At 43.7% G+C, this 144,179-nt stretch overlaps 2 protein-coding genes, 1 long non-coding RNA gene and 1 other non-coding gene across 11 annotated transcripts; 3 read left to right on the top strand and 1 right to left on the bottom strand.

The window, feature by feature from the left end:
• Positions 1-65,041: 65,041 nt before the first annotated feature.
• On the bottom strand, positions 65,042-131,106 carry CDS2 (CDP-diacylglycerol synthase 2). Of its 8 annotated transcripts, none has more exons than XM_063802477.1 (14): positions 130,771-130,912; positions 129,151-129,750; positions 84,060-84,196; positions 82,444-82,540; positions 80,983-81,080; positions 78,772-78,911; positions 75,284-75,342; positions 74,586-74,668; positions 72,779-72,866; positions 71,897-71,965; positions 70,881-71,033; positions 68,524-68,643; positions 67,870-67,973; positions 65,042-67,606 (listed from the first exon to the last, which is right to left on the bottom strand). In XM_063802477.1, the coding sequence occupies exons 4-14, from the start codon at positions 82,498-82,500 to the stop codon at positions 67,474-67,476; spliced, it is 1,104 nt and encodes a 367-aa protein (XP_063658547.1). In that variant the 5' UTR covers positions 82,501-82,540; positions 84,060-84,196; positions 129,151-129,750; positions 130,771-130,912; the 3' UTR covers positions 65,042-67,473.
• LOC107969935 (uncharacterized) lies at positions 68,537-78,592 on the top strand. Its single transcript, XR_001712109.4, has 4 exons — positions 68,537-68,673; positions 68,963-71,066; positions 74,606-74,764; positions 76,453-78,592. It is a non-coding gene; the product is annotated as an uncharacterized LOC107969935 (long non-coding RNA).
• Positions 131,107-131,157: 51 nt separating the features above from the next.
• On the top strand, positions 131,158-142,925 carry PCNA (proliferating cell nuclear antigen). The gene is made up of 7 exons (XM_001165515.6): positions 131,158-131,420; positions 137,983-138,319; positions 139,012-139,109; positions 139,201-139,268; positions 140,218-140,412; positions 142,311-142,434; positions 142,521-142,925. Exons 2-7 carry the CDS (start codon positions 138,099-138,101, stop codon positions 142,598-142,600), a joined length of 786 nt encoding a protein of 261 aa, XP_001165515.1. The 5' UTR covers positions 131,158-131,420; positions 137,983-138,098; the 3' UTR covers positions 142,601-142,925.
• On the top strand, positions 136,371-136,493 carry LOC112206583 (small nucleolar RNA SNORA26). Its single transcript, XR_002941000.1, has one exon. It is a non-coding gene; the product is annotated as a small nucleolar RNA SNORA26 (small nucleolar RNA).
• Positions 142,926-144,179: the final 1,254 nt, after the last annotated feature.

Below are 144,179 nucleotides of genomic sequence, written 5' to 3'. Positions count from 1 at the left end.
ATATATGAAGCAAAAAACAAACAAAACCAGGAGAGAGAACTCACCTCCTATCATTCCTTGGGAAAAGTACATCTACATCTTCCCAGAAGCAGAAATCCTCCTGCTTTTCTTTTTTTTTCTTTTTAAATATTTGATTGACAAATAAAAATTGTATATATACAAGGTGTACAGCATGATTTGATGTATGTATACATTGTGTAATGCTTACCACAATCAAACTACTTAACATATCCATCACCACCTAGAGTTACTATGTGTATGTGTGCATTTTGTGTGTGTGTGTGTGTGTGTGTGTGTGTTGTGAAGGCACATAAAAACTGCTCTTTTATCATATTTCAAGTAAACAACTATAGTCACCACGCTGTACATTAGATCAACAGAATTTATTCACCTTATAACTTCAAGTTTATACCCCTTGATCAACATCTTCCCATTTTTCATACCTCCCTGCCCCTGGAAACCACAGTCCTACTCTTTGCTTATATAAGTTTGACTTTTAGATTTCACATATAAGTGAGATCATACAATATTTGTCTTTCTATGTCTGGCTTATTCCGTTTAGCGTACTATTCTCCAGGTTTTTCCATGTTGCTGCAAATGGCAGGATTTTCTTCTTTTTTATAGATGAAGGCTATTCCATTACAGGTATAGATATTCTTTACACCAGCAAATTGAATAACCTAGAAGAAATTGATACATTCCAGAAAATGTACAACCTACCAGACAAAATCATGAGGAAATAGAAAAATCTAAACAGACCAATAACTAGTAAGGAGACTGAATCGGTAATCAAAAACTTCCTAACAAAGAAAAGCCCAGATTTGAAGGGTTTCATAGCTGAATTCTACCTAGCACTTAAAGAAATAGGAAGTGATATTACCAAGATAATGGAATAAGAAGTCACTCGCTCACATCCCCCCACAAACCACAACAATTCTCCACCTATCCGCAGACAAAAGTCTTTTCGCAGGAACCATGGGATTTAGGTAGAGGTTATAAAATCTTGATGAAGCTCAAAACCTGAGAGGGTCATTTTGAAACTGCAGACACACACCCAGGCTGCAGTCCTGCCAATTGTGGTCCTGTACTTTGGGAGGTAAGAGAATTGCTTGTGTCCAGGAATTCAAGACCAGCCTGGACAACATAGTAAAACCTTGTCTCTGCAAAAAATAATTTTAAAATTAGCCAGCCATGGTGGTGCACAGCTGCAGTCCTAGCTATTCAAGAGGCTGAGGCAGGAGGATAGCTTGAACCCAGGTGTTTGAGGTTGCAATGAGCTATGATTGCACCACTGCCCTCTAGCCAGGGTGACAGAATGAGCCCCTTTCTCTAAAAGAAAGGAAGAGGAAAAAAAAGAAATAAAGGAGAGATACAAATATTCCAAGACTTACAAAACCTGAGGAAGTTTATCAACACAAGACCTGCCTTACAAGAAATGCTAAAAGGAGTTATTTGAAATAAAAGGATAACTAACTATGAAAACATATGAAAGTATGAAACTCACTGGTAAAGGTAAACATACTCAAATTCTTAATACTGTAAGGGAAATATGAATCAGTCATAATTCTAGACAAATTAATTTAAAAAGTTAAAAGACAAATTGATTTAAAAAACTAGAGCTGTAAAAAAATTGGTTAATGAATACATAATATAAATAGACGATACTAATAGCATAAAATGTGGGGAGAAGGAGAAGTATAATTGTAGAGTCTTTGTATGCTACTGAAGTTAAGGAACTATTAGCTTAAATTAGGACATTATAACTATAAGATGTTAAAAAATAAAGAGAAGGCCAGGCATGGTGGCTCACACCTGTAATCCCAACAGTTTGGCAGGCCAAGATGGGAGGATTGCTTGAGGCTGGGAGTTCAAGACCAGCCTGGCAAACATGATGAAACCCATTTCTACTAAAAAAAAAACAAAAATACGAAAACTAGCCAGGTGTGGTGGCACATGCCTGTAATCCCAGCTTCTTGGGAGGCTGAGGCACAAGAATTGCTTGAACCCAGGAGGTGGATATTGCAGTGAGCTGAGATCGTGCCACTGCACTCCAGCCTGGGCCACTGAGCAAGACTCTGTCTCAAAAATAAAAATGAAATAAAGAGAAAAGAATCAAGTCATACCACTATAAAAATACAACAAATTGCAAAGAAAGTGATTGGAAGTGAGGAATAAGAGACATATAAACTAGCTAGTAAAAAATTAACAAAATGCCAGTAGCAAGTTCTCACCTATCAATAACCACTTTATATGTAAATAGGTTAAATTCTCCAATCAAAAGACACAGAGTGGCCGGATGAATTAAGATCCAATAATATGCTGCCTGTAAGAGATTCATTTTAATCTTAAAGACACACATAGTTTGAGAGTGAAAGGATGACAAAAGATATTTCAGTCAAATGGTAACCAAAAAAGAGCAGGGGTGGCTATATTTGTATCAGACAAAATAAACTTTAAGTCAAAAACTGTATAAAGAGATGAAGAAGGTTATTATACTATGATAAAGGTATTCATTCATAAAGAGGACATAACAACTTTAAATATATATGCACCTAACATTGGAGCACATAAACACATAAAGCAATATTAATAGATCTGAAGGATGAGATAGACTACAATATAACAATACTAGGAGAGTTAAATACTCCACTTTCAACAGTGAACAGATCATCCAGACAGAAAATCAATAGGGAAATAGCGGATTTGAACAACACTTTAGACCAGATGGATCTAACAGACATATATAGAACTCTCTATCCAACTGCAAAAGAATGCACATTCTTCTCTAGCACCTACAAAGAATTCTCTAGGCTAGATCATATGTTAGGCCACAAACAAGTCTTAACAAACTTTGAAAGACTGAAATAATATCAAGTATCTTTTCTAACCATAATAGAAATAAAACTAGAAATCAATAACAGAAGGAGTCTTGGAAAACACACAAATACATGGACATTAAACTACATGCTTCTGAACCAGCCCAGGCGACAGTGCAAGACTGTCACAAAAAAAAAAAAAAAAAGAAAAAAGAAAAGAAAAGAAAAGAAAGAAAAAAAAGAAAAAGAAAAAAGAAAGAAACTCTTGGGAGCTTTATGGCCTCACCCATCACCTGAGAAACCAAAATATTTATCCTGGCCAACTTAGGGCAAGCTTAGATCCCCCTACTACTACTGCAGCTGGTACACTCTTCAAAATGCCACCTCCTGGCTGGAGGCCAACAAACATGGACCATCACAGCAACTCATGACTGAATAATCCTGATCCCAGGAAGGAGAAGACAACAACTAATTCCACCACCTGCAGCATCCTGGCTAACCAGAGGTCCTGAGTGTGTCCACATGACAACTTCACTGCTAGCATAACCAGTATCTGAGAGAGCTAGCAGACTAAATCTTTCTACAACCAAGGACTCACAGAGTATACTTCACTTCCCTGCCCCTTCACCAGAACAGGTGCTTGTATCCATGGCTGAGAGACCTGAAGTTGGATCACATCAAAGGACTCTTTGCAGACATTCCCTAGTACCAGCCTAGATCCTGGTAGCCCCACTACCAGCCCCACTAGACCCAGAAGAGCAATAACAATCACTGCAGTCCAGCTCTCAGGAAGCCCCATTCCTAGGGGAAAGAGGAGAACACCACATCAAGGGATTGCCCCACAAGACAAGATAATCTAAACAGCAGGTCTTGATTTGGAGACCATTCCACTGAAATAGTCTTCCTAGATGAAAAGGAACCAGAAAAGTAATTCTGGCAATATGACAAAACAAGGTTCTGTAACATTCTCACAAGATCACACCAGCTCCCCAGCAGTAGATCCAAACCAAAAAGAAATCTCTGAATTGCCAGGTAAAGAATTTAGAAGGTTGATTATTAAGCTCCTCAAGGAGATACCAGAGAAAGGTGAAAATCAATTAAAAGAAATTAAAAAAACATACAGTATATGGATGAAAAATTCTCCTTAGAAATATATATGATAAAGAAAAAAACAATCACAACTTCTAGAAATGAAAGACACAGTTAGAGAAATACAAAATGGAGTGGAAAGTTTCGACAATATACTAGAACAAGTAGAAGAAAGAACTTTAGAGCTTGAAGAAAAGGCTTTCAAATTAACCCAATCAGACAATGACAAAGAAAAATGAAAAAAAAAAAATAGCTTCCAAGAAATTAGGGTTTATGTTAAATGGCCAAACCTAAGAATGATTGGTGTCCCTGAGGAAAAAGAGAAACCTAAAAGTTTGGAAAACTTATTTGAGGGAATAATTGAGGAAAACTTCCCTGGCCTTGCTAGAGATCTAGACATTCAAGTATGAGAAGCTCAAAGAACATCTGGGAAATTCATCACAAAAAGATCGTCACCTAGGCACATGGTCATAGGGTTATCTAAAGTCAAGACAAAGGAAAGAATCTTTAGAGCTGTGAGACAAAAGCATCAAGTAGCCTACAAAGGAAAACTTATCAGATTAACAGCAGATTTCTCAGCAGAAATCTTACAAGCCAGAAGGGATCAGGGTCCCATCATTAGCCTTTTGAAATAAAATAATTGCTAGCCAAGAATTTTGTATCCATCAAAACTAAGCTTCATAAATGAAGGAGAGATAAAGTCTTTTTCAGACAAAAAAATTCTGAGAGAATTTGCCACTACTAAGCCAGCACTACAAGAAATGCTAAAAGGAATTCTAAATCTTGAGACGAAACCTTGAAATACACCAAAATAGAACCTCCTTAAAGCATAAATCTCACAGGGCCTATTAAAAAAACCACAATGACAAAAAAGGTATTAAGGCAACAACGAGCATGATGAATAGAATAGTACCTCACATCTCAATAGTAATGTTGAATGTAAATGGCCTAAATGCTCCACTTAAAAGATACGGGATGGTAGAATGGATAAAAATCTACCAACCAAGTATCCACTGACTTCAAGAGACTCATCTAACACATAAGGACTCACATAAACTTAAGGTAAAGGGGTAGAAAAAGATATTCCACACAAATGGAAACCAAAAGTGAGCAGGAGTAGCTATTCTTATATCAGACAAAACAGACTTTAAAGCAACAACAGTAAAAATAGACAAGAAACATAACATAATAATAAAAGGATTAGTCCAACAGGAAAAATTACAATCCTAAATATATATGCACCTAACATTGGAGCTAGCAAATTTACAAAACAATTACTACTAGACCTAAGAAATGGGATAGACAGCAACATAATAATAGTGGGGGACTTCAATACTCCACTGACAACACTAAACAGGTCATCAAGAGAGAAGGTCAACAAAGAAACAATGTACCTAAACTATACCCTAGAACTAATGGACTTAACAGATATTTACAGAACATGCTACCCAACAACTGCAGAATATACATTCTTTTCATCAGCATTTGGGACATTCTCCAAGATATACCATATAATAGGTCACAAAACAAGTCTCAATAAATTTAAGAAAATTAAAATTATATCAAGTATCCTCTCAAACAACAGTAGAATAAAACTGCAAAGTAACTCCAAAAGGAACCTTCACAACTATACAAATGCATAAAAAATTTTTAAGTCTGCTCTTGAATGATCTTTGGGTTAACAATAAAATCAAGATGGTAATTTAAAAATTCTTTGAGCTGAATGATAATAGTGGCAAAACTTAGCAAAATCTTTGGAATAGAGCAAAAGCAGTGCTACAAGGAAAGTTCATAGCATTAAATGCCTATATTAAAAAAGTCTGAAAGAGTGTCAATAGATAATCTAAGGTCATACCTCAAGGAACTAGAGAAACAAGAACAAACCAAACCCAAACCCAGCAGAAGAAAAGAAATAAAAAGGTCAGAGCAGAACTAAATAAAATTGAAACAAAAAATACAAAAGATAAATAAAACAAAAAGCTGGTTCTTTGAAAATATAAACCAAATTAATAGACCATTAGTGAGATTAACCAAGAAGAAAAGAGAGAAGATCCAAATAAGCTCAATTAGAAATGAAATGGGAGATATTACAACTGATATCACAGAAATACAAAAGATCATTTAAGGTTACTATGAACACCTTTACATGCACAAACCAGAAAATTTAGAGGAGATGGATAAATTCCTGGAAATATACAAGCCTCCTAGATTAAGTCAGGAAAAAGTAGAAAACATGAACACACCAATAACAAGTAGCAAGATTGAAACGGTAATTTTAAAACAGCAAATTTAAATTGCCAACAACAAAAAAAGTCCAGGACCAGATGGATTCACAGCTAAATTCTATCAGACATTCAAAGAAGAATTGGTACCAATCTTGATGAAACTATTCCAAAAGATAAAGAAGGAACCCTCTTTAAATTATTCTATGAAGCCCGTATCACCCTAATACCAAAACCAGGAAAGGACATAGAAAAAACAAAACAAAACAGAAAACTACAGACCAATATCCCTGATGAACATGGATGCAAAAATCCTCAACAAAATACTAAATAAATGAATCCAACATATCAAAAAGAGAATACACCATGATCAAGTGGGTTTCATATCAGGGATCCAGGGATGATTTAACATAAGCAAGTCAATAAATGCGATGCATCACATAAAGGGAATTAAAAACAAAAACCATGTGATCATCTCAATAGATACAGAAAAAGCATTTGACAAAATCCAGCTTTCCTTTATGATGAAAACCCTCAGCAAAAAATGGCATACAGGGGATATACCTCAAAGTAATAAAAGCCACCTATGACAAACCCACAGCCAACATTATACTAAACTGGGAAAAGTTGAAAGCATTCCCCCTGAGAATTGGAACAAGACAAGGATGCCCACTTTCAAAACTTCTCTTCAACACAGTATTGGAAGTCCTAGCCAGAACAATCAGACAAGAGAAAGAAATAAATGGCATCCAAATTGATAAAAAGGAAGTCAAACTGTTGCTGTTCACCAAAGATAGGATCATATACCAAATAAACCTTAAAGACTCATCCAAAAAGCTCCTACATCTGATAAATTCGATAAAGTTTCAGGATACAAAATCAATGTACACATATCAGTAGCACTGCTATACGCCAACAATGACCAAGCTGAGAAACAAATCAAGAACTCAATCCCTTTTACAACAGCTGCTAAAAAAAAAAAAATTACTTAGGAATATACCTAACCAAGGAGGTGAAAGATCTCTACAAGGAAAACTATAAAACACTGCTGAAAGAAATCATCAATGACCCAAACAAATGGAAACACATCCTATGTTCATGGATATGTAGACTCAATATTGTCAAAATGACCATACTGTCAAAAGCAATGTACAGATTCAATGGAATTTCCATCAAAATACCATCATAATTCTTCACGAACTAGAAAAAACAATCCTAAAATTCATATGGAACCAAAAAAAAAAAAAAAAAAGGCTCACATAGCCAAAGCAAGACTAAGCAAAAAAACAAATCTAGAGGCATCACATTACTTGACTTCAAACTATACTACAAGGCTATGGTTACCAAAACAGCATAGTACTTGTATAAAAATAAGCACATAGGCCAAGGAAACAGAATAAAGAACCCAAAAATAAAGCCAAATACTTACAGCCAACTGGTCTTTGACAAAAGCAAACAAAAACATAAAGTGGGGGAGGGACACCCTATTCAACAAACGATCCTGGGATAATTGGCAAACCACATGTAGAAGAATGAAACTGGACCCTCATCTCTCACCCTGTACAACAATTAACTAAAGAGGGATCAAAGACTTAAATCTTAGACCTGAAACTATAAAAATTCTAGAAGATAACATTAGAAAAACTCTTCCAGACATTGACTTAGGAAAAGAGTTTATGGTGAAGAACCCAAAAGCAAATGCAACAAAAATAAAAATAAATAGATGGGACCTACTTAAACTAAAAGGCTTCTGCACAGCAAAAGAAATAGTCAGTAGAGTAAACAGACAATCCACAGAATGGAAGAAAATATTCACAAACTATGCATCATTGACAAAGGACTAATATCCAGAATCTACAAGGAACTCAACAAATCAGCAAGAAAAAAACAAATAATCCCATTGAAAAGTGGGCAAAGGACATGAATAGACAGTTATCAAAAGAAGATATACAAATGGCCAACAAACATGTGAAAAAAATGCTCAACGTCACTAATTATCAGGGAAATGCAAATTAAAACCACAGTGAGATAACACGTTACTCCTGCAAGAATGGCCATAATTAAAACATAAAAGAAATAGGTGTTGGCTTGGATGTGGTGAAAAGAGAACACTTTTACACTGCTGGTGGGAATGTAAACTAGTACAACCACTATGGAAAACAGCATGGATATTCCTTAAAGAACTGAAGGTAGAACTACTATTTGACCCAGTAATCCAGCTACTGGGTATCTACCCAAAGGAAATAAGTCATTATATAAAAAAGACACTTGCACACACATATATGGCAGCACAATTCACAATTGCAAAAATATGGGACCAGCCTAAATGCCCATCGACCAATGAGTGGATTGAGAAAATGTGGTATATATACATCATGGAATATTACTCAGCCATAAAAAGGAATGAAATAGTGGCATTCACAGCAACCTAGATGGAATTGGAGACCATTATTCTAAGTGAAGTAGCTCAAGAATGGAAAACCAAGTATCACATATTCTCACTTATATATGGGAGCTAAGCTATGAGGACATAAAGGCATAAGAATTATGTAATGGACAATAGATAGGTATTTAGACTAATTTCTAGACTGTAGCACTAAAAATAATGTGGAGGAAAATTCTAAATAAACAGAATGTTTTCATCCTTTGCAAGAAGAGAACATAAAATGCAAAATTTAAGAATTATCCCCTGCAGAATCCCAATTTAAAGATGAGGAAATCAAGGCTCACTGTAGCTAAGATATTTGATAGCTAATAGATTGCAGATATGAAGTTATGATAGTCAGTGATTTGCTGTAAATAAACTTATCTCTGTATGACAAAAAAAAAAGAAAAAGAACTATGAAATGGATGTGGAGGACTTAGGGGGACCAGGTGGGGGAAGAGGGTGAGGGATAAGAGACTACACATTGGGCACAGTGTATAATGTTCAAGTGACAGGTGCACCAATATCTCAGAAATTACCATTAAATAACTTATCCATGTAACCAAAAACCACCTGTTCCCCCAAAACTATTGAAATAAAATAAGAGACAGTTCTTATACAGCATTCAGTGTTCTATTAATTGAAGCTAGCAGAGCACCTAACACTTGGTGAGTGTTCCCAAAATATTTGTTGAATGAATAAATACAATAAATGAATGAATCTATTTGTCCAAAAAAAAAAAAAACAAAAAACAAAAAAGAGTGTCTTGGCTATTCTTGGCTTTTTACTCTTCCATGTAAATTTTCAAATCAGCTTGCCAGGTTCCAGGATAACCTTATTGGAATTCTTCTTGGCATTGCATTGAATTTATAACTCCATTTTGGGAAAATTAACACCTTTATGGCATCACATCTTCTTGGTCATAAACATGGAATTTATCTGCATGGAATTTATCTCATTTATTTAAATATTCCTTAATATCTTTCAGTAAAGTTTTTTCATTTTCCCCATAATCAGTCTTTTTCATACAAATGAAAATTCTGAGTTTAAATGGAAAAGTGCCCTGTATTAATTTCCAAAGTGTTTATATAATTAACACTAATTTCCATTAGTAATCAGCTGCTGTTACAGGATTACAAGAAGAGCTCTTCAGGCTAAGTTTTCATCAATGAGGAACAAAGACTTGAAGGAAACCTCAACACCAAGATGAGATTTTTAATTTGTTGATTTTCTCATCCACTTGTTCAAGGGGAAAAGAGAATGCTCACTGTTCAAGAAACACTCTGGGATTAAAATGGGTTTTCAAAAGTCATGTTCTTTCACTTATTCAACAGATGCTTTTTCTTCACATACCTGGCACCATATTGGGGACTACTAGGGGGCAAGTGAAAAGTACGTTGTAGTTGGTCCCTGTCCTCCTAGAATTTACAATGTCTCTATAGAGACACATCACGACTAAATTTCACAGCCCACAGCTTCAAACATCCTGGCCACAGATTTTGGCTTGTACTTCCCATTTGGTACAATGCAAGGTGTTGACACTGGAAAATGTGGTTCTCCTGTATTCCCACAATGTCCTTTGAAGAAAACTCTTGCCATCTGCCCTCTTTTTTAGGGAACCAATGGCTTCCCTTCTTCAATGATCTCTCCTATACCATCAAAACAGAAAAGGAGCTGACCTCCTCAATTCACTAACTGATTTTTTTTTTCCTTAACATATGTGAGATTCTTGTATTATGTTGACTAGTATTTCTGTCACAAACTTTTTTTAATTTTGAATTTTTGTGAGTACACAGCAAGCACATATATTTACGGGTTACATGAGATTTTTTTCATAGTGAATGCTCTCTCAATGGGAGCCATTATATTACGTATTTATTAAATAATTCATTCATTCAACAAACATTAATATCCTATCATGCACCAGGGATAGTTAGCTGGCTGGTCTGTGCTTCTAGGTACAATGGTATGTGTCACCTTGTATACAGAAGCCATGGATTGTCAGGCCTGTGGCAGAATTCAAGAGAACTACTCCACAGCTTATTAACATTGCCCACTGAAGGATTTGTTTCCTGATTTGTTTTCCTCAGCAGAGTATTATGGCCAAGAAGATGGATGTCCATACCTCTAAATATATGGAGCCTTTTGGTTGGCACAGAACTATAAGTCAGCCTGCCTGGACTCTAAGCCTGGGACATTCTCAAAACAGAATTCACAAAATCTGTATCTGAGTGATTTTTATAAACAAGGTAGTACATAGGAAATAACGTGGTGTGGGTGCTTAACGCACCTTTTTCAGGAGGTAAGCTGGATCTCTGCAAGACTTGAGATTTATTTTTAAAAGAAATCTATGCATTCTCTGAGTTTCATTATGAACCAGACTTGGGCTCACAGTACCAATTCTTGTCCAGAAAATTTTGTCTTTGGAAAATAAGATGTCCAAGGACATTCAGAAGACAATTTTCATTATTATTATTATTATTATTATTATTATACTTTAAGTTCTAGGGTACATGTGCACAACGTGTAGGTTTGTTACATAGGTATACATGTGCCATGTTGGTTTGCTGCACCCATCAACTCGTCATTTACGTTAGGTATTTCTCCTAAAGCTATCCCTCCCCCAGCCCCCACCCCCCAGCAGGCCCAGTGTGTGATGTTCCCCGCGTGTCCATGTGTTCTCATTGTTCAACTCCCACTTATGAGCGAGAACATGTGGTGTCCGGTTTTCTGTCCTTGTGATATTTTGCTGAGAATGATGGTTTCCAGCTTCATCCATGTCCCTGCAAAGGACATGAACTCATACTTTTTTATGGCTGCATAGTATTCTATGGTGTATATGTGCCACATTTTCTTTATCCAGTCTATTATTGATAGACATTTGGGTTGGTTCCTAGTCTTTGCTATTGTGAATAGTGCTGCAATAAACATACGTGTGCACGTGTCTTTATAGTAGCAGGGTTACATGAGACATTTTGATACAAGCATGCAATGCATAATAATCGCATCAGGGTAAATGAGGTATCCATGACCTCAGGCATTTATCCTTTGTGTTACAAACAATCCAATTATACTGTTTTAGTTATTTTTAAATGTACAATTAAATTGTTTTTTACTATAGTCACTCTGTTGTGCTAGCAAATACTAGGTCTTATTCATTCTATTTTTTTGATACCCATTAAGCATCCCCCCTTGCCCCCCACCCATCCATCATAAGTCTTTTGTCACTGATTAGGGAACAAAAGACTTTGTCTGCTATTGATGGAATATTATGTCGGCACTTGAGGGAATATTTTTTGGAGGAGGAGGGTTAACAAAGGAGAAAGAGAAAATTTGAAATTAAGTGGCTGTGTACGGCCATGAAGAGAAAGAGATTGAAGCTGCCCAACTTGCCCTGATAATATAAGAAGCCTAGAGTCCAGGGTAAAAGAAAAGGGGTGTGGGTGGCTGGCAAGATGGTTGAATGGGAACAGCTCTGGTCTGGAGCTCCCAGCGAGATCAATGTAGAAGGCAGGTCATTTCTGCATTTCCAACTGAGGTACCCAACTCATCTCACTGGGACTGGTTAGACAGTGGGTGCAGCCCACGGAGGGTGAGCCAAAGCAGGGTGGGGTGTCACCTCACCTAGGAAGCGCAAGGGGTCAGGGAACTCCTCTAGCCAAGGGAAGCCGTGAGGGACTGTGCCATGAGGAACAGTGTGCTGCGGCCCAGATACTATGCTTTTCCCACAGTCTTTGCAACCCAAAGACTAGGAGATTCCCTTGGGTGCCTACGCCACCAGGGCCCTGGGTTTCAAGCACAAAATTGGGCAGCCATTTGGGCAGACACCAAGCTAGCTGCAGGAGTTCTTTTTCATACCCCAGTGGCACCTGGAATGCCAGCAAGACAGAACTGTTCACTCCCCTGGAAAGGGGGCTGAAGCCAGGGAGCCAAGTGGTCTAGCTCAGGGGATCCCACCTCCGCAGAGGCCAGCAGGCTAAGATGCACTGGCTTAAAATTCTCACTGCCAGCACAGCAGTCTGAAGTCCACCTGGGATGCTCAAGCTTGGTGGAGGGAGGTGCGTCTGCCATTACTGAGGCTTGAGTAGGCAGTTTTCTCCTCACAGTGTAAATAAAGCCGCTTGGAAATTTGAACTGGGTGGAGCCCACCACAGCTCCGCAAAGCCTCTGTAGCCATACTACCTCTCTAGATTCCTCCTCTCTGGCCAAGGCATCTCTGAAAGAAAGGCAGCAGCCCCAGTCAGGGGCTTATAGATAAAACTACCATCTCCCTGGCACAGAGCACCTGGGGGAAGGGGCAGCTGTGGGCACAGCTTCAGCAGACTTAAACATTCCTGCCTGCCAACTCTGAAGATAGCAGCAGATCTGCCAGCACAACACTTGAGCTCTGCTAAGGAACAGACTGCCTCCTCAAGTGGGTCCCTGACCCCCGTGCCTCCTGACTGGGAGACACCTCATACCGGAGAGCTCCAGCTGGCATCTGGCAGGTGCCCCTCTGGGAAGAAGCTGCCAGAGGAAGGAACAGGCAGCAATCTTTGCTGTTCTGCAGCCTCCACTGGTGATACCCAGCCAAACAGGGTCTGGAGTGGACCTCCAGCAAATTCCAGCAGACCTGCAGCAGAGAGGCCTGTTAGAAGGAAAACTAACAAACAGAAAGGAATAGCATCAACATCAACAAAAAGGATTTCCACACAGAAACTCCATCCGAAGGTCACCAACATCAAAGAACAAGGGTAGATAATTCCAAGAAGATGAGGAAAAACCAGTGCAAAAAGGCTGAAAATTCCAAAACAAGAATGCCTCTTCTCCTCCAAAGGATCACAACTCCTCGCCAGCAAGGGAACAAGACTGGATGGAGAATGAGTTTGATGAATTGACAGAAGTAGGCTTCAGAAGGTGGGTAATCACAAACTCCTCCAAGCTAAAGGAGCATGTTCTAACCCAATGCAAGGAAGTTAAGAACCTTGAAAAAAGGTTAGACAAATTGCTAACTGGAATAAACAGTTTAGAGAAGAACATAAATGACCTGATGGAGCTTAAAAACACAGCACGAGAACTTCGTGAAGCATACACAAGTATCAATAGCCGAATTGATCAAGCAGAAGAAAGAATATCAGAGATTGAAGATCAACTTAATGAAATAAAGTGAGAAGACAAGATTAAAGAAAAAAGAGTGAAAAGGAATGAACAAAGCCTCCAAGAAATATGGGACTATGTGAAAAGACCAAACCTATGTTTGATTGGTGTACCTGAAAGTGACAGGGAGAATGGAACCAAGTTGGAAAACACTCTTCAGGATATTATCCAGGAGAATTTCCCCAACCTAGCAAGACAGGCCAACATTCAAATTCAGGAAATACAGAGAACACCACAGAGATACTTCTTGAGAAGATTAACTCCAAGACACATAATATTCAGATTTACCAAGGTTGAAATGACAGAAAAAATGTTAAGTGCAGCCAGAGAGAAAGGTCGGGTTACCCACAAGGGGAAGCCCATCAGACTAACAGCAGATCTCTCGGCAGAAACCCTACAAGACAGAAGAGAGTGGGGGCCAATATTCAACATTCTTAAAGAAAAGAATTGTCAACCCAGAATTTCATATCCAGTCAAACTAAGCTTCATAAGCAAAAGAGAAATAAAATCCTTTAAAGACAAGCAAATGGTAAGAGATTTTGTCACCACCAGGCCTGCTTTACAAGTGCTCTTGAAGGAAGCACTAAATATAAAAAGGAAAAATCAGTACCAGCCACTGCAAAAACATACCAAATTGTAAAGACTATCGACACTATGAAGAAACTGCATCAACTAACAGGCAAAATAACAAGCTAGCATCATAATGACAGGATCAAATTTACACATAAGAATATTAACCTTAAATGTAAATGGATTAAATGCCCCAATTAAAAGACACAGACTGGCAAATTGGATAAAGAGTCAAGAGCAAATGGTGTGCTGTATTAAGGAGACTCATCTCACGTGCAAAGAAACACATAGGCTCAAAATGAAGGGATGGAGGAATACTTACCAAGCAAATGGAAAGCAGAAAAAAAGCAAGGGTTGCAATCCTAGTCTCTGATAAAACAGACCTTAAGCCAACAAAGATCAAAAAAGACAAAGAAGGGCATTACATAATGGTAAAGGGACTGATGCAACAAGAAGAGCTAACTATCCTAAATATATATTCACCCAATACAGGAGCACCCAGATTCCTAAAGCAAGTTCTTAGAGACCTACAAAGAGACTTAGACTCCCACACAATAATAATGGGAGACTTTAACACCCCACTGTCAATATTAGACAGATCAATGAGACAGAAAATTAACAAGGATATTCAGGACTTGGACTCAGCCCTGGACCAAGCGGACCTAATAGACATCCACAGAACTCTCCACCCCAAATCAACAAAATATATATTCTTCTCAGCACCACATTGCACTTATTCTAAAATTGATCACATAATTGGAAGTAAAACACTCTTCAGCAAATGCAAAAGAATGGAAATCATAACAAACAGTCTCCCAGACCATAGTGCAATCAAATTAGAACTCAAGATTAAGAAACTCACTCAAAACTGCACAACTACGTGGAAACTGAACAACCTGCTCCTGAATGACTACTGGATAAATAACGAAATGAAGGCTGAAATAAATAAGTTCTTTGAAACCAATGAGAACAAAGACACACTATACCAGAATATCTGGGAAACAGCTAGCAGTGTTTAAAGGGGAATTTATAGCACTAAATGCCCAAAGGAGAAAGCGGAAAAGATCTAAAATCAACAGTCTAACATCACAATTAAAAGAGCTACAGAAGCAAGGGCAAACAAATTCAAAAGCTAGCAGAAGACAAGAAATAACTAAGAACAGAGCAGAACTGAAGGAGATAGAGACGTGAAAACCCCCTCAAAAAATCAATGATTCCAGGAGCTGGTTTTTTGAAAAGATTAACACAATAGATAGATGGCTAGCCAGACTAATAAAGAAGAAAATAAAGAAGAATCAAATAGACACAATAAATAATGATAAAGGGGATATCACAACTGATCCCACAGAAATACAAACTACCATCAGAGAATACTATAAACACCCCTACACAAATAAACTAGAAATCTAGAAGAAATTGATAAATTCCTGGACACATACACCCTCCCAAGTCTAAACCAGCAAGAAGCGGAATCCCTGAATAGACCAATAACAAGTTCTGAAATTGAGGCAGTAATTAATAGCCTACCAACCAAAAAAAGCCCAGGACCAGATGGATTCACAGCCAAATTCTACCAAGAGGAGCTGGTACCATTCCATCTGAAACTATTCCAAACAATAGAAAAAGAGGGACTCCTCCCTAGCTCATTTTATGAGGCCAGCATCATCCTTATATCAAAACCTGGCAGACACACAACAAAAAGAGAAAATTTCAGGCCAATATCCCCAATGAACATCAATGCGAAAATCCTCAATAAAATACTGACAAACCAATCCAGCAGCACATCAAAAAGCTTATCCACCATGATCAAGTCAGTTTCATCCCTGGGATGCAAGGCTGGTTCAACACATGCAAATCAATAAACGTAATTCATCATATAAAAAGAACCAATGACAAAAACCACATGAATATCTAAATAGATGCAGAAAAGACCTTCAATAAAATTCAACATCCCTTCATGCTAAAAACTCTCAATAAACTAGGTATTGATGGAACATATCTCAAAATAATAAGAGCTATTTATGACAAACCCATAGTCAATATCATACTGAATGGGCAAAAGCTGGAAGCATTCCCTTTGAAAACCAGCACAAGACAAGGATGCCCTCTCTCACCACTCCTATTCAACGTAGTATTGGAAGTTCTGGCAAGGCCAATCAGGCAAGAGAAAGAAATAAAGGGTATTCAAATAGGAAGAGAAGAAGTCAAATTGTCTCTGTTTGCAGAGGACACAATTGTATATTTAGAAAACCCCATCGACACAGCCAAAAATCTCCTTAAGCTGATAAGCAACTTCAGCAAATTCTCAGAATACAAAATCGATGCACAAAAATCTCAAGCATTCCTACACCCCAATAATAGACAAACAGAGAGCCAAATCATGAGTGAACTCCCATTCACAATTCCTACAAAGAGAATAAAATATCTAGGAATCCAACTTACAAAGGTTGTGAAGGACCTCTTCAAGGAGAACTACAAACAACTGCTCAAAGAAATAAGAGAAGACACAAACAAATGGAAAAACATTCCATGCTCATGGATAGGAAGAATCAATATCATGAAAATGGCCAAGCTGCCCAAAGTAATTTATAGATTCAATGCTATCCCCATCAAGCTACCATTGACTTTCTTCACAGAATTAGAAAAAACTACTTTAAATTTCATATGAAACCAAAAAAGAGCCTGTATAGCCAAGACAATCCTAAGCAAAAAGGACAATGCTGGAGGCATCACGCTACCTGACTTCAAACTATACTACAAGGCTACAATAACCAAAACAGCATGGTAGTAGTACCAAAACAGATATATAGACCAATGGAACAGAACAGAGGCCTCAGAAGTAATGCCACACATCTACAACCATCTGATCTTTGACAAACCTGACAAAAACAAGCAATGGGGAAAGGATTCCCTATTTAATAAATGGTGTTGGGAAAACTGGTTAGCCATATTCAGAAAACTGAAACTGGACCCTTTCCTTACACCTTATACAAAAATTAACTCAATATGGATTAAAGACTTAAACATAAGACCTAAAACCATAAAAACCCTAGAAGAAAACCTAGGCAATACCATTCAGGACATAGGCACGGGCAAAGACTTCATGACTAAAACACCAAAAGCAATGGCAACAAAAGCCAAAATTGACAAATGGCATCTAATCAATCTAAAGAGCTTCTGCACAACAAGAGAAACTATCATCAGAGTGAAAAGGCATCCTACATAATGTGAGAAAATTTTTCAATCTATCCATCTGACAAAGGGCTAATATCCAGAATCTACAAAGAATTTAAACAAATTTACAAGAACAAACAACCACATCAAAAAGTGGGTGAAGGATATGAACAGACACTTCTCAAAAGAAGACATTTATGTGGCCAACAAACATGAAAAAAAAGCTCATCATCACTGGTCATTACAGAAATGCAAATCAAGACCACAGTGAGATACTATCTTATGCCAGTTAGAATGGCACTCATTAAAAAGTCAGGAAAAAACAGATGCTGGAGAGGATGTGGAGAAATGGGAATGCTTTTACACTGTTAGCAGGAGTGTAAATTAGTTCAACCATTGTGAAAGACAGTGTGGCGATTCCTCAAGGATCTAGAACCAGAAATACCATTTGACCCGGCAATCTCATTACTGGGTATTTACTCAAAGGATTATAAATCATTCAACTATAAAGACACATGCACACATATGTTTATTGCAGCACTGTTCACAATAGCCAAGGCTTGGAACCAACCCAAATGCCCATCAATGATAGACTGGATAAAGAAAATGTGGCACATATACCCCATTGACTATTATGCAGCCATAAAAAAGGATGAATTTATGTGTTTTGCAGGGACGTGGATGAAGCTGGAAACCATCATTCTCAGTGAACTAACACAAGAACAGAAAACCAAACACTACATGTTCTCACTCATAAGTGGGAGTTGAACAATGAGAACACATGAACACAGGGAGGGGAACATCACACACCAGGGCCTGTCAAGGGGTGGGGGACTAGAGGAGGCATAGCATTAGGAGAAATACCTAATGTAGATGACAGGTTGATGGGTGCAGCAAACCACCATGGCACGTGTATATCTATGTAACAAACCAGCACATTTTGCACATGTATCCCAGAACTTAAAGTATAATAAAAAAAAGAAAGAAAGAAAGAGAGAAAGAAAGAAAGAAAGACAAAGAAAGAAAGAAAGAAAGAAAGAAAGAAAGAAAGAAAGAAAGAAAGAAAGAAAGAAAAGGGGTACACATCCCCCAGCCCGCAACTTCCCACAGGAAAAATAACCTGAAACTATGAAATATGGTAAAACTGGCAAAAAGTATATTCCTTCATAGGCAAGCAAATTGTGAAACATAAGTTACATTTCCATTTTTCAACAATAGAAATTATATATCTTTCACCAAGATAGGAAAGAAAATCTAAGAGCACTTTTGCATAACCCAAATTCCAGTTATTCCATCTCTGTGTCACTGCATCAACTGACTTTATGTTGACACGTGTGCAGTTCTACATTGCTGGGTTCATACATTTCGTATTTTTCTTTCAATCATGAGACAGTTTAGATATGTTTAGTTGTGGTTTCTTTTTAGAATAACATTTTTTGGAATAAAATATTTGGAGAGAAATTTAGAAAGTTTCAATGATTTTACTATTTTATTGATAAAAGAAATATAAGTGGGTCATTTGCCAACTCTTTATTCAACAAGAACGATTGTTGACTTACCCATCAGTGTTTGTTTCTGGACTTTCTGCAGCATTGTGCAACACAGTAGTCATTAGCCACATGTGTCTATTTAAACTTTAATTCAGATTAAACAAATTTAATATTCAGTTCTTCAGTCACCCATGCCACATTTCAAGTGCTCAATAGTCACATATAGCAAGTGGCTACTGTACCAGACAGCACAGATATAGAACATTTTCATCACAGAAAGTTTTATTATATAGTGCTATTCTTGATCATTCGGGAAAAACATTTTAATATTAGAAAAAAAATCTTTCTGTTTTCTCCCTAGCTCTTTTCCTCCTCCCTCCCTCCCTCCCTTTCTATCACTGCCTCTTCTTCTTACATGGGATTCAGAATTCCTTGAAGAGATTGGACAGGATTCTCCAGGGTTTGTGGGTGTGAATAAACTTCTGAACTCTATAGCAATGACCCCAAACTTGTTATATTGTGTAACCCACCAGTAAGAAAGCTTGAGCCACATCAAAGAAAATTTTTGAAGGATAACCTAAATAGGAAATAAAGATTTAATATGTTTTTATAAATTTATTAATAGTTCTGTTTATTATAATGAATAGTTACCATTAAGATAGAATTAAAATATGTCTATTATTTGGATTCTGAATTCAACATAATTCAGTCTCCTTTAATTTTTTTTAAAAAGGCAACATTTTGCAATAAAATAATTTGAAGATGTATTCTTTCAAGACTTTCTTTTGATTGCTGTCATAGCTAAAAAATACTTCTCACAAAAAGTAAACATAGTAAGGACATCACTGAATGTGCTGCCCTAAATTATGAAACTCATTTTTCCATCTCTTTCACTACTTACTATGCAAAGATTCTTGTTGACACTTGGCAAATAAATGACCACGTTCCCTGATGTTCCTCCAAACTAATCATAGGGTGATGTGTTTTTAAATATTTAACAAAGTGTTTCTGTCCAAATCTACTGAAACACTCCATTTGGAAGCTCTTAAAAAAGCTCAGTAATTCTGTTCCAAGGTCTCCTGTCCCCCTTGTTTCATTGTGGTAAAAACACATAACAAAATTGACCATCTTTTTTTTTTTTTTTTTTAACTCACAACATTATCAACTGTTCTTTATTGTACATTTTAGACACAGTATTTTAATTCTGCATTTTTTCAGAAAGCAGTGGATGACACTTAAAAAAATATTTTTCATTTGTAAACATTTTACAGGACATGAAAGCAGATAATAATCCCCTGACAATCCACAGTAAAAAAAAAGAAAAGAAAAGAAAATATTTGTGCCCCTTTCTTTAATCTTCCCTTGGCACAGACACCTCATCAGAATGTCTTTGGGTTGAGGTTTCATTTCGGAAACCTCACAGGGCAATACATCCTCAGCCATCCTGTGTTATTTTCTTGGTTTTGGGTTTCAAAACTGCTTGAGAATCCCCAAGATACCAACACTGGCCATGACTCTTGAAGTGTCTAGTAAATAGCATCCCTTGTGTCATCTCCTCTCAGGGAACAGCCCAAAGTATGGGAATGCAGCCTCTTTTTGGAGTGGTTGGATGCACTATACCTGGAAGGAATCTCCAGGTATACCTTTGCGTTAAAAGCAAACCCCTTAGGACATTAAGAATTTCTTACCCCAATGCTTAGTTTCCATTCCTTAGAGACACACTGCAGGCCAGGCAACTGGATGCTGATATTGAGGAAAAAATGTCCTCAGATTGGTGAAGGGAGAGAAAATATTTCAAAGGACAAAGAAATCCAACCTAGTGAGGCAGTGCAAAAACCTATTTCTTCAGCAGAATGAGTGTAGCGTGTCCCCCAGGTCTGTTTTTTATTTGTTTGAGAGGTGATTTCAAGCAGAATCTCACAGCTTACTGTTGGAAATGCTATCAGTTGTAAAGATAGGGATAGCCTCTCTTCCACTACGGTGGTAGGAATTGAATACATATCTCAGACACGGAATCTGCAGGGGCAACCTGGTTTTTTCACCATCCCAGATTTCTGTGCCACCTGATCATAATCTCGTCTTCCTCCAGAGGTTCAAATTTGAGATCAGGGTGTCAGCATGGTTGAGATCTGGTGATGACTCGCTTCTGAATTTCAGCCTGCACACTTCAGGTTTTACCCTCATTTTGCAGGAGGATGAGAGCCCTCTGCGGTTTCTTTTTTTTTTTTTTTTTTTTTTCTTTTTTATTGATCATTCTTGGGTGTTTCTCGCAGAGGGGGATTTGGCAGGGTCACAGGACAATAGTGGAGGGAAGGTCAGCAGATAAACAAGTGAACAAAGTTCTCTGGTTTTCCTAGGCAGAGGACCCTGCGGCCTTCCGCAGTGTTTGTGTCCCTGGGTACTTGAGATTAAGGAGTGGTGATGACTCTTAACGAACATGCTGCCTTCAAGCATCTGTTTAACAAAGCACATCTTGCACCGCCCTTAATCCATTCAACCCTGAGTGGATACAGCACATGTTTCAGAGAGCACAGGGTTGGGGGTAAGGTCACAGATCAACAGGATCCCAAGGCAGAAGAATTTTTCTTAGTACAGAACAAAATGAAAAGTCTCCCATGTCTACCTCTTTCTACACAGACACAGCAACCATCCGATTTCTCAATCTTTTCCCCACCTTTCCCCCCTTTCTATTCCACAAAACCGCCATTGTCTTCATGGCCCATTCTCAATGAGCTGTTGAGTACACCTCCCAGATGGGGTGGTGGCCGGGCAGAGGAGCTCACTTCCCAGTAGGGGCGGCCGGGCAGAAGCGCCCCTCACCTCCCGGACGGGGCGGCTGGCCGGGCGGGGGGCTGACCCCCCCCACCTCCCTCCCGGACGGGGCGGCTGGCCGGGCGGGGGGCTGACCCCCCACCTCCCTCCCGGACAGGGCGGCTGGCCAGGCAGAGGGGCTCCTCACTTCCCAGTAGGGGCGGCCGGGCAGAGGCGCCCCTCACTTCCCCGACGGGGCGGCTGGCCCGGCGGGGGGCTGACCCCCCCACCTCCCTCCCGGAGGGGGCGGCTGGCCGGGCAGAGGGGCTCCTCACTTCCCGGTAGGGGCGGCCGGGCAGAGGCGCCCCTCACTTCCCCGACGGGGCGGCTGGCCCGGCGGGGGGCTGACCCCCCCACCTCCCTCCCGGACGGGGCGGCTGGCCGGGCGGGGGGCTGACCCCCCACCTCCCTCCCGGACGGGGCGGCTGGCCGGGCGGGGGGCTGACCCCCCCACCTCCCTCCCGGACGGGGCGGCTGGCCGGGCGGGGGGCTGACCCCCCCACCTCCCTCCCGGACAGGGCGGCTGGCCGGGCGGGGGGCTGACCCCCCCACCTCCCTCCCAGACAGAGCGGCTGGCCGGGCAGAGGGGCTCCTCACTTCCCAGTAGGGGCGGCCGGGCAGAGGCGCCCCCCCCACCTCCTGGACAGGGCGGCTGGCCGGGCAGGGGGCTGATCCCCCCACCTCCCTCCCGGACGGGGCGGCTGGCCGGGCGGGGGGCTGACCCCCCCACCTCCCTCCCGGACGGGGCGGCTGGCCGGGCAGAGGGGCTCCTCACTTCCCAGTAGGGGCGGCCGGGCAGAGGCACCCCTCGCCTCCCGGACGGGGCGGCTGGCCAGGCGGGGGGCTGACCCCCCCACCTCCCTCCCGGATGAGGCGGCTGGCCGGGCAGAGGGGCTCCTCACTTCCCGGTAGGGGCGGCCGGGCAGAGGTGCCCCTCACCTCCCGGACGGGGCGGCTGGCCGGGCGGGGGGCTGACCCCCCCACCTCCCTCCCAGACGAGGAGGGAGGACGCTCCTCACTTCTCAGACGGGGTGGCTGCCGGGCGGAGGGGCTCCTCACTTCTCAGACGGGGCGGTTGCCAGGCAGAGGGTCTCCTCACTTCTCAGACAGGGCGGCCGGGCAGAGACACTCCTCACATCCCGGACGGGGCGGCAGGGCAGAGGTGCTCCCCACATCTCAGACCATGGGCGGCCGGGCAGAGACGCTCCTCACTTTCCAGACTGGGCAGCCAGGCAGAGGGGCTCCTCACATCCCAGACGATGGGCGGTCAGGCGGAGACGCTCCTCACTTCCCAGACGGGGTGGCTGCCAGGCAGAGGCTGCAATCTCGGCACTTAGGGAGGCCAAGGCAGGCGGCTGGGAGGTGGTTGTAGCGAGCCGAGATCACGCCACTGCACTCCAGCCTGGGCGCCATTGAGCACTGAGTTAACGAGACTCCGTCTGCAATCCCGGCACCTCGGGAGGCCGAGGCTGGCGGATCACTCGCGGTTAGGAGCTGGAGACCAGCCCAGCCGACACATCGAAACCCCGTCTCCACCAAAAAAATACGAAAACCAGTCAGGCGTGGCGGCGCGCGCCTGCAATCGCAGGCACTCGGCAGGCTGAGGCAGGAGAATCGGGCAGGGAGGTTGCAGTGAGCTGAGATGGCAGCAGTACCGTCCAGCTTCGGCTCGGCATCAGAGGGAGACTGTGGAAAGAGGGGAGAGGGGAGAGGGGAGAGGGGAGAGGGGGGAGGGGGGAGGGGAGAGGGGAGAGGGGAGAGGGGAGAGGGAGCTCTATCTACCACACAGTCCTTCTCTGAATATCCAAAATTGACCATCTTAACCATTTTTAAGTGTATAGTCCAGCAGTGTTAAGTATAGTCACATTGTTGTGAGACAGATCTCAAGACTTTCATTGTGTAGATGTGAAACTCTATACCGGTTAAACAACTCCCCTTTTTCCCCCTCCCCTTTCTCTAGCTTCTGGCAACTCCATTCTACTTTATGTTGTATAAATTTGACTACTCTAGATACCTCATATAGGTGGACTCATACAGGACTTGTCTTTCTGTGACTGCCTTCTTTCACTTAGCATAATGTCTTCAAGGTTCATCCATGTTGTAGGATTTTCTTCCTTTTAAAGGATGAATAATACTTCACTGTGTGTATGTATGCGTGTGGATATATATGTATGTTATATATATTATATATATATAACATTTCTTTATTCATTCATCCATCGATGAACATTTGGGTTGTTTCTACCTCTTGGTTATTATGAATAGTGCTATGATAAACACGGGTGTGCAAATATTTCTTTGAGACTCTACTTTCAATTCTTTTGGTTATATACTCAAACGTGGGATTACCATATCATATGACAGCTCTGTTTTTAATTTTTGGGAAACCTCCATACTATTTTTCACAGCACTTGCACAATTTTACAATCCCACCAACAATGCACAAAGAGTCTAGTTTCTCCACATCCTTGCCAACACTTGTTATTGTCCAGTTTTTTGACAGCAGCATCTAATGGGTATGAGGTGACAACTCATTGTTTTCATTTGCAGTTCTCTGATGATTAGTGATGAGCATCTTTTCATATGCTTGTTGAACATCTGTATATCTTCTTCGGATAAATGTCTATTCAAGTCCTTTGCCCACTTTTAAACTAGGTTATTTGATTTTTGTTTTTGCTGTTGAATTGTTGGAGTACTTTACATATTCTGGATATTAGCCATTATCAGATATATGATTTACAAACATTTTCTCCTATTCATAGGTTTTCCTATCACTCTGTGGATTGTGTGGTTTTTGTGTACAGTTCAGCAGTGTTTTGTTTTGTTTTTGAAACATGGTCTTGCTCTGTCTCCCAGGCTACAGTGCAGTGGCTTGATCTGGCCTCCCAAGTAGCTAAGATACAGGTGCACACCACCACACCCAGCTTATTTTTTTTGGAAATGAGATTTTGCCATGTTGCCTAGGCTGGTCTTAAACTTCCAGGCTCAAGTGATCCTCCTGCCTTAGCCTCCCGAATAGCTTGGTGTACAGGTGCATACCACTATTCCCGGCTAATTTTTTTTTTAGAGATGGGGGTCTCCCTATGCTGCTCAGGCTGGCCTTGAACTCCTGGTTTCAAGCAATCCTCTTTCCTTGGTCTCCCAGAGTGCTGGGATTACCGGCCTGAGCTACTGTGCCCAGCTTGGATTGTGCTCTTTGATGCACAAACTTCTAAAGTTTGATGTAGTCTCATTTGTCTAGTTTTGCTTATGTTATCTGTGCTTTTGGTGTCTTATCTATTCTTGTCATTGCCAACAACGTCATGAAGTTTTCTCCTACATTTTCTCCTAGAAGTTTTATAATTTGAGATCTTACTTTTAGGTCTTTAATGCATCTTGAGTTAATTTTTGTATATGGTATAGGACAAGGGTCCAAATTCATTCTTTTGCATCCAATTTTCCCACTACTGTTTGTTAAAGAAACTGTCCTTTCCCCACTGAATGGTCTTGGCACCCTGTTGAACATCATTTGACCATAGATGTGGGCTGTCTATTCGATTCCATTGATCTATTTGTCTATCTTTATGCCAGTACCACACTATTTTGATTACTGTAGTTTTGTAATGTTTTGAAATCAATAACTGCTAGTCCTCCAACTGTGTTCTTCTTTTTCAAAATTATTTTGGCTACTCAGGGTGCCTTGAGATCCCATATAAATTTTAGGATAAATTTTTCTATTTTACAAAAAATGCCATTGGTATTTTAATAGAGATTGTATTTAATCTATAGATCTCTTTGGGTAGTAGTAACATCTTAATAATATTAAGTATCCAATCCATGAACAGAGGCTGTCCTTTTATTTATTTCTCTCTTCTTTAATTTTTTTCAACAATGGTTTTGAAGTTTTCAGTGTACAAGTCTTTCAACTCGTTGGTTAGGTTTATTCCTAAGGATTTTATTCTTCTTAATGCTATTATAAATGAAATTCCTTTCTTAATTTCCTTTTCGGATTATTCATTGCTTTTCCCAAGTTTTTTTTAATATGGCAGGAGGAGAGTTGGCAAATGATTCACTTATATTTCTTTTATCAATAAAATAATATAATCATAGAAACTTACCAAATATTTATCCCCATATTTTATTCCAAAAAATGTTACTTTCTCCCTCAATACTAAAATACTATTTTCACTTTGATGGTACAGTTTGTGTTTGTTTTTTATTGTATTACTTTCTATAAAATTTTTATTATAAACAATTTTAAACACATAAATGTAGGAGGATAATGGTGTAATGATCTGCCATATAGCCAATACCTACATTTAATTGTTCTTAATATTTTACCAGATTTGCTTCATCTAATTTTTACCTCAGTATTTAATATTAAGTATCTAATATTTACCTAAGTATTAATAATAAGCTACAAACAATGACAATTCACCTCATAATATTTTCATATACATCTCTAAAAAAGCAGGATTTTTCTTACATAACCACTATCTTAGCTTGTTCAGACTTCTGTGACAAAATACTGGTGGCTGGGCACGGTGGCTCACACCTGTAATCCCAGTACATTGAAAGGCCTAGGAGGGAGGATCACTGGAGCCCAGAAGGTCGAGGCTGCAGTGAGCCATATTCGCACCACTGCACACAGCCTGGGCAACGGAATGAGAGCCTATCTCAAAAAAAAATACCATAAGCTGGATAGCTTATAAACAATAAAATTTATTTCTCACGGTTCTGAAGGCTGGGAAGTGCACAGGGCGCCATCTTGGTGAGGATCCTCCTCCAGGTTGCAGAATGACAACTGCTTGTTTTGTACTCACGTGGTGGAAGGGCTAATGAGCTCTCGGGGGTCTCTTTTATGACAGCACTAATTCCATCCATTAGGGCAGAGCCCTTATGACATAATCACTTTCTAAAGGCCCCACCTTCTAATGAATTTTGGGGGTGACACAAACATTCAGATCATAGCAGCCGCTATATCATTATCATACCTAACAAAATGAACAATCATTCTTTTATATTACCTAGTACCCAATCTGTGTTCCAGTTTCCCCAATTGTTGTCAAAATGTCTTGCAGTTGGTCCATTTGTGCCAAGATCCATGCAAGGGCTATACATTTCAACCTGTTCAGCATTGGGGCACTAAATTTAGCAATGTGTCTGGACAAGACTGCATTAGCCTGGGGAGGCAGAGGGAACATAGAAGGCTGTGTTCCTGCCTGAGGGTCTGGGACCTTAACAACGTGGCATATCATCAACTCTGGGAGTAATGAGGTGCTCCTGGCGGTAGTGAAGAAGTCTGGAGCTGGAAAAACAATTAGGCTTCCAGAAGATCTGATGGAATTCTCACCTGATCAGATGTTACCATCTGACACTGTGTGGCTCTGGGAATAAATATAGTAGACAAGTTTACACCTCTGCATGGTCCAGTTAGTATTCCTAATCTCTTTGCGGTGAATTCTGACTATGCCAGCTTCCTTCCCCATTCATGATATAAGTGAACCTTACTGACTTACCCATCAGTGTTTGTTTCTGGACTTTCTGCCAATCTGAGCCCTTCCTGTCATTTGTCAGTTCTATTGATAGTCACTTGTCTTCCCAGAATAGTTTCCCAAATTTGAAACATTTGACATCTTGTCATAAAGGAAAACTGTGTAACTCATTTTTAAAGAACCTGACCACAAGATAATTAGTGAACTTCCTGTGCAGGCAAAAGATTTTCATCCCTATCCTTTTATAAAACATCCCTATAAAGCAAGCTACATTAATGGAGCATCTCTGTCTTTTATTTTATTTCATTTTATTTTATTTCATTTTACTTATTTAAAAATTTTTTAAAAACTTAAATCTTTTTTAGTTTTTATGGGGGAAGGGCGCGGAGCTTCCATGCCCTCCCTGGGTGCGCCACCTCCAGGAATCTCCACATGTTCAGGTATCCAGAAGCTCAGTATCTCTGGCTTTGATCTCTGTGCTGTAACACCTGGCCTATGAAACAATGGTTATTTATGGGAATAAATATAACATATAATAATAACATATAACCATAGGTTATTTATGGGAAATTCAATATTCTTACTGCGAAGTCCTTTCTGTTCCCCTTCCAAATCAAAGCAGACGACTCTTGGCAGCGTTTTTGTGTTTCACTTTTCATCAAACACTGTTTTTTCTTTGTTTTGTTTTTTTCTTTTTTTCTAACCACTAGACAATGTGGAACATCAAACACTGGTTTTTTTCCGTAAGTCATTATCATTGAGACTATATCTTATCTGGTTCATCTTTCCTTTCATGGCTTATTAAAAAGTAGTTCTTTCAATTTATGACTGACACAGAGTCTAACAAGCACTGTAAGCTAGGACGTGTTAGAAGCATCTGTACTTTTATCAAACTGTGTCGCAAATTTCCCACCAGTGTAATTTGTTGTAATGTTTTCCAAATCTTTGGCAATATTTTCTATATTTCTTCCACTTATTTGACCAGCAAGGACTGCACTTTAATTTTGCCCCTATGTTGCCTCCAGATATTCTTTCCATTGTTTTTATTCTAGCAGAATGAGACAACTATTTATTAGTGTGCTTTTCATCTTTCACTCTTACATAAGAAATCTCAAAAGAGGCTTTGTAAGTATTTATCATTAAGTTCAATAAAATTTTGTAAAGATTTATCATGACTTTTAAAATAAAGTAATACAAAACTGGAGTTTTTTCATCCTTGGGATGCTTTTTTTTTTTTTTTTTTTTTTTTTGAGATGGAGTCTCACTCTGTTGCCCAGGCTGGAGTGCAGTGATGCAATCTCAGCTCACTGCAACCTCTGCCTCCTGGGTTCAAGCAATCCTTGTGCCTCAGCTTCATAAGTAGCTGGGACTACCAGGGTGCACCACCACACCTGGTTAATTTTTGTATTTTTAGTAGAGATGGGGTTTCGGTATGTTGGCCAGGCTGGTCTCAAACTCCTGGCCTCAAGTGACCTGCCGGCCTTGGCCTCCCAAAGTGCTAGGATTACAGGCATGAGCCACTGCACCTGGCCTAGGATGCTTTTTTAAAAAAAATAAAAAGTCATATTAATCATGATAACTTTATGTTAAATTGAACTGTATTGAATTCCTAATTTTATATCAAAATATAGATAAATGTTGTCAACTCCATATGATCCAGCCTAATATTATTTGATTTCTTGATTTCTCAAGACATATACACCTAAGACAAGGTTAAACTAGCAAGAGTGGCTATAAAGCCATAATCTAGAAAGAATTCTTAATAGTTTTGAATTTTTTTTAAACCAACTAAACCAACTATTGGTCAGCACTGATTAGACTGTCATTGTTTTCAACCTGATGTTTATTGATACTAGGAATGGAGACTCAGCTCCCCCATTTTCTCATAGAGTCTGCTTGACTTGCCTCATTAGTCTCTTCAATCTGTCAGTTCTTTGCAGCAATTTTTTTTAAGCCACTTGTTCATTTGGAGAGTATAACCCATAAATCTAGTTGGCAGGCACATTTAAACCACAGAGAGGGTGTGAGGATGCCACAGGCAGCACCCCTCTTCTTGGGGAGCACCCTCTCTTTCTTTGGGATCCCCCGCTCCGTGGGAGCCTCATAACCCGTGACCCAGCGAGGATGTCGGTGTCTATTGATACATGCAATATTAACAAGGCTTTAAATACAAATTAAATAGCCCTAGGTATTACATTTTATTTCTGCCCTCCAGCATGGGCACTTCCTTTTTAGGAGGTCACTGTTCTAGGTTGGGGGTGGTGGCTCACGCCTGTAATCCCAGCACTTTGGGAGGCCGAGGTGGGCAGATCACTTGAGCTCAAGAGTTCGAGACCAGCCTGGGCAACATGATGAAAGCCGGTCTCTTCCTAAAATACAAAAATTAGCTGGGCATGGTGGCGTGCACCTGTGGTCCCAGCTACTCAGGAGGCTGAGGTGGGAGGATCACTTGAGCCTGGAAGGTGGAGGCTGCAGTGAGCCGACATCACTCCACTGCACTCCAGCCTGGGTGAGAGAAGGAGACCCCATCTAAAAAAAAAAAAAAAATAGAGAGTGAGAGAGAGAGATCACTGTTCATTATGACCGTGGGCGCATCCTCTACAACAGGCTGCCCATCACTCTCCAGTCCCACCAGCAACTCATCAGACTCAGCCTGTGGTTGATGGCCCAGCCTCTCTCTTGAGAGTTATGTTCGCAAGAAACCACCTTCCCTGTCTGTTCTTCTCTAGTCTGCCCTTACCCCACATTCTGTATTCTTAACCTAACATGCTCCTGTGGAGTCTCAGGTGCGGCATGTGTACACATTGCATTAGTAAGAACTGGCCTTCAGTCTGGCAAGGGAGGAAACTAATTTCTAAACTGGAAAGCACTACACAGACATTGGAGCAACGTTCTTTTCAGGCCCAGCTCAGGACTACTGGATCCAAGTCTCTGGGGCATGGCCTGGACGTCTACACCTTTATCCACCTTCCTACTTGTTACGCACAGTTATGTGTATTTAAATTTCAGAACTTCAGAATTAGACCTCACATTACCTGCCTACTCTTATTTTAGGAAATTTCTGACAATGCTATATGATGTCAGAGAGCACTCTCTTTATTAAGAGTGAACTTAAAGGCACGTGATCAGCACTGCATTTTTTTTGTTTGTTTGAGGCGGAGTCTCGCTCTGTCGCCCAGGCTGGAGTGCAGCGGCGCGATCTAGGCTCACTGCAAGCTCCATCTTCTGAGTTCACGCCATTCTAGTGCCTCAGCCTCCCAAGTAGCTGGGACTACAGGCGCCCACCACCACGCCCGGCTTATTTTTTGTATTTTTAGTAGAGACGGGGTTTCACCGCGTTAACCAAGATGGTCTCTATCTCCTGACCTCATGATCCACCCGCCTCGGCCTCCGAAAGTGCTGGGATTACAGGCGTGAGCCACTGCGCCTGGCCTAACACTGCACTTTTTGAATGAATAATTCCTCTGGGCTTCTGAGAGAAAGATAACTTTTTGTGCTAGTTGGTTAGGGGAAAAAATCTACATTGAGTCTGCTGTTGAGGACTGTAGAATTTCAATTAAGAATCGACTATCGGAATAACAAAGGGGGAAAGACGTGAAGTCAGGGAAGATTTGTGGTCTTGTTCTTCTGGTTCTCAAAGAGCTGGAAGGATTCCATTCTTTAAAAAAATCAAAATTATTAAGAAAACTTTCTGAACTGTGGATTTATGTCTACTCTCACTAGTTTTAAACCTTGCCTTAGGTTAATGTGTTTTGAGAAATTAAGTAATGATTGTATTATACTGAGTCATATGGGTCCACAGAGAAGGCTTTTTGTGGAGTGTGTGTTTGTCTCTAGACATGGCTTTGAGCAAAGCATCTATGCAGTGCTTGAAACAGAGGAAGAAAAAGGAGCTTCTGATGGAATGTGGGCCCCAGGATAGCGTGGGGCTGCTGGCTCCAGGCAACAGTCCAGACACAGCCAGGCAGGACCATGGAAAGGCTAGGCCTGAGTCCCATGATTTTTTTCTAAATCAAGTCCTACAGAGATGTTGGAAGCAGTGCTCAATAAAAAATAATTAGCATAAAGAACTTTAATAACAAACACTCAGGAACTCCCTGGATAGGAGAAGAAACAGAGGAAGGAAATGAGGAAGCAGGGGACTTGCCATTATGACCAACCCCACTCCACCGCAGAGACTGTCTGTCTACACAACCAGCAGTGCTGGGCTGAGATTCCTCCAAGAGCGCGGCTTACTGAGCTCCCCCTGACTTTCATTGATCAGGTTGAGGGTCATGAAATGAAGTGGGTATATACCCAAAGGATTATAAATCATGCTACTATAAAGACACATGCACACATAAGTTTATGGCAGCACTATTCACAATAGCAAAGACTTGGAACCAACCCAAATGTCCATCAATGATAGACTGGATTAAGAAAATGTGGCACATATACACCATGGAATACTATGCAGCCATAAAAAAGGATGAGTTCCTGTCCTTTGCAGGGACATGGATGAAGTTGGAAACCATCATCATTGTCAGCAAACTATCACAAGGACAGAAAACCAAACACCGCATGTTCTCACTGGGAATTGAACAATGAGAACACTTGGACACAGCGCGGGGAACATCACACACCGGGGCCTGTCTGGGCCTGGGGGGTTGGGGGAGGGATAGCATTAGGAGAAATATGTAATGTAAATGACGAGTTGATGGGTGCAGCAAACCAACATGGCACATGTATACCTGTGTATTGAACCTGTACTTTGTGCACATGTACCCTGGAACTTAAAGTATAATAATAATTTAAAAAACTTGTTTTGTTCAGAAGAAAAAAAGAAGAAAGAAAGAAAGAAAGAAAGAGAGAAAGAGAAAGCAAGCAAGCATACTCTGTTCCTTCAGCAATGGCTCTGGCGATTTGAAATCCTCTCCTGCTTGTCATTCTGAACTGGGTGTGTGACAAGGAAATCTAGATGCAGATAGCTAGATATGGTGCACAAAGAATTCAGGTCAACCCATAAGCTCTCTCTCCTGGGCTAAAGTGAAATGGAACCAAGGCATGTCCTTGCCTTAAGGTTAGAACAGATAATCCATAAAGATGGGCACTTAGCAGAGGCTGTATTAGTTTCCCAGGGCTGCCATAACAAAGTACCACAAACTGGGTGGCTTACATCAGAAATGAACTGTCTCACAGTTCCGGAGGCTGGAAATCTGAAATCGAGGGGTTGACAGGGCCGTGCTCCCTCTGAAAACTTGTAGGGGAGAATTCTTCCTTGCCCCTTCCAGCTCCTGGTGTTGCTGGCAATCCTTAGTGTTCCTCAGCTTGTAGATGTCACTCTAATCTCTGCCTCTGTCTTCACATGGCCATCTTTCTCTGTGTCTGTCTCTCTTCTTCTTTTAAGGACACCAGTCATGTTGGAGTAGGGCTCCCCTCTACTCTAGTATGACCTCATACCTATTACAGCTGCAATGACCCTATTTTCAAATAAGGTCACAGTCTAAGGTTCCAGGGGGTAGGACTTCAACTTATCTTTTTGGGGAATACAATTCAACCCAGCATAGGGCATAACGAGTACCTGTTGGAGGAGTGGCAAAAGGTCCTTCCAGCACTGACGTTGTATGTCTCTATAAATGAGACAACCCAACGTGAAGGGCTGTAAAAGCAAGAAGCTACACATGCAGGAACACCATGGCTGCATCCTACGACTGTCCATGGGGACAAGGTCGACTGGTCATATCATTCTGGCTTCTGGCTCTGCCATCAGGTTTTGCATCATTCAGATCCAGACAGGCTAGGTCCTGACTGCTGTTCAATCAACATACATAATTACATCCTCTAGCCATAGGAGAGCTCTGTTCAAGAATATTTCTTCCTGCCGGGTATGGTGGCTCACGCCTGTAATCCCAACACTTTGGGAGGCCCAGGTGGGCAGATCACTTGAGGCCAGGAGTTCAAAAGCAGCCTGGCCAACATGGCAAAACCCCATCTCTACTAAAAATACAAAAAAATTAGCCAGGCATGGTGGCATGTACCTGTAATCCCAGCTACTCGCGAGGCTGAGGCAGAAGAATCGCTTGAATCCAGGAGGTGGAGGTTGCAATGAGCTGAGATCATGTCACTGCACTCCAGCCTGGGTGACAGAGCGAGACTCTGTCACAAAAAAAAAAAAAAAATTCTTCCTACCTGTAGAATTAATTGATGTTCATAATAAGAACCCAGTGACACTGCACAGTCTAGGGGTATCTTCTGAATCATCAAAGAACAACAAAAATATCTTCTGAAAAGTGTTCCTGTGAAGTGTGTTTGAGTGATTTCTTTGAAGTTCACAGTATTAGGTTAAGTCCCTTGAAAGGAGAGACGGAGAGAGGATTTGGGTACAGGGGATTTATTGAGGGTAACTCAGCAGAAGACAGATGAGTGAAGTAGGAGGGGGCAGGGGAAGGAACTGAGCAAAGATGTGGTCTTAGCTGGAGTCCAACTTAGCTCCGAAGCAGGAACTGCACCACAGAGCTGGTCCCACTTTAAGTCCAAGGGGCTGGCCCTTTGTACCCCCATGTCAGTCAGTCATTGGCTGTGGGCTGCGGGAGAAAGGGCAGAACTAACAGAGCAAGGAAGATCTTGCACAAGGAAAAATCTTCAGAGAAGAGGGGCGACTGTGAGCTGATAGCAGCCAACACTCACAGCAGCTGGGAGATGGCTGCACTAGACTGGCTAATACAGGGGACCGGAATACAGCCCCCACGACATCCTCTCCAGTTGGTAATACATGCATGGAAGAGAAAGGGTGTGTGCCTGGATGTGGTCACCTACATCGACTAGCTCTTGAAAGGCCAAGATTCTGGGTTAGCCTGGAAATCTCACCTCTCAACTCTGCTAGAAAACCCTGGCCATAGTGTTTCATTATTCCCAACATCCAGAGGCCACCAATAAAGACGAATTCTCCTAGTGTGTGGAAGCATTGTGAACACTCAGGCGTCTCATTAGTGTATTTCCTACACCCATCTCAGGGTGGTTTATGCCGCAGGGAAGCATTTGAGAGCTCCTGCATTCAGGCTGCTTTGAGTAACAGTGGGCAAGAAACGCTATTAAATCAGGCGTGCTTGTTGATGGAACATCTTCACCTTTATAATTGTGTCTGGGGATATAAAATGTCATTGGTGGGCAAATGCTTTGTAACAACACAATCTTACCCAAAGACTTATTGATGGTTGGATTATGATGGAGAAGTGCTCAAATAGCTATTGATTTCTACTGTATTGTGTGGAGGCGGGGAAGATATATTGCTATGATTTTACCATCCTCTGCACAGTTAACGAGTTGCCTTTTGGTAAGGAACGGCTGGGCACTTGTTCAACCATTAGGTGGCGCTGTCTCCGCGGTAAAGCAGGGCAATGCTGTAGCTACATTGTTAAAATTACTTAGTCACAATGTTACAATGTTACATAGTTGCAATGCTGTAAATCCATAACTGAGGCCATCTCTGAATTAAAAGTAATTTCCCAATTGTCTAAGCTGATGCACAGGACAGGAAAAAGCAAGGTCTACCATAACCACAATGAGCAAGTGGTGGGGTCAAACAGGCTTATTGCAGTTTCTTCAGGGGGCTTCAGGATGGAGAGCCCAGGTCTCAGATCTACTGACGTTTTAACAGCATCCTACCCTTTGAGCACCACCCCTAGCTAGCAGAAGTATGTTAGTATGAACAATGGAGCCACATCTGAGGTTGAAAAAAAGGCAGCTGGGAGAAGAGGTAGTTTTGCTCAAACTATCTGTACCAATAATTATGGAAGCAGGAGGAAAGACAATATTTATTTATATAGCTTTCTATTTATAAAAGAAAAACATGGCCGGGTGCGGTGGCTCACGCCTGTAATCCCAGCATTTTGGGAGGCCGAGGTGGGCGGATCACGAGGTCAGGAGATCGAGACTATCCTGGCTAACACGGTGAAACCCCGTCTCTACTAAAAATACAAAAGATTAGCCAGGCGTGGTGGCGGGCGCCTGTAGTCCCAGCTACTCGGGAGGCTGAGGCAGGAGAATGGCGTGAACCCAGAAGGCGGAGCTTGCAGTGAGCCGAGATCGGGCCACTGCACTCCAGCCTGGGCGACAGAGCAAGATTCTGTCTCGAAAAAAAGAAAGAAAGAAAGAAAAATATATCAATGAAATACTGTGAAAACACACAGATAGTATTTTTCCAAACATTTCAAATCACCCCTCCTCTCAGTGTACCTGTTTTGAATATGGTCTACTCCCCTGGTATTTATGTATATATGATTTTTATATGTAAGTAGTTAACACGTATATGTAATATAAGTATGTGTATTTATAATTTACATCTCCCTATATGATTTACCAAAATAAGGACCTCCTGTACACTCTGCTTTGCAGTCTGCAATCTATAGCAGTCAATATTATTTTACTGACTCAATATTATTTAGAACCTGACTATAGGACTGTGAAGTAATCCATCATATTGTCACACTTTGATCACCTAGCTGCATCCCAGGTGCCTTAGTCCATTTTCTGTTGTTTGGAACAGAATATCTGAAACTGGGTACGTTATAAAGAAAAGGAATTTATTTCCAACAGTTATGGAAGCTGAGAAGTCCAAGGTCAAGGGCGTGCATATGGTGAGGGCCTTCTTGCTTTGCTAGTGGGGACTCTGCAGAGTCCTGAGGTGGCTCAGGGCATCACATGGTGAGGAGCTGAGTGTGCTAGCCCAGGTCTCTCTTCCTCTTCTTATAAAGCCACCAGTCCCACTCCCATGATAACTCATTGATGTGTTAACCCTCTATTCATGAATGCATTAATCCATTCATGAGGGCTGAGCCCTCATGACCCAACCACCTCTTAAAGACCCCGCCTCTCAATACTGCCACACTAGGGGTTGAATGTCAACATGAGTTTTGGAGACAAACATTCAAACCATAGCACCAGGGTTAGATGTTCAGGTGGAGAGATTTACAATTAGCTGTTTTGTTTTGTTTTGTTTCCTTATCTTTGAGGCAAAGAGTTGGACTGCAATGGCCAAAGCAAAGATGAGGACTGAGAAGGAAGGCAAAAACCTTTCTGGTTTGTCCTTCTCCCCCATATCCCCCCTGTCCCCCACCGATTCTTCTGCTTCCTCAGCTCCACACAGGGCCCACAGTTCTTGAGTTAATTAGAAATGCTTGAGGAGCGTGGAGTAATGGTAGTAGATTACATCTCTCAAGGCTCCATAGAACATGATGTCACATGGGATTATGAAATGCATTATTTATTTCAAACACAACTTGCCTCCAGGCAGGCAGTTCAGCCTTTCCACAGTCTGTCCATGCTATTACTCTAGTCAAGGACATGGAAGCTAATATTTATACGCTGGATATTCAAGAAAAATTATACATTCAAGTGTGTGCTTGAGGTTGATGGGCAATTTGAGGCTGTATGGCATTTTTTAAAAATAATAAGACCCAGAGTTCTCATCCTATCCCTTTTAGAAAATTTCCAGGATGAAGGAACATTATTCTTTCATAAAATTTGTCTGTTTGTTTGCTCGTTGTCATTCATGTGGCCAACAGAGAATGCGTCATACCCTGGATGCTTTGTGAATAAAACGCAATTTCCAGCTGTGGTATGAAGCCTTCAGGGTAGACTTTGAGCTCACAGAGTCCAACGTGACAAGGAAAACACATTTTTTAACTACTTACAGTTTGTGCAGTAGCTCAAACCCAGAGAAGGAGGCACATGTGCAGGGGAGACCTATTGTTTTGCTTATCTTAGAGTCCTGAAGGGTGGGGCTGGTCAAGAAGGTGAAGATCCCCATGTGAATAGCTTAGGTGAGAGAGGTAAGGATAAAGAAGCGTTAAACTGCACTGCATAGTAATGTTGGCATTGCTTCCTGAGGCTTGGGGGAAAAGTGGAGACTGTGGAAGGGGAAGTGGGAGGAAATGGGTCCTAGCCATATAGGGGAAAGAGGAGCCCATAGAAGGACATATGAAGCAATGGGAAGGGAGGGTGGAGGCCAGTACTCCGCCCATACAGAGAAAGAGAACCCAACAAGCACATGCATGAGGTGCTTTCAGCTGCCTGGAAGCAGCAGGCTCTGTGCCTGCTGAGAAGAAGTCAGCAGGAGAAGTCAGAGTCCCCCAGAGGGATTTGAGTACAAGTAGATGATTAGGGAGGTGATCCCAGGAAACACTGGGAAGGGGTAGTGGGGTGAGCAATAGAGGGATGATAGGAAGTGTTAATGGGCAGGACAAGACCCTGGGCAACTGGGGCTCAATCGTGTGGGATAACTCTGGGAGACAGGGTAGAACACCCCTGGGAGTTACACCCCAGAGGGGAAAAGGAGCTGGATTATTTATCCAATTCTCACACATCATTGGCTGAAGGCCACTCCCAGGGACACACACTCCTCACACCTTCCAGCCCGCCCATCCGTGGTGGATAGAAAACCCTCCAGCACAAAGGCCCAGGAGCTCACAGTGGAGTACAGTTGGTGTGGCCTGGAACAGTCAGTTTCAAGAGCTTAGGCTGGTCACTGATGGCTTCTGCTACAAGCAGTTGAGACAGGGACTCAACAAAGGGAATCACTAACTACTCTGCTAATATGTCCTGTTTATAATATAGCCTGTTTGAAGCTTGGCCATGTGAAGGTAGAAATTTAGACGACAAAAAAATCAAAGACTTGGGAGACTAAAATTCAGATCTGGGAGACTCAAATCATCCAGTTCAAACCATTATTTTACCGGAAACCACAGCCCAGAGGATTCAATGGCACCCTTTTGTCCATACAGCCAGATGGAGGCAGGAGATGAGAGAGGACCAGAACACCTAGGCTGAGGATTCTTGAGTGAAATGATCACGGTGGCCAGTTGGCATGGTTGCTGAAAAATTCATAGACTGGGCACTTCCAGGTCCTCACTGTTCACATGTGTTCACTTAATGTGTCTTTGCAGGGCACTCACCATGGCCCAGCCACTGCTCTGGGCAACATGGATACCTGAGGGTGAAAAGAAGCTCACCCTCAAGAATCTCACCTTCTAGAGGGAGAGACAGATAAGGAACCAAGAAATATGTAAAATATGTAAGATGTTAGGTACCAACAAGCACTAAGAGAAAAAATAAAGCAGGAAAGGGTGAGGGGGTGACCAGGGGTGTAAGTGTGTGCACTGTCAGATGGGTTGCTTGAGAGAGCCCACTGAAAAGGAGGCATCTGAGCAAGGACTTGAAGGAGGTGTGGGAGGAAGCCACGTAGACCACCTGGAAGGGAAATGCAAGCAAAGGAACAGTGAGTGCAAAGACTCCGAGGTGGGATGCAACTTGGACAGCATGCTCTTCCAGGGGCCAGTGCAGCTGGTACAGAGGGAATAAAGGGGACACGAGGAGGAAGGTAAGCCAGATGGGAGGCACTGTAAAGACTCTGGCTTTTCCTAAGCAAGACAAGAGCCCCTACAGGGTTCTAGGTAGAGAAGGGACAGGATCTGAGTGAGCTGTTTCACTCTGCCAACTGAAGACAGGAATAGGGACATAAGAAGTGAGACCAGTCAGGAACAGGTACCATAATCCAGGGGTGAGGTTACAGTGGCACATTCCAAGGTGGTAGCAAGGGAGGGAATGGGATCAGATGAGAAGTGCATCACTTGTAAGAGAAAGTATAAGTAAAACATGCATTTGTTCCCAAAGCGATGTTACAGAGATCCATGTCACAAAAACCTAAATGGCAAGAAGAGAGCCAGGCATGGACACTGCCAGTATGAGACGTGAACTCAGAGAGGCAAGGAGAGGGGTGCCCAACTTGGCCAATGCCTCACTCCTTCCTCCCATTCCTTTGCTTATGGCAGAGACCCTCTTTGCACTGTCACTGTTTCCCCCTGAAGTGCTGACATGGTTTGGATGTGTGTCCTCTCCAAATCTCATATTGAAGTGTGATTCCCATGTTGAAGGTGGGGCCTGGTGGGAGGTGATTGGATCATGGGGGTGGATCCCTCATGAATGGCTTGGTGCATTCCCAGCGGTGATGAGTGAGTTCTTGCCAGTTGTTTACAGGAAATCTGGTTGTTTAAAAGATTCTGGGAGCTCTCCCTTCTGTCTTGCTCCCTCTCACCATGTGACACCACCAGCTCTCCCTTACCTTCTACCATGATTGGAAGCTTCCTGAAGCCCTCACCAGAAGCAGATGCTGGTGCTATGTTTTTTGTACAGTCTTCAGAACCGTGAGCCAAATAAACCTCTTTTCATCATAAATTACCCAGTCTCAGGTATTCCTTTATAGCAATGCAAACCGCCAAACACAAGTGTCCACACCTGTAAGATGCCCACAGCTAGAGCTTGGATTGCAACTTTCCTGTTAAATTTCTTAAGGCCAATTAAACCTATGTTCACTGGATATTGAATTACAGGGGGTCCCAAAGTCAGCATTGCCTCATTTATTTCCACACATCTCCCAAAGCTGGTTAGCGTGATGGTCTTTGAGACCCAACTGGTGGGCTCCTGAGTTTCCTTCTGCCCCTTTCTGTAGGGTAAGGGTGATGAGCTGTTATTTGATGCTTGCTTTACTTTTTTTAAGTAAAAGCTGTTCTTAAAGTGACTGATGTGACTTTCCACTTAGTCTTTTGTAGCTTAATAGTGAACGCCCTCAGAAGGACCAGTCTGTATTTGAACTGATTTGGGAATAAATCTGGCAGCTCCTAGAACTAACTATGACTCATCTTCATATCCATGCCGATGCAAATGCAGTGCCTTTATTGTGCCCAATGGTTGATGAAATGACAAACTATGCAGATAAAGCATTCTTGTCTAAACCTTTCCTATTTGGCACTCCATTAATGTGTATGACAACTCTGTCCAAATGATAAAAGGATAGACCCTTCAGACATGACTCCTTGAAGGACACAAGACAAGGTGAGCTGGGCTACATTTTGGTCTCCATGGCCCCAGCCCCCAGCTCCTAGCCCCCTTGTGTAACATGGAATCTGCACCACAGCATCCAGCAGGCTGAGCCCACACAAGCCAAGTATCACTAAATTAAAGCTAGCCATATTATGCATTCCTGAAAAAGATCTGCCACTGCCATATATGTAATTTCATATATATATATAATTTCATATATATATATAATTTCATATATATATAATTTCATATATATATATATATGAAACTCATATATTTTGGCTGGGTGTGGTGGCTCATGCCTATAATCCCAGCACTTTGGGAGGCCGAGGAGGGTGGATCACCTGAGGCCAGGAGTTTGAGACCAGCCTGGCCAACATGACAAAACCCTGTCTCTACCAAAAAATACAAAAAAAAAAAAAAAAAAAAAAATAGCCGGGCATGGTGGCCCATGCCTGTAGCCCCAGTTACTTGGGAGGCTGAGTCATGAGAATCACTTGAACCCAGGAGGTGGAAGTTGCAGTGAGCCAAGATTAGGCCTCTGCACTCCAGCCTGGGCAACAGAGTGAGACTCTGTCTCAAAAAAAAAAAAAAAGAAAGAAATTCATGTAATATTTTGGAGATGGAACCATTATGGAAGTTCTTTTTCTGTTGTTTCTAAGTTGTGAGGATCTCAAACTGTGAACTGTCACTGGCAGTGACAGCATCCTTTGTATTATGCAGTTGTAGCAGCACCATCAGTGCCCTGCCCCCATGCCCTTGGCCGTCACCATTCCCACACAGGCAATGGCTTCCTACAGCAAGCGCTTCCAACTCATTGCCTAAGAGCTATCTCTCACTGCAGGAATGTTCTTGGCTGCAGGTGCAGCAGGGAGGATACGCTGCAGGATCTAATGCCCCTGCCTCATCTCTTAGTGGTGACAACTTTGAGAAGTGCTCTTTATAATCTCCCAAGTTTCTGCAGGGGAATTAAGCTCCAGTTGCCCTTGGCAGCAACCTGCTCATTACAGGATCTTGCTCTGTCGCCTAAGCTGGAGTGCAGTGGCGTGATCATAGATCAGCAGCCTTCAACTCCTGGGCTCATGCAATCCTCCTGCCTTAGCCTCCTGAGTAGCTGGGACTACAGGCACACACCACCATTCCCAGCTAATTTTTTGTTTGTAGAGATGGGGGTCTCCCTATGTTGCTCAGGCTCAAACTTCTGGCTTCAAGCAATCCTCCTGCCTTGACCTCACAAAATTCTTGCATTACAGATGTGAGCCACTGTGCCTGGCCAGCAACCTGCTCATCAGTAAAATTTATCTGTGTCGCCTCTCCACTCCACTGCAAGTTCTTCCTGAGCTCCTGCAAATACACTACTTGCACTCAGATTCTTGTCTTGATGTCTGAAGCCTAACCCAAACCAGCTGCTTCCTGGGTTAGTTAAATTGATTCCTCCTTGATGTCTTCCTTTAGGTCCTGTTCTTCAGACTCCAGGATAGACAGGAAGTCATTTTCACAGAGGAATTTGAAATATGCAAATGACATTCAAGTCCCAGCATAAGAACTACTGTAATTTCTGCCAACCTAATTATGCTCACACCCACAAAATGCCAGAAAAAGAGAAGCTGTCAAAACAAAGATAACAGAAACAAATGCAGCAAAGCAGTCAGCCCTGGCCAGAGTCACCAACTCCCAGGTGAATAAGACTCTGCTCTCAGGAGCTCTGATGTCCAAAGCAGAGAGAAATGGAGAAGTAAGGGTCCTCTTCCCTCCGAAACATCCTAACGACCTTCGCCCAGTGATGTTCCTACTCCTTCCCCATCTCCATAACAGCCTCTGCCCTACACTAAGCAGTAAGAGTCTTACAGGGAAATAATGGTATCCTGTCCAACTGTTGGGCAAGGCTAAAGACTTGTTTGTTTTGTTTTGAGACAGAGTTTTACTCTGTTGCCCAGGCTGGAGTACAGCGGTGTGATCTCAGCTTACTGCAACCTCTGTCTCCTGGGTTCCAGTGATTCTCCTGCCTCAGCCTACCAAGTAGCTGGGACTACAGGCTTGCACCACCATACCTGGCTAATTTTTGTATTTTTAGTAGAAACGGTGTTTCACTAAGTTGGCCAGGCTGGTCTCGAACTCCTGACCTCAACTCAAGTGATCCACCCACCTCGGTCTCCCAGAGTGCTAGGATTACAGGTATGAGCCACCGCACCTGGCTAAGACTCGTTCTTGATTCCTTTTTCTCACCACTCTCATCCAATTCATCAGCAGGATCCAATGGTGCCTCTAAAATACACCCCAAGGGATTCTGTGCCTCCCTTTCCAGCCTGACCACTTTGGTTGAAACCATACCCTGCACCAGGGTTACTGCACCAGCTTCTTAACTGGTCGTGTCTGTTTCAACCCTTGTTTCCCTAAAGGGGAGCTAAAGATCAATTTCCCTTGCCTGTGATGCGTGTAGCCCAACTGCACTGTAAGTCCCACTTCCACAATATCTGCTGCTTCTACTAGCCAACACACTCTTGGCAGGATTTAGCTTTCTGCAGAGGTGCAGAAAGTTCCCGGTACCTTAACCCCCACTTCATGAGGGTCAAGTTGGCCTATTTGTGGCAGCAATGCCCTGGTCTCCTCAGCAGGGGGTGTTTGTCCCCAGAGCCAGTCATATGCGCAGTAGCTCCCTGACAGTGGAGGAGGTGGCAGCTCTCTTGATGGCCAATTCTGCAGTGTCATTCAGTAAATTATTCCCAGAGCTCAGCCAGACTTTGATGCTGGTGAATCCCCATCAGAGTCTGATTCTCTAGTTTGTCCAGTGATTTTGCAAGCACCTAATTCACTATATAAATCCCTTTCTGCTTGCCCTAACTGGAAGAATTTGTTACCGATAGCCAACTCTGATGGTCACCACTGCTGTATCTAAAGGGGAATTACAAAGATCGCATGGGTGTATGTTTGGGAACATGTTTAATAAGCCCTTCAAAAGAGGAGATTAAAGTTATGTGTAATTACTCTCCCCATAACCATTGGAAAATATATCCAAGAACTTAAGTCCTTCCCAGGGGGTCTCCTTACATATCCCTGGTTCTTGCCCTTAGTTTCCAGCCTGAATGCAGCCGCCGCCTCCTCATCTTTGCTGGTGAATCCCCATGCACCTTCTGGAAATCCTGCCCCTACCCAGAGTGCCTGGTCTTACCCGGGGCTATTTCTCTTCCCCCAGGATTATGCCCAGTGGCTCCCATGTGGCATTCCACAAAAGCGTCTGCCACTCCAAGATTGTCCAAATAGTAGGGAGAAAGGAGCTGGAAGCATCGAAGTCCCACCAAGTGGTCCTGTGTGTGCTCATGTCCCTCCCAAGCTCTGCCCCCAGGAGGATTTGCAGAGATGCCTGTTCATGTTTAATTTTCCAGTCAGCTACTGTATCTCCCATAGACATCCATAAATTCTCAAAGACAATACCTACAAAGAAGAGATGAAATAGTTCTCCAGCTGCCTGATTTAGTTTCAAGCCCACTTATCCATGTTAGAAATCACAATTCTATGAAAGATTATGACAGTTCCTTTCCTTAATTCCTCATTTCCAAATTGAGCCCCCCCACCCCTTGAACCCATAGGCTAAAGAAAGGGTTTATTGCTAAGCCACACACTTGCTTATAGCTATTCCACAGCTGCACAAACCAGAAACACATTCCACAGTGACCTCTTTTAAGGAGTGGACTAAACTCCTGGCTAGGTACCTTGGAACCTCTGTCTTGTGGGTAAAAGGGGGATTTTAGCCTTTTAGTGATTACCATATTGAATATACAAGTCCAGGAATCTTAATTTATTTTTTAAATAACAATAATGTCTTTAGCAAAGATGTTGTAGCAGAAATGGCATGAAGTGCTCACTGGTTCTAATTGTTTCTAAGAAGACTCAAATCCCTATCCCTAAACCATCAGTGAAAACTTGCTGTGGCTTCCTAGGGACAGACAGGGAGGATGAGAGGATGAGCTGCTCATACCTTCAGGAAGGCAATGGGGAAGTTGGACTCTGTCTCTCCTCCTCACCGCGCCCCCCCGCCCCCTGCCGCCTCATGCAGGCATACACACACACACATACACACACACACACATACACACACACACACACACACACACCACTTTTTTTAAAAAAAAATTTATTTGATTTTAAGTTCCAGGATACAGGTGCAGGACGTACAGGTTTGTTATGTAGGTAAACGTGTGCCATGGTGGTTTGTTGCACTTATCAACCCATCACCTAGGTATTAAGCCCCACATGCATTAGCTATTTAAGCTGATGCTCTCTCTCCCCTCCAATCCCTTGGACAGGCCCCAGTGTGTGTTGTTCCCCTCCCTGTGTCCATGTGTTCTCATTGTTCAGCTCCCACTTATAAGTGAGAACATGTGCACACCACATCATTTTTTGGAAGCAGAGGTATCAAAGGCAAGAATTTGGCCACAAAGGTTTGTTCTGCTGGTGAAAGCAGCCTGAAAGGAGACTGGCAACTCATGCTGCTTGTTAATGATGAAATGTGTCTGTAGCATTTATCAAGACCCCATTGTGCTTTCACACCAGTCTCCCCAAAGTGGTGTATGACTGTGATAGAGAACAACAGTTGCCTCTCAATAACCATTCTTCCCTTTTTCCTTAGTAACAGAGCTCTTTCATTTCAGCACATTGCTGGCCAGAATAAAGGCTGCTTTCCTAGCCCCTCCCCACAACCCTTGTTCTAGAGTTTGCATTTGGCTCAATTCTGGCCAATGGATTATAAGCAGACATGTTGCTGGGACTTCTGGGAAATCTAAAAGGGGATTTAGTAGATATTTCCTCTTCCCTTTCTTTCCCTGCTGCCTGGAATGTAGATGTGATAACAAGCACTCCTGCAGCCACCTTGGACCACAAAATCAAAGGCCACACCCCAGAACCAAAAGCTGGAAGGAGCTTGGGCTTCTGATAATTTTGTAGCACCAAAATCACAGCACTCAACCTTGGGACTTCTTTTACATAAGACAGAAACAGACAGAGTCATCATGGCGGTGGCCGGGGCCCCGGATGGCATGGAGGAACCTGGCATGGATACGGAGGCCGGGATGTGTCCTGGATGTGTTAGAAAATCCCCATAGGTGTGTAGAAGATAAATAGAAATTCCAGGACCCTGAAGACTGCACCGGAGGCAATGACAAAAGGGTGTGGAAGTGAGAAGGCACCAGAAATAAACTTGGCCAACCTGGCTTTTTGCCAATGGCTAATCCTACCTGTGGCCAACATGGCTAGGATCATATAAGCTCACATTGCCAGCTTCACAGGCACCTTTTCTGACATGTACGTAGTAGGCTGTCCCACTGGGGAGAGACACCAATATGTTCAGAGGGTGTGTGCCTCAGCAACCCCATGGACTGCTGCCCACCTCACTAAAATAGCTGGAAGAAGACTCACCAGCTGCCCATCAGGAAGGGCATCTAAGGATGTCATTTCCCATGCCTAAGGCTGCAACAGCTGCTGCATGAGGTTCAAAGTTCTCAGAGCCTAGAGGCCACTGGGGGAGGTTTCTTCAGTGAAAACCAGTGGCAGAAGCAATGGGCATGTCCAAAGTGCTGCCATGCTGTCCTGCATGTCCAGCAGTTCAGTGTGTGGGCTCTGGACTCAGCTTGAATCTTGATTCCACTTCTTATCAGCTGTCAGACGCTGGGGCTATAACCTAAGTCCTAACTTCCTAGTATGAGGTAAGAGTGGAGCACACAATAACGAAAGGAAATATAATACAAGCTACCAATGGAGCTAAATTACAGAGGTAATTTTAAATTTTCTAGTAACCACATTTACAAAGTAAAACGAGGCCAGTTGCAGGGGCTCAAGCTTGTAATCCCATAGCTATGGGAGGCTGAGGTGAGAGGGGGTGGGGAGGGAGGATCACTTGAGGTCAGGAGTTCAAAACCAGCCTAAGCAATATGGCAAAAGCTTGTCTCTACAAGCCTTAAAAATTAGCCAGGCACACGCCTGTAGTCCCAGCTATTCAAGAGGCTGAGTGGGAGGATCACCTGAGCCCAGGAGGTCAAGGCTGCAGTGAGCCATGATCGCACCACTGCACTCCAGCCTAGGCAGAAAGTGAGACCCCATCTCAAAAGAAGAAATTATTATATAAAATAAAAAGTAAAAAGAAACAGGTGAATTTAGCTTAAATAATTTTAACACATTATATCTGAAATATCACTGCAACCAATATTATCACTGCAATCAATATTAAAAATTATTAGTGAGATATTTTACATTCTTTATTCTGTCTACTGTCTTCAAAATTATTGACGTATTTTATGCTCATAGCATATCTCAGCTCCAACTGGCCAAATTTCAAGTACTCAGCAACAACATGCAACTGGTGGCTACCATACTGGACAATAGGGGCAGATGCTGTCAATTCCCTTTACATGTACTGGCCACTAGCAGCTTCTTACTGTAATAACCTGTGGCTCTGCCTTGGCACTTCCTCTCAGCTGAACACACAGCAGACCGGAAGTGCTGAGGAAGAAATGCCCCAAGGAGCAGCCCTCAATCAATGAAGATTTGCAGTTGGCAGATTAACATCCTACTCCCTGACTCCTTAGATGGAGCAGGACTTCAATTAAATTTTAATTGAAATTAATTTGATGTGATTCAACTTGTCTCTTTTTTTTTTTTTTTTTTTTGAGATGGAGTCTCACTCTGTCACCCAGGCTGGAGTGCAGTGATGCGATCTCGGCTCACTGCAACCTCCACCTCCCGGGTTCAAGTGATTCTCCTGCCTCAGCCTCCCTAGTAGCTGGGACTATAGGCGCGCAACACCACGCCTGGCTAATTTTTGCGTTTTTAGTAGTAACGGGGTTTCACCATGTTGGCCAGGCTGGTCTCGAACTCCTGACCTCAAGTGATCTGTCCTCCTCAGCCTCCCAAAGTGCTGGGATTACCTACGTGAGCCACCATGCCCAGCCATCTTTCACTTTTGTTGCTTGTGCTTCTGATTCCCCGTCCAAGAAATCATTGTGAAATCCAGTGTCATGAAGCTTTCCCTCTATATATTCTCAGGGAAGTTGTACAGTTTCGGGTCTTACGCTTAAATCTTTAATCTATTTTGAGTTCATTTTTGTGTATAAGATCCAATTTCAGGCTGGGCGCGGTCGCTCATGCCTGTAATCCCAGCACTTTAGGAGGCCAAGGTGGTTGGATCACTTGAGGCCAGGAGTTTGAGACCCTCCTGGCCAAAATGGCAAAACCCCATCTCTACTAAAAATACGAAAATTAGCCAGGCGGGGTGGTGCATGCCTGTAATTCCAGCTGCTCGGGAGGCTGAGGCATAAGAATCACTTGAACCCGGGAGGTTGGAGATTGCAGCAAGGTGAGATCGTGCCACTGCACTCCAGCCTGGGCAACAGAACAAGACTCCATCTCAAAAAAAAAAAAAAAAAGTTTTATTATTTTGCATGTGGATAGCCAGTTTCCCCAACATCATTTGAAGAGACTATCCTTTCCCCGTTGTGTATTCTGGGTACTCTTTTTGAAGATCAGTTGACCATATGTGCATACGTGTGTGGGTTTATTTCTAGGCTATCTATTCTGTTCTATTTGTCTACATGTCTGTTTTTATTCCATCACACTGCTTTAATTACTGTAGCTTTGTAATATATTCATATTTTGAAATCAGGAAGTATGATGCCTCCAGCTTTGTTCTTCTTTCTCAAAATTGGCTTGGCTACTGGGGGTCTCCTGTGGTTCCATATGAATTTTAGGATTGTTTTTTTCTATTTCTGTTTTTAAAAAAATGCTATTGTGTTAGCCAGGTGTGGTGTCATGTGCATGTAGTCCCAGCTACTGGGGAGGCTGAGGTGAAAGGATTGCTTGAGCCCAGGAGTTCGAGGCTGCAGTGAGCTGGGATGGCACCACTGCGCTCCAGCCTGGGTGACACAGCAAGATCTTGTCTCAGTAAATTTAAAATAAATAAATAAAATCTGTATTTAAAAAAAAAAGTCTTTGTGATTTTGATAGGAATTGCACTGACTCTATAGATTGCTTTGGGTTGTATGGACATCTCAACAGTATTGTGTTCTAATCCATGAACACAAAATGTCTTTTCATTTATGAATGTATTCTTTAATTTGTTTCATTAATGTTTTGCCATTTTCAGTGAACAAGTCTTTTACCCCCTTGGTTTAGTTTATTCCTAAGTATTTTATTCTTCCTGATGCTACTGTAAATGAGATGGTTTTCTGGATTACCTTTCACATAGTTCATTGCTGATGCATAGAAATTCAACTGACTTTGTATATTGATCTTGTATCCTGCAACCTTGCTGAACTTGTTTATTAGTTCTAATAGCTGTTTAGTGGATTTCTTAGGGCTTTCTATATACAAGTTCATGTCATCTGCAAATACAAATGGGTTTACTTCTTCCTTTTATCTGGATGCCTTATGATTTTTTTTCTTCCCTGATTCCTCTAGTTAGAACCTTCAGTACAATGTTGAATAGAAGCAGTGAAAGTAGACATCCTTCTCTTGTTCCTAGTCTTAGAGCAAAAGCAGTCAGTCACCATTAAGAATGACATTTGCTGTGGCTTTTATATAAATATCCTTTATGAGGTTGAGGAAGTTCCCTTCTCTTTCCAGCGTGTTGAGTGTTCTTATCATTAAAGAGTACTGGATGTTGTCAAATGGTTTCCTGAATTTATTGAGAAATAAATGTCTTCTCAGGGGAAAACAGAATTTTAATCAGTGAGTCCTAGTAGGTGCAATAATTGTGGCATGGACAGGTTTGTATCCTGTGCCTTGGGTCGCTCCAGAAACACAGCCATTGGGTTTTCTCTATTGGGGGCCAGCCAGCTACGGCCCTAAACATTCTTGGAGTGACTTGCCATCAAGGGGGTGCTGCTCTGGAGCACAAGGCAAGTAGCTACCATCAATCCTTCTGAAATACATAGCTTAAAAAAAATCACACTCTGACTTTAAATTTGGCATCAGCACTCAGCCACATTATAATCACACCAGCCAGATTTTTAATTAAGGCCTCAGGCTCCAAATAATTTGGGTGACACATTGATAACAAAATAAGAAAGAGTTATTGCCAAATGACATTTGATTGATGGGCTTGGACCTGTAAAGAGGATTGTCTTGAGACCCTTAACAATATAGGTGACCAAGTTGCTAAATCTTTATAAGCCTCAATATCATAACCTATTAAATACGTAGAATAATATTTAGCTCATAAGGATGCTATGACGATGAAATGAAATGGTGCAAATAAAGAGACAGTCACAATACTTGGTCCAGGACAAGCTTTGATAAGTGTCATTAATAATTAACTATGAATAAGCCTTCCCACATAGTATTTCAATGATCCATTTTAAATGTCTCTCTTAATAACAAGGGCAAGGCATTATTTGTTTTTGTACATTATTTTTATGAATAAATGAAAGAACAATCCCAGCTAGTAAAGAAAGGAAAAGGAAGGGAGAGGAGGGGTGAGGAGGAGCACTTCTGAGCTCAGTGAATGACTAGGCTGAAGCTCCGTACTATGACTTTTCCATTTCCCTAAATGCCTTCCGGTTATGTTCTCAGAAGCCACCACCTCTCTCCTCTCCAAAGGACCCCAACAGAATCTTAATCATCACGGATTGGCAACTTCACAACCTTAGCACGCTGACAAACAAAAATCAGCTGTCAATGACACAGAAGGGGCCTGTTTGTCCCCCTCCCACCCCGTTCTCATTCTTCAACCACCAAACCACCTCTCTAAACAGAGGCCGATCTAGGCCAGGCAAGGGAGAAAGATCAGCTATTAGTTGGGGAGCCCTGCTCTCTGGGAACTCAGCAAATTAACAGCAGGGTGCCTGAGGGGTAGGTAGTCTACCACCTAGGGAGAGCAGAACAGGGAGGACAGCCAGCTTTTAAAACTCTGCTCTTAACAAAAAAAGAAAGAAAAAGAAAACAATCGGCTTTATTATGAACTTCATAAGGACAAGAACCAGGTTTTGCAATCACTCAAGGTATCTAATACAGTGGCCCTTTAGTCTAACTTATCAATTTTTTTCTTTTATAGTGAGCCTTTTTGTGTCGTGTTTAAGAAATCTTTGCCTACTCTGAGGTCATGAAGGTGGTCTCCTATGTTTTCTTCAAAAGCTTTATTGCTTTACCTTTCACATTTAGATGGATTTAAAAATCCATCTGGATTTTTGTTGTTGTTGTTGTTATGATGTGAGGTAATTTTTCACATGAATATACAATTGATCCAGCACATTTATTGAAATGACTGGTTGAGCACACTGGCTCATGCCTGTAATCCCAGCATTTTGGGAGGCCAAGGCAGGAGGATTGCTTGAGGCCAGGAATCTGAGACTAGCCTGGCCAACATAGCAAGACCCTATCTCTATATATTAAAATAACATTTTTTAGAAACCAGATATTTAACACCAGTGGTACAGTTTATTTAGAAAAGGCAGGAAACATGCTTGATTCTTTCCTTTCATTAACTAGTTTTATAAATAGAGTTGGTTTGCCCACATCCTCCAATACTGATAACATGAATTTAGGTATTATTATGAATTCATGTACTTAAATATAATCAATGTGTTTCCATCAACTGCAGTTATTACCCTTACTGATGTTCAAAATGTCGCATGTTTAGGGGCCTCTTCTTGCTGGCTCTGCCTCATTTTGACATGACCCTACTGTTTGCTTTTTATGGCTTCCTTGCTTTCCGGTATGTTTGCAGCAATAAATAATGGACAGATAGAAAGTCTTTGGTCAGATAACAATCCCTCAAGGTTGACTGATGGCTCTGTAGAGTTCAGTGTGAGCAGCTACTTGTGCAACAGCTATGTTCAGGGGCAGGGAGACCCAGACCCAAGAGTAACTCCCCCACCCAGAATGGGGCCACCTCGGGGGTGATACGAAAAAGCCAAGCGACCGGGCACGCTGGCTCATGCCTGTAATCCTAATATGTTGGGAAGCCGAGATGGGCAGATCACTTGAGGTCGGGGGTTCAAGACTGGCCTAGCCGACATGGCAAAACGCTGTCTCTACTAAAAATACGAAAATTAGCTGGGTGTGGTGGCAGTGCCTATAATCCCAACTACTCGTGAGGTTGAGGCACCACTTGAATCCAGGAGAAGGAGGTTGCAGTCAGCCAAGTTAGTGCCACTGCACTCCAGCCTGGGCGACAGAGTGAAACTCCGTCTCAAAAAAAAAAAAAAAAAAGGAAAAGGACAAGGCCAAGCACTCAGATCAGGAAGAAAAGGGGGTGCCAGTGGGAGGAGACACTGAAATAGTAACAGTAATATTTATGAAAACTCACTGTGTGCCAGAAGCTAGTCTAAGCTCTTTGAAAGTATTAACGTATTTAATCCTCACAATGATCCGGGGGTGAGTATAATCCCCGTATAGTATAAATGGTATTATCTCCTGTTTTACAGACAAGGAGACTGAAGCGCAGAAAGGTTAAATAACTTGCCCAAGGCCACACAGACACTAAGGGATGGAGTCAGGAATCGAACTCAGGCACTTCCCCAGCCCAAATGGAAAAGAAGACAAGCCATTCCTCCTTCATGGATTTGGTAAGGATGGCTGTGGAGGAGGTTCTAGCACCTGGACAATGCCATGAAACAGCCAGCATTCCAGTGTGAATTTCAGTTCGAGCTGGCCTGGGTGTGTTCAATGCAAGGTCAGCCATGGCTACCACTTCATTCCCCTCCCCTTCATTCTCAAGAACTTCCTTCCCTCTCTGTGCCCCTAGCCTCAATGTCCCGCCCTGCCTCTGCCTTCGCTGGAACATTTCTCTGCTTCTTCCCCGGCATCCCTGAGAAATTCACTTCTCGGCCAAGGTGGTAATATTACAAATAAAAGTTTAAAATAGTGCAAATAAAACTTTCTGTTGGATGATTACTAGATGCTAGGAGTAGACACGTGCTTTGCAAATTTTCTCAATTACCCTTATTTTATAGAGGGGGAAGCTGAGTTGTTAAGGGTTTTGTTCCAGATTACAAAGCTAGTGAATGCTGCGCTAGGATCCTCTGCGGATAAGGATGTCTCACTTCTAAGCCCTGCCTGTGCCTCACTCCTGAACCACTACTGCCCTCTGCTGGGCCCGTGACAGCACTGCCTCACTATGCTGCCTCACTATGCTACAGCAGCGGCCCCAGGCGTCTCTATCACAGGAAGGAAGGGGTGGCCAGGAAGAGTATTTCTTGTTCTCAAAGCTCCTGCAGAGCTCCTCAGATTGCACCAGTCAAAAACATATTATTAATATTCTTTGCTATTATGGACACTATTGGGGTAACTGGTGAAATCTGAATAAGGTTATATAACAGTAAAGGGGCATGTCTACGACTTACAAATAATTAAGAAAAAAAAGTGTGTGTGTGGAGTGAGAACATAAACAAATGTGCCAAAATGTTAACATTTGGAAAATTTGGGTGAAGGATGTAGGAAATTCTTTATACTATTCTTACAACTTTTCTGTAAGTCTAAAACTATTCAAAATACAAAGTTAAATAATTACAACTTCAGGAAGCCACCAACCCCACCTCCCCAGATTCAGGAGGTTCTCTAATAACTGACAGATTACCAGAGGGCTCCCTCCTGGCCCCGCTTCCTGATGAACACCATGGTCGACAGGGAATTTAGGGGCCCGTGAGGCTATGGCGGGGAAGAAGCTCACTCTTGGGCAGTGGCTACGGGTGTCTTCAGTGCCCACAGGATCCCATGAATGCCCCCTCTAACACATGCACTGGTGCACAACTACAGGCAGTGACTGGGGACCCCCAAAAAGGATAAGCTTGTGGGTGTCCAGAACTGGTCAGCATAGTGAAGGGAGTGGGAGGCATTTCTCGTGAGGAAGAGTGAAAAGAACAAGATGGAAAACTTGGGAAGAGAAGGCTGGGCAGCAAGGGGAAGGCCGGGAGGCACTTAAGAATCATTGTAGACATGTGTTATGCAAAAGAGGAATCAGATTCAGTCTATGAGGTGTAAGAAGACAGAAGGAGGCCGGGCGCGGTGGGTCAGGCCCGTAATCCCAGCACTATGGGAGGCCGTGGCAGGCGGATCACCTGAGGTCAGGAGTTCAAGATCAGCCTGGCCAACATGGTGAAACCTCATCTCTACTAAAAAATACAAAAATTAGCTGGGTGTGATGGCGGGCACCTGTAATCCCAACTACTCAGGAAGCTGAGGCAGGAGAATTGCTTGAACCTGGGAGGCAGAGGTTGCAGTGAGCTGAGATTGAGCCACTGCACTCCAGCCTGGGTAACAGAGCAAGACTCTGTCTCAAAAAAAAAAAAGCAGAAGACAGGAGTCCTGGGCAGAGGCACTGGGAGGCACACACCATTCTGCCCCATAGCTTGTGATGTAGAATAACAACATTGGATGGAACAGCAACATTACCTACCCCAGAAGGGTCACCTCCGGACATCCTGAGGCTCACCCTGGGGATGCTCCAGCACAGGGTGCTGACCAGTTATGATGGGTTTCTGAGAGGGGCTGGACTCACCAGAGGAAGTTTCAATCACTGTTTCTCAACCTCAGCTACACTTTGGAATAAGTCCAGGGAACTGCTTTTTTTTAACACTCATGCCTGCATCCCACCCCCAGAGACTCTTATCTAATTGGTCTGAGATACGGCCTGGGCACTGGTAGTTTTTTAGGTTCCTCAGGCGATTCTAATGTGCAGCCAAGTTTGAGAATCAATGGCTTCAAAGGCTCCACCTCTAAGGCTCCTGGAATCTACGAGAAATAGAGACCATGTGGGCAAGATCAGAGAGCCCATCTCAGCTGCAGGAATAACTTCAGTTGCCTCAGTCAAATCCACCATCGGTCAAATCTTTGCTGCAGGAATAACTTCAGTTGCCTTGGTCAAATCCAGATCAGAATTTACCCTGAACCTAGACTCAGTCTGATGGATGTGCTTTTTACCCTAAAAATGTGCTGAAGTTTGTTAAAATTGAGAAGTGATATTAACGGAAATGGCACAATGGTGTTTATTTCATTTGAGAACTCCCTAAGTTTTGGTTGATTTGGGAACTGGCAATGTCCTTTGGTAAATATTGGATGGCATGTAAGTGAGTACGCCATGGCCAGGCCATGAGTCCATCTCTGGGACTTCCCACCCCGACTGCCTGGCCTCTAAATAATCAAATAGAGAAGTTACTCTTGCTTTGTTTCCCTTCCTCTCCTTTCCCAGGAGACCAAAAGGTAAAGCTGCCCTTTCTTCTCAAGGGAAGAGCACTCAGGCCTCTAGAATTCTGGCCCCAGGAGAAAATTAATAGCTGCTTCTGCTGTGAAGTGGGAGTGGGGCCACCTGAAGGCAACTCTACCCAGGCCTTTCCCCAGGCCTGAAGGCTGGATTGTCTTATTGAAGGGAAGGGAGTAGCCCTAGCTAAAAAGTAGATCCTCAAGTCCAAAACGACGGAGGGGCTCATCTCCAGACCTTAGCTCCTCTCCGTCGATGACTTTATCCAGTCTTCCGGCTCCTGGTGTAGAATAACGCGCACACCCTCATCACTCTCAAATTTCTATTTTCATCTCGGACTACTCCCCAGGACTGGACATCCCTGTGTGGGTATCTCACAGGCATCTCAAACCGAGCGTGTCCAAACCCAAACTCCTGACTGTCCCTCTCTAATCCACCTCCCACCTGCACCTGTCCTCCCACAGCCGTCCACAGTTCAGAAATGGCAGCACCATCCTTCCGGCCGCCCAAGCCAACTTCACAGCCCTCCTTGACTCCTCTTCGTCCCTCTCCTCCATACCTAATCCTTCTGCAGATTCTGACAATCTGACCATTTCTCACCACCACCCCACTCCCATATCCCCTGCTGAGCCACGTGTGTGTGTGTGTGTGTGTGTGTGTGTGTGTGTGTGTGTGTGTCTGTCTCTCTCTCTCTCTTCTGGATCGCTGCTGTTGCCTCCTCTCTGATCACCCTGCTTTCACCCTTGGCCCGCTGTAGTCTGTTCTCAACATAGCAGCCCTTTGCAAACAAATACCACTTTAACACTCCTAGGCTCTGAACTCCCCAACAGCTTCTTATCTTGCTCAGACTAAAAGCCAATGGCCTTGGCCCTGTGTAATTCCCCTGGGTTTCCTGCCAGTGCTCCTCCCCACTTCCCTGCTCCATCCACCCTGCAGTTCCTCCATAGCACAGGTGCCTTTGCACTTCCCCAGATACCTGAACAGCTCCCTCCCCCACAGCCTCGAGGTGTGTCCATTTGCCCAAACACCACCTCTGCAGTGAGGCCTTCCCTGTTCACCCTATTTAAAATGACAACCTCTCCCTACCAGCATTCCCTCTTCCCTCCTTCTGGCTACATTTTTCTCCATCTAACATCCTTTCTCAGGTTTGTTGTTCTTCCCTAAAATGAGCTCCATGAAACAAGGACTTTCTGTTGCAGTGTCTGGACAAGGCCTACCCCAGAGCAGGCACTCCACAAGTGCTGGCTGAACACACAGCCTGCGGCGGCTCACGCCTGTAATCCCAGCACTTTGGGAGGCCAAGGCGGGTGGATCACCTGAGGTCAGGAGTTTGAGACCAGCCTGGCCAACATGGCAAAATCCTGTCTCTACTAAAAATACAAAAAAATTAGCGGGGTGTGGTGGCACATGCCTGTAATCCCAGCTACTTGGGAGGCTGAGGCAGGAGAATCACTTGAACCTGGCAGGCGAAGGTTGCAGTGAGCTGAGATCCAACCACTGAACTCCAGCCTGGGCAACAGAGGGAGACTCTGTCTCAAAAAAAAAAAAAAAAAAATTGTATTGCCTAGGTTTTCTTCTAGGGTTTCTATGGTTTTAGGTCTAACATTTAAGTCTTTAATCCATCTTGAATTAATTTTTGTATAAGGTGTAAGGAGGTGATCCAGTTTCAGCTTTCTACATATGGCTAGCCAGTTTTCCCAGCACCATTTATTAAATAGGGAATCCGTTCCCCATTGCTTGTTTTTCTCAGGTTTGTCAAAGATCAGATAGTTGCAGATATGCAGCATTATTTCTGAGGGCTCTGTTCTGTTCCATTGGTCTATATCTCTGTTTTGGTACCAGTACCATGCTGTTTTGGTTACTGTAGCCTTGTAGTATAGTTTGAAGTCAGGTAGCATGATGCCTCCGGCTTTGTTCTTTTGGCTTAGGATTCACTTGGCAATGCGGGCTTTTTGGTTCCATATGAACTTCAAAGTAGTTTTTTCCAATTCTGTGAAGAAAGTCATTGGTAGCTTGATGGGGATGGCATTGAATCTATAAATTACCTTGGGCAGTATGGCCATTTTCACAATATTGATTCTTCCTACCCATGAGCACGGAATGTTCTTCCATTTGTTTGTATCCTCTTTAATTTCATTGAACAGTGGTTTGTAGTTCTCTTTGAAGAGGTCCTTCACGTCCCTTGTAAGTTGGATTCCTAGGTATTTTATTCTCTTTGAAGCAATTGTGAATGGGAGTTCAGTCATGATTTGGCTGTTTGTCTGTTATTGGTGTATAAGAATGCTTGTGATTTTTGCACATTGATTTTGTATCCTGAGACTTTGCTGAAGTTGCCTATCAGCTTAAGGAGATTTTGGGCTGAGACGATGGGGTTTTCTAGATACACAATCATGTCATCTGAAAAGAGGGACAATTTGACTTCCTCTTTTCCCAATTGAATACCCTTTCTTTCTTTCTCCTGCCTGATTGCCCTGGCCAGAACTTCCAACACTATGTTGAATAGGAGTGGTGAGAGAGGGCATCCCTGTCTTGTGCCAGTTTTCAAAGAGAATGCTTCCAGTTTTTGCCCATTCAGTATGATATTGGCTGTGGGTTTGTCATAGATAGCTCTTATTATTTTGAGGTACGTCCCATCAATACCTAATTTATTGAGCGTTTTTAGCATGAAGCATTGTTGAATTTTGTCAAAGGCCTTTTCTGCATCTATTGAGATAATCATATGGTTTTTTTCGTTGGTTCTGTTTATATACTGGATTACATTTATTGATTTGCGTATGTTGAATGAGCCTTGCATCCCAGGGATGAAGCCCACTTGATCACGGTGGATAAGCTTTTTGATGTGGTGCTGGATTCGGTTTGCCAGTATTTTATTGAGGATTTTTGCATCAATGTTCATCAGGGATATTGGTCTAAAATTCTCTTTTTTTGTTGTGTCTAATCTAGGCAATACCATTCAGGACATAGGCACGGGTAAGGACTTCATGTCTAAAACACCAAAAGCAATGGCAACAAAAGCCAAAATTGACAAATAGGATCTAATTAAACTAAAGAGCTTCTGTACAGCAAAATAAACTACCATCAGAGTGAACAGGCAATCTACAGAATAGGAGAAAATTTTTGCAATCTACTCATCTGACAAAGGGCTAATATCCAGAATCTACAATGAACTCAAACAAATTTACAAGAAAAAAAACAAACAACCCCATCAAAAAGTGGGCGAAGGATATGAACAGACACTTCTCAAAAGAAGACATTTATGCAGCCAAAAGACACATGAAAAAATGCTCATTATCACTGGCCATCAGAGAAATGCAAATCAAAACCACAGTGAGATACCATCTCACACCAGTTAGAATGGCGATCATTAAAATGTCAGGAAACAACAGATCCTGGAGAGGATGTGGAGAAATAGGAACACTTTTACACTGTTGGTGGGAATGTAACTAGTTCAACCATTGTGGAAGTCAGTGTGGCAATTCCTCAGGGATCTAGAACTAGAAATACCATTTGACCCAGCCATCCCATTACTGGGTATATATCCAAAGGATTATAAAACATGCTGCTATAAAGACACATGCACACGTATGTTTATTGCGGCACTATTCACAATAGCAAAGACTTGGAACCAACCCAAATGTCCAACAGTGATAGACTGGATTAAGAAAATGTGGCACATATACACCATGGAATACCATGCAGCCATTAAAAAGGATGAGTTCATGTCCTTTGTAGGGACATGGATGAAGCTGGAAACCATCATTCTCAGCAAACTATCGCAAGGACAAAAAACCAAATGCCGCATGTTCTCACTCAGGTGAGAATTGAACAATGAGAACACTTGGACACAGGAAGGGGAACATCACACACCGGGGCCTGTTGTGGGGTGGGGGAGGGGGGAGGGAAAGCATTAGGAGATATACCTAATGTTAAATGATGAGTTAATGGGTGCAGCACACCAACATGGCACATGTATACATATGTAACAAACCTGCACGTTGTGCACATGTACCTTAAAGTATAATAATAAAAAAAAAGAAAGGAGAGAGAAGAAAAAAGAAATCATCAAGACCAGTGTGCGGGGGGCTCTGGATATGGAAGGATGCCAGATGCAGGCAACTGCACAGGTGCTCTGACGCCACTGGCCTAGGGCCTCCTATGGATTTCACAGGGCTGGACAACAGAGCCTTCAGCAGATGGAGTTGAGCCCAGGGACCCTCACCACTTCAGCAACATGTGAGCCCTCGGCTCCTGGTGCAACAAAAGGGAGCAAAGCAGCCAGGGAAAACGACTCATGTTGGTTTTCCCATCAGTCTTGGAAACTGGTGGCTTGCAGTCAGATTTTGTGGGGTTTAGGAAAGTAAGTGAATGCAGTGGGTTTTTCTGCATCTTGAATGTTGGCGAGCAATTCATTGAGGAAATTCCAATGGTAGTAGCTTTCCTATGGGTGAAAATGGCAGAGGCCCCTGTCCAAAAGGTAATCAATCTAGAGGTCCCACTGGCCTCAGACATTTGCCCTGGTAAGGCTGGCCTGCTGGCTCCCAGGAGTTCAGACCCTTCTGTCCTGGGGCAGGAGACACACAGTGAGGAGACAACATAAGGCCTCCCCAAGGAAGTGCTGTTGACGGTGAGAACTGCTAGGAAAAGAGGAGTTAGGCAGGCTGATGAAGAGCTGGGAAAGGAAAAAAACTGGGCAGAGGAAACAGCACACGCCAGGGCCCGGGACAGGCGCACACCTGGAACAAGGAAGGACAAGCGGCAGCTGTGGCTGTGAAGGCAGGGCCCGAATGCGTGGGTCAGGCACTGGCCAGCTCACAGATGGCCCCAGAAGCCTTGTTACCAAGTCTGAACTTTAACCTCAAGACCCAAAGCGTTCCAAGCAGAGAGCTCATCCCAGCTATCATGCAAGAAATGGATTAGAGGTGGCCAGGCTGTAGGGAGAGGGCTAGAGGCTGCCTTAGAAATCCTGGCAGGAGATGGGGCCTGGCCCAGAAGGCTGGCAGTAAGGATGATTCCGAGGATGTTTGGAAGGCAGAACGGGCAGGCTTGGGTGACTGATGAGATCACTCCAGCTACTGGCTTGTGTGACAGAACACATGGGTAGTTAGAGAACACAGGACTCAGGACATGGGTCATAGGTTTGGGTTTTATCATGCAAAGTCTGTGTGAGAGGCCTCACAGGCAGCTGGAAATGCAGGCCCACTTGGGCTAGAGACATGGACTTGGGAAGTGTTGAAATGAGGGTGGTGATCAGGATCCTGGGAGGGGGTGGGAACACCTAGAGGGGAGAATTCAGTGGGCGAAAGAGAGCCTCAGGCAGAATGCCACCACACAAGGGATGGCCCAGAAAAGAGACACCCAGAAAGAAGACCGAGGAGGAGCAACCAAGGGCAGGAGGAAAGCCGGGGGGGCAGGTTGCCAAGGCCAAGGACAGAGGGAGTCTCTAGAAGCAAGCGGTGGTCAGCAGCATCCTGGGAAGTAATGCTGGCTCCACATAAGCAACCAAACGTCCACACCCCTGGCCTTCCGCCACCCCCACCATCAAAAACCACACATGATCTAGAATTTAATATATGTTTATTTGTGTAGTAGGAACATTCAGGTATATAAATAAGGTAAATGCTTTCCAACGTACAGTATATCATGTTCTTACATTGCGTGGAAAAAGAACCTACATGTATTGTTCAACATGGATCACGAGTGCACAGAGAGAGAGATCAGCTGCATTTAGTGAAACGCCAAGTTGGGAAAACGGCACAGCAGTAGCGCACAGGCACACAGCTATCTGGGGAGGCTGTGGGGACTGTCACGTGGACTCTACACACCGAGAACTGCTTCAAGGTCACCTGTGTCTGAGTGTGGGTAAAGTGAATATCAACACCCAGGCTATCAGGGTGAGACAACTTAATTCCATCGTGTCCATCCACTTTACAAAGGGGCGGAGGGCACCATGGAGAAACTGACCAGAAATGCTCTGCCCTGTCACAGAGGAGACAGAGCCAGGGCAGACACAGGGCTGACCTCTGGGAGGCACAGACACTGGCAGTGATGGGTCCCATGGGATGCCTGGCACTCCCAGCACAGACAGCTCCCCAAAGCAGGTGGGGAGGCCCTTTCTGTGTTTGGGAACTTTTTAGTGAAACAAATCCTCAGAATCGAATTAAGAAGGATGTCCACAGCTCGATCAAAAAAAAAAAAAACAAAAAAAAAAAACACCAAGGTTCCCAAGATCCTTCAACAGAGGGGCTTCCCATCTGATCTTACCCTCCTGTTTCAGAAGGTATTCAACATCAATAAAAATTAAAATATATTATCAGTATCAACTCTAGAAGATAACCCAGTATCAAATCTCCCTAGACGGGTTCTCTGAGCCCAGATTTCTGGTCCCCAACTCATATGACATCCAGGGCCAGCGAGCGTTCAGCTGGCATCTGTTAGAGTCTGCCCTCCACTGTGAGACTCCTGGCCCCTCAGTGGCCCTGGTATTCCTCCTGCTGCTGCCCCTAGGAGTCCTCCAGCTGGATAACAATAAACCAAACCGCTGTCTCCTAATCCCTGACTTGTTCTCCTGACTCCTAGTCCTTTGGTTTCATCGGCCCCTGATGTCTGTTCAACTCTTCCCCTTTGTAATCAGCCCCTAGCACCCAGTCAGCATGACGTAAGACAGTAAAACAGTTTACTAAAGGCCAGAGCCCTGTACACGGAGGATTTAAAAGAAACAGCACCCAAAGGACACTCATGAAAACATGTATGCACATTCTGCCTGCTAGAAAACATTCTCAACCTCTTTTCTACTCTGCTGTTCCTTTAAGAAAAGCCAGCATAAGCAGTACAAGAACCTTGCGCAGGTGGCAAAAAAAGGCATCCAAACTGCGAGGACAGAGGTGGCTATGTGGATGATTATCGGCAAACAGAGTTTCACTAGAGACAAAATCACCAGGTGGCTAACCCTTCTGAGTGCTTTATGCAGGCAAGGTCCTCTGGGGGCTGCAAAAGGCTAGGCCCTGCCCAATGCCCGGGAGACCACTGCAAGGGCATTCTCTGCTTGATTTCCAGAGGGCCCTTACCACACCCCCCTACCCGGCCGCGCAGTGGACGCTTTCTATGGATACAAGGCTGCCTAGGTCTATTCAACAACACAATGAGGGAGGAAGCACCAGGCAAGGCAAACACAAACCCAGAAGGACAGGAGGGCTCGGGGGCAAGCCTGGGATTGGCCTGTCACAGCAGCTGCTTCCTAGAAACCCCCACAACCATCTTCTCCTGGTTCATGGCATTATCATTACTTCAGCAATTCAATGAAACAGAGGGACCATTATTTCCATACTATTAATAGCAATGTGGTGTTGGGTCCCACTAATACCCAGGAAATAATCCACAGTCAAACCAGTAGTTCAGTTATTATTCAACTGACCTAGGAATTTCATGGATCCTGTTAGCCAACACCATTCCTTCAAAGTGAGGCAGCCTCCCCTTACACACACGTGCCCCAACTCCCCACCCCCATTCAGAAAACTAAGTTCAAGAAACTCTTTTCATTAAGTCCTGTGCCTGTTCTCCCTTCATTCATGAGTCACCCAATTGAGTCTTTGCTAACCTAGAATCTGGCAGAAATACCTCACATCATGTGTCCTCAATGGGTCACCCACTTCTACCCGGTTACTACTTTTAGAAGGAAACATGAAGCTCCAGATTGGCTGCGTCATAAGGATGTGGGCAGAACTTCTAGGCTTTTAGTCTACATAATCCCCTACAAAGCAGGTTTCTGTTGTCCCCATTCTTCTCTTCTTGGCCCCTGAGGACATCCACCCATACAGGGAACTGCTGCAGGCTCCTGAGCTATGTGCACAGAAGACAGCCCTTGGCCAGAGTGGGAAGTGGGGTCCAGAGCGAGTCACAGACAGGCCCTCCCTGCCCAGAGTGGAGGTACCACCAGACAGGAGGAGATGGCCTTCCCACAAGCAGTCCAGACTGTGGGCAGAGGAGGTGAGCTGGATTCTCAGGCCAGCCATTCTCACTAAGAACAGAACCTTCTGCACACCCCCATGTCCTCCTGCCTCGTTAGAGTGGCCTCCTAAATGGTGTGTGAAGCACCAAGATGCTGTAGGGGATGTTAGGGTTGGCGTGCTTCTCTCGGAGGGACCCAGACTGTGTGCAGGGTGGTGGCAGTGTGGTGGCAGTGTGGTGGCTGACAATCCCATCTCTGGCATTGCACCAACAGAGGTCAAACTACCAGCTGAGCTCAACAAAAGTAACTACCATTTATTGAGTGCTTACTATGTGCCAGGCTTGGTACTAAATGCTTACATGCATTACCTCGTTATATCCTCACAACCACCCCAGGAAGAAGGTACTATTATCAGACCCAACTGCCTTCAAGGTAGAAGCTTAGAGCAGCCTAGAAACCTGCCCGCACCTAGGGTGATTTGATCCCAAAGTCTGTCTTAACCACTGCTCTCGGCCTCAGTCACACTGCCTCAGTTTCCTCATCTATAAAATGGAGATAACAATACCTAATCAAAGGTTGTTTTCTGGATTAAAAGGGATAACATATGTAAACCCTTAGCACTATGCCTGGCACATATTAAGCACTATACTATTGCAATCCTTATTAATAAACACACTGATATCTCATTGGCTCAAGAATAAAAAGAGAAGGCGCCTCAGTAGGTAGGCATTTGATGGGAAAAGGAAGGGGAGGGTTGGGGAGGAGACAGGGTCTTTAAACAGCCAACAAATTTGAAACCCACTGGACAAAAAACCCTGGACTTCACAAACTCTGCCCCTCTATTCTCATAAATCATCCGCATGTCCTCAAAATCCCAACACTTCAGCATCCAAAGGATACCTCCTAAACTGCACTCAAAGTGCGTTGGGAAACATGGTCCCCATACAAACAGGTGACAGCCTTAATCAAGAGACAGCCCCAGATGAGAACAGCCTCCATCCACCTGAGAGGCCAGGTAAGGCCACTGCTGGTCAACCTGAAAGGGAAGGGCGCATTCAGATGGCAACAGCAGCCAGGACTCTTCTGAGAATAGGGCCCACCTTCTGCAGGGATGTGGATAAGGACAGTCCAGGCCCAAGAGAAGGTGGGCCAGGCAGAGCCCTGAGATAAGAATCCTTCGTGACCACTGGGTTTAAACCCTAGCACCCCATGCAGGTTGTGGCACAAGGCCCCCACCCAACAAGAGAAACTGAGTCAGGAAGTGAGAGCTGTTCATCTCTTTAAAAACTGGAAGCTGGGCAACTGCGTGGAGGGTGATCAAGGGAAAAGGAAGTTTGTTTTGACCAAGTCAGGGAAGAATACGGGGCTCTGCCCGAGTATTAGCCATCATCTTCAGGAGGCCAGAGTTTGTTCCACCTGCTCTTTGGAGTCCAGTGTTCCAAAGCACTAGTGAGAGTCCATCCGCGGCTTACTGTCTTGCAATGTGTCCATAAAAGCCACCTGGACATCCTCCCCACCCTGACCTCAGAAGAACAGAAACCTGTTCAAGTGAAATTGTCCTCCCGACTCCACCCTTTTCTTAGCACATAATCACAGTGTGCAAGAAAGGTGGGCCCAGATATGTTACTCTGGAAGACAAAAGACAATAGTGCCTAAGATATTACTAAAACAGGGAAAGGCTTCAGCAGTGACATACCACATTTAGTAGGGTGATGAAAATCTACCCCCGTGGACATGCATCTAGGGCTGGCTTTGTAACTAACAAGGCCCCTGCTTCACAGTTTTCTGAGCAAGGACACTCTGTCTCAAGTCACTTATACTCTCCCACTACCCGACTCTGTCAATAGCGGAGATGAACCTGAGCTTTGGGAAACATGGTCCCCATACAAACAGGTGACAAGGGCTGAGCCAAGGGCTCACTGACAGTGTGAAGATCTCAACTCAAAGATCCATTCAAATAAGGCTCCAGTCAACTCAGCAACTAGCTCAGACCAAATCACAAGGTCTGTGTAGTCTCCCTTAAAACATATTTTTGGGATTTTCTTGCATAATATAGGTCAAGTTACAGTGGAAAAAAATTCTATAAAAATGGATTCAAAGTCCATCTGTGTAAAGTCAAAAGTTATATCCTCCCCAATGAAAGAGATTAGTTTCAAAGGATGTGAAACTAGTTCTCATACATTATAGGGCTGTACAATACTAAGAGTAATTACATTTTAAATGCAAAATACTGTAGCTACTAAAAGGCCCAGAATATGAAACAAGTTGCCTAAGAGGGTTTCCCTTTCAGGAGTAAAACATAAATGGAACCTTTTTGAATACTAAAAGCAGTCAAGAGGGCAGCATGCGCACACACAAAAGGCAAAGACTCGGTACTCTGTGAGCGGTCATGAGCAGAGCTCCCAGGGGCTGGGGGGTGCCCATCAGCCCTGGTTTCTATGACCCCCTTGTTCCACCAGGCAGGAGCCAACAGCAATTTAAGCTCCAACCTGGCTCAGGCCAGGGCTCCTGAGCTAGAGGGAAGGAAAGCTGCAACACCTCGGTGTACTCACACGACGTTCACAAAAGCAAGCAGAGCTGGGGGACCCTCCAGGTGTCCTGTGGGTAAAGTGCAGGATGGAGTGAGTCCTGACTCCACCACGCTATCCTGGGGAAGCTCCCTGCCTGGTAAGGTGCTCATGACTCTCACCCGAGGTAAGAAGGCTGTTGTGAGAATGTAGGGATACAAGTTGGAAAGCAAAGCAAAAGTCTCTGAATCAGGACTATGCAGTATTCATGAATACATAAACAAATGAGAAGCGTAAAACCATGCATGGAAGTGATAAACAGGGAATTCACGACAAGGGAGGGCACACAGTTGCAGTCACATTTTATTTCTGACCAATAAAAAAAAATGGGTCTAAAGCAAGTGATGCCATTCATGAAGATTTGAATGTACACACGTAAAAATGGTTTCTTGAATCTTGTCTGTGAATAGGAAAGAGAAACATTGTGCTATATGGACACAAGGTGGCAGTGCTCTCCTAGCTACCTGACAAAAAATCCTCATCTCCAGAAAGCATGCAGGAGAAATCAGAAAATAAAACACAAGCTGACCCTCTGGCCTGCCTGCTAGCAGCTCTAGTGTGCACTCAGCTTCAGCTTCCTAGGACCCCCCTTCCCCACCCCACCCCCACCAAGTGACCACTTCCACAAAGGAACATGAGCCTTGCCCAGTATGCTCGGCTCCCTGATCCCAAAGGCGGCCCTATTCAAGAGCAGGTCTCTGCAGCCAGGCCCCAGCTGAGATTCCCTCCTCTCAAGAAGCCCACCATATGCCCACAATGGGACAAAAGAGACAAATGAGGAGCCCTTTCGGTATCTAGTTTGGTGATCCAGGTTCATTCTTCAATCTGAAAACTACAGTTTCATTATTGATCACCTTTACTGTTCGGGTGTGCTGCTGAGATACCTACTCACCTTAAGGATAAGCATGTAAGGGCCTGAAAACACTTCCTGTTTGGGGGGTGCCCAGGACCTCACTCAATGAGCCTCTACCGGCATGAACTTGCTCAGCCAGAATTACAGAAGAGTGGAATTGGGAGTAGCTCCGAAAAAGAGGCCCTGGAGAGTGATGCATCCTGCCAGTGACACAGCCAATACTGAAATGAAACCCCTTGCAATAATATGTTTTGTTTTTAAGGGGCCTTGGACCTGAATAAGAAAAGCCACGAGGCTGAAATGGAAATAAAAGTTCAGCGGAAAGAAGCCGCTTCAGCCCCACACACATATGGGAAGTCACTCAAGGATGTGTGAGCTGAAACATCCCGAGGGCTCCATCCTCTGCTGGACACTCTAGAGACCTGGGCTGACTGTGCACTTTCAGGGAGGCAGTGAGGCCAATTTACAAACAAAAACACCACAAACCAGCACTAGACCAAGGTGCAGAAGCAAATCATTACACCCTCGTTGGCAATGAAAACAGCCACGGCACGGAATAGTTTGATATATTTGGGCGCCAAGTTCTCTCTCCCGCACTCCATCACTTGTTGGCCTGACAAAGAACTAATCTGTCTTCCCAAAGTCAATCTCACCCCTGAAATTAGGGAGGGGAAAAAAATCACAGTTTAAGCAAACAACAACAACAAAAGGTCCCCCAGTACAATACAAACTACATTTAAACTGGTCACATTATATAAAAAGTGTGCATTTAATCTTCAAAATAGTCAAGCCTCTAATCAGGTTAGGTTTTCCATAGTTTTAAGCAGGACTTTGTGGTTTTAGTGAAGAAGTCATGGTGCAATTGAAATCACTGTAAGAAATAAGTGACTTTTAAAACAAACACAGACACACACACTCCTCTTAAGAGTAATATATACACAACACAGCAGCTACATGGGTGTTCAGGCAAAGGGTGCATGAACGAGAAGCCCTCTGCTCCCTGTCGGATGAGAAAGTCCCCAGAAAGAATTCAGCAGCAGCAAGTCTACGGCACAAACATAGATGGCATTGTCCCTGAAAACACACAGTTAGGTGGACCTACAGGAGACATTGGAGCCTAGACATGTGGGAAAGGGCTCAGTTACAGTACATTCTACTGCATACACTTGAAATATTACAGTGTGTTTTTTCTCCAGACTATTATAAATAATTTTTCGTGCTTTCTGAAAAAAATAAAAACTGAAACTTTCAGTCTGCGATGAAGGTGAACCCATCTTATAAAGCAGAGCTTACTTACATTCTGCAGGATTTTGGTGTGGATGCCTAGAAGGCTTACCTGGTTAGTAAGCCTCCATTCCTCCGACCTACAGAAGGCAACCCTTCTGCAGCTCCAAGCAGGGATTTCTAGAAAAGACCAGGTGTACAAAACATCTAAGCTGTGCCTCCCACCACAGGTGGGGAAGTCCCCTGATTTGGTCAGACACAGATGAATGTCTGTGTCTGACTGAGCCCAGAAACAGTTCAATTGATGGGGGCTGGAACCACCAAGAAAACACTCCTGACCTGGGCAACACTGTCTTCCAGATTATTAATACTTTTGTTTTAAAAAAATCCAAATGGTTTTACAACCCGTGACTTCTTTCCAACTCAAAGCTGTAGTTTACTTACAACACAAATTCTAAACACATAGACTGTATATACAGATTTTTTGAACCCACAAATAAAAAATACCCTCCCAAAAAAAAAAAAAAAAAAAAGACAGTGAGTTGAAGCCTCGTCATTGTCTAAGTCACACCAGCTGGGCTTGCCTTGGAGACCTGCCCCTGCTCAGTTCTGTTCCTGTTCTCCTGGCCCTGGGTGGCCCCTACTTGTCCTCTGTGGTGGATGTCAGCATCCCCTTGTCGATCAGATGAGACCGCAGCGTGTTGAAGATGTGGAGCTGCTGATCTGGCCGTAAAGTCAGGAACTGCTGAATCAGTTTGCTTGGGTTAGGGCCTCTGGAACAGAATGTGAAGAAACAGCACTGAGCTAGGGCCCGGAAGCTTCCAGGGCCTGATTATCTGAGTGGCTGCTCTGATCTCTGGATCAGAGAGTTATCTATTAACAGATGACAGGAGGCCTCAGAAAATCTGTAAGCAGCAACAACTGAAAACTGCATTATTTGGGATGCTTTTCACTGGAACTTAGATGCTGCTAAAATTCTAGAATTGCACCGTACTTAAAAATCCACCAACTTGGTTCAGATGGAAAGGTACTATACCTGATAAAACTGGCGATGTATACATTGACAAAGGTGGCCATCAGATACTGGCAGTCAAAGCGATCCATGATGCCTCCATGGCCAGGAATGGTATTGGCAAAATCCTGTTAGAGGCAGGGGAAGGATGGATGAACTTGGGCTCAGCCACTGACCAATCCCAGCCTAATGGTCCCACCCCAATGTCAGGCTTCTGTCCTGAGTAGCTGAGGGCAATAAGAAGGTGGGAAGTATTAAATCTAATGGTGAGGCTATATTAGGACACAATTTTATTGCATTACAAAATGTTCTTATTTCATTTACTTAATAAAGACAGGAGTCTTGCTATGTTGCTCAGGCTACTTTCTAACTCCGAGCCTCAAGTGATCCTCCCGCCTTGGCCTCTTGAAGTGCTGGGGTTACAGACATGAGCCACTGCCTGGCCCAAAATGTTCTTTTGAAGAAAGATATATTTAAAAAATAAACTGAAAAACAACGATTGCATTTTCCTGAAAATATTGTTATTAATTAACTCACCTAAATTCAGTGCATGGGTCAAGATCACACATTAAATGCCAGGGTGTACAGCCTAGTATTTTGGAGGGGGCAGGGAAGGGGGAGAAAGGCAGAAGATGGGTGAGGGAGTGAGATGAGAGGAACGTAAGACGGTTTTCCTACTTTGATTTTAAAGGCTCGTTTGAATCCACTTGCGAAGAATCCTCCAAAGGGGCCAATGAGCGAGGCAAAGGTGGAGAGAGCGATGCTGTGAATCTGGAAGGGGTACATCCGGACCGTTTTCTGAGAAGAGTAAATGAAGTAAAAGTTTAGGTGCATACATGCCCAGTGTTACGGTTTGAGTTGTCAACTCATGTTGAAATTTGATCCTCATTGTGGCCTCACTGGGAGGTGATGCCTAGTGGGAGGTGTTTGGGTCACAGGGGCAAATCCCTCATGAATGGCTTGGTGCCTTTCTCCTAGTAGTGAGTTCTGTCAAGAGACTAGATTAGCACTGGCATCCCGAGGGAATGGGTTGTTATGAAGTGATGAAGCCCCTGGTTTTGCCTCTTTGCATGTGTCTGCTTCCACCTTTGACCTTCTCCGCCATGTTACAATGCAGCATAAAAAGCCCTCACCAGAAGCCAGGCAGCAGCCAATGCCACACTTCTCACACTTCTCAGCCTGCAGAAACAAGCTAAGTAAACCTCTTTTCTTTGTAAATTACCCAGCCCCAAGTGTTCTGTTATATCAACACTAGACAGACCAAGACATCCAACCTCGTAACTCTTTATGAAACTAATTATATATATGTAGGTTTTAAATCAATAAAAGGAGTGAATTTTTCCCATTTTGTAAATTTCTAATATCTAAGTTAATGGAAAACATTAAAATATTCTGCATTCAATCTGTTGCAACATGCTGTTTTGGTGGAAGTATATAAAGAAAATCCAGCCATACGCAGATACATAGTTGAAAAGAGTATTTTAGTCGTAGCCTCAGATGGTTTTGGGTATTCTCTGACACTACACCAGAGCTTGACAAGTAGTCATTTCTTGAATATTAGGTGTGATATGGAATCTAGAATTCTATCAATGGACTTTGTTCTCTCTTACATTAAAATCCATTGGTCTATCTTATACTTGAATGGATCTTTTACCCATGCATGACTATATAACACCATGCATCAGCCATTTAGAAAATAATGGTTCACTGAGTTATGTAAATCTTCCAAATGTAGACACATTTCATTATACCGTGTCAAATATGTTTGTGTTTTTTCTCATGTGATCAACACACACACACACACACACACGTACGTTAAGAATCATCACAGACCTCATCAGAAAAGGCTTTTAAGTATTAGGAAGCTGTCAAGTTCACACTGGCAGGTTAAGCTTTCCAAAATTCTAATTTTCATTTGAAAGCCAAATTTTATCCTTGGTAACAATTACTGTCAGTCATTTTTCTTTTTTTTCTTTTTTCTTTTTTTTTTTTTTGAGACAGTCTCACTCTGTCACCCAGGCTGGAGTGCAGTGGTGCGATCTTGGCTCACTGCATCCTCCGCCTCCTGGGTTCAAGCAACTCAACCTCCTGAGTAGCTGGTAGCTGGGATTACAGGCACATGCCACCACCCCCAGCTAATTTTTTTGTATTTTTAGTAGAGACGGGGTTTCGCCATGTTACCCAGGCTGGTCTGGAACTCCTGACCTCAAGAGATCCGCCTGTCTCGGCCTTCCAAAGTGCTGGGATTTCAGGTGTGAGCCACTGTGCCTAGCCTCAGTTGTTTTCTTTAAAGTGATAGGCTCACTTCATCCTTTTCAAGAAAAATGTCTGCCAAATACCCAAGTCTGAAAAATTATAATTTGTTGGTTCTTTCCAAGTAAAATTTACTTTCTTTTCTAGAAAAAAGCAGCTAATTCAGCTCACAACTCAAACAACTGCACACATGCTTTCCCTTTAGGCAAGCACTGTACTACAGTACTTAGCAGAAATGTTTTACACATACTTTCCATTTCAGTAGAGAGTATTAAAAAGGTGTGTGTACAAAGGTCAAGATTTAACAAAATTAGTAACTTTACTATTTCATAGACATTCATTAGAAGAACTGGCCTGTTTGTACTGTGAGTGTGTGGCATGAGGAACCCACTGTCTTAATGCAGTTTTAACCACTGCTGCTTTTGCGCTGTTATCACAGCAAATGTCAACACATTGAAAAAGGAAAACAATGTCATAGTCTAATTATGAAACAGTTGTGACCTCACAGACCCCCCACCCTACCCCCGCAACTAAAAGGATCCCAGGGCCCTCCAGGGATCCACAGAACACACTTTGAAAACCACTGGTCTAAACAATCTGATGTTGGGGGAAAGGTGTCCTGCCCATACCCTGACCTGGCGTGAGCAATTCTCCTTCATCCTGGGGCTTACAGCTTTGGGAAGGAGGAAGCTAGCTTTTTTCAGAGGGCAGGTGATGGAGGGGGATCTCTCTTTGTAGCCACTGTCCATGGAGGCCGCTCACCCCCTGTGAGTGGCACATACCCAGCCAATGACTGACTGGATCACCCCAGGAATGTTGTACTCCTGCAGGCGAAACAGGTCCGAGGGCTCACAGTCCACAGTGAAGCTGTTGGTGTCGTTGTTGTACTCCACAGGGCAGACAAAGCATCTGTACCCGGACATCACATAGGACAGCTGAGGAGGAATAACAGAGAGACCGGCAAGGAGGTAAGTTCCAACCATCCAGCCCAGACACAGGCACCTGGTTTGGCCATGTTCCTCAGGGTGCCTAGTACCCTGCTAACTGCGAGCTATGTGCTTAGAGGTTCATGTTTTACCATACACATTTTACCTCAATTAAAAAAAAAAAAAAAAGAGGCTCATGACCCACCAAGGTTACACACAGGAACCCAAACACCCAGGCCCCGAAAGAATCCGGGAAAACCTGAAGGGACTGGGGCAAAGAACTACAAGAAGACTCTCCCCATTTGGGGAGCTAGGACCACTTTCCTCAAGATCTCTGAAGTCAGTGATAACTGGAGAGAGGCCATGGGGAAGGGGCACAGTGAGAGGCAGATCTCAGGAGGAACAAGGCTGGAAAGCAACAAAGCTGGGCGGTGAGCACTGAAGGGCAGCCAGACAGTGCTGAAGGAGGAGGACTGGCCCAAGGGTCAGAAGCAGAGAATGGTGCTCTGGAAAGGGCAGGAAAATCACCCACCTCTGGGCAAGGCACACATAGGAGAAAAGCTGTGTATCTCATCTTCCCTCGGGTGCCCTCACCCTAACCTTGGAACATCAAATGCCTGACAAGAAGGCTACCTGCTGATGTCACCATGCCTGGGCGCGAGAGGGCATAGAAGGTGCTCTCCAACTGCTAGCACCCTGCCTGAAAGCTGGTGGATGGCTGGCATGGCCAGTGGCCCTCTTCAGGGCAAGGTTGCCATTCAGCAGGGCAGTCCTGGCCTCCAAAGACACTCTCCAGCTCTGGACAGGCCTTAGAAGGTGGTGTGAGGCCTCTGTCCACCCAATCCCTCACACAGCTGAAAGCCACCACCTACCAGAAGGCCAAACACCACAGTAGCAAAGAAGCCCCCAATGAAGCCTTCCCAGGTCTTCTTCGGGGACAGCTGTGGACAGAGAGCAAGTTCTCAGCAAAGGGTGTTTTGATAACTACAGCTTTGGGAACAATGATTACTTGTTAAGAACCTTTCTTTCATAAAACCCCATTCTCTTAACCATGTCACCTTCTAAAGCTCCCCCAAATATGGTTTCCTTGTTCCCTATCTTATATCCTCCCTTTGGTTCCCTTTCTGTTTCAATCAGTCATTCGAATAGTTTTATATTAGAAAATGATATACTAATTAAGTGACTACACTCAAATCCAGATCAAAGTCCCAAAAAATGTGTCCCCAAAAAAGATTATATAAATCTGTAAAAATATTTTCCTTTCTTTTTTCAAGACACGATCTTGCCCCATCACCCAGGCTGGAGTGTAGTGGCACTATCACAGCTCCTTGAAGCCTCAACCTCCTGGGCTCAAGAGATCCTCCCATCTCAGCCTCCCAAGGAGCTGGGACTACAGGTGCATGCTACCACCATGCCTGGCTAATTTTTAAATATTTTAGTAAAGGCAAGGCCTCACTATGTTCCCCAGGCTGGTTTTGAACACCTGGCCTCAAGCAATCCTCCTGCCTCAGCATCCCATAGTGCTAGGATTACAGGCGTGAGCCACCACACCCAGCCTATTTTCTTTATTATCTTTTTTTTTTTTTTTTAAATCAGTTGTCAGTGTTTTCCTTTGGCCTTTCTCCAGGAAGACATGAAGACATGGCCACAATACAACACAGCTAGATTTCTTCTGTCTCCCAGGCTGATCTACTCACATTGAGAGCACCACCCTCCCCTCACAGTGGTATTTCACATTAGGGTAATCCATTTACCTTGATGAGTGGGGTCCGACCAAAGAAAAAGCCAAACATATAGGCCATGATGTCATTACAGATCACACAAGATATGGGGACAATGAACCTAGAAATGAACCAAAGTAAGGATCAACTCAAGCAAGGTGACAGTACCTCAAAAGTACACAAAATAGTGCCATTCTTAAATTCCAGCACCAAAATCACCCATAAAATTCTGGTAACCCATTAAGGAGTAAGTTAAAAACATAAAAAATACCAAAAAAGTCATACCTAGTACCTAGCACAGAGTACACATTCAAGTGTTTACTGAATGACTACTGAATAAGTGGAGGTTGCAAACTAAAAGGTCATCTGTCCTTTTTTCATGATAAAGACATATACGTAAACAATGAGAGAAATTTAATTGTAAAAGGAACAAAAAGTTTTCCTTCTTTCTCCCATCCCTATCTCCATTCCCAAAAATAACCACTTCTAATCGTTTCTAATTTTTATTTTTCTAGTGGTTACCTCCCCAATTCTAAATAGTATGCTTTAATGACTCTTTCATTATTTACTGACTTTTCTTGCTGTTTATTACTAGCTCTAGTTGGCCCTATCTTTCCCCAGGACTGTATTTGAGTGTGAAACCCCAACACGCACAGCTAGATTTCCTCTCTGCCCACTCCCCTGCTGATCCAGTCATCCTCACTATGAAAGAGGTGGTTTCCACACTTGTTCTCTCTCTCCTCACTCTCCACTCTCTGACACTGACGCTTTTTAAAAAGTTCTTTGATTACAGGTTTTGTTTGTTTGTTTTTGTTTTTGTTTTTGAGACAGAGTCTCTCTCTGTTGCCCAGGCTGGAGTGCAGTGACACAATCTCGGCTCACTGCAACCTCCACCCCCAGGTTAAGTGATTCTCCTGCCTCAGCCTCCGGAATAGCTGGGATTACAGGCACCTGCCACGCCACCACACCAGCTATTTTTTTGTATTTTTAGTAGAGACGGGGATTTCACTATGTTGCCCAGGCTGGTCTTCAACTCCTGACCTCGTGATCCGCCTACCTTGGCCTCCAAAAGTGTTGGGTTACAGGCGTGAGCCACCGCGCCCGCCCTTTAACCTTTTCACTAAGATCACCTAGCTGTTTCAGTTGGCCAGTGATTTCTATCAATGCTGATAGATGAAACCACTGCATTTTTGGAATAAAATCCACTCAGTATTTGCATATTATTCCCTTGACACACTGACAGATTCTATTTGTTAGTATTTTATTTAGAATTATTTATCTATAATCGTAGGAGAAATGGGTTTATCATTCCTGCTTCTCTCTCCTCATTGGCTTTGGTATAAAGGTTAGATAAAACTCAGCTGTTAACCCATTTGGTCCTGTTTCTCTTTCCAGATATGGAATCTTACATAATTTTCAAAGCTCATTTAGAGTTACTGATCTATTCACGTTTTCTTCTTCATGACTTTTAATATATATTTTGCCAGGAAATCATGAATATTTCCTCTAGGTTTTCAAATCTGTTGCCATACATGTTGCATTGTCTTTGAGTCTTTAAATATTCCTGTACCTATTAGTCTAGAACAGTGGTTCTCAGAGCATAGGTCCTGTCCAGCAATATAAGCACCACCCAGGAATGTACCAGAAATTCAAATTCTCAAGCCTACCCCAGATCTAATGAATCAAAAAGTCAGGGGTGGGGTCCAGCAATCTGTGTTATAATGAACCCTGCAGAGGATTCTGATATGGCTCAAGGTGAGGGCCACTGGCTTAGAGGGGGGTATCTGTACATGAGAAACACCCACAAAATAAAAGGGAAAATCCAACTCCCAATTCTCACCAGATCATTCCTTCAAATAGGTTGTGGATAACAAGATGTGACTGTGTTACAACAATCAGCAATGTCACATGGGTCCAGCCAAACTGCAAAAAGAAGAAAAATAAACACTACTTACCAGTTTACCTTGAAAGTAACTTCAAAGAACAATCAATACCAAATAGAAAACTGCTGAGAAGCAGGTAGGAAAAGTATCTGCTTTTGTATCTGACTTATTGAAAGTGAACGGGTAAGATCAGGCTTCTGAGAGTACTACTTTGTCCCCCACAGCCCACTAGTGAGTGAGCTCTCCCACGCTCTGAAAGCCTGGGTATTTTTCATTTTCTTAGTAGTTATTGAGCACCTGGAGCACTCAGAGAGGAGCTGTTCTCTAGTGAGTCAGGGAATAAGTGGTAGCAAGTGATGTACCAGACAGGACATCTGTGGGCAGTGTCTGAAGCTTCAGCTTGTGCCTTCTCTGGAGCCCACCTCAGGGTCCTAGTGGAGAGGCTGCTTAAGGCGTAAGTAACAGTGACTGGGTCTAAGTCAATGTAGAGCCATTAAACCTAAATGGGCATTCTTCCTTCATGCTCTAGGTGCATACATATCAGACCATGTTCCTGAGTTTTGATTTGTCACAGAAAGCATGAAAGGCTTGTTGAGTTCCTGGAAAACTTCATTTAAATCAAGAATTCTGACACACACGCATGCATTTCCTTTACCATGTAGAACTGCAGTCGATAATGCTTCTTGACCAGACTCAGTACAAACATGCAGAATCCTAGTTTGAGGTGGGAGGAGAAAAGAAAAATGAATTATGTTCTGCATTTATCTTTGCCCTCCTTTAGCTATGTTAAGTGGTTCTTTGGCTAATTTATTCCCAGCAGCTAACCAGTGCACAATGTCAAAGCCCAGGGGAGAAAAACATTACCCAGATAAACAGTCACAAGGAAAAAATAACTCCTCCCAAACAGTAAAAGGAAGGCAATATTTTATAATCATGCAGACCACACTAAACTTAGAACATGGTTCATCAGATAGGAATGTTTTATTCCTAGAACATGGGCCAGCAAACAGTGGTCAGGCCAGCGGCTTGTTTTTATAAATAAAGTTTTATTCAAACACAGTTATGTCCATTTGTTTACATATTGTCTATGGTTGCTTTCAAGCTACAACTCAGCAGAACTGAGTACAGTCATGCTCTGAACAACGAGGTTCTCGTCAACAACACACCACATACACAACAACAGTTCCCTAAGGTTATAATACCCATAGATTATAATACCATAAGATTTACTAATTACCATATAGTACCTTTTCTATGTTTAGATACACAAATACTTACCATTGTGTTATAACTGCCTACAGTATTTATTTAGTAAGGTAACATGCTGTACAGGTTTGTACTCTAAGAGAAATAGACTACACATTATAGCCTAGGTGTGTAGGAGGCTATACCATCTAGGTCTGTATAAGTACACTCTACGATGTTCACGCAATGACAAAATGACAACAATGCATTTCCGAGAACGTAGCCCATGGTTAAACGATGCATGACTGTAACTGCAAGAGACCCTATGGTCCCCAAAGCTTAAAATATTTACTGTTTGGAACTTTAATAAAAAGTTTGCTGCCTGTTGTGCCTACAGAGTAGCAATTCTTTTATTCCTTTACTTTCTTAATAGACTTGCTTTCACTTTCCTCCACAGACTCGCCCCAAACTCCTTCTTGTATGAGATCCAATAACACTCTCTTGGGGTCTGGGTCTGGACCCCTTTCTGGTAACATCTTTCTGGTGAACCCCAAAGGGACAATACTGAGGAGACCCCCAACCCAAAGGAAATAGACTGCAGCACTGATTGGCTGACTTTGGTTTTTTTCTGCAATTTAGACTGCTTGTTCCTGTGAACCAACCAGTGATCTCTGGCTGCAGCTCAGAAGAAACAAGAGGGATTGGTGATATAAAAATCTGAATCAGTATTCTAATTCTGGGAACATATTGCAATCAGCTACCGACCCCGTATCAGCTTGGTTCCAACAATTACCCAGTTCATGGAAAGCCTTCTTTAGTTTACTTGGGATAGTTTTGCTTATTTTGCTTTACTGATATGGAATAGTTGTACTATTTGTGTAGGAATGCAGGATAAGCTTACTCAATGTTCTCTTAAACACTTACAAAATCTTCCAGATATCACTTTGTGTCCGAGCTGTGAATGGCCCTAACCATACTGACACTTTCTGACTGAGCTCCTCTCTACCCTGAATACAAGAGACCTCGATAGGTAGGCAGGAATATCATTGCCCCTAATCAGCCTGAAGAAGTTACAGAGGATGGATCTTCGTCCCTCTGCAACCCTTAGGATTAAGGGTTCTCTTATAAGAGTGATGGGGGAAATGTCAGAGGCATTTGAGCTAGAGCAACTCCATCCTGAATAGGAGCTGGGTAAAATGAGGCTGAGATCTACAGGGTCTGCATTCCCAGACGGTTAGGTATTCTAAGTCACAGGATGAGATAGGAGGTCACACAAGATACAGGTCATAAAGACCTTGCTGAGAAAACAATTGCAGTAAAGAAGCTGGCCAAACCCCTCCAAAATCAAGATAGCAATGAGAATGACCTCTGCTTGTCCTCATTGCTACACTCCAATCAGTGCCATGGCAGTTTACAAATGCCATGGCAACATCAGGAAATTACCCTATATGATCTAAAAAAGGGAAACATGAATAATCCACCCTTTGTTTAGCATATAATCAAGAAATAACCATAAAAATGGGCAACCAGCAGCCCTCGGGGCTGCTCTAAGGGGTAGCCATTCTTTTATTCCTTTACTTTCTTAATAAACTTGCTTCCCCTTAAAAAAAAAAAAAAGTTTGCCAATACCTGTCCTAGTATTCATAGGGCTGGGAGAAGAGGGATCCACATGGTATAGGGTCAAGACCACCTTTTTATCTCTCTCACAGTGACCTAGATGGTAGCACAGCATGTCCGCAGACCCCTTCTCCAGGAAGGAAAGGAACCTTTACCCATAAATATGCGGAGATCCTCAAAAGCAGTTCTGCCCAGAAATAAGCATGTCGCTTTTCCAGACCCCTTACCTCCCACTGTGGAAGGCTGCTTTCGGGGTCTGCAGCATACTCTCTGAATATCCTCAATGGCAGCAGACCCCTTTGCAGATTTTATATTTTAATAGTCAGGTGTCATTCACAGAAGTATTGCTATCAAGCTGATCAAAAATAGGTCAGATTGACATGGAGGTCAGAACAAATTTTTCATGCACCTCAAACTAGCTTTGAAGGTAGCTATGAAAAACTATCAGCATTATTAGAATTAGTACGTGGCCTTAGCTGAATTTATATTAATATAACGCTTTAATGTTTGTGAAGTTTTAATGTATTTGATTTAATCCTCGCAGTAACCCTGCAGTTTTAGCTCTAGATTACAAAAGAGCTGAGACTCAGAAATATTATGTTCCTAGCTCCCCCTGAGGTTGCAGAGTCTGAGCCCAAATCCAGTAAAATTTCCACCATGCTACAATGTCACCCAAGGCGGTCTCCTAAAATGACTCCCCTAAAGATGGTAAGTTCCTAGATGATTTTTGTTTCGGTCCCACTGCAGAATCTTTGCCAACAGGAGAGTCAGGACAGGACCATGCTGTGCTGTTCCTCAATGGTGGCTGAAACACAGGGGCAGGTGGCACAGGCCACAGTCCTGCCCCTACACTCTGCTTCTCTTAAAAGAGCTCCTACAAGGCCGGGCGTGGTGGCTCACACCTGTAATCCCAGCACTTTGGGAGGCCAAGGCAGGCGGATAAGTTAAACTCAGGAGTTCGGAACCAGCCTGGCCAACATGGCGAAACTCAGTTTCTACTAAAAATACAAAAATTAGCTGGGCATGGTAGCAGGCACCTGTAGTCCCAGCTACTTCGGGACCTGAGGTGGGAGGATCGCTTGAACTTGGGAGGTGGAGGTTGCAGTCAGCTGAGATGGTGCCACTGCACTCCGGCCTGGGTGACAGAGTGAGACCCTGGCTCAAAAAAAAAAAAAAGGAAACAGCTGCTACAGCTTAACATAGAGCATCAGCTCTGCTCCCCTGCATGGTCACAGTTCATGTCACAAAACTGTACACTAACTAAGAAATTCCCCAATTCCTACCTGACAGACATACAAAAACAATACAGACACAAGAAATGCTGAACTGCTTAATGCATACCTATTAGATAGAGAGTAAAGGAAATGAACCGGTGGTATTTACTGAGAATCCGCAAAGGCTCTTCTCTCTGGACCAGGGTGAAGAAGTAATCCGTCACTGTCTCACCATAGAAGAAATAGTTTACACACAGGAGAAAGTACCTGTAAATGAAGACAGGTCATTGCCGTGGGGAGCACCCTTGCCTTCACAGCAAGGCAGTCAGACATCCCAGAGGAAGGGACAGAGGGCAGCAGAATACCCCCCACCCTTGAGTCCCCCAGGACAGCTCACAGAGCAACAGGCAGACCATGGTTTCCTGCTCTCTGGTGACACCGTAGGTGAGAAATTTATCTAGAAACAGACAGCAGCTTTCATTCACTCTCCATTTCTCCCAAACTTGAGACTCCGTTTTTGCCCCTTTTGTAGCATTCCCATACCTAACTGAGGGATCCTTGAACCATATGACCTACAAAAACACGCCTCATCCTGCTTCCCCAGTCTCGTTTCCACTCTTCCCAACAGGAACTCCTTCACTCCTATCAAAATGGTTTCTTCCGGCTTTGCCACACCTGTCTGCTGTTCTCCTGCCTTTTTCCTGCTCCTGACATTCTCTTTGCTTCTCCATTTTTTCACTCCTTGCTCAAATGCCATTTTATTCATAAAACTTTGCATGACCTAACATGACATCTGCCTCCCCTGCATTTATTTCTATAGCAAGTAATATGTGATTATCTGACTAAGCAATTAATGATGCATCTGCCTCTCTGAAGCCTGGCTCTGACAAACAGACCTTCCATTAGCATTAACTCTTCACTTGTGTATTCTCTCTCCTCAACTGGCGTTCATGAGAAGAGAAGCCATCCCTTGCAGCCTCCACAGTACTGCTGAGTATGGGACCATGCAGCCATCACTGCAAACCCCCAGCAAGGATCCTGAGATAGAGAAGAAAGTGGAGAGCTTTTCTTTCCCATTCTTTTTTTTAAATTATGAAGTACAAAAACTCCCATACTGGGTTTCTTTTCTGTTACATGGAAAAAACTTTCTTTGTAAAGTGACCACAGCCAGGAGTCAGGCCTCCTGAGTATGTTAACAAAATGCAAAACACTGCTTTCCAGCTAAAGAACAGCCACAAAAGGGAACTGCATCTTAAGCCAGGTGGCAATCACAATTCCATCTGGAGGCTGGGAGGCAGCCTGTCTGTTGGGTGACAGGAAACACCTCAGGAAGGGGGTGCCCAGCCTACATCTGAGCACATCGGCTTCCTTGACAGTGACCAGGTTGCTGGGGCAAAAACCACTGCTCTCCAGCCGGCTAAGTCATGGCTTCAACCCCTGTATCCCTGCACAGTGGGGTGAGAAGGTCCACATTTGCCCCAGGTCCTCTCAGCATGGTGCAGTGCTCTGCTCAAAAGTCACCACCTGAGAATACTACAGCCAATAAAGCAGAGTTTCAGATCAGAAAGGGGTCTCAGACATGTGCTACAGGTTTTTCTTTTTGCTTTAAGAAAGCTGAATCCTTTCCCAGGAAACGGAGAAAGCCAACTTTCCCAGCGGAGCCCAGATCCCATGCATTCAGTCTCACTCCTGCCCACTCTGGCACTCAAAACACCTCTGATGAAGTAGGGCTCAAACACCACAGTCTGGAAACCAGTAAGTCTCAACCATCTGTCTTAGAGATAAGGAAACCAAGTTCCAAGGATAACAAGCAAAGCCGGCAGCAGAACCTAACAACTTCCAGACAACTCTAGTGGGATGCTGAGATATGACGGCATGAAAAATATACTGATCTAGAAAAACGGGATCATCATGCAGAGTTTAAGGAATCCAAATAGCGAGGCAAACACAGTCACAGAATGCAGCCCATCTGGTTTCTTCTCAGGAAGATTCCAGACTTCAAGTAACTATAAGACTCCTGCAAGGCCAACCACACAGTCTGGCCTATGAAATACTCAGGTCTCAAAGGCACTGTGCGAGTCTGTGGCAATCACCTCTTTTCTCCTGCCTTTTTCTCTTAACATTCTCTTAACATTCTCCTAACATTCTCTTACCCATTTCTTCACTTATTGCTCAAATACCATTTTCTTCATGAAACTTTGTATGACCTAACATGATAACTGCCTCTGCAGCATTTATTTCTATAGCGAGTGATAGAAATACCCACCGTCACTGTAAGTACCTGCCACAAAGCACATCATCCAAATTCTAAAAGCCTCTGTGGGGCCGGAGAGCTTACCAGCTGAGGGTCCTGAACCAGGGCAGATCATACGAGTGGTAGACGTTGTAGCCAATAGTGATTATCTCGTGGAAACACTTAATCTGAACGCACATCACCTGCGGGACACAAAACATTCACTGACACCCCAATTCTTATGATTTTTGGAAATGGAAACCAACAGGTCATGAGCCTTCCAGAAAACCCATTATACTTAAGAAAAATATTGGGCCTCCAGTGGTTCTGCTTCCCTCCTCCTTCCTCTCTCATACCATCCCACAGAGCAATGCAGCCCTCTATGTCATAGGGAGTAGATCCAATTTTCCACTCACAATAAAATACACACCCTGATGTTTCAATTAACTTTTTTTTTTTTTAAGACAGGGTTTCACCGTGTTGCCCAGGCTGGTCTTGAACTCCTGGGCTCAAGCAATCCACCTGCCTCAGCCTCCCAAAGTGGTAGGATTACAGGCGTGAGCCACCGCACCCAGCCAAAAGGATTTTTTTTTTAAGTAGAGACAAGGTTTCACCTTCTTTCCCAGGCTGGTCTCGAACTCCTGGGCTCAAGCGATCCTCCCGCCTTGGCCTCTCAAAGTGCTGGGATTATAGGCGTGAGCCGCCATGCCTGACCCTCAATTAACTTTATTCTAAAACCTCCTTTTTAACTTTTTATTCTAGAACCTCCCAGGATTCAACCAATCCACTCTCCTTTTGACTCTGAATACTTGAAAAGTCTCAAGTATTCAAAGTCAAATGCTTTGCTCACATGCAGCTGATGGTCACCTGACCCTGTCCAGGACAGTGGGAAGACAGACAGAGCAGCTCTGTGGACTGGGATTTCCTTAATAAAAGCTCTAAGCCCAGAAGGGAGGCCCCAGGAAAACAGGAAACGAAACCAGGAGACATATAGAGACATGCCCAGGGTAAAAGTTTACAGAGTTGGAATAATAAAGTCAGTTTTGTTTGTTTGTTTGTTTTGAGATGGAGTCTCACTCTGTCGCCCAGGATGGAGTGCAGTGGCATGATTTCGGCTCACTGCAACCTCTGCCTCCCAGGTTCAAGTGATTCTCCTGCCTCAGCCCCGAGTAGCTGGGATTACAGGCGCGTGCCACCACGCATGGCTAATTTTTGTATTTTTAGTAGAGACAGGGTTTCACCATGTTGGTCAGGCTGGTCTCAAACCCCTGACCTCGTGATCTGCCCACCTCAGCCTCACAAAGTGCTGGGATCACAGGCAATAAAGTCAGTTTTTTAAAAGAAAAGACACTGAGACATCTTCAACCATAAACAACCAGCCTACACCAATGACCCTCCAGGTGGCTACTGAGAAGTGGGAAGTCACAGATGTTCTATGGCAGAGGTTTTCTGAGGAGCCTGGACCCCCGTCAATTCCCACAACCAACCCAACACCTCGCACTTAAGACAACCGGGCCTGCAGCAAAAACTGAAGGGAAAACTAAAATAGTGTGAAATGGCACTTACGATTATCATCAAAACCATTGGTCCCAGGTAAATGATGATGAAGAAAAATGCAATCATGGCCAAAGTCAGGATGCCTCTCACCCACCAGTTCTTCCATCTAGGTCAGAGAGTAGGGGAAGGAGAAAACACCAGTTAGGAGCCCAGAAAAAAACAAATGCACAAACTCAAGGGATATGGATCTTCCTGAGATGAGGGCCCTGAGCTCAGTCCTTTCCAGATTCACCGTGACGGAAGCACCAGCCACATGCTGGCAGGAGCAGGACCACTAGTACCAATGCCTAAGTCACAACCAAACTTGGCAAAAAATAAACCTAGCTTATATCTTAAAGAAGGTATCAGGCAAAACACAAACAAAAAAACCAAGGGAAATGTAGTGCCCTCTGCTTCTGTATCCACTTGGATGGTTTCTACAGCTGACTATCTGAAAAAAAAAATATTTTTTTCCGGCAGCAGGATCCTACACTGCACTGCCCTGAATAATTATGGGAATAATAGTAACATTATGCAATGATAATAACAGCTACCACAAATACGCATAATTTTTTTTTTTTTTTTGAGACAGAGTTTCCTCTGTAGCCCAGGTTGGAGTGCAGTGGCACAATCTCAGCTCACTGCAAGCTCCGCCCAGGTTCATGCCATTCTCTTGCTTCAGCCTCCCGAGTAGCTGGGACTACAGGCGCCTGCCACCACGCCCAGCTAATTTTTTTGTATTTTTAGTAGAGACGGGGTTTCACCGTGGTCTCGATCTCCTGACCTCCTGATCCACCCGCCTCGGCCTCCCAAAGTGCTGGAATTACAGGCGTGAGCCACCGTACCCGGCCTGAGTAAGGTAATTTTATGAGGACTTTACATATATTAACTCCTTCAATCCTCAACACACTTCGCTTTTACAGATGAGGAAATGGAGGCACAGGTCAAACAGCTGGCAAACAGTAAAGCTGGGATCTGAATCCAGGGGTCTGACTGCAAAGTCCACGCCCTTAACCACTGCACAATTCAGACTCCCAAGGGGACAGCTGGAGGCACACATAGGAACACTGAGATAATGCTTTGGGGTCTTATAATGTGTTTTTGATCTACTCACATAGCTGTGTTAAAAGAACCAGGTTCTCAAGGGCCAAAAGTTTTAACACTAGATTCACCTAGGTTAAGATGTTTCCCAGTTCTTCCTGGAGAATTTAAGGAACTGTTCACAAAGGATGTGAGAGAAACTAAACTCTGAACTGGAAACATGGACTCCTCAGTGAAAAGCAGCCTGCCCATTAATCGCAAACCCAAGGCTGGTTTCCTGTGCTGTGCAGTGTCAGCTGACCTCACCCACCTCCATCCCTCCTGTCCCCTCTTCCTCTTTGGACTGCACTTCCTAGTCCAGTCTGAAGCACCCTTCCGGGGCCAGATCCTTCCAGCCTTGGTTGCCCTCCCCTCCTGGTCACTGTGCTCACTGCCACTGCTAAGCACTAGATTACACTCAATGGAGCCTGGAGCAGTGGCATGGGAGGCTGAGGCAAGACAGCGGGCCTACTCTGCAAGACCACGGGCTCTCTGCAGGCTCTTCCAGGGCACTTGGACATGGTGCAAAGCCCCCAACAAGCACCTGCATCATTAAGCCAGGTTACCTTGAAGACAAGTTGGAAAGGGCCCTATTGAGGACCTCCGGGGTATCATCTGCAGAGACTGGCAGGGGTGCGGATTCTGCCCGGCTCTCACTGTCCGATGCAGTCTCTCCATCTACCTTTGCTTCTGACTCTGACTCCTAAGTGGCAGAAATACAGAAGAGAAAAAGGTCAAAAGTGCCGAGTAGACCATTGAGAAGTCTATGCCTGTCATGAGAGATCTGTGGGGGAAGACTCCAAACAGGGCCTAAGAACCTGGCACAGTCAGGTGATGGGACTGACAGGACTAGCAGCAATCCTGACACTGTTGTGACATGTGCCGAGGTGGCCAGCCACACTCTGCTGGAAGAGAGGTGTGCATCTGCACCGCGTACCATCTGCTTAACCGCAGAGGACAGATCCAGAAGAGAGAGAACATGGCTCCTTTGTATCCAAAGAATGCAAAAGGGAGGCTGGGACCGGTTTTAACAGGAGGCTATCCCTGAGCCTGCTAGGGCAGCCAATGGCACTGACCAGGCTCTCTCAGGGGAAGCCAGGTGGTGAGGCTGTTGCCCCTGTAGACCCGTTAATGTCAACATGTCCCAAGTCCAGAGTGTTATTTCCGGACTTCACTAGAGCACTCTGTGAGGAGGTCAATCACAGTCAGTGTGGACAACGAACCAGACAGCCTACTCCAGACAACGCTTGAGCCAGGACTGGTGCACCTCAGTCCTTTCCCTGCCACCAGGCCCTGGGTGACAAAAGACCCACAGGAAGTCACCCTGCTCCCAGCCTGGGTGAGGGAACCAGAGCCATGCCAGCAGCAAGCTCTTTACCCAAAGTATCAAGGGACAGCCTATTCTGAATCCTAGGAACCATCCTACCATTCAAGTATTTTCTTTCATAGGGGAATTCAGAATAGTTGCTATGAGAAGAGGTGGAGGAGAAATTAAATCACTTAGAGTAACAACACTACTTAGTATCTGTATAGCCCTGCAAGGTCTGAAGAGCCTTTCCCATGCAAGCTTCAGAGCAGTACTGGGAGGAAGGGAAGGGACAGGAGAAGCCCCATTTACAAGTAAGAAATGGGATCTGGGAAGTTCAATGTGTGGCCCAATGTCTCATATTAACCCAGGTCCTCTGACTTCCCTGATGACTGATAAATACACGGAATTGTGACTGTTTCACATGTTCACTGGCCATTTGGGTATCTTCTTTTGTCAAGTGTCTGTCAAATCATTGGCTAGTTTTTCTACGGAGTTTTCTGCCTTCCTTTTTTTATTGATTTGTAGTGGTTTATGTGCTCCAGATTTGAGTACTTTGTGTTACTAATATGTTCTCTCAGACTGCTCTAACCCCCACCTTCACCTCAGGCAAGGTTAGACACCCCAGTGATTTGCTCTCTTAACACTTGAACCTTCTCCCTCTCAGCGCTGACCACAACGGGGACTTTTGTAAATGTCTCCTTGGCTGACGACAAACTCCTTAAAGACAAGAACATAACTTCTTGTTCTCATTATCCCCATGCATGGCACACAGCAAAACACTTACTAATGGATGGAAGAAGAGAAGAATTAGGTTCAGGTGTGTAAAGAAAAACCCAGCCCCTGCCCTCAGGGAGACAGCTCTTTCTAAATTAATTTACAACTGTGACAAGACAGAGGGCCTTAACTAGTGCAGATTAGCAAAACAGAAAAACAAAACAGATTAGCAAAACAGAGGGCCTCGCCTAGTGCAGACTGCTGATAAAAAAGAGACAGCTGGCTTTGGTAAAGGCCTGATAAAGACGGCCTCATCATTAGGATCCAAGGGAAAGAGCCACAGCTTCTGAAGACAGAGACTGCTCCCTACTCTGCCACAGTCGAGCCAGGTGGCTCTGGATAAGTCACCCAAGTGCCTCTGTACTTTGGCGTCTTCACCTTATATAAGGTAAGGACCCTCCTTCCCATGGGGATTCGTTGAAGCGACATAACAAAACTCTCACCCAGGGCTGTGTCCCAGTACACCACTCCAGAGGTTCTGAAACACAGTAAGGTCTCCAGAGTCGTCCCTCTCCAGGGAGACTAAATGAAGACAAAGCATTCACAACAGCTGTCCAATCTTTATTTCAACATTGACACCCACACACCATCGGCAACCACCAGTTGCCAGTAATATTACAGTAATCATTGCGAGTTACAAGGTAATGATGCTGCCTGATCACCTGGTTTTGACCTCTAAAACCTCGGGGCTTCAAAATGCTAGCACCTGGACCCCACTGAGACTCCCACAGATGCATTCAGGAGCCTCTAGAAGCTGTAGGGACTGTGCTCCAGAGCAGCAGGCGAGAGGGCACTCACACACAGAAAGCCCGGCACAAGGTTATTTTTAACTTATCCATCCTGTTGTCAAGGAGACTCACAAAGGCTGCTAGTTCCCCAGGCAGGGAAGGACAGGAACGGAACCCAGGCAGCGTCCTGCGAGGGAGGAGCAGGCAGCTCCAGCTCCGTGCTAAGAGCCTCTCTGGACCTTCCGTCAGCCCAGCACTGCATCCTGCAACACTGTCAGACCTGACTCCTTCCTTGTAGGAAGGGGTGAAGTGAAGAGGGGTATCCAGAGGCAGAGAGTAGTAAAAGGAGATAGAGAACTGTTACAAAGATATCGCAACTATTGTTACCAAGACCTCAGGGGGACTGAGCTGAACAACTAAGAAATGAAGTATGTGTCGAGGAATTTATCCATTTCTTCTAGATTTTCTAGTTTATTTGCGTAGAGGTGTTTATAGTATTCTTTGATGGTAGTTTGTATTTCTGTGGGATCGGTGGTGATATCCCCTTTGTCATTTTTTACTGCGTCTATTTGATTCTTCTCTCTTTTCTTCTTTATTAGCCTTGCTAGCAGTCTATCAATTTTGTTGATCTTTTCAAAAAACCACTGAACAAACAAGCCTGAAAGAGATTAACTTTCTAGGTTTTTGCTACCTTTAAGTGAGTAACTCCAGGTTCCCTGGGCCTCACCCGGGCCTACTGAGGAAGCATCCTCTGAGCAGGAAACCAACACCAACCTACAGACCACTCTCTCCCACATGCTGAGACAGGGCCGAACAGGTGCCAACGGCAAATCCCTGTGAGCGGGGAAACTGCACAGCCTGGGGAAGACACAGAGGAGGAGGGGGACAGGTCAGCCAGCCACCTGGCTCCTGATGTCCTGTGGACGCCAAAGGGAACAGAAACCTGAGAGAACCTGGAGGCCTGCAGTCTTCCAGCTCCTCCCCACCCCGTGGACAAAGGCATTCTGCTTGGAGAAACAGCTGCTCATACCCAGGAAAAGGAAGCTGAGTGCCAGCGGCAGCTTCCACAGAGGGTCTGGAAGCAGGCAGGGACCTGGAACCCATGCTCCTTCCCACAAGAAAGGTGGTACATGTTGAACACGTTCATCAGTTTGCTCCTCTGGGGCACAGCGAGGTGGGGAGATGTCAAGAAAAACTTTCTGCAGAATAAGGCAGTGGCCAGTCCAGGAAAGCAAGGCCCAGGGCCATCTCTGACACTCATGACACACAGCACAGGCCTCCATCCTCTGGTCTTCAGTGGCGAAGGAATCCCTGTCTCGGAAGGTTGTTGGGATGACCAATGCGACCCCGATGAAAGGCTATGAAAACTATAAAGTACTGAATAGCAGCAGGTGCCTGCCGCACTCCCCTGAGTAGCCTGACCACAGCACACAGGACAGAAGCACGAGACCCTAAAACACCCACCCCAGACAAGCTGGGCACCCTTCCCAAGGAGAGCATCAGGCCTTGCTGGGGCCAAGTGCTAATAAATGATCTGGGCACAGCATTTGCCTACCTTGCTTCAAGCTCTTTCACACTGGTAGCCCCGACTCAAAACTGTAAGGTGGTGTCTGAAACACAAAAGCTACCCATTAAAGCAACAGTCCATGCTAGCAGACTCTGAAGCTGAACCATCTGCCAAAGTGTGGGAGGAAATCTTAGAACTCATCTCTACTTACCTCATTCTTCTTTTCTTTCCCATGTATGCTTTGTAATGGGCATTATCAAGACATATGCATGTGTTCATGAGTGTAAACTGGGAACATGGTAAAAACACCATATACATGTCAGACACGGCGGTGTGTCAGAGGCCAGGAGTTACCTGTTCACCACTGCACTAAGCAGTGCCTGGAACATAGCAGGTGCCCCAAGATTTGTTGAACTAATGAGCTAATTAATTCTACTTGACCTATGATGGACCAAAGTGTCCAGACTACACTGAGATATGATAGTACCCACTTTCCTGCTCGTGTGCCTGACTGGTGCCCCTGCAGCAGCCCTGGCAGCAGGACCAGACCAGCGTCCACTCCTGCCTCACTCCTGGTGGGTACTGAGACCAGCACAGCAGGGAGAGGCTGCCCTGCCTCTTCTGACTCATATCCACCCAGCTCCCAGGCACCCCTCCTCCTTCCTTCCCTTTCAATCCCGAGGGCCGGGAACAGAGGCCAGGTGGGGCAGACCCTCTCAGGTTCTCTCTCAACCACCGCCTCCCACAGTTCCTCAGCCATTTCCCAAGGGGGCTGTAGTGCTGGTATAAACAGGAAACAAGAGTGCTGCTTTAAAGGAAGGGGGAAAGCTCCTCTGAGGGCCCACCCCTTTTGGTTTACACAGACCCTCTAGAGAAAGGCAGAAGCACTTAGGATGAAGGACACATGGAGTGTCCTGTGTACCAGGGGCTCAGTTAAGAGCCATTAGCATTTTTGGAGAAACTCATGCTCAGAAAGCTTCTCCACCAACTGCCCAGAAGCTTCCCCACACCCAGCACTGACCCAAAGATCAGAACACAACAGAAGCAAGAGAAAGCAGTGAGGGAGGGCCAGAGGGAGCAGTGGGCAGGAGGGGATGTTCCTTGTGGTTAAGGTCTGGCTTTTCCTGGGGAGGGACCTAGCTCAGTCCAGAACAGCATTTGTGGAACTCATTTTCACTATCAACTCTCTGGGAAGAAAACCCTGCTGTTTGGGTTTCCTGCCAGCCTGGTGGGAGGCTTCCTGGACAGCATCCTTCTGAGGCTCCCTTTCGGTCTTCACTTGGTGCCAGGGGCCCACCCTCCTACCTGGATATTTCTCAAGACTCTGACACCCAAAGTAGTGATGGTCAGTGTTTGACCCAAAAAAGTGTGGCTGTGCCCATGGCTAGAGAGAATCCCTTGGGCACTGTGTCAGGCTCCACACTGGTGGAACCTATCCTACCCTATACCCCATTTCTTTTTTTTCTTTTCTTTTCTTTTTTTTTTTTTTTTTTGGGACAGAGTCTTGCTCTGTCATCCAGGCTGGAGTGCAGTGGCGCAATCTTGGCTCACTGCAGCCTCCACCTCCCGGGTTCAAGCGATTCTCCTGCCTCAGCCTCCCAAGTAGCTAGGATTACAAGTGCCCGCCAACACACCCGGCTAATTTTTATATTTTTAGTAGAGATAGGGTTTTGCCACATTGGCCAGGCTGGTCTTGAATTCCTGACCTCAGGTGATCCACCTGCCTCGGCCTCCCAAAGTGCTGGGATTACAGGCGTGAGCTACCATACCCAGCTCCATACCCCATTTCTTTACCAGATAATGACTCAGCTCTGGACTGCACTAAAGAAAACATATTAATATTCTGTTCATATTCGCCTAAGAGGAACTAAAAACTAGGGAAAGAAAATAAGCAGTACCATCATTCAGCTTTTCTTCTCTTTTTCTTTCTTCTTCAAGGAAATTTCATTAAAAGGCGGACTTCAAGGCACTGGTGGGTTATGCCTCCAACAACTCTGCCTTTCCCACTGACACTGCATTCAAATTCACAAGTTTCACTGACTAACTTCATAACCTACACAATTTTTTGCACTGCTTTATATGCAAATTATCAACTTTCTCCTGGAGGAAAGTCATTAGTCTAAGCCTAACTTTTCTGCTGAATACCATGGCCTCCATCTTCTAGATCAAGCCCTGTGACCAGCTGCCAGGGAGGGCAACTCCCCACTCACACAGGATCCTAGGAGAGAAATTACCAGAGATGGGTTTATCCTTAATAAGTGTCAGGGACTTAGGTGGCCCTCTCAATGAAAAAGCCAAGTAGGCTTTCATCTGAGTTCCTACTGAAAATAAATATACATATATACATATATATACATATATCTGACCAGTGTGTGACAGCATCCATTTGTGTGTGTGTATTGTTGGCAATAACAAAGAAATAATTTTAGCCCTAATACTAACTCCATTTGACAAGTTCAATTGTCAGAACAAAACACCAAACAGAAGGAGGACCCCACTCTGAATGAGTTCACAGTCATCCCCAGTATGGCCATACCCTGTCCTTCAAAAGCCTCACAGCAATAATGGGATTCAAAGAAAATGTATTCAGCTACCCAGATGGACAGCTTCACTTCTGGCATCTCTAACAGGTTAACTGCACTCAGAGAAAGGACAAGAAAATACATGAATGTGGCAGATTCAGCTTCTTAAAACCTAACTGGCTGTGAGCCATTTTGTCTCCAGATAAAGCTATTTACAAAGGACCACAGGGGACTTGGTAGAGGACACAACACTGATGGCAAAGGACAACTGTCCCCAGGACAGCCACACTCGGAGTCAGCCATGTGCTTGCCATGCCTTCTCCTCCCACCTCCTCAGAGACTCACTCCATTGCCCTCTCCATCTTCTCATCTGTCTCCCTCACCACAGCCCTACTTACAACCATCTAGGCAGGCTCAACAAACAACTTCTGACAGCTCATCCAACCAATGCACTTTCTTCCCCACTTCATGGGTAAACCTCTGGGAAGAGCTGTCGACATTTCATGTCCCCTCCCTGGCTGTGCATCATTCCTCAAACCACAACAACCCAACTTCAACCCCACCTGTTCCACTGAAGCAGCTCTCCCAGGTCAACAAGGACCTTGTCACGAAACCCACCAGGGACTCAGTCCTCACCTCGTTCAATCCCTCAGCAGCTTTTAATGCTATTATTGAAAAACACTCTTCCTCTGGCTTCCAAGCAGCACCTCCCCCTGGGTTGTTGCCTGCCTCTCTGGCCAGGCATCTTTAGCTGGCCTTCTCCTTAGGAACTGCCTCTTCATCAGCCTGTCCCTTCATTTGAGGGTTCCTTGGGGTTGGTCCTAAGCTCTCTTATTCTTCTGCTGCCTCCCACTCTCCCTGAGTTTTCCCATTCATTCTCATGCTCCCTGCTGTCTCTTCTTGAGCTACAGACCCTAAATCCAAATAACTACTAGATGTCTCCACAGACACCTAAAACTCACCATGTGTCCAAAATCAAGCTCATCATCTCTTCCCACAAACCTCTTCCTTCTACTATGTGACTTATCTTAGCAAATGGTACCCTTTCCCCGAATTTGCAAGAGAACAAGGTGGCCATCACCCTTAGTGGCTCCTTTCTCAGCTTGTAGATCTGTCACCAAGCTTGTTCATGCTACCTCCAAAACAGCTTTCAGTTGCATCCACTCCTTATGCCACCTGTCATTCCCTTAATTCAAGCCAACATCATCCCTCCTGAGTAACTGCAACAGCCTAACTGGCTACCTCACCTTCAGCCTAGAGTCCACTCCCACCTACACTCTCGCCACTGCAGCACGAGGACCTTCCCAGAAATTCTGATTGTGTCACTCTCCATCCTGAACCCCTTCCACAGCTCCCCAGTACCTAGATGACAGGTCTTCAAAATGGCATACAAGCCCCTTGAGATCAGGGTCTTATCTACTCATCCAGCCTTATCTCTTACAGCCATTCTGAACTAGAGTCAGTTTCTAGAACAGGTTGTACTTTCTTACCTTTAGGACTTTTGCTCCTGTGTTCCTACCTAAAACAGTCTGCAAACCACCCTCTACTAAAACCCACTTCTCTTCCAGCAAATTTTCATTGATCTTTTAAGAGTTCCCTTTCTCTCCAAATCTTCCCCAACTGCCTGTGTGTCCCAGCGGCCCCTGTCCTTCCTTAGGAGTGCTCCCCACCATGGTTCATGCCTGTAATCCCAAAACTTTGGGAGGCCAAAGTGGGAGGATCGCCTAAGCCTAGGAGATTGAGGCTGCAGTGAGACCTGATCATGCCACTGCATTCCAGCCTAGATGACAGAGCAAGACCCTGTCTCAAAAAAACAAAAAACAAAAAAAGACGGCTTCCCACACCGCATAGTCTCCGCCTCGAGACCATCATCTCTGTGGGGGAGCCATGTTGACTTCCTCACCACTGTACCCCCAGCACCTGGCCTGGCACCTAGAACCACATCTGCATAGGCAGCCACAGCCAATTATGCTGAGAGAATCCAGGGTTTGCTAAAGTGGCAGGTATAGCTGGGCTACATATAGCGTAGGCCAACAATTCATTTTTGCACTCAGTAGCACTAGAGGAGGCATTTTAGGGCTGCAGCCAGCTGTCCCACTGTTTATCTCCCCTTCTTCTTAGACATTTGTGGCCAAATGTATCCTAAGCGATACGGGGGTTTCCAAAAAAAGTACAGAATCTGTATGTCTCAGAAAGGATGAGGAAATCCTGTCTGAAATCCAGCTTCTAGGAATGCAAGGCTTTCTAACTCAAATACGTACAGTTGTACTGAGTCCCAACCTCTGCATGACTGCCAGTCTCATACATTAAACCCATAATTTTTGTGACAAGGAATGATCAGGAATCCTTTCTCCCAACACTCTCTCCCACCTTGCCCATTGAAGCCTCCTTCTGGAGTAGATGCATCTGTTTACTAACAGCAAGCATATAACTATAAATATGAAATAGCTGCAGGAAGTACCAACCTCCATCACAAGTCATTACTTAATTCAGAACAGAGACTATCAGAGACAAGAAAACCACTCAGGTCCCCAGGAGGCTCTGCCAATGGCTCTGTTCTGATGACATCACTTGTTTTCCTATTGTCTTCCAGGGTTAGGGGAAAGACACCGAAAATCAGAAGCCCCACTGGAGTCCAACGGGTCCTTCTATTATCGGTTCCTTAGTCGGGCACCTCTATTTAGTATTTAAGGGAAAATGAGTTTTCAGCCTTACTGGGGAAGGAAGGAATTTTTTTTTTTTTCAGTTTATTAAGATAAAGCTCTCCCAAGGAGGGAGTATGTCTAATACTGCCAAAAGATCTAGTAAGATGGAGAAGAAAAATATATTCGCAATCTCAAAACTGGGCTCAAGTGTGCTCCCCAGACCTCTGTCAGGAAGCAGAACCAGGACAGCTGCTGGGCTCCACATGCGACGAGCCCCTAAATCATAAATCGCCATCTGGTACCTGCTTCACTGTCACTCACCTCACAATAGTGCTTTCTACAAAGATTCCTAGACAAAATAAGTAGACATGAGAGCAAATGTCCCCAGTGTCTCATGCCACAACCTCCCCTACTCCTGTGGGCAGACAAGCACCCTGGGGCTGTTTACCATATTGGAACATTATATTGTCACTTTTGTAGTATTCCTGGTTTATAACCAACCATCATGGAATCAAGTACCAATCAAATAGACTCTAACTATTCAAGGGAGAAACTAGTATGTTTCTCCCTTGAAGAACATGGAATTAACAGTGTTCTCAATCCCAAATGTGTCATATTAGTTATAGAAGAAATTATGGGGTGGGTGTGGTGGCTCGTGCCTGTAATCCCAGCACTTCAGGAGGCCAAGGTGGGCAATCACCTGAGGTCAGGAGTTCAAGACCAGCCTGGCCGACATGGTGAAACTCCGTCTCTACTAAAAACACAAAAATTATCCGGGCGTGGTGGTGGGCACCTGTAATCCCAGCTACTCGGGAGGCTGAGGCAAGAGAACTGCTTGAACCTGGGAGGTAGAGGCTGCAGTGAGCCGAGTTTGCACCACTGCTTTCCAGCCTGGGCGACAGAGCTAGACTCTGCTTCAAAAAAAAAAAAAAAAGAGAAGAAATTATGAAAGCCACAATGCTAAATAGTTTCTTTCTCTTTTTGATAAATCACTAAGGATACCTGGGGAAAAAATTAAATTGAAAATGAGAAAGTCTTTGAAGAAAGATTCCTAATGGCCAACGATAGGACAATTTGAGCATTAAAATAATAAAAAGTGATTTAAACCCAAGTATATAAAAATTTATGAGTTCATAATGATAACTGTAAGAAACTACTGGCCAGGCGCAGTGGCTCACGCCTATAATCCCAGCACTTTGGGAGGCTGAGGCGGGTGGATCACCTGAGGTTGGGAGTTCGAGACCAGCCTGACCAACAGGGAGAAACCCTGTCTCTACTAAAAATACAAAATTAGCAGGGAGTGGTGGCCCATGCCTGTAATCCCAGATACTCAGGAGGTTGAGGCAGGAGAATCGACTGAATCCGGGAGGTGGAGGTTATGGTGAGCTGAGATTGAGCCATTGCACTTCAGCCTGGGCAACAAGAGCAAAACTCTGTCTCAAAAAAATAAACAAAAATAAAAACGAAACAAAAAAACTACTTTGGCCACCTTTGAAGGGTGCTGAAACACCAAATCTTTTTTTGAAAACCAGTAATTAAAAGGAAAGAGCCTCCCTACATTGCCCAGGCTGGTCTCGAACTTCTGGCCTCAAGTGATCCTCACGCTTTGGCCTCCCAAAGTGCTGGGAGAATAAGCATGAGCCACAGTACCTGGCCATCAAATTACTTTCAAATATCCATTACCCCAGCAAAGAAAAGTCAATGTGGCCACAGTATGATCTCCCTAGGCTCTGGAGACTAAAGTGCATCTTCAAACATAAGTAAATAAAACAACCTCCATGCTGCCAAATCAGACAGATTCATCTTATCATATATCTTGGCAATGTCAGATCTAGTTGACCATTTCCTCCTTGAAACATTCTCCTCTCAGCTACCTCCATACCATACTTATCAGGTTCTCACTCTACCTGACTGGCTGCTCTTTCTCAGTCTCCTGTGACTTTGAAGTCTACCTGACTTCAAAATGTTGAATGGGCCCTGGGCTCAGTTCTGGACCTACCACACTCTCTCCCTAGGTATCATCATCCAGCCCCTTGGCTTTAATTACCAATTTCATGCCAATGACCCCAACATTTGTATCTCCAACCCCAACTTCTCCCCCAAGCTTCAGATTCGTATTTCCAACCACTTACTGACATCTCCACGAGAAAGTTCTTACAGGCATCTCAAAGTAACACATCTAAACAGAACACTTTTGACATTGTCCGTAAAACTACTGATCCTGAAGTCTTGCCTAGTCAATCAGTTGACAGCACGCGAGTCTATATACCCTGCATAAGCCAGAAACCTGAGAGGTAGCGATTGAATACCCCTTAACCAAAATGCTTGAGACCGGAAGTGTTTTGCATTTCAGAGTTCTTTTCAGAATTTGGAATATTTGCATTATACTTACTGGCTGAGCATCCCTAATCAGAAAATCCTAAATTCAAAATGCTCCAATGAGCATTTCCTTTGAGCATCACATTGGCACTCAAAAAGTTTCAGATTTTGAAAATTTCAAATTTTTGATTTTGGGATGTTCGACCCTTAATTCTTATCTCCCCATCTTCCCCCGGGTACTGGACATTGCAGTTGGTTCCCTCCTAAAAATCCATAAACTATTTCATGGTATACAGCAGCTTGTACAGTCTACTTATTTTTAATTCTGCCCCTCTGCCACAGTGATAGGTTCATGAACAGGCATTTACCCCAGCCTAAGGCAATGTGCACCTTGACTGTTTTGGAGTAGGCACTTGACCCAAAATGGTACAAGCAGTTCAAACAGCAAAAATAGCTAATGGCATTTTAGGCTATATTAACACAGGCATGGTCTGGTTCTAGTTAGCGTTAGTCAAACTTTACTTAGAGGCCAAGTACGTCCAATAGAGTGGTTAAAACAGTAAGGAGACAAAAAAGAGCAAGACGATAAAATGAACAGATGAAGAAACCAGAAGGGCTAAGCCTGGAGACAACTGGGAAATGAGCATACTCCAGTGCAGTACTGAAAAGGAGAAACTAGTTTTATATCCCTAACAAGGAAAAATTATTAGGTAAATTACGGTAAATCAACTTTCTGTGCAGCTATTAACAAGACAACTATAAACACCGTGCAGCAACATGAAAAAGGCAGAATATAAAACTATGTCTATACTGGGTTATACTACTTACACAAAGTATGTGTCAGTTATCAATGGATTGCCTCTCAATGTACGTGTCAGTTATCAAATGATTGAATCCTTGGGACTCTGCTGGGCTTGGATCAATCCCTTTCAGGTCCACTGCTACCTCCAGGTTTTTTCAGTATAGAACTTTCTGCAATAATGGAAATGTTCTCTCTATACTGTCCAATATGAGAGCCACAGCTGTGTGTGGCTTACTGAACAATTAAAATGTGGCTAGCGAGACTAAGGAAGTGAATTTATGTATTTATTTTTAATTAAATTTAAACTGCCACACACTTCACATCCACTAGAGTGGCTATTTTCGAAAAAGAAAAAAGAAAAACCAAAATAACAAGTACTGGAGAAGATGTGAAAAAACTGAAACCCTTGTGCACTGTTGGTCAGAATGTAAAATAATGCAGCTGCTATAGTAAACAGCCTGGCAGTTCCTCAAAAAATCAAATATAGAATTACCACATGACTCAGCAATTCCACTTCTGGGTATATACCCAAAAGAACTGAGGGCAGGGACTCAAAGAGATATTTGTACACCCATGTTCATAGCAGCCTTATTCACAGTAAACAAAAAAGTAGAAGCAATCCAAGTATCTATCAACAAAGGAATGAACAAAATGTAGTATACATATACAGTGGCATATTATTCAGCCTTAAAAAGGAAGGAAATTCTCACACATGCTACCACATGGATGAACCTTGAGGACATTGTGCTAAGTGAAATAAGCCACACACAAAAGGACAAATATATGATTCCACTTACATGAGGTACCTAGAGTAGTCAAATTCATAGAGACAGAAAATAGAATGGTGGTTGTCAGGGGCTGGGGGAGTCAGAGGGGAGAGTTGTTTAATGGGTACAGAGTTTTCAGGGGCTGGGGGAGTGAGAGGGGAGAGTTGTTTAATGGGTACAGAGTTTCATTTGGGGAAGATGAAAATATTCTGGAATGTTTGTTCTGGTGACAGTTGCAAAACAATGTGAATGTACTCAATGCCATAGAACCATACGCTTGAAAATGGTTAAAATTATCAATTTTATGATATATATAATATTTAGCCACAGTAAGAAAAGGTTTAATTGGCCACATGTGGCTAGTGGCTACTATACTGGACAATGCAGACAGTCTAACAGCTGTATCCACCCCAACCTGCAACCAGGAAGAAAACTGCTAAGGCTCCCCAAAACTCTGGTTCCCCTACTACTGTGAGGAGGGGGCTAGAACCCCCAACACCACCTCAGCGACCTACAACTTCTAGTCCTCAACAGCCAGGTGAACAGGATTCTGAACAAGGTTCAACCAGTCAAGGACAGACCTACCCCTTCAGCAAGCATATGAAGTGTTAAGTAGTTGCAGGGCTAAGAAAAGACCTGAGCAAAGCCATCCTCAGCAGAGATTCCGGCTCTCCCCTGCCTTTCTTTTAAATTTAATTCAGTGGCCAGTTACTACTCTGCCTTTTAATAGCAGCAGCAACAGATAAAACAGTTGTGATTCTCGCAGCATCAAATGGCAGTGGCACAAACAGCTCAGCTTCATCATCATCGGCATATGGGCAGCCAGTCAAAAAGTAAAATGAAGAAGGCATGTCAACCACTCCAATATTCTGAATCTTGCATTATTTTTCCCTCTTTTTTAAAAACATAAGGGCACTGAATCACAAGGATTCTGAGTTTTTACTTCATTTTTTAAAATGTGTCAGTAATTTATACTGCTAAGATGTACAAACTTTACACAGGTGCACAACCCCATTTTTTTTAAGTAAAAACAGGGGAATTATTTAACAAACTAGCATTGGTTTGCTTTTTAAACTGCACATAATATATATGGAAATGACCTAAAAATTACTAGAAACATCTTTCAAAAGAACCCAGTTTGGTATATATTTTGTAGAAAAGGTTTGTGAATAATGTAACAAATACAATTTTTACAAATCTGTTTTGGGGGAAAAGAGGAACAGAACAAAGCGGTTACCATCTGCACAGGCATTATTATTCCTTTGACATCTTGCTAATAGTCTGTTAATGAACATCAAAACACCTAAAATTTTCTTCTGATGCTTTACAAAGATTCCTTACACTTGTTTACATGCAAATCATCCAAAACAAAAAGAAAAAAACTATAATATACTTTTAAATTACTGAACTATAAAATTTTAACAAAATTTCATCTTCAAATGAATTTATCAAGATCATTGAGTCATTTTTTGATGCTTCTCTGTTCTACATTATCTGACATAAAATTTATGTCACACACTGGGGCCTGTTGTGGGGTGGGGGGAGGGGGGAGGGAAAGCATTAGGAGAAATACCTAATGTAAATGACGAGTTAATGGGTGCAGCACACCAACATGGCACATGTATACATATGTAACAAACCTGCACGTTGTGCACATGTACCCTAGAACTTAAAGTATAATTTAAAATATATATTAAAAAAAAGAAAATGTAACACATTAGATTTCTGATATTAATTTGAAATGAATAACAAAATTTAGTCAAGTTTGTAAAGGTTTTAAATGTTTGATAAAACTTTACTACAAAAAAAAAAAATTCAATCTGATTTTCAAAGCGGCTTGCTTATCCTTCTGTTCCATCGCAAAGACACATGGGTTAAAGCAAGGTTTTCCTGACATCAAGTGCCTCACCCTCACCTGTGCTGAGATAACAGCGGGAAGGAGTCTCAGTTCATCTTCACTGTCAGATTTAAATTTTGTTTGGAGAACCCCTAACGTATCAGCAGAGAACACAGTTTGCAAATCACTGCAAAACACCACCATATATCTCTGACAAATGAGTTATTACTACTTGAGGATGCACCTTGTAAGATACAACGATCACCCAGTATTAAATTCCTACTGTGTCCCCAAACCGCCAGCTGCTCAGAAATTGGCTGTGTTCTCATTCTGTCACTCCAACCAGAAACTGGGGTACATAGTGGTGGCTCTGTTTGTACATATCAAACCAAGATTCACAAGCTTTACTGTTAATAGAAAAGTCTACTTATAGTCTTATATCCTGAAAATATGTCATTTGACAACCTGGAGACCAGAGTCAAACAGATTCCATTATAATCTGGAAACAAGTGAAAAATCTTGGTGAGATTTTACAGGGTTGTTTAAAAAATGATGACCTAGGCCAGGCCCAGTGGCTTACACCTACATGTAATCCCAGCACTTTGGGAGGCCAAGGCAGGTAGATCACTTGAGGTCAGGCGCTCAAAATCAACCTGGACAACATGGTGAAACCCCGTCTGTACTAAAAATACAAAAAAATTAGCTGGGCGTGGTGGCAGGTGCCTGTAATCCCAGCTACTCAAGAGGCTGAGGCAAGAGAATCACTTGATCTCGAGAGGCAGAAGTTGCAGTGAGCCGAGACTGTGCCATTGCACTCCAGCCTGGGCAACCAAGAGCAAAACTCTGTCTTAAAAAAAAAAAAAAAAAAAAAAGACCTAAAGCAGGAGCCAATCTTTTGGCTTCCCTGGCCCACACTGGAAGAAGAATAACTGTCTTGGGCCACATATAAAATACACTAACACTAACGATAGCTGATAAGCTAAAACAAGCAAATAAACAAAAAACAAAAAACTCATACTGTTTTAAGAAAGTTTACGAATTTGTGTTGGGTCGTGGGTCAGACAAGCTTGAACTAAAGGACCTAAAATGATAATCTGTCAGTAACAAGCTCCTTCAGAAAGAACTGAAATAAGTGCCTGCCACCTACCCCAATCTGAAGTCTTGGCCTACTGTGGTCTGCATATTTATGTCTCCCCAAAATTCATACGCTGAAATCCTAAGCCCCATCTCAATGGTATTAGAAGATGGAGCTACTGGAAGGTGATTAGGTCATGAGGCTGAACCCCTCATTAATGGGATTAGCACCCTTATAAAAGAGGTCCCAGAGCAATCCTTCTTCCACCACATAAGGACTCAGTGAGAAGCCCTGGATGAACCAGAAAGCAGCTCCTTACCAGACACTCAACCTGCTGGCGCCATAATCTTGGACTTCCCAGACCCCAAAACAATGAGAAATAAACTTCTGTTGTTTATAAGCCACTGAGCTCATGGTGTTTCATTATAGTAGCCCAAACAGACTGAGACATGGCCTCTCTTTCCCTGCCCAGGCCCCAGGTCCCACATCTTCCAGTGCTCTCCTATGCCAATCAACTCCTCCTTTCTCTGCCTCTACCATCATGATCCTTTCTCTCAGATTTTTTTCCACTCTTCAGATGTTTGTCCTAAAACCATTTTTCTTTCAACTCCATTTGGCCTGGAGCCACCAATCCACTTCTCCCCCTCTTTACTTCCAAACTATTTTACAAAGTCTGCACCTACCATATGTTCCCAAACTTCCTGAGTCTGGCTTCAGCCTACACTGTGTCAGAAAACCGTTTCCTGAAAGATTAACTGCTGACTGTCAAGCCCCACACACTGTTCTCCAGCATCCTCACAGCCATCTCAGTAGCATCCAACCAATCCTTGCTTTGCATACCACCATTCCCACTCCCACCCAGATCCCTGGTGCCCTGAACATTTAGTGTCTTACTACCTAGCTTTGTTCCACTCTGTGCAGTAATGGTTCCTTTATTTTGCTTTGGAGTACTCCTCCCACCCCCTACTCCAAGTGTAGGCACATAATTTAGACCTGATTCATCAGAGCACTGTGCTCCCTTGACCACAGTGACCAGGTCAGAGATGACAAGAACACGTAACAGCAATTTCCTGTGCTTCTGGAGCCACCAGGAGGAAGGCATGACCTTTCCCATGGGACTTTCACCTGCTGGCCAACATCTTGCTACATCTAGCTACTACCATTTAAAACCCAAAACTGAAGCCAACATGAGGGGGAGCCAAGAGATGGAGGGAGACCAAAGCTTGGTGACATTTGAGCCCCTGGATTAAACCAGGCCTGAAGCTAGAATTACCTTAGTCTTCTAAGTTACATGAGCCAATGGATTCCTTTTTTTCTTTTTAGTCAATGTGACTGGCTGCCTGCATTTACAATTAATTGCATCTGAATCCTCTCCAATGACATCTTCTCAGTTCTTCCTCCTCACACTTCCTAAATGCCAGTAACTCCCCCAGGCTGTATCTCCACACTGCCCCTTAGTGAGCTGACCCTGCCATTCAGCCTCTCTTCTGTGGACCAGCTCCCATAACACGAGTTATGTCCTCTCCTCCAAGCTCCAGTGCAACCTTTCAACCTGCCAACAAGACACCTCCAACTCAGTGGGTTCAAAAACAACCACCATCTTTCCCACCCACACTAGTTCATCCTTCTGCTTTCCTTCAAGACCCTAATCTCCCTGAAATGTGCCCCACGGAAAACACTGTCCGCATCACTGTTGCCAAATCCCCTACCCTCACACCTCCTCAGTTCTCACACTACGCAGACCCTTTCCCACTCTCACAGCTAGCACCCTTACTGAAGCCTGCAGATCAACCCTTCACTACTAAGCTGGCCTCCTAATTGGCATCTCCACAAATTCCTCCCTTCTCTCATTTATTCTCCATACACTACCATATTAATCTTCAAAAAGCACAGCTCTGATTACATCCCTCCCCCATTCATTTTTGCCTAATGAATTAGACAAACTGTTCCCATTCGAGGTCCTCCACAATCCATCCCAGTCCATCCCTCACACCACCTGCTCCAGCCAAGCAAAACTGCTGCTCCCTGTTCCTGATTACATCTCACCCTTCCCTCATCTCCCCCTTTACTCTCAGTCTTTTCTCCTCTCTGTTCACATCCCTAGAAGCCACTAAGAAAAACCTCCTGTGATTGCTGTCTATGGGTAGGCAGAAAACTCCCCCCAACAAAATTAATTCACTTCCTAATCCCTGGAAACTGTGAATATTATCTTACATGGCAAGAACAGTATTACCTTACATGGCAAAAGATATGACTAAGCTAAGAGAGAAGGGATTTATCCTGGAGTATCCATGTGGGCCCTAAATATAATCATGTATATCCCTACGAGAGAGGCAGGAGATTAGACACAGAGGAGAGAGCAATGTGAAGACAGAGCAGAAATCGACATGGCTACAGCCAAGGAATGCCAACAGAAGCCAGAAGGGAGACAGCTACATCCTCCCTAAAGCCCCCATATGATTTTTTATGAGTTATATTTACAGTAAGAGGGCACCTTCCATAATTTTAGACTTTGAGATTATAAAAAGTAGGGACTGCCTTATTCATCTTTGTTTACCTTGAGAGCTCCTTGCCTTGAACCTGTTAAAAGCTCAAGGAGTAATTTTTTAAAAAGAATGAAATCCGTCAACCTTTATCTACAAGGCCTGCAATATTGGCTTGCTGGCATTTGTGTGGGAAAGACAACCTTAGAGCTACAGTTACATAAATGCAACTAATGACTAAAAGCACAGCATTTCAGCCGTTCCCAAAGGTTAAAATGACTTGGGGTGGGGGAGTGCCTCCAAGGAACCACCATAAAATGGAGGGTGGTAATAAATGAGTTGCATTTCCCACAGCAGCAAAGGTGCTGCCAGGGATAATGACTAAGTAGGCAGAGTAAAAACTTTTAGAGTCCTAAGCGGTTCAATCTTGCCCTATGGAACGTATAGGTCTATAGATGTTTCCATTTGTTTCCCTTGAATAACAGGAAATGCTCTAAGCAGAATCGGAACAAATCAGCTGAGCGCAACGGCTCATGCCTGTAATCCCAGCACTTTAGGAGGCCAAGGCAGGCAGATCGCTTGAGCTCAGAAGTTTGAGACCAGCCTGGGCAACATGGTGAAACCACATCTCTACTAAAAATACAAAAATTAAATGAGTGTAGTGGCACGCACCTGTAGTCCCAGCTACTTGGGAGGTTGAGGTGGGAGGATCTCTTGAGCCCGGGAGGTGGAAGCTGCAGTGAGCCAAGATCACACTACTGCAGTCCCACCTGGGCGACAGACTAAGACCTTGTCTCATAAAACAAACAAACAAACAAACAAAAAGACATCTGTCCTTTGTGCCAACTGGACAGCACACTGGAATGCTCCTTCAGACACTGGCACTTCAAAAGGCTACATCCTATTAAGAAAAACCAGTTTTATTCTTCTAACATCACTACCACCTGAAATGACTGCACATTTGTCTATCTCCTCCATTTGGACGAATGCTCAGAGTGGAAGAGACTTTGTTTATTCACTGCTATATCCCCATGGCCTACAACACAGCCTGGGACATACTTGCCCTGACAGTGTTTCCAAGCTGCCTCTCTCCCAGAGAGGCAGAGAACTACCAAGGGTGGTGAACCCAGAAGGTCAAGGCTCTTAGAATGAAAGCCTCGGCTGTGAACTACCACAGCCAGTGAACACTTCACAGCCCAAGAGAGCCTCCAGGCTCGGCAGCTGGGGAAAAAGTTTCCAGGTATGGGCTATGGGACTTCTACTCCCAGAGGTGCTGGCTGGGAACAACAATCTCACAATCAGACAAGCTTGCAGATGACAGGACAGCTTAGCACTCAGGCCCTCCACATAGGTATTCCGAAGCCTAAGGGAGACATGAGGTGGGAACGGGGTGGAAAGAAATCTCTCTATAGGAAAAGCCTACAGGCAAGGAAGGAACTGCAGGTCAGCACAGTGAAGGTGGGAAGCTGTGCACAGTCATCATTTGTCATACCTGCATGCCACCTGAAGAGCTTCATCCTATTGGGGGAGGCCAAAGACAAATATCATGAAAGTTTCCAAGCCACAAATCTCCAAAGCAAAAGCAAATGTCTCTGACTCAGTCACAAAAACACAAACCAAAAACATTCTCAGTACTTAAGAATGGTAAGATCAGGAACTCACTAAAGCTACATTAATAATGAATATCAATCTTGTAAACACATTAAGGGAGAGTGATAAACAAGACATAAAACAAAAAGGGCTGCAACTGTCTTTCCAAAGCAAGTCATTCCTCATCTCAGGAAGAGTAGCTCAAATGCATGGGAAAAAGCAAACAGTACAAGCTATATGATTTTGGGAGAAATCTGACCACTGGGCCTTAGCTTTTTCGTCCATAAAAAGGAACTCCTAAGAGTTATTGGGAAAATAAAACAAGGTTGTGTTTTTTAAACTATAGGTTGAGACCTACCGGGTCTTGAAATCAATTCAGTGGGTCACAACTAGCAAAATATAAAATAAGATATGGAGCCAGAAGTCAGGCTAGTGGCTCCCCTGAGTGGGGGCAGTGATTAGGAGACATCAGGAGAGACGCTTCCCAGGGACTGGTGCCATTTTGCTTTATCTTGATTGCAGAGATGTGCTTACTTTATGAAAAGTCATTGTAAAAATATGATATGTACGCACTCTATACATATGTTATACTTTAATAAAAAGTGTACATAAAAAGTATAAGATAGACTCTAACAGAAAAGAAAACTTCTGAATATATTACAAATAGTAAGTACTGCTTCCTGAAACTTTTGTTTCTAAGTGATCTGTGCATGCAAGGTGGTATTGGGACACACTGTAAGTTGTATTTACTCCTGTGGATCAGAGTTCAAAACTAGCCCCAAAGGCCCCAAGACAATCCAGACAAAATATTGTAAACTAAACTACACAAAAGCCGGCTATTATTGTGGGACAAAACAGGAGGGACAGGAGACATAGTATTGCTGACCTTTTACAGATGAGAACCTAAAACACAAAGCCACAATGCCCGTGTGGTACAAATGCATACTAAATGGCATGCTTTTCCAGTTACTCCACTTATATTTTGAGACTTATCCACACCAAGCTGTCCTCATTTAAAAGGCTTCTTCTTTTCCTCCATAATCCTCAAGAGGAGGAAGAAAACCAATCAATAAAGCAAAGTTTCTGCCTAGAGATTAATTCATGTGTGTGTGCGTGTGTGTGAGAGACAGAGTCTCACTTTGTCACCCGCGCTGGAGTGCAATGGCGCGATCTTGGCTCACTGCAACCTCTGCCTCCCGAGTTCATGCAATTCTCCTGCCTCAACCTCCCGAGTAGCTGGGATTACAGGTGTGTGTCACCATGCCTGGCTAATTTTTTGTATTTTTAGTAGAGACAGGGTTTCACCATGTTGGCCAGGCTGGTCTCAAACTCCTGATCTCAAGTGATCCACTCGCCTTGGCCCCACAAAGTGCTGGAATTACAGGCGTGAGCCACCGTACCTGGCCTGCCTGGAGACTAATTCTTATGCCAGTTCAAAGAGTATCCAAACTAAAGATGAAACGAAAGTACACCAAGATAAACAGGAAATGCTGTCTTTGAAACAAAAACCATAGGACACTAGCAATTAAAAGGCTGCAATCTTGGCCAAAAAAAGAAATCCTTAAAGTTATCAAACAAAAGGTGGGATTCTTTAGAGATGAAAGCTTAAGAGGAAAGAGTTGCAGTTCAGTGCTCTCATCACTCCCCTACTCCTAGTTAGTTTATCAGCACCAGGAAAAAAAGAAAAAAAAAACTTGAACAAAAATATACTTGTATCAATGTCACCAACGATGCATATTTTAAAAGATCATTGCCTGTTTTTGTTTTTTTGTTTGTTTTTTTAAAAAAGCCATGGAGTCAGACCGGGCGCAGTGGCTCACGCCTATAATCCCAGCACTTTGGGAGGCTGAGGCAGGCGGATCTCCTGAGGTCGGGAGTTCAAGACTGGCCTGACCAACATGGAGAAACCCTGTCTCTATTAAAAATACAAAATTAGCTGGGCATGGTGGCACATATCTGTAATCCCAGCTACTCGGAAGGCTGAGGCAGGAGAATTGCTTGAACCTGGGAGGCAGAGGTTGTGGTGAGCCAAGATCACACCATTGCACTCCAGCCTGAGCAACAAGAGCGAAACTCCGTCTCAAAAAAAAAAAAAAAAAAGACATGGAGTCTAGGCCAGGCATGGTGGCTCATGCCTGAAATCCCAGAACTTTGGGAGGTGCAGACAGAAGGACTGCTTGAGGCCAGGAGTTCGACACCAACCTGAGCAACACAGCAAGACCCCATCTCTACAAAAATTTTACTTATTTATTTTTTAAGAGATGGGATCCTGCTATCTTACCAAGCTGGACTCGAACTCTTGGGCTCAAGCAATCCTCCCACTTCAGCCTCCCAAGTAGCTGAGACTACAGGTACATACCACCTTGCCCACTGATCACTGCATTTTAAATCTTAGTTTTAACTTTGAATTAAATGTAGTAAATGAAGTAAATGTAATTTAGTACATCTTAGTAAACATTAAATTTTATCTACTAGCCTACACAGGAATGGTAATTTATGTTGTGCGTTTAATTTGTATCAAATTTGATTTTTACTTCATGTTCTCTAATGTGTCCAAACTTGGTACACTTGCATCAGTTTTACTTTTACAGTTTTATAAATTCTAAGTACTCTTTAATGAAATATTGGGACTGATACTAAGTATATCATATGTTAATGTAGCATTAACACTGTCAACTTAAGATGGCACTTCAACACTAAAAATAAACACATGGCAATATTTTATTTTGCTGCACAACAAATTCCTCCCGAAATCAGAGGCCTGGTTCTCACTGCCCAGGCAGTTGCTAATCTTCACAGCTGATTTAGTACCAACTCAACCTCCTGACAACCATACGTGCTAGGAACAGCCAGGTCTGACCAGCAAGGAGTTCTTGACCAAGTCAGAAGGTGGCTCAGCATGTGAGCTCTGGCTACTTTGTTCCCCTGATAGTTTTGCCCTTCTGCCAGGAACCCTATGATGAATCAACATGCCTTTACTGAATCACGTGGGAGCTACAGAAATCTAAGACAAAAAACCTGACTCCAGAGACCATCTGCTGAGGAGACAGCACCTAATGAGGGTTTGGACAGTCAATTTCCAAAGAAGCCTAGAGAGGAGACAGAGATGAGGAAATGGGGTGGGAGCGTCAGGAATGCTCCACAGCAGAGGCTGGGGCTGGGGCTGAGTTGGGCCTCGGGATGAGGGCACTGTGCCACACAGGCCTGCACTGCTCCAGGGTGCCCTTGCTTTTGGCCTGCAGGCCCCATGGAACCCAGTGGCCCCTGTCACCTCCCCTTCTCTCCGAGACTGGGTACAAAGTAAGGCAAGGGCTGCCCCACTCCTCATGGCCCTGCTGGCTGACCCTGAGAAACTTGCAAGTCTTCCCTGTGTTAGGGGCTCTTTGGCCAACCCGTGGGAGAAAAATGACTGGCAGAGACCAGGAAGCTAGGAAGGCAGAATTGTAACGCAAAGAACATGGAACTGAGATTCAGCACGCCTGGGTTCAAACTCCAACATGTCAAGTTACTGAATTGCAGGTCTGTTTGCTCATCCCGGTAAAATAAGGGCCAATGCTTCTGATAATCCAGTGAGCCTGTTTCTAGAAATGGACACAGGCAGACAGCTGGTCATTGCATGGTCAGCCCTGCTGAGCAGCCAGCCAACACAAAGCCACACCCTGCCCCAAGCCCTCCTCAGTTATCACAGTGGCAGCACTTTGAAAAGTGGATCGTTTTTTAAGCTCCTTTAAGAAAATACATTTTAGATCTCTACTTCACACCCCATTAAAAGATATTCCAGATGGATGAAAGATTTCAATGTCAAAAGCAAACTATAAAAATACTAGGAGGGCCAGGCGCAGTGGCTCACACCTGTAATCCTAGCACTTTGGGAGGCCGAAGTGGGTGGATCAACTAAGGTCAGGAGTTCGAGAACAGCCTGACCAACATGAGAAACCCCATCTCTACTAAAAATATAAAAATTAGCCAGGCGTGGTGGCAGGCACCTGTAATCCCAGCTACTCAGGAGGCTAAGGCAGGAGAATCACTTGAACCCGGGGGGCGGAGGTTGCAGTGAGTCAAGATCACGCCACTTCACTCCAGCCTCGGCGAAAGAGCGACGTTCCGTCTCAAAAAAACAAAAAACAAAAAACACTAGGAGAAGGCTGTGCATGGTGGCTCACACCTGTAATCCCAGCACTTTGCGAGGTCGAGGTAGGAGGATCACTTGAACCCAGGAGTTTGAGACCAGCCTGAGCAACATAGTGAGACCCCATTTCTAAAAATAAACTAAACATATAAATTGAGTACCTATATGGTGGGGGAAGCAAGGAGAGGAGGACTGAGGCCCTTCTAAGCATGTCATCACAGGCAGAAACAAAGGAAGACTGATAGGTTTAGCCAAAATAACACTTCAAATGGAACAACACTAAAAATGACAAATTGAGAAAAATCTGCAGCATGTAACAAAGGGTCCAACTTCTTTAACTATTTAAAAAACTTACAAGTCAATAAGAAAAATGTGAACATGCCAATAGGAAAATTAGCAAAAAAGAAAAGCCATTTACCAAATACAAATAGCATGTATATTTAAATATTCAACCTCACTAATAATCCATGATATAAAAAATAAAACAGCCATGAGAAACAATTTTTCTCACATCAGGTTGATGGGCCAGGTTTGGAGAAAACTAGTATACTATACTCAAATAGTACTCATGGAAATGGAAATTGGCACCATTTCATAGGATCGCTTGAGCCCAGGAGGTCAGGGCTGTAGTGAGCCATGATCGTGCCACTGCACTTGGGTGACCACAGCAAGACCCTGTCTCCAGAAAAAAAAAAAAGAAAAGAAAAGAAAAAAAAAAGTCCCTAGAAGAGACTAGTACCTCTGAAGAAACAGTCCTTGGTAAGTTTTCAAAACAGTTACTCCTTAGTGGTATGTTTTCAACAGAGAGACCACTGCGTACATGCTGAAAAAAAATCTCTGTACAGAGAATTCTGTGGAACAGACAGGAGATAGAAATAGCAACTGTTCAAGAGAAAACTGGGTGTTTGGCTGACATCCCTGTGAGAAAACAAAGCTCAGGCGGCTTTTATGCTCCCAAAATCACAAGAGGGGACAGATATTGACCCAACCACAGTGCAAACCGCATTGTAGGGGGAGATTCTACTCAAAGTGCCAAAAGATCAGCAATGAGGACGGATTGCAGGGCATCTACATGCCACCCTCACACTGGAAGCAGATTTATGGGACACCATAAACCTACAGTTGAAGGGACTAAAGACTCATTTTTTATGCCGTCAGAGTTAAGCCCATGGAAAAAAACTGGCCAGAAGCAATCAGACATCTGGCCAGCCTACCAGTCTCCATGAGCCTCAGTTTCCACATGTAACAAAACAGATGGCCTAGATCTATTTCTTAACCTTATCCTTTCATATTGTTGCACCAAAGACCTCTTATTTTGAAGACTGTCTACTAAACTGCATTAGTGACCCATTCATTTCCCCAGAGAGAAGTGCCCCCATAAAGCTGATAAGAGCCTAACCATGGCATCCTCAAAAGGCCCTTTAGACAGTAGGACACCTGGGTTTCAAACTCAGCCACACTGGTACCTGTGCCACCTCCAGCAAGTCATTTTGCAGCATCTAAGGAGGAGATATTTCTGTTGCAATGGCAGGAAGGGAGTGCAGCTGCAATAACTTGAATCCAAAGTCATCTTGTTAAAGCAGCCCCATTACTAGCTCTCTTCAACAGGTCATTTCCACACAATTTTGTAAGAGCTCAAGATCATGTTAGATAACAATTACTGCTCTTAGAGGTTGCAGTGAGCCAAGATCATGCCACTGCACTCCAGCCTGGCCGACAGAGTGAGACTTTGTCTCAAAAGAAAAAACAACAGCAACAACAACAACAAAAAAATTACTGCTCTTAGAGATCAAAAGACACAAATCAGACAATGAGGGACATAGAGCTGAAAGACTGGTTTTTCCTCTACTTTTAGAAAAGTGTGCCCTGCCGGGTGCAATGGTGTGCCACTATAGTCCCAGCCACTCAGGAGGCTGAGGCAAGGAGTTCAAGGCCAACCTGGGCAACATGGCAAGACTCTGTCACCAAAGAAACAAAAAAAGAAAGAAAAAAGAAAAAAAAAATGTGGCCAGACAGGGTGGCTCACACCTGTAATTCCAGCACTTTGGTAGGTTATAGAGGGTAGATCACTTGAGGCCAGGAGTTCGAGACCAGCCTGGGCAACATAGGGAGACCCTGTCTCTACAAAAATAAAAAGAAAGAAGTGGGCCTGGACATACTTGAGAGCTACTGAGATGCAGGGAATTTTCTGCAGATTAATCCCTTTATTTACCACACGTTTATGTACCACACACCAAAGGACCTGCAAGGCCTGTGCTCTCCTGGGCTCCACTACTGATGTGCAGGCAGCTGCTTATGACTATACTTGACCCCCCTCTTTCCTATCCCCAAACCTACAAAACAGTTCCCCTTCCCTTTCTGCCTGGCTGTCATTGAATCAGCTCTTACCACTACTAATGAAGACTCCCAGCAACCACAACTGGTCTCATCTACTCTCCATCCTTATAATCTCCCAGCGTCTCCTCTGTATTGCATCTTAGATCTGTCCATTTTTAACAGGCATCTTCAGGCCTTTAAGAGTTCTGAGAGACTGCTGGTTGTCTCCCAACATCCATTCTCCTTTTCTTCCACTGTAATAGAAACCTCAATGCTTAGCCAAGCACATGACCCCTCAGGAGGGACATTTCCCAGCTTCCCTTGCAGTTAGGTAAGAACATGCAAATTAGTTCTGGCCAATGACATGTGAGCAGAAATCATGCGTTTTTCAGAAAGCATCCTTACAGGAAAGGAGCAGACCTCTCTCTCCTTCCTCCTTACTGAAGTATGAAGTGATGGCTGGAATTCTAGCAGCTATCCTATACTAGAGATAGAAGCCACACACTCAGGAAGGTAGAAGGGCAAGAGAGTCAAAACCTGAATCCTACACACTGTGAAGCTGCCAGAATTCTGAGCTCCAGACTTCTTTTAAGTGAGGAAAAATAAACTTCTAGCTTGTTTATTATATTTAGTTTTCGGTCATTTGCAGTTAAAAAGACACGGACTATTTTTTGGTATAAAAGCCTGAAATTTTGTTGTAATGGTTTAAAGAAACAGGTTATAAACGCAAAGTGGTAGTTATTTCATAAAAGAATAGACGCTAAAAAAATCATAAATAACAGCAACATCCAGAAAATAGCAAATGTATTTTATAAAGGTTTACTGCTCAAAAAAACTTAGGTCCTATTACCTAAGATGACAGCATCTTCATCTGTCATCTGGGCCACTGTGGGAAGCACACAAGGGTGGGATAAACCACGTCTCCTTATGCTACTCAACACCCTCCCATTGCACTTGACACTGACCTCTTCCTCCCTCTCAAAAACATTCAGGCTTTGGTAGCACCCCAAACTCTCCTGACTCTTTCATTGGTTTCCCTCCCTGACTCCTCTGCTTCATCACCCACCTCAAACTAAACACAAGCAATTCCCAGGGTCATTGTCAGCACCTGCCTATCTTAATGCCAAGAGCAGAAGCCCAGAATTCACAAGTGTCATCAATCAAGAGGAACCATTTTTATCCTTCATCACATACACAAAACAAAACTAAAAAATGTCAACAAAAGTGTTGCAACTGCCTGCTTCTATGTTGTAATGCCAGCTCAGTTTCTCAAAATTGGATGGGCGCAGTGGTTCATGTCTGTAATCCCAACATTTTGAGAGGCCAAGGTGGGAGGATCACTTGAGCCCAGGAGTTTGAGACCAGCCTAGGCAACATAGTGAGACTCCATCTCTACAAAAATTTAAAAAATAGCTGGGCATGGTGGCGCATGCCTATGGCTCCAGATCCTCCATAGGCTGAGGTGGGAGGGTTGACTGAGTGTGGGAGGTCAAGGCTGTAGTAAGCCATAATTACACCACTGCACTCTAGCCTGGACAACAGAGCGAGACTTTGTCTCAAAAAAAAAAAAAAAAAAAAAAACCACAAAAAGCAAAACACACAACTTGGAACTTCCTGCAGAAGATAGGAGATAAAGCCCATGCTTTGGGCCCCAATATCCCAATGAAATGAATGTCAGTAAGTACAGCAAGGAAGGACACTATGGCCTTAGAAACAGCAGGGGACAGGCATCACCAGTGGATGTGAGATTTCAGCAAATTTCTGGATGACAAAATAGTCTGAAGAGCTAAGATGGATGAAACAAAACAGAAAATGCAGCCAAGAGTGTACTTCAGGAAGGCTCTGGAGGAAGAAGGAGCGTCTGCCCTCTGAAACCCTGGAGAAGCTCCAGACTGATATCTGGCAAACGGGATAGTGGATGAGAGCAAGAACTAGGGATTGTAACAGAAATTGAAGGTCTGTACACTGAAACAACTATACAAATTACAAGCTCTATTCCCAGACTCACCTGCAGAGAACGTGGCTATTCCTCCAGGCTCAAAACTAGGTTTATCTTTAAATAAACAAAACAGACCATCTGGGTTAATTTAAGCTTCCAGCATGAATACTGAGCCCTAGAATGGAACTCTCCCAATTCTTGGATTTGGTGGCGGGGGCGGGGGGGGGGGTCTTTCCTTTCTACCCATTCGCCCTAAAATGAGGCCTACCGGGCAAAAGACTCCATCCGTCTACACGCCCAGAGATCTTAGTCCAATTTCCACTCAGGAGAGAGGTGAGCCAAGACACTACTGTGACTTGTCTCCCCATTCTTTCCTTGTCAGAATAGGAAAGCTTATTTTGGTTATTCTGCCCTGCTCCATCCTGTTCCTCTTCCACAAATGCAGTTGGAGGGGAAAGGGAGGACAGATAACCCTTTGGTACACAGTCACTAGACCCAAGAAGGAGACTACTGGGCATTAAACTGTGATGCTGAACTCTGAGCCACTCACAATAGAAGTAACTGGATGGGGCTTCATGCTGCCTCACTTAGGGAGGAAGTGATATGTTCTGCAAGCCAGAGGGGGAAAGGACCGGATCAAGCCAACACAGCTTGCAAACCCTCTGCAGTTAACATTTTCCTGGGAAGACATACACGGATTGTTAATACACAAACTTCACAGAATGCATGTAATCCTCAACATGATGGTTTCAATGTTTATACGAAAAAAATGTACATTTTGTCTCAAAATTTACTCAACATTTTTAACAAAGAAACATGTAGGAAAAGTTTCATGTTGAATTTCAAATAACACTGGAAGAACGTCAGAATCATTACTCATTTTGGTAAGTATGTCAAATCTCAAAAGAGATATGTAGTCTCCAAAGCAATTTCTTTCATTCTAAACCTTGGTCCACCAAGGTTGGCCATCATAGGAAGATTAAAGTTTGCGAGTTCAGGGAGCTCCACAGGAACACCAACACTAAGGCGACTTCATTACCAAGTGTGACCATCTGCCTAATATGAACTCCATTACTAGGGGGGCCATATAATTATCACCCAAACTGGGTCACTTGAGAGCAAAAGAGTATGTCACCCAACTCACCCACGTTATCACTTTCTACACTCACTGACAATGGCTGCTTCAACCCTCTCCTTGATAATACAGTTCATTAAAGTAGTTCTTGAATTACTGAGGATCCCAATAGTTGTTTATGTAGATTATATCTACAGAAGAAATTAAAACCAAGAAGTTTCTAAAATACAAGAATACCCAAGTGTGGCAGTTCCCCAAAAATTAAACAGAATTACCATATGATCCAGCAATCCAGTTCTTCTGGGTATATACCCAAAAGAACTGAAAGCAGGCGGGGGCGTGGTGGCTCATGCCTATAATCCCAGCAGTTTGAGAAGTCAAGGTGGGCGGATCACTTGAGGCCAGGAGTTCAAGACCAGCCTGGCCAACATGGGAAAACCCTGTCTCTACAAAAAATACAAAAATTAGCAGAGCATGGTGGCACAGTCCTGAAGTCCCAGCTACTCGGGAGGCTAAGGCACAAAAATCGCTTGAACCCAGGAGGCAGAGGTTGCAGTAAGCCAAGATCATGCCACTGCACTCCAGCCTGGATGACAGAGCAAGACTCTGTCTCAAAAAAAAAAAAAAGAAGAAGAAGAAGAAGAAGAAGAAGAAGAAAAAGAAAAAGAAAAAGAACTGAAAGCAGAGACTCAAACAGATATTTGTACACTCATGTTCCTAGCAGCATTATTCACAGCACTCCAGCCTGGATGACAGAGCAAGACTCTGTCTCAAAAAAAAAAAAAAAAAGAAGAAGAAGAAGAAAAAGAAAAAGAACTGAAAGCAGAGACTCAAACAGATATTTGTACACTCATGTTCCTAGCAGCATTATTCACAATTTGGATTGTTTGAAGTTTGGGGCTACTACAAAGAACACTGCTTTGAATGTTCTGGAACTTGACTTTCAGTGAATACATGTACAGATTTCTACTGGGCAATCACCTAAGAGTGGAACTGCTTGATCACAAAGTCTGTGTATATTTAGCTTTAGTAAATATTGTCAAACAGTTTTCCAGAATGATTGTGCCAATCTATACTCCCTCAAGCAGTCTATGAAAGGTCCTCTTGCTCCATATACTTGCCAACCGTCAAAATTTTCATTCTTTTTAATTTTAGCCAATCTAGTGGGTGTGCAGTTGTATCTTATCGAGGGTTTTAATTTTGCACCTCTCAGATGACTAATGATACTAGGCATCTTTTCATGTTTATTGATCATCTGAAGTGCCCATTTTTGGCTGGGCATGGTAGCTCACACCAATAATACCAGCACTGTGGGAGGCTGAGGCAGGAGGAATGCTTGAGCCCAGGAGTTCAAGACCAGCCTGGTCAACATAGTGAGACCCTGTTTCTACAAAAAAATACAAAAATTAGCCAGACATGGTGGTGTTTGCCTGTATTTCCAGCTATTAGGGAGGCAAAGGCAGGAGGATCCCTTGATCCCAGCAGTTTGAGGCTTTGGTGAGCCACTGCACTCCAACCGGGCAACAGAGTGAGAACCTGTCTCAAAAAAAATAAAAAAACAAAGTGCCCATTTTTCTACTGAGTTGTCTTTTTATATACATTTATTTTGAAGTAATTATTTATAGATTCTAGAAATTAGCCCTGCATCAGATACATTTGTTATAAATATCTTCTCATTGCCTGTGGCCTTCCTTTTCACTCTTAATACTGTGGTTCAATAAACATAAGTTCTTAATTTTAATGTTGCTCAATTTACCAACAGTTTCTTTTATGGTTAGTGCTTTTTATACAGGAGGAATATACATCACCATGCCAATATCACACCTAAAAAATTAACAATTCCTTTATTTTAAATATCCAATATTCAGATTTACCCAATAACTTCAATTCTTTCTCTTTATTGCAGTTTGATTGGATCAGGATCCAAATTAGATCCAGAAATCATTAATATGCCTTAAGTTTTTTTTTTTAGATGGAGTCTTGCTCTGTTACCCAGGTCGGAATGCAGTGGCGTGATCTTGGCTCACTGCAACCTCCACCTCCTGGGTTCAAGCGATTATCCTGCCTCAACCTCCCGAGCAGCTGGGATTACAGGCATGCACCATCATGCCAGGCTAATTTTTCTATTTTTAGTAGAGATGGGGTTTCACCATGCTGGCCAGGGTGGTCTCAAACTCCTGACCTCAATTGATCCACCTGCCTCAGCCTCCCAAAGTGCTGGCATTATGGATGTGAGCCACCGCACTCGGCCTTAAATATTTTATTTAGGAGATAGGGTCTCACTCTATTGCTCAGGCTTGTCTGGAACTCCTGGCCTCAAGCCATCCTCCCACCTCAGCCTTTAGAGCGCTGGAATTACAGGCACAAGTGAACCAGCACCTAAAGTCTTTTAATCTATAGGTTTTACCTTTCATATCTATCTCTATCGCTCCCCACTCTTCCATGTTTTTTGAAATCAGAGAGAGTAGTGTGTGAAAGTGGTAAAACTCAAACTCGTTTTTTTCCCCTCTGTTCTCACACTGTAACAACAATCACAGAAGACTTCTGTGACCAAATGTTTTGGATGTCTCCCCACACACTCAACAAGCAATCAATTCTGCAGCGGACAGTAGCTGGGTACCATCCAATTCAATTCACTTTAGCCACTATTTGCCTAGAGACAGCTTCAGAAACCACAGGTTGAGAGCTCAGTCCCACAAGACCACCCCCTCTTTCCCATCAGTTGTAGATCTGAGGCTCAAGAATTTCTGATCTACCAGTTTCAAGCTGGAGTCCCCATCACCCCCCACCCAATACAATATTGTATATTGGATACAAATATACAGCCAGATGAAGAGATATATAGGGAGAGGTCTGGAAGAGTCCCCATTGCAAGAGCTTCGGAGTCTCCAGTGCAAGAGCTTCTGTCCCAGTGGAGCTGGGGTGCACCACCCTCCCAGCATGTGTTCACCTTCCTGTAAGCCTCCACATGTTCAGCTACTCAGGAGTTCCCTGAACCCTGTCCTCTAAAGCCTTTTATAGAGACTTCATTAGATGCACACATTGCATGGACAACCATGCAGAAATGTGACTAAACAAAAAGGATACTATCTAATACTAATAGACTAAGTGGAGAAACCCAGCAAGTCCTGTCTGTTCAGATTCTTCTTAGCCTCCCTGTGCAGCAGTCTTTCCTCCAGGATATAGGGTTTTGAAATGAGGGTCTTATAGCAATCAAACAAGGAAAGCCAGATAATTTTTTATGGCCAGCTCCAAGATAGAAAGGCAGGAGAAGATTCCTGCCTTGGGGAGAGAAAGGAGCAGGAGAAAGGGGAGGATGAGATGGTCAGAGAGGGAGATTTTATTTTTGGAGGCCTGCTTCTGAGTTTCCAAGTGCCCTGAAGTTATAACAAGAGACTTTAATAAGGGCTTTCAGAATTATAAGCCAGGAAATCACAGACATGGAAAAAGAAATTTACACACACACTTATTTACTAAAGCAACCAGGTCCATGTGTTCTTCAGTCTCTTGAATTTCCTATAAACCAGCACTTAGAACTAGAGTCTTGATCAAGCTCAAATATGATTTTATGACAAGATTTCTCCATCAGGAGGTACATAGTATTTGGTTGTTTCTGTGATGGTAGCAGCATTGATGATTACTGCCTCATTCTATCAATTCATTGGGGATTGGAAATTTTAAGTATTTTAATTATATCACTTCATCATCTATTCTATGAAGAGAAACTTTCCCTAATCAACTACTTGAGCTCTAAGACACAATTTGTAAAGGAAAGAAATGATAATGCCTCAGAACAACCCTATAAGGTTGATACTATTCTCAGCCCTATTGTTCAGGTGAGAAAACAGACACAACTTAATGATTGAACTAGGCTATAAACCAAGGAGTCCAACTCCTGAGTTTATGATTGTAATCAGTAGACTAAAATGCCTCTGCTAAAATCAAGAAACAAGTGAATACTCAGTATTACTCTGCAGGGAGGAGAGATCACAAAGACAGGCATTCAGAGTGGCTACAAATTTACTGCAGAAGGGAATATATTAATTGTATCAAAACCTAAACAAAGTACATCCCTTTGAGTCAGCAGTTCCAAACAAAGGCACTTATCTAAGAATACCATACTGCAGCATCACTTACAATAGCAAAAACCTTAAAACAACTTAAATGCCTGCTTGGTTCAGTAAGTTGAGATACAGCCACAAAATGAAAATGGCACATCAATAAAAATGATGCTATATCAACAGAATAAAGGACAAAAACCATATGATCATTTCAATTGATGCTGGCCAGGTGCAGCAGTTCACGCCTGTAATCCCAGCACGTTGGGAGCCCAAGGTGGGCAGATCGCCTGACGTCAGGAGTTCAAGACCAGCCTCGCCAACATGGCAAAACCCCGTCTCTACTAAAAAATACCAAAAATTAGCTGGGCGTGGTGGCAGGCGCCTGTAATCCCAGCTACTCGTGAGGCTGAGGCAGGGAGAACTGCTTGAACCCGGGAGGTGGAGGTTGCAGCGAGCTGAGATCGTGCCACTGCACTCCAGCCTGGGTGATAGAGTGAGACTCCATCTCAAAAAAAAAAAAAAAAAAAAAAGGATGCTGAAAAAGCACTTGTAAAATTCAACAACGGTTCACAATAAAAACTCTCAATAAATTAAGTATAGAAGGAACCTACCTCAACATAATAAAGGCCATATATGACAAACCCACAGCTAACATCATACTGAATAGGCAAAAGCTGAAAGCCTTCCTCTCAGCACTAGAAGACAAGGATGTCCACTTTCACCAATCTTATTCAACATAGTATTGGAAATCATAGCCGGGGAAATTAGGCAAGAGAAAGAAATAAAGAGCATCCAAATTAGAAAGGAAGAAGTCAGACTATCCCTCTTTGCAGATGGCATGGTCTTACATATAGAAAAACTGAAAAACACCAAAAAACTCTTGGAACTGATAAACTAATTCACTAAAGTTGTAGGACACAAAAACAACATACAAAAATCAGTAGCACTTCTTTTTTTGTTTGTTTTTGATACAGAGTCTTGGCTCTGTTGCCTAGGCTGGAGTGCTATGGCATGATCTCGGCTCACTTGCAGCCTCCACCTCCCAAGTTCTAGCAATTCAATTCAAGCAAATCCAAGTTCTAGCCTCAGCCACCCAAGTAGCTAGGATTACAGGTGCAGGCTCCCACACCGGGCTAATTTTTGTGCTTTTAGTAAAGATGAGGTTTCACCATTTTGGCCAGGCTGGTTTCGAACTCCTGGCCTCAAGTGATCCACCCACCTTGGCCTCCCAAAGTGCTGGGATTACAGGCATGAGCCACCACGCCCAGCCTGTGTGTCTGTTTTTATACCAATACCATGTTGTTTTGGTTGTGATAGCTTCACAGTACATTTTGAAATCAGGTAGTGTGATGTCTCCAGCTTTGTTCTTTTTGCTTGGGATCACTTTGGCTATTTGGGATCTTTTGTGATCCCATATAGATTTCAGGATTTAAAAAATATCTGCGAATCTGCACATTGTTTTAGGTAGTACGGTTATTTTAACCATACTGCAGTGCAGTGGTGCGATCTTGGCTCACTGCAACCTCCACCTCCCAGATTCAAGCGATTCTCCTGCCTCAGCCTCCCGGGTAATCCCAGCATTTTGGGAGGCTAAGGCATGTGGATCACCTGAGGTCAGGAATTCGCCACCAGCCTGGCCAACGTGGTGAAACCCTGTCTCTACTAAAAATACAAAAATTTGCTGGGCATGGTGGTGCATGCCTGTAATCCCAGTTACTTGGGAGGCTGAGGCAGGAGAATGGCTTGAATCTGGAGGGCAGAGGTTGCAGTGAGCCAAAATGGCGCCATTGCACTCCAGCCTGGGTGACAAGAGCAAAACTCCATCTCAAAAATAAATAAAATTAATTAACAAATTAAATTAAATTAAAATAGACACACAGACAAACAGAACAGAATTGAGAACTCAGAAATAAATCTATGCATTTACAGTCAACTGATTTTCCACAAAGGAACCAAGAACACACACTGGGAAAAGGACAGCCTCTTCAATAAATGGTGCTGTGAAAACTGGATATCTATATGCCAAAGAGTGAAACTGGAACCCTATCCTATCTCTCTCCATATACAAAAATCAACTCGAGGCTGGGTATGGTGGCTCACGTGTAATCCCAGCACTTTAGGAGGCTGAGGAAAGAGGATCACTTGAGGCCAGGAGTTCGAGACCAGCCTGAGCAACACAGCATGATCCTGTTTCTACAAAAAAAAAAAAAAAAATTTAAAGAAATGATAAATGTGGCCAGGCGCGGTGGCTCATGCCTGTAATCCCAGCACTTTGGGAAGCTGAGACATGCGCATCACGAGGTCAGGAGATCAAGACCATCCTGGCTAACATAGCGAAACCCCATCTCTACTAAAAAATATGCAAATTAGCTGGGCGTGGTGGCGGGTGCCTGTAGTCCCAGCTACTCGGGAGGCTGAGGCAGGAGAATGTCGTGAACCCGGGAGTCGGAGCTTGGAGTGAGCCGAGATCATGCCACTGTACTCCAGCCTGGGCGACAGAGCGAGACTCCATCTCAAAAAAAAAACAAAAAAGAAATGATGTTTGAGGTTATGGATATGCTAATTATCCTGATTTAATTATTATACACTGAACACACGTATGGAAATATCACTCTGTATCCCATAAATATGTCAACTAAAAATTTTTTTTAATGCTGGGTCAAAATGTTTAAAAACTTGAGCAATATTTAGAGCGCATGTATATTTTTTGAGACATTGTCTTGCTCTGTTGCCCAAGCTATAGTGCAGTGGGCTACACTGCAGCCTCAAACTCCTGGGCTCAAGTGATCCTCCTGCCCCAGCCTCCCATGTAGCTGGGACTATAGGCATGCACCACCACGCCCAGCAAATTTTAAAAAATATTTTTGTAGAGACCTACTTCTGTAATTTTTAATAATACATGCTTACGTCTCTTCTAGCCAGAGATGCTCTGAGATAATTTTTGAAAAAATAAGACTTAAATAGGTAGAAAGGTCAGGTGCGGTGGCTCATGTCTGTAATCCCAGCACTTTGGGAGGCCAAGGCGGGCAGATCACTTGAGGTCAGGCCTTCGACACCAGCCTGGCCAACATGGTGAAACCCAACTCTACTAAAAATACAAAAATTAGCCAAGTGTGGTAGCAAGCACCTGTTGTCACAGCTACTAGGGAGGCTAAGGCAGAAGAATTGCTTGAACCTGGGAGGTGGAGGCTGCAGTGAGCCGAGATCACGCTACTGCACTCCAGCCTGGGCAACAGAGCGAGACTCCATCTCAAAAAAAAAAAAAAAGGGTAGAAATGAGGGAGGGTGACAGAAAGAACACATTTCAGAGGTAGGAAAGAGCAAGAATCAAGATCCATGACACAGAGGCACCAAGCAGGGAGAAAGGCCAGTTAAGAGAGAAGGCTACATAAAAAAGAATAAAATCATATCCTTTGCGGCAACATGGATGCAGCTAGGGGTCATTATCCTAAGCAAATTAATGCAAGAAGAGAAAACCAAATACTACATGTTCTCACTTGCAGAGTGAACTGGGAGCTACACATGGACACAAAGAGGGGAACAACAGACACCAGGGCTTGAGGGTGGAGAGGGGGAGGCTGGTGAGGATTGAAAAACTACCCATCTAGTACTATGCTCACTACCTAGGTGACAAAATCATTTGTACACCAAACCTCAGCAACGTGCAATTTGCCCATGTACCAAACCTGCACATGTACCCCCTGAACCTAAAACAAGAATTGCAAGGAAATGAGAGACAGAAGACTACAAAGGATCTTAAAGTTTAAGCATTATGAAAAAGAGCCAGAATTCTATCATTCCACCCCACCCCCCCAATAATTATTAGGGTAGTTTCAGAACTCCTGAAAGATACAAAGAACAAGATGGATTAGGAGGGACCTAGAGCAAATCCTAACAGGAGGGAGCTCAATTCACAGGGTTTACAACAAGGCAAGCAATTTAAATCCTGAAATTTGGGAAATCTCAAAGAGTAAAAGACAGATAAGGATTCCAGGAGGGGTAAGGAATTCGGATTTAGGATACTGCAGGCATTTACAATACTGCAGTCCTGAAATGTTGAAGTCTCCAAGAGCAACAAACAGACAACAAACAACAAACAAACAACAAACAGATAAGGATTCCAAGTCACACCTGGTTAGAATCTGCATCCTGCCCTGGGCACGGGAACAAAGGAATAGGAGATTTCAAGCCTGAGTAACCGAGTCATCTGGGATTTTATTGCAGAAGAAAGAAACTGAAGGAGGGTGGTAAGAGTAGAATGAGAGAATTCAGATTTGAGACAAAGTCAGTTTGTGTGGACTGAAGGGCATGCACCTAGGAATGTCTTGTAGACCACTGAAACCGCAGGACTAGCCAGGCATGGACTGTGGAGATATGGCTCTGAGAGTTGCCCACTCAGGGGTTCGGTGTCAATGGCAGACATCCTCTCCACATCAGAGACCCAGGTGCAGAGAGTGTTGCCCGTAAATCCCAAGTCCCAGGAACTCTCAAAACCTCAGCAAAGTCTTTACAGAGAAGCCCCAAGCTGGCCCTATGGTGACCTTAATACAAAGGAGCTTCTGCCAAAGACAACAAATCAAAAAGATGTCTGACTTTGGTAGGACAGGTCAGGTCCTTCCACACATACAGCAGTGCTCATGAGAACCACAGTGTGGCATGAGGCTGTCCCTGGGGAGGGGCAGGTGGGAGAAAGGAAACTTCACAGAGTACCCTTTGCTCCCTACAAATTCTGAACCACAGACTGCCTACTCAAAATAACACCATAAAGTTTAACTTTCTTCAAAAGGTCAGTCAACTTAGTGGGCTCAATGCCATCCCTACTGTTGGGGCAAACAACATGAGAACAAATATCAGTGACTGGCATAGGAAGCTGCCCGGTGGGGACCATACATGGAGGTGGGGAGGGGGTGCCTCACTATTACCCCAGCCAAGTAACCACCACATGACAAGACTTGGAAGGCAGGAACCCTGCCCAATGCCAGGAACAAATTAGTATTCTTTCAAGGAGACTTTGGCAAAATTAATAGTGAAGAGTCAGTGTCCATCTCTTTTCTGAACCAGAGGCAGTATGATACACAAACAGCTGTACTTTTTCACCCCCAACAGCCTCTAGTGCCAGTCCAGAAGGGCTGGGAGACCTTAACCACATAGAATGTAGGTTAACAAACTGTGGAGAGGAATGTCCTCCACCTACGTGGATCCTAGAAAAGATGGAAAAGTGTGAAAACCAGAAATAGTAACACTCAAATCTTTTCAAACAGTTTAAAGGATGATTATCTGCCCTGCGAAATTAGTTACAATGGCCGGGCACGGTGGCTCACGCTGTACCAGCCCTTTGAGAGGCCAAGGCGAGAAGATCGCTTGAACTCAGAAGTTCAATGGTCAACATTTTAAGACCCTGTCTCTATTATAAAATAAGTATATATATATATATTTATATATATAAATTCAAAAAAGAAATTAGTTACAAGATTCATTTTAAAAAGAGTTTCTCAAATATATTCAAGATTATATAATTTCTGGCAGTTGTAAGGTTGAGAATAAAGTGAGGGAGGAGAAATGCTTTACATTAGTAGGACAGTGCAGGTTTTATACAATCTTCTTGTTTATCAAACATATTCTGAATGATTTTATCAAGTATTATGTTCCCATATCCATCAGCTGTTAGACTCTCACGCTCATTTTCTACCTTACCAATTTAAATATGCAGTCGGCCGGGTGCGGTGGCTCACGCCTGTAATCCCAGCACTTTAGAAGGCCAAGGCAGGCAGATCACCTGAAGTCAGGAATTTGAGACCAGCCTGGCCAACATGGTGAAACCCTGTCTCTACTAAAAATATAAAAATTAGCTGGGTGTGATGGTGGGCGCCTGTAATCCCAGCTACTCGGGAGGCTGAGGCAGGAGAATCACTTGAACTCGGGAGGCAGAGGTTGCAGTGAGCTGAGATCACGCCATTGGACTCCAGCCTGGGCAACAAGAGAAACTCCATCTCAAAAAATAAATAAATAAATAAAAATAAAACTCTTAAATATTATTGATTTTAAAAAGATTGTATTATTTATTTAAATCGATAGGGAAAAAATTGATTATGTGGAGTCAAAACAGGCATAAAATTCTGAATAATATCCTTATGAACACTGATAACACCAGCCCCTCTCAGAAATACAGACACTGTCCACAGCAGACCCTACAGTCAGTGAATGTTCTAAAGAGAAGCGCTGAATACTGAATGACTGCTTATTACTAGAACAAATGGTTCTCATGCTAACAGTCATTAACTGGAAAGCATTTCTTCCAAGCAGCCTCACCCACTGCCTGGGTGAGGTGCCTTGTGGTCTTCAAGCACTGCGCTGGGAGTGCCTTTCAAGGATACCAGAGTGGCCGCTCCCAGGAAAGTGCTCACAAATGTCTAAATCACAGTCATCCGATAACCAGGAAAACTGAAACTAATCAACTTTCTCTATAAAACACATACATTTTTTTCTGCAAAGAGTCTCCACATTTACTCTGAGACCTTTTTAACATTTAACATTTTGAAAGATTTATATAGTATTTTTTTGATTTTGTAGCCAAATAAGAAAAATAGGTAATATTTGGGTATCATATCTATCAATGTTAATCAATAAAGAAGCTTTTAAAGTCTGTAAATTAATTCTATGAGAAAAAAATAAAAAACAACAACTGGGAATTAGAAGACCTTCATAGGCCAGGCGCGGTGGCTCACGCCTGTAATCCCATCACTTTGGTAGGCTGAGGCGGGAGTATCACCTGAGGTCAGGAGTTCGAGACCAGCCTGGCCAACACGGAGAAACCCCATCTCTACTAAAAATACAAAATTAGCTGGGCATGGTGGCATGCCCATAATCCCAGTTACTCAGGAGGCTGAGGCAGGAGAATTGCTTTAACCCATGAGGCAGAGGTTGCGGTCAGCTGAGATTATACCATTACACTCCAGCCTGGGCCAACAACAGCGAAACTTCGTCTCAAAAAATAAATAAATAGAAGACCTTCATAATACGAACCATTCTGTATCTAACCAACTAAATCATCTTGAGCTAATAACTTAAACTCTCTGAGCTGTGGCATCCTCTTCTATAAAATAACTACCTCAAGCCGGGTGCCATGGCTCAGGCCTGTAGTCCTGAGCTACTCAGGAGACTGAGGTAGGAGGATGGCTTGAGCTCAGGAGTTTAAAGCTGTAGTGAGCTATGACTGTGCCACTACACTCCAGCCTGGGCAACAAGGTGAGACCCTGTTCCTAAAAATAAAAAACACCTTTAAAGTCCCTTCTAGTCCTAACAACCAAGGAGAGCAATTTAACATTTTTAAAAGATGATAAAAATTCTTTTTTTTTTTTTTTTTGAGATGAAGTCTCGCTCTGTCCTCCTGGCTGGAGTGCAGTGGTGTGATCTCGGCTCACTGCAAGCTCCGCCTCCCGGGTTCACGCCATCACACCATTCTCCTCAGCCTCCTGAGTAGCTGGGACTACGGGCGCCACTACACCCAGCTAATTTTTTTTTTTTTTTGTAGTAGAGAAGGGGTTTTGCCATCTTAGCCAGGATGGTCTCAATGTCCTGACCTCGTGATCCGCCCGCCTCAGCCTCCCAAAGTGCTGGGATTACAGGCGTGAGCCACCGCGCCTGGCCGATAAAAATTCTTCTAATGAAATACCATGTTAACCTGGGCAAACACAAAACATTTTTTAAAAATAGATTTTGGAAAAACTAATTTTAAATAGTCAAAAATCATGCAGTAATTGAGTTTTTTAAATAAAATCATACTGTTTGAGCAACAAAAATAAGAAACATAAAATAATTGGTTATATGAGAAAACAATCTTTCACCTCCTCTCCCTGTTAAGCCTGGGAATCATAGTTAAGGTTTACTGATTTTTTTAATTCCCAAATTATTTCTCAACATAAAAAAATTTTCTTGAAAAAAATTAAGCATTTCTCTTATACCTGAAGTAGTTATAGTTCTTTAATATTTTATTTGAGTAGTTCAATCTCAAAGTCTATTGAAAACCATTTTTAATTATAAAAGAAGGTAATTGCATACAACAATGTTCAGTGGTCCTTCTACAGTTAAAGCCTGTGATTTGAGTACAGAAAAATTCCGCAAGAAAATAAACCAAAAAGAGGCCGGGCGCGGTGGCTCACGCCTGTAATCCCAGCACTTCAGGAGGCCAAGGCGGGTGGATCACCTGAGGTCAGGAGTTTGAGACCAGCCTGACCAACATGGTGAAACTTTGCATCTACTAAAAATAAAAATATTAGTTGGGCGTGGAGGTATGTGACTGTAATCTCAGCTACTCGGGAGGCTAAGATGGGAGAATCACTTGAACCCAGGAGGCAGAGGCTGCAGTGAGCCAAGAACACATCATTGCACTCTAGCCTGGGTGGCACAGCGAGACTCCATCTCAAAAAAAAAAAAAATTAAAATTGAAAACAAACCGAAGATAGGTCATAGAAGGCTAAGTCCTTTCTAGAAAACTTTCCTTAAAAGGTAATGAATATGAATAGGTTCTACAAATATATATAACTTGAAGATTTAATCACCTTTCAAGAGTGTAAGATGAATATTAAAGTTTTTCTATAAAAATCTATTTTAATCAGTAGCAACACAGCTAACATATTATGTGACAAGCTCTGCTGTCAGCCCATACATACATTTAATCCACATGAATATCCTGTAAAACACATACAATTTTATGACCCCCATTTTAATGATGGACAAACTGAGGCTGCCACAACTTCCATGATCTACTCAAAGTTACACAGCCTTTATGTGGCGGAGCCCAGGCTCAAGGTAGATGTAACCGACCCAAGCCCCTGCTCTTACACGCTATCTTCAGTTAAGATTTAAACTCCCCTTTCTAAATGATGTCACTATTTCCTCTCCATATGGGTTTCATCTATCTAGAAAGGAAGCCTTGAAATAAGTAAAGCTCTAATTTAAATAGCACTTCAGCAATTAAGTAAAGCAGAAAACCCCAGAACCTATACGCTAACTTCCAAAACAAAATCTCCTGAAATGCCAACTCAATCATAAATTTTAAGATGCCAATCTTTCAGACCACATCTCATCCTTTGCTTTCCTAAGCTCCATCAGAAAAATATGGTTGGGTAGGAAGAGGATCATTCCCAAAGCCTAAACTCCAAGTTTCTTAGTTTGGCAACTATACCGTGCTTTGGGACTTTAAAATTATAAGCACAGTTCCCAGAGGAGAACATTTCCTTTATTAGCAATTGGCTTTGAAAATTCCATTCTCAGATGCTAAATATAACAAAATACCTTCTGACTTTTATAAATAAACATTCTCCAGATTATTTTGATACTAATTTTCTATTTACAAGACAGTTTTGCCACAGCAGTTAAGCAACTGTAACATTTTGAGGAATCTTTCAAGTTTACTCCAGAGCTTTTTTTTTTTTTTTTTTAAGACAGAGTCTTGCTCTGTCGCCCAGGCTGGAGTGCAGTGGCGCCATCTCGGCTCACTGCAAGCTCCGCCTCCCAGGTTCACGCCATTCTCCTGCCTCTCAGCCTTCCGAGTAGCTGGGACTACAGGCGCCCACCACCACGCCCGGCTAATTTTTTGTATTTTTAGTAGAGACGGGGTTTCGCCGTGTTAGCCAGGATGGTCTCGATCTCCTAACCTCGTGATCCACCCGCCTCAGCCTCCCAAAGTGCTGGGATTACAGGCGTGAGCTACCACGCCCAGCCTCCAGAGCTTTTCTTTTCTTTTAAGACGTTGTTTGGCTCTTGTTGCCCAGGCTGGATGGAGTGCAATGGCGCAATCTCGGCTCACCGCAACCTCTGCCTCCCAAGTTCAAGCGATTCTCCTGCCTCAGCCTCCTGAGTAGCTGGGATTACAGGCATGCACCACCACGCCCGGCTAATTTTGTATTTTTAGTAGAGACGGGGTTTCTACTAAAACCCCGTTGGTCAGGCTGGTCTCGAACTCCTGACCTCAGGTGATCTGCCCACCTCAGCCTCCCAAAGTGCTGGGATTACAGGAGTAAGCCACCGCACCCAGCCTATTCCAGAGCTTTTAAAGCACTGACTTGAAAATTGTTCACTGGATTCTTCTACTATGAAATTAAAAAGTTCGTTTCATAATGCATTTCCTTAAAATTTATTATTTCTAATTTCCTTGGGTTCTAACACAAGAATATTGGCAAAGCCAAAGTCATGGAAGTAGGTGTTTCCCAAACTATGAAACAGAATAAATCAGGATTTTTTAAAAGTTTACTATGGGCCGGGCACGGTGGCTCACACCTGTAATCCCAGCACTTTGGGAGGCCAAAGTGGGTAGATCACCTGAGGTCAGGAGTTCGAGACCAACCTGGCCAACATGGTGAAACCTCGTCTCTACTAAAAACACAAAAAAATTAGCCAGGCGTGATGGCAGGCACCTGTAATCCCAGGTACTGAGGAAGCTAAGGCAGGAGAATTGCTTGAACACGGGAGGCGGAGGTTGCAGTGAGCCGAGATTGTGCCATTGCACTCCAGCCTGGGCAACAAGAGCGAAACTCTGTCTCAAAAAAAACAAAAAAACAAACCAACAAACAAAAGTTTACTATATACATTCAAAGACAAATAATAGATTTCACAGTTTTTAAAATGTTCCCTTATTAAAAACCCCAAACATGGCCAGGTGTGGTGGCTCACGTCTGTAATCTCAGCACTTTGGGAGACCGAGGCGGGCAAATCACGAAGTCAGGAGTTCAAGACCAGCCTGGCCAATACAGTGAAACCCCATCTCTACTAAAAATACAAAAAAAAAAAAAGGCCAGGTACAGTGGCTCACGCCTATAATCCCAGCACTTTGGGAAGCTGAGGCGGGAGGATCACCTGAGGTTGGGAGTTTGAGGCCAGCCTGACCAACATTGAGAAGCCCTGCCTCTACTAAAAATACAACATTAGCCGGGCATGGTAGCACACGCCTGCAGTCCCAGCTACTCGGGCGGCTGAGGCAGGAGAATTGCTTGAACCTGGGAGGTAGAGGTTGCGATGAGCCAAGATCATGCCATTGCACTCCAGCCTGGGCAAAAGAGCGAAACTCCCTCTCAAAAAAAAAAAAAAATTAGCCGAGTGTGGTGGCGGATGCCTGTAGTCCCAGCTACTCAGGAGGCTGAGGCAGGAGACTAGCTTGAACCTGGGAGGCAGAGGTTGCAGTAAGCTGAGATCGTGCCACTGCACTCCAGCCTGGGCGACAGAGAGAGACTCCGTCTAAAAAAATAATAATAATAAAATCCCATACATGACAATTCAGTGACAACTGAGAAGTTCTGAATAATGGGGTAAGGAACTGATTGTCTTGTTCTCGGTAATGAACATCAGGCTTTTAACAGAGTGCATAGCAGCTGTCTTTTAGGAAACAACATGCCACAAGTGGACCTCATGACCCCAGGCATTCTATCACTGTATAAGTGATATAAGTGCACCTCTAGCTGGACAGCTCCTCAGGTCCTCCCAGTCTAAAGTACAGGATGTGAAAGTAAGACGGTTCAACTCGCACTTTATCTCTGGGGGATGGATCCAACGAGTCCGGGAAGGAGGGTAGAATCTTTATGTTGCATCTCATAATCCCAAGGTTTTTTTTTGACATTCTAATTATTGTACATAGTTAGCTTTTCAAAAACATGGCCCACCAGCTATCATGCCTTCTTTCTTCTCTCTCTCCTCACACCTTCTAGGTCCACAAAGTCCCACTGACATCAAGCATGATCTCACCCTTAAACAGAGCTACAGAGCCTCCAAACATCTGCATACTCACCAACTAGTAGTACAAGGTAAGTCAGAATTCTTTCAGGCTGAACCAGGATAGCCAAATGAAAAATTAGAGACTTCAAAGTATCTTGTCTCTGCAAGCGACTGCTAAATCCTCAGCCCCAGCCCTAAATTTTCTCCAAAATATGTTTTTGTTTTTGTTTTTTGAGACAGGGTCTCAAACTCCTGGGCTCAAGCGATCCTCCTGCCTCAGCCTCCCTAGAAGCTAGGATTACAGGCAAGCAGCACTGTGCCTGGCCAAAATATATGTTCTAAAAATCAGTAGGAACAGTTCTCTTTGGATAGTCCACTGTCAACTGCAATAACACGAAAGTTGTTTAAAAAAACCCATGATCTCATTATCTTTCACCAAAAACATTCCTCCTAGTGTAACTGCTCTGTTGACATCCTGTCACCAAATCTTGTGCTTTCTTCCTTCTTGGTGTCTCCCTAATGTCCGTTGCGTCCAGTCATCAAAAAGTTATAGGCTGCATTAGGGGAAGCCGTGAGCCTGGTGTAAGGCAACAGGGATTGGTGGGCACAGATGATCCTCAGCTCCAGCCAACCATTGATCAGGTGACAAAGTGATGGTGGACCCTCCACTTATCTAAGACAGGCAAGAAATTTAGATTGTTAGGAGAAACTTTCTGATTTTTAAGGCAATATGTGGGCCAAAGAAAACATCTACAGGTCACTCATGGGCAATCCCGAGTGAACCAGTCTCCCTCATTCTGGTCCAGGCTCCCTCAGTCTGGTCCAGGCTCCCTCAGTCCATTCTACACATCACTGTCTGATCAGTTTTCCAAACACAGGGCTCCTGATCACTGCTATCTCGGAAAGCACCACTACTGCTACAAAGTCCTATACTGCCATTCAACCTCCACAGTAATAAAACCAATCCCTACCTTCCTTAACTCCCCTACACGGATCTTTCACTTCACCCAAAGGAGTCCACTCCCCCACCCGTCACCCCCGCCACTGTCCCCGCCAAGATGGCCTCCTTCCTACTCTCCTCCCCTACCCACCAGAGCCCACACGGTGCAGGAAACAACCCATCAACCGGGAGGACGCCCTCCAACACCTGCTGATGACGGACTGGCTCACTGGGTAACACCCCTTTGCTCAAAGCCGATGATTTCATGCCCAAGAAGGGATTTACATCTCCCAGGAGGCAAACGCTATGGCCTTGTCCTGATTCCCCCACCCCCCAAAATAATAACATTGTAAAAGGGAACGGAGAGCCTAAGTTGCGCTCAGAGGAGCCGCCTCCCTAAGAAGGCTCTGCATATCTTCACCTCCAGGAAGGCCTCACGGAGTTGGGGGAGAGGGGAGTCCCCGCAGCCAGCCCAGCGAGGCAGGAGGCCGTGCGCCACTCCCGAGAAGCTCCTTCCTGCGCCCCGGGGGAGCCACTTCAGTCAGACCCTGAGCCGGGACCCCGACCCGCCGACCCCTGACGCGCGCGCCGCGAAGGCCGGGCACCCGAGGGCCCTTCGCGCTACCCGGGCCCGGGGCCGCCGTCGGCTGCGACAAAGGGTCAGAGAACAAGACGACCCCTCTGCGCGCGTCCCCCGCAGGCCTCCCGGATGCGCCGCTGTCCCGGCCGCGCCCACCCCGACGCTGCCGCTACCTTGTCCTCGGGTGGCGCATCCGGCTCATGGGCCACCCTCTGCCTCAGCTCTGTCATCCTGGAAAAACCGGCCCGACGTCGCCGCGAGCTAGCAGCGAAGCCGCCAGAGCAGGCAGCTCGAAGCGGGCACGCGCGGACTCCCACGGCCGGCCCCGCCCCGCCCGGGAGGCGCGCGGATCCGAGCGGCTCACAATTCCCTTAGCAGCCCAGCAGCCAGCCCTGGAGCTCGGCCCCACCCAGTGCCGTCGCCGCCCTTTCACCCGGACCCAGCGGGGTCAGCCTTCCCTAGCCCCGACCCGAGAGCTCCCTCTCCCGGGAGCAGGGCTCGGAGCGAGTGCGCACGCGCAGCGCCACCATCACGGTCCGGAATATCCACCAATGGCGCAAATACGCCAGGGAGGCAGGGCGACGGGGGCGGGGCGGGGCGGAGCAGAGTCGAGAGGCGCGCATTGGGCGGCAGCGTCAGGGGCGGGAAAAGACGTGCGTTTCAGTGTGCGATTAGCCAATGGGAGCTCCCGCTTAACCGCGGATGGCCGGAGCTGGCCCCCTGGTTCTGGAGGTAACCGGTTACTGAGGGCGAGAAGCGCCACCCGGAGGCTCTAGCCTGACGAATGCTTGCTGACCTGGGCCAGAGCTCTTCCCTTACGCAAGTAAGTAGACGTTATTTAGGTCGAATGGAAAGGCCAGGTGAGCCGACCTGGTTAAGAGCATTGTATCACTTATCACATGATGAGAAATGAAACCCACACTTCAGTCTGCTTTGCTTTGCCAAGCGGTCGCTAGTACTTGTTGAGCACTAATTGTATACTAGGCACTGAGCTGAGTAATCGCTTTAGTTGGCTTATCTCGTTTAATCCACACATGGGTTGGAAGTGGGTATGATTTGAATTTTACAGTTAAGATCTTCCTCAGTGGTTTTTTTGTTTGTTTGTTTGTTTGTTTGTTTGTGACGGAGTCTCGCTCTGTCGCCCAGGCTGGAGTGCAGTGGCATGATCTCGACTCACTGCAACCTCTGCCTCCCGGGCTCAAACAATTCCAAGGTGCGCGCCACCACGCCTGGCTAACTTTTGTATTTTTAGTAGAGACGGGGTTTCACCATATTGGTCAGGCTGGTCTCGAACTCCTGACCTCAGGTGATCCGTCCGCCTCCGCCTTCCAAAGTGCTGGGATTACAGGCGTGAGCCACCGAGCCTGGCCCTTCCTCAGTTTTTCAAATTTGTCTTCTGAACTATGGAAAGACCTTTTTTGGGACAGAAGTGCTGTCTACTTTGTTAACTGTGCATCCTCTATGTCTTTGACACATCCATTGTAAGTACTTGTTGGATGGATTTAAAACTTTTAAAAGGACCTTAGCCAAGGTCTCCCAGCTAGAAAGTGCCTAGTAAGAATTAGAACACAAACAGGTTTGTTACCAGCCCACACTCTAACCACCATACTATACTGCCTGCCTGCATTTATTAATACTTGTGTTGCTCCAGCATTGCCTTTGGTATTTCCTGTTCTTTCTATTCACTGCCCTGTAAGTGATGTAAAACACATGTAACACTGGGTCCCCAACTTAAGCATATTGTAATCTCACAATGAGACACTTGCACACAAAAGAATTGCAATTTCGTTTTTTAAAAATATATAATTTTACATTTTTCTTCTTTTCAATTTTTAAATTTTAGTTAATTTATTTCTCCTTTTTTTTAGAGACAGGGTCTCACTATGTTGCCCAGACTGGTCTTGAACTCCTGGGTTCAAGAGATCCTCCCGCCTAGGTCTCCCAAAGTGCTGGGATTACAGGCATGAGCTACCATGCCTGGCTAAAATTTCCTATTGGTAATTTTGACCTGAGCTGTGAGTTTTGGGGCAGGTAGTGAGAATTCTGAAAACAGCATTATATATTCCTGATTTCTATATGAGCATATGCCCGAGTAGCTTGGACTACAGGTGTGCAGCACCACACCCAGCTAACTTTTAAATTTTTGTGTAGCGATGAAGTCTCACTTTATTGCTCAGGCTGGTCTTAAACTCCTGGGCTCGAGCAATCCTCCCACATAGGCCTCCTAAAGTTCTGGGATTACAGGCATGAGCCACAGCACTCGAGCAAGATGATCTTCTAAGACAGGTGGAGATGTTAGTGTCTAGAACTTCACCTTCAGGGGCACGTAGGTATGAAAGGTCATATCTAAGTGAGTGTCATGTCAGTCCTTCTAGAAACTCAGCTGCTCCTTTTCAAATCCAGCCTAATAAAAGGAGGCTTGGAGAATCAATGCACATAAGTCAGAATTATAGAATGCACAGTATGATTACTAGGATGGATAACATCCTAAAATGTGGTCTGAACAAACTTCTCATCCATTACACTCAGCCCTCTCAGGTTAATGGAACTCAGATCAAGTATATTCCTGAAGTCAGTACTGGGTGACGAACAGGGGTCTGGTGGAAGTCATGCTAATAGGGCTTTAGGCCAGCTTTAGAGCCCTTCTCTCTCTCTCTTTTCGTTTTTTGTTTTTTTGTTTGTTTGTTTGTTTTTAGACAGAGTTTCCCTCTTGTTGCTCAGGCTGGAGTGCAATGGTGTGATCTCGGCTCACTGCAACCTCCGCCTCCCAGGTTCAAGCAATTCTCCTGTCTCAGCCTCCCGAGTAGCTGGGACTACAGGCGCCTGCCACCACAGCCGGCTAATTTTTGTATTTTTAGTAGAGACAGGGGTTTTAGGTCAGGCTGGTTTTGAACTCTTGACCTCAGGTGATCCGCCCACCTGGGCCTCCCAAAGTGCTGGGATTACAGGCGTCAGCCACTGCACCTGGCTCAAGAAACATTCTTAAGCATGCTTGATCTTGGTAAATTCCCCTGATTTCTTCTGTAGGAAAAAACCCTAGAGATCGAATTTCTGTGTCAAAGAATAAGTAAAATTCTAAGGCTTTTGATACACATTTCTAAGTTTCCACCAGAAAAATTATACCAATGTATACTCCCACTTGCAATGTATTTAAGTGCCTACTTCCTTGAATCCTTCCTAACACACCAGGTGTTAACATGATTTTTATTAATTTGGTAGGTTAAAATTCTGTCTCCATTGAATTCACATTTCTTTGCTTATTAATGTGGCTAACAAACTTCACGTTTATGAAGACTAGGACTGGACAGTGGAGGCCAGATACCTCTGGCTTTTTGTTTAGATGAATAAATTTTCTATTTCTCTTAATCCATTCAAGTTGAGTTCTCTGTCACTGAAACCTAAACTATACTAACCAATATAATCCTTTGAGGCATACTGAAGTCTTAAAACTTGTATGGTCATTCATTATGTTTTATGGGTTTTTTTTCTTATGTTTGGAAGCCCATAGGAAGATCTCATAAATATTTACCAAAATATTTTTCCATTTCTTATTGGGTCAAGATTTGAATTTGAATTCTTTACCTAGAATTCAGTGAATAATTATTAGGAAAAGTCTTTTTTTTTTTCAAGATGGAGGTTTGCTCCGTCACCCAGGCTGGAGTACAGTGGCGCAATCTTGGTTCACTGCAACCTCTGCCTCCCGGGTTCAAGCAATTCTCCTGTGTCACCCTCCCTAGTATCTGGAATTACAGGTGTGCACCACCACGCCCAGCTAATTTTTGTATTTTTAGTAGAGACGGGGTTTCACCATGTTGGCCTGGCTGGTCTCGAACTCCTGACCTCAGATGATCCACCTACCTCAGCCTCCCAAAGTTCTGGGATTACAGGCATGAGCCACTGCGCCCATCCAGAAAAGTCTACAGCTTTTATTCTTTTCTAATAGTTTAACCAATTATCTGATCAAAATTTACTTCATTCTTTCTTCCACTGATCCAATAGTACCTTTACTAGATGTTAGAGTAGCCACTTAAAATGTAAATTGGGTCACATCAAAGATCTGCTGTTGACCACATTCCCTTGCACTTTTAGAGAGCCTACAAAGTCCTGCAAGAGCTCACCCCAGCCTCTCTGCAACCTCACCTTGCGCCACTCTTGCTTCAGACACATCAGTCTGAGTTCTACATCAAACTTGTCTGAATATATTCCAAGTATGCTGACCTTTATAATCATGCTATTCTCTCAGCCTAGAATGCTTTTTCCCAACTCTCCAAGCAGCTGTCTTCTCTGATAAGATGCTACCTCCTCAGAGAGGCCTTCTCTGACCACAGTCATAGGCATGTTTATGTCCTCATTTCAGTTTAACATAAAATTTACATAACTGTACACCTCTTTATCATTTCACACTTTTAGGAGGACATCACTTCTGTAATAGCAGAAATAAACAGATTGATGTACATGGTGGATCCCACATGGATAGAGTTTAATTGTCATTTACAATGTCTTCAAATCTATTACATGTAATTTGGCATTAAACCAAAATGTTATTATGTAAGCAGACAGAACTGAAACAGAGTAGTGGAGCATATGCATTTGTTTTTAGTGAAGCAAATGTTCCTCACTGGAGGAATGAACACATTCCACATTTTGCAAAGGAACTGAGATTTTAACGGACCCAAGAAAGGAAAATAACCACAAACAGATGATGCTGTATTATGTTTTGATATTGAGATGTATGCAAATGGGTAGTCCATCACACATAAAGCAAGAAAGTGCCAACATCAAAACTTACAAATGAGTAGCAGAGGCTTGCAAGAAATTCCAGAGACAATAGAATAGCACTATTGAAAAATACTGCATCATCAATACCCTTGACAACACAGAGTAGGATATTATACAGAAAAACAGCAGTATCAGCAACTAACTGAGTGGAGAAACAGTAGGAATGCCTTAACTAATGTAGCTTAAATTTTTTCATGTTTGCACAAGAGTAATATATAATAAGAATGTTTTTAAAGTCTAAAAGTTCTTTTAAAACAAAATAGACCCGGGCACGGTGGCTCATGCCTGTAATCCCAGCACTTTGGGAGGCCAAGGCAGGCAGATCACATGAGGTCAGGAGTTCAAGACCAACCTGGCCAACATGGCAAAACCCCGTCTCTACTAAAAATACAAAAATTAGCCAAGTGCGATGGCGCATGCCTATAATCCTAGCTATTCAGGAGGCTGAGGCATGAGAATTGCTTGAACCCAGGAGGCGGAGATTGCGGTTAGCCAAGATCACACCACTGCACTCCAGCCTGGGCGATAGAGTGAGACTCTGTCTCAAAAGAAAAAGAAAAAAAAAAAAGAAATTCTAAGTGATAAAGCATTGTGTAACAGTTTGAGGCTGGGCACAGTGGCTCATGCCTGTAATCTCACACTTTGGGAGACCGATTGGGAAGATTGCTTGAGCCCAGGAGTTGGAGACTAGCCAGAGCGACATAGTGGGACCTTCTCTCTACAAAAACATTTAAAAATTAGCCAGGTACAGTGGTGCACCCCTGTAGTCCCAGCTATTTGGGAGGTGGCAAGAGGATCCCTCGAGCCTAGAAGTTGGAGGTGGCAGTGAGCAGTCATCTTGCCACTGCACTCCAGCCTGGGTATCAAAGGGAGACTCCCCTCTCTAGAAAATAATAATAAAAAAAAAAAGTTTGACAGTTTTCTTGCTTGTGCTACATAAAATAATGGTACATATTACAATTGAAGGCATCTTATAATAGAACTGCCCTTTCCTGTTCCCTTTTAAGGCTGACCCAGTGCATTAGGAGGCTGATACAGAAGGGTAAAGTTAAGTCTCCACAGAATCCAGGGAAGAGACTGTGAAACTCATCTTAGAACCTTGTATGGAGTCACAGCTGAACTAGAAAAAAAAAAAAAAAGGAAAGAAAGGCATTCCAGAGATAAAGAATAGACTAAGGAGAGGAGATATTTGAAGCCATAATGATTGAGAATATGTCAGACTTGAAATGAATCTTCAGTTCCCTCAACAAGACAAATAAAACTAAATCCATACCTAGATACATGGTAGAAAAACTAAAGAATTCTGCTGACCAAGGTATTAAAAGTAACTAAAGAGAAGTGGTGTAAAGAAAGCAAGAGAGAAACAACAAATCCTGTCCATCCTGTAACAGTTGAAAATCTCTGGCTGGGCGTGGTGGCTCACGCCTGTAATCCCAGCACTTTGAGAGGCCGAGGCAGGTGGATCACCTCAGGTCAGGTGTTCAAGACCAGCCTGGCCAACATGGTGAAACCCCGTCTCTACTGAAAAAATAATAATAATAATAATACAAAAATTAGCCGGGCGTGGTGGTAGCCACCTGTAATCCCAGATACTCGGGAGGCTGAGGCAGGAGAATCACTTGAACCTGGGAGGCGGAGGTTGCAGTGAGCTGAGATCGCGCCACTGCACTCCAGCCTGGATGACAGAGCAGGACTCCATCTCAAAAAGAAAAGAAAAGAAAAGAAAAAATATTAAATGTGTACGCTCTTTGACTCAGCCGTATTACTTCAAGGAGTTGATATCACCAAAATTGCCTAAGTGCTCAAAGGTGTTTGTAGTTAAACAACAGGAGATTGATAAATTATGTTATATACATGTGATGCTATGTTTTAAAGAGGTACTGATATGAAAAAAGACGTACGTGGCATAAAATTAAATGTACTTTATTAAGTACTTTTCCAAGAGTTTACGGAATGAGTGCATTTTTTAAAAAAAGTGTATTCGAACTTTTAAAAAAGCTTTAAAAGCTTTATACAATGAACGATTGAGTGATTATAAGAGCTGGCGGGGGAATGTTAAGAGGATGATAGGGAGCTAAGTTTAACAGAACAATTCACCTCTTTATCCTGTGACACTTAAGAGCGCATCAATTCTGTAATTGAAAAATAAAGTGCATATTTGCAGCAGCTGTACTCTTCAGGCTGCAAGGAGGCTTTTCCTCCCGGTAGGCTTGATTTGCATTTCACTTTCACTTTCGTGGCTGGAAACTTTCTACCCACGTAGTGGGAGGCTGAGGAGGCACCATAAAGCTGGGGCTTGACGAGCCGAGGCCAGGGCCTGATACCCACATATGCCCAGACTTGTTCTGCGGCCGGGTTCAGGAGTCAAAGAGGCGGGGAGACCTGCGGGACGCTGCCCCGCCCTGCGCCCGCTTCCTCCAATGTATGCTCTAGGGGGCGGGCCTCGCGGGGAGCATGGACACGATTGGCCCTAAAGTCTTCCCCGCAAGGCCGTGGGCTGGACAGCGTGGTGACGTCGCAACGCGGCGCAGGGTGAGAGCGCGCGCTTGCGGACGCGGCGGCATTAAACGGTTGCAGGCGCAGCAGAGTGGTCGTTGTCTTTCTAGGTCTCAGCCTGTCGTCGCGACGTTCGCCCGCTCGCTCTGAGGCTCCTGAAGCCGAAACCAGCTAGACTTTCCTCCTTCCCGCCTGCCTGTAGCGGCGTTGTTGCCACTCCGCCACCATGTTCGAGGCGCGCCTGGTCCAGGGCTCCATCCTCAAGAAGGTGTTGGAGGCACTCAAGGACCTCATCAACGAGGCCTGCTGGGACATTAGCTCCAGCGGCGTAAACCTGCAGAGCATGGACTCGTCCCACGTCTCTTTGGTGCAGCTCACCCTGCGGTCTGAGGGCTTCGACACCTACCGCTGCGACCGCAACCTGGCCATGGGCGTGAACCTCACCAGGTGAGCCTCGCGGCGCCGGGAAGCCGGCCCCGGCCCGCCGGCACCTCCGGTGCTTGGCGGGAGCGCTTTCGAGCCTAGCCCTCATTGGCTGGCGTGGGCCATCCGCGCCTTCTCATTGGCCTTCCACGCAGCGGGGTGGGGCCCAGCTGAGCGCGCGGTTCGGAAAAGCCCGCGCTGGCTGCTGCGCGAACCTGCTTTTTCGCGCCAAAGTCACAAAGCGGGTGGTGGCGGGAAAATCAAGGGTTTTTCCGCAGTGCCAGGAACACTGCTCCAGGGCTCTTTGCTCACTAAATCCTGTCGGCCTTGAATGGACGCTTTAGTTGTGGCTTTTTTGTTTCTGAGACGGTCTCGGTGTGTTGCCCGGGCTGGTCTCCAACTTCTGGGCTCAAGCGATCCTCCCGGCTCAGTCGCGGTTGACTTTAAATGCTTTATAATGCCCTTGCGAGAAATGTGTCAGCCTGTCATCCTACTTAGTGGCAGGAGATTGTTTCTATCCAGAAGGGACACTGCTGGTGGTATTTTAGTATAAATACTGCCAGATGCATCCCAAAACGTCTGCATTAATAATGGCACCCTCCAGCAGTTCTGAGACGGCCTGATGGGTGAGAGTGGTGACCCCTTCTAACCGCGTTAGAAATACAGCCCTTCTGCAGATGGCGTTGATTTGAAACCACGTGTCTCCTGTCTTCTAGTATGTCCAAAATCCTCAAATGCGCCGGCAATGAAGATATCATTACACTAAGGGCCGAAGATAACGCGGATACCTTGGCGCTGGTATTTGAAGCACCAAGTAAGTCGTACCTTTTGACCGAGTTACGAAGCTACAGAAAATCAAAACTCTGTGTCAGTATTTCTCAAAAGCATCTGCTTTCTTTTGGTAGACCAGGAGAAAGTTTCAGACTATGAAATGAAGTTGATGGACTTAGATGTTGAACAACTTGGAATTCCAGTGAGTATCAGTTTCTCATTGTAGAGAGTGCTGTACACAGGCACGATGGTTATGTCATAGAATGTTTGTTTATTCTTACAGGCAGGGTCTTGGCTCTGTTGCCCAGGCTGGAGTGCAGCAGTGCCATATAGCTCTCTCTAACCTGGGATTCCCGGGCTCAAGCAGTCCTCTTGCCTTAGTCTCCTAAGTGGCTAGGAAGGACTACAGGCCTGTCCCACCACACCTGGCTAATTTTTCCATTTTTGTGTGTGGGCGTGGGGGCAGTCTTGCCCAGGCTGGTCTGGAACTCCTGGCCTCAAGTGATCCTCCTCCGTCAAGATATGTTAATATAATTTAAGCCTACTTCGTAACAACTTTTTCTAGAAATGTATCTACTGGTGCATGTTTCAGAGAGAGATTTTAGTATTTGGATAGTTGTTGTTTACCACAAGTCTGAAACTCACAGGTTAAATTTATTGTTTACTGCCAGTTGTCTATTTGCATTAACTTCCATGAACCTCTTTTAAAATTTGTTTCCTTCTAGAATGCTTGGTTTTTATTAAGTGGATTTTAAAGCTGTCTTGGAAGAAATTTATCCAGGTTAGGTTTATAAACACCAAAGGAGAGAAGAAATGTTTGAATGTTGAAAATGCCTAATATCATATTCTCGTTTTCTTTTAGAAAGTAGTTAGGCCTGCTTGCGCCATCATGATTTCTGTGCCATACTCTAATATTCTCTTACTTTATCCCTGGAGGATGAGGAGGAAGAGGCTCTTGTTCCCTGGATAGTGCGTTTAATAGCCATTTATTTTTTTGAGTGGAGTTTGTTAAGAAATTACACAAGTCATATTTTAAAGTAATCAGAAAATATTGATTCTGAGTTGTTTAGATGTTGCCTTTTAAGAAAGTGAGGATGCCAAATCATTAAATTTCTAACAATTAACTTTTGGAAAATTTTTGTTCTTAATAGGAACAGGAGTACAGCTGTGTAGTAAAGATGCCTTCTGGTGAATTTGCACGTATATGCCGAGATCTCAGCCATATTGGAGATGCTGTTGTAATTTCCTGTGCAAAAGACGGAGTGAAATTTTCTGCAAGTGGAGAACTTGGAAATGGAAACATTAAATTGTCACAGACAAGTAATGTCGATAAAGAGGAGGAAGCTGTAAGTAGTTTTTAAGTAAAAAGAAAATAGTTTGAAGAGAATTATAATACTGCTTATTAGGTTAATTGCTAAAATTAAAAGTAGACAGAATTGGATCCCAAGTAATTTCTGAAAATTGAGATACTGTTGAAATCTGCAACTGATTTATAAGTGTCATCCAATTTAGAATTATATTTGCAAGAAGGGAATACAAATTCAGCACGTGTACATACCACAGAACAGTGGTTTATGTGGATCAAGTCCACACCGGCTCTTAAGGGTAGGATTGGGAAGTTAGGTGTATAACCTTTAGCTTTCTGGAGATACTTACTCTCTTACCAAATAATTGAGCATAGGACAGCAACTCAATAGAAGGATACGGTTAGGAGTAAAAGTCTACCTGTTAGGAGCGCTTATGTAATCCTAATATTAGCTTACATGTTGTGGGTCCAGTTGGTAGCCCATTTTAAAGGTGGAGAAGCAGGCTGAGCAACCTTAAGTGACAATTTAGCCAAAGTCACAGGCTGTAGGAATCAAAGGTTAAACAGGAAGGAGACTTCTCACTAAGGCTAGAAAGCAGACTCCATGCAACTTTGAGAGTACCTAGAGAGCCCTTGTTTAACCAAAATAGAAAGAACATGGCAAAACCCCATCTCTACTAAAAATATAAAAATTAGCCGGGTGTGGTGGCGCACACCTGTAATCCCAGCTACTTGGAATGCTGAGATGGGAGAATGACTTGAACCGAGGAGGCGGAGGTTGCTGTGAGCCCAGATCCTGCCACTCCCCTCCAGCCTGGGTGACAGAGCAAGATTCCATCTTAAACAAACAAAAAAAACTTGCTAACCTGGGCATAAATTAAAACTTTGTAAATCAAGGACAAAGGTCCTAACCTCATAACCTTGTTAGGATTAAATACGGTAGCATTAAAGAGCTTAGCATATGCTGTGTCTGGCATATTATAAGCTTACAATAAATACTACATATTGCTCTCTTGTCCCTTGAATGGGTAGTCAACATTTAGTTTAAATAAAGGTAAAATTCAGTTGAAAGGTTTTTTTTAAATTAATAAAGTCTAGGAGCTGATTCTTTATCTGTTTCCTGAATCACATTTCCACTCCTGCCAACCTCGTTTTTTTTTTCTTCTGTTTTTCTTTGTTTTTGAGACAGGGTCTTGCTCTGTCCACCCAGGCTGGAGTGCGGTGGTGCAGTCGGTTCACTACAGCCTCAAACTCCAGGGCTTAAGTGATCCTCCTGCCTCAGTTTCCCAAGTAGCTGGGACTACAGGTGTGTGCCAACACACCTAGCCTGGTTTCCCCTAATTTCATTTTCCCCCTTCCATTACAATCTATTTGTTGAAGAAATTAGATCATTTATTAAGTTTTCCAGAGTTTGGATTTTGCTGATTGCATTCCTGTGTATACATAAATTCCTCTACCCTGTGTGTCCTACAGACTGGTAGCTATAGCCCTGGAGCCTTGATATTCAGGGTGTTTTGTTTCGGGGGTGAGAGAGCAAGAATATAGGTGGTGGTGTGTGCCTCTAGTAGGAGGCACAGGGTGTCTGGATGTGTTTGCAATGTTAGCAGCTATAATAGTCATTGTCTAGATCCATTAAGTCATTAATTAGAGTTTGCAGAGCTGAAATTAATACGTTTTATTCACTTATTGGCTGCTTATTAGAAAAACTTCCATAAAGAAAAGCTTTCCCATGTTATATAATTTGGTTATCTAAATTATAGCTATAGGAAAGACAAGCTAGATAATCGAGTCTTTTGCTTTATGTATCAGTCTTCAAAATTTTCATAGCTCCCTCCAAAGTGACCAATAAAAGTGTTTGTGGGTTTTTATAAATATATAATGAGCTAATAGATTGCAACTTTCTTGATGTTTTTCAATGATGAATCTTTTGTTTTGTAGGTTACCATAGAGATGAATGAACCAGTTCAACTAACTTTTGCACTGAGGTACCTGAACTTCTTTACAAAAGCCACTCCACTCTCTTCAACGGTGACACTCAGTATGTCTGCAGATGTACCCCTTGGTAAGATAATAAATTTGAACCTTGTTTTGTAAGTAGTCATATGTGATACATACTCCTCAGTAATTAACCATCTTCCTGTCTTTCAGTTGTAGAGTATAAAATTGCTGATATGGGACACTTAAAATACTACTTGGCTCCCAAGATCGAGGATGAAGAAGGATCTTAGGCATTCTTAAAATTCAAGAAAATAAAACTAAGCTCTTTGAGAACTGCTTCTAAGATGCCAGCATATACTGAAGTCTTTTCTGTCACCAAATTTGTACCTCTAAGTACATATGTAGATATTGTTTTCTGTAAATAACCTATTTTTTTCTCTATTCTCTGCAGTTTGTTTAAAGAATAAAGTCCAAAGTCAGATCTGGTCTAGTTAACCTAGAAGTATTTTTGTCTCTTAGAAATACTTGTGATTTTTATAATACAAAAGGGTCTTGACTCTAAATGCAGTTTTAAGGATTGTTTTTGAATTTAAATAAAGTTACTTGAATTTCAAACATCACAGGGCAGTGTCTTCATTTTGACCAGGACTGTTGGAAGTATCCTACTGAATTCCCAGCTACAGCTACCCTTTCGTTTAAATGGTTTTTCAGTTTAGAGCAGCCTGATGGAGAGCAAAAGGATTTCAAATATAGTAGGTTACTAGATATTTTAGGGGATTCACTTGTCAAACTTGTTATTCCAATCTGAGCTCAAGGAACAAGTGAGAGAGTAGTACAAATCCTGTGTATTTCATTTTACTTGGCAAAAATTAATACTCTTCTAAAGCTTAATGTACCCAAAGTCGTGTGGGCTTTATAAGATGTTAATGGAGTGTTTCTTTTTAGCCTGGGGAATCTTACAAGAGTCTTGGATGTTTCAGTAGAGCTGTAATGGGGCCCAAGGAGTATGGTTGTACAAAATTTCTCTAGTATAAGTACACTTTGCAACTTCACTCAAAGGATGAAGATGTCTTAAATTCCATGGATGTTGGATCCAACCAAGAAAGTGAAAAAGCCCTGAAGTTGTGAAGAAAGACTTAAAAACATTCCCACTAATAGCTACAAGTTCACTGTGTGCTGTGCATTAAGAATTTTTTGCCAGGCACAGTGCCTGACACCTGTAATCCCAGCACTTTGGGAGGTAGGCGGATCAACTAAAGTCAGGAGTTCGAGACCAGCCTGGTCAACATGGTGAAACCCCATTTCTACTAAAAATGCAAAAAAAAAAATTAGCCAGGCATGGTGGCACATGCCTGTAGTCCCAGCTACTTGGGAGGCTGAGGCAGAAGAATCGCTTAAACCCAGGAGGTGGAGGTTGCAGTGAGCCGAGATCATGCCACTGCACTCCAGCCTGGTCAACAGAGTGAGACTCCATCTCAAAAAAAATTATTATTGGCTGGTTTAATAGTAGTAGGTTATCAGAACTTACTAACAGTATCACTAAAGTAGGTATACAACCCCTGCTGCTCAATTTGGCTTTAGGAAAAACATTTTTAAAAATTGCTTTATCATAATCCTTTTTTCCAGTGCATTTTTGTGTTTGGTAGATTAAATGACTGATTTCTTTCTTATATTACTTGGACTGAGTTCTAGTTACTGGACATGAGAATTAACCATGTCCAGTAGTAAGTTCATTTTCCTACAGTGTGCCTGTGAGTGGAGAAGGAAATAGGCTGCAAAAGAGCCCGATGGAACTTTGGGGTGGTGGATATATTTCCATCTAGATTGGTGATGGTTCTAGGACCGTATGTATTTTCAGAGCTCATCTAT

Source organism: Pan troglodytes, chromosome 21 (assembly GCF_028858775.2).
Source record: "Pan troglodytes isolate AG18354 chromosome 21, NHGRI_mPanTro3-v2.0_pri, whole genome shotgun sequence".
In the NCBI taxonomy this organism is placed as follows: Eukaryota; Metazoa; Chordata; class Mammalia; order Primates; family Hominidae; genus Pan; species Pan troglodytes.
Note: the sequence above shows the minus strand (reverse complement) of the source record. Positions and strands in the feature narration are given on the sequence as shown.

Excerpts from the sequence above, each read along its gene's own strand:
- CDS2 (XM_063802474.1), bottom strand. The coding sequence starts at position 130,827 with ATGACAGAGCTGAGGCAGAGGGTGGCCCATGAGCCGGATGCGCCACCC. Across the intron at positions 84,197-130,770 it reads ATGCGCCACCCGAGGACAAG|GAGTCAGAGTCAGAAGCAAA; the intron begins GTAGCGGCAGCG and ends TCTGCCACTTAG. Across the intron at positions 67,607-67,869 it reads TACATCGCCAGTTTTATCAG|AGGCCCTAACCCAAGCAAAC; the intron begins GTATAGTACCTT and ends ATTCTGTTCCAG.
- PCNA (XM_001165515.6), top strand. The coding sequence starts at position 138,099 with ATGTTCGAGGCGCGCCTGGTCCAGGGCTCCATCCTCAAGAAGGTGTTG. Across the intron at positions 139,110-139,200 it reads GCTGGTATTTGAAGCACCAA|ACCAGGAGAAAGTTTCAGAC; the intron begins GTAAGTCGTACC and ends TTCTTTTGGTAG. Across the intron at positions 140,413-142,310 it reads TCGATAAAGAGGAGGAAGCT|GTTACCATAGAGATGAATGA; the intron begins GTAAGTAGTTTT and ends TTTGTTTTGTAG.